Below are 131,122 nucleotides of genomic sequence, written 5' to 3'. Positions count from 1 at the left end.
TGGTGTCACAGAAACAGTATTTTTTTGTAAATGCAACATTCTCAAATATAACCTTTCAAATATTTCTTGAATGTACAAGAACAAGGTTTCCAGTTAAACTCCCAGTTAAAACTTTGTCTTTTCCTTTCCTTTTTGATTTCAAAAACCAGTGGTTGAAGGATTTGCTTCAATTTGATATAAGGAATGATCAATAAAAAAGTCAGATAAACCTTGACTGATCTTGATTAATAATGCGCTCATTCAGTGTGTCTGACCAACCATTTCATGGGCTCACTAACTGATTTCTCCACAGATTTTCAGTGGGGAACAGGAGGAGGGGGAGGGGAGAATGATGGAGCCTCTGAGTCTGGAATTTCCCCACAGTCTCATTTTTATATACGGAGAAGTGGAAATAAACCCGCCTTGGGGGGAAGTTAATGAATCAAACTGACTGGCAACTGACAGAGTGTTGATGCTGCTCTACTGACCTCTCTCCACGCTGTTCTCTCTCTCTAAACAGACTTTTCAGCTGTAGCACAGAAAGGAGACACAAACAAGCACAGACAGGAAGTAAATACTATAACACCTTTTCTGATGAAGTGTTTACGAGTTTTACTATGGCCGTGGTGCAGCACCTGCTCAGTGACAAGCCTCCTCTGTTGGTTTGGATCTACAAGGTCTGAACCCGCGGGTTTCTGTTTTTTAGTCTCTAATGGAGATTCTTTCTCTGTTTTGCCCTATGGAATGAAATATCAATGAATAAACACACTAACGCACACATGTGCAAACAAACATCAGTCAGTACCTGCTGGGGAGGTTCAAGATCCTGCAGTTTCTGTAAAGCTCGGTCTCTCTCGTGCTCAAGCGTTTCTACTCGCCTTCTGCTTTCTGGGGGCAAAACATAAAAACCAAGTAAGTTACAGGAAGATACTCATGAACGCTTAGCTAACACATTCCTGTTGTACAAAATGTGCATTCTTCAGGTATTTTGGCAGGAACGTTTCTCCGGTACACAAGGGGGCGATAGAGTCATCTACAAATTGCTATGCTTTTAAGCAGTAATCAGGTAGCTAGCTAAACACAGATCAACAGTTTCAATTTATTTTAGTTTCAAACTACTCCACCACCTTTGCAGCAGATGCTAATGCTAATATGCTGTAGAGCCCCTTCTAGTGTAAATGCTACACCTACTTGCACTGTTTTAAATTCTGACACATTTCAGAACACAATAATGTGTAAAGTCGAGCTTGTATATCTAGGAGCTTTTGAGTTCTATTAATTATGATAAATTTTTGGCCTTTACTCAATCATAGCATGAGGAAATACCTTCTAGCAGGGCCTTCGGTGACTCTAAGTCCTCAGGACTGCATTCACTGACCACTTCCTTTCTCGACAGCAGACCTTTATGTCCAAAAATCTGCCCGAGGTAAGAGGCACAAAGACGTGTGATACTGAAACCTCGTCAGATTAATCTGTTCTGCCGTGAGAGAGTTTTAATGTCATGGCTGTCGTTGTACCTCCTGCTCCAGGGCAGATATCTTGATCTGAGCCTCTGCTTTCTCTGTTATCCTCTGTATCTCCAGGTTCTTTAGATCTTGATCTCTGTGGTAGAAAGAAAAAAGAGCTGATGACATGAAACCTGTCATATAGTTTATTGTTCCATAAAGGAACAATAAGCGGCTGCTTCCTGTTTTACTAGTTTTTGATAGCACTGCATGATCACATTCCATGACCGTTAAACCCCCAACTGGAAATAAATGGTGTCCTTTGTCCTGATGGACTGATCTGAATTGTGCATCTTAAAGTCTTTAAACAGTCACATGCATCATTCATTCAAACATGGCCAGAACTATACATTTATGTTAACACTGGTTATGTGGATATGAAATAAATATATATAATTTATATATATATATATATATATATATATATATATATATATTTACAAAATACATATGTTTTCTTATAACTGCTCTTTTTTTGGGACATATATATATATATATATATACACACAGTGCCCTCTATATGTATTGGAACAGTAAAAACAAAATTGCTCTGTTGGCTGTGGAGTCAAGACATTTACAAATATGATTAAAAGATGAATATGAGACAAAACTACAGAATGTCACATTTTATTATTAGCCGTTTCAACTCATACATGTTTTACCAAATAAAAAGAACAGCATTTTTAGAGTTCATCCCACTCATTGATGTGAGCATAAGTATTGGGACAGTTGAACATAAGGCAGATATAAAAGATTAAAAGCTATTATTTAGTTGCAGATCCCTTGATCACAATCACAGCAGTGAGTCTGTGACCCATAGACATCACCAGACTCTTGGTCTCATCCTTTCAAATACTTTTCCCAGCCTTTAATGCAGCCAATCCCAATTGTTTGATTTGGGGAGTTTCTGCCTTTACTCTCCTCTTCAGCTGGTGAAATTCATGTTCAATCAGATTTAAATCTGGAGATTGGCTTGGGCAATCTAAGACTTTCCATTTCTTTGCCCTTATAAATTCCTTGACTGAACTGGCAGGGTGTTTTGGGTCATTGTCCTGATGCAATATGAAGCACTTCCCAATGAATCTGGTGGCATTTTCTTGAATATTGATAGGCAAGATTGTTTTGTACCCTTCCAAATTCATTCTGCTACTGTCATCATACATTAAGTTATCAGTAAAGTTGAGAGGGCCTGTTCCAGAGACAGCCATGCATGCCCATGCCATGACACCACCTCCACCATGCTTTACAGATGAGGCTGTATGCTTGGGATCATTGCAGTTCCCTTTTTTTCTCCACATTTTTGCTTTGCCATCACTTAGATAAAGGTTCATCTTTGTCTCATCGGTCCATAAACACAGTTCCAAAACTCTTCTGGCTCACCTTTGTGCTTTTTTGCAAACTCTAATCTTGCCTTTCTATTTTTGGTGCTGGTCAGAGGTTTGCATCTTGCTGTGTAGCATCTGTAATTCTGTGTCAAAGTCTCCTGAGGACAGTAGATTGTCAGAGCATCACCCCAGCTTTCTGGAAGTTAGTGATTTTACAGACATGTCTTTTAGGATTCATTTTCACAGCTTTTATGATTTGTCTGTCATCAACTATTGTTGTTTTCTCAGCCGATCAGGTTGTTGTTGGTTGCTGGTGTCGCTGGTGATTTCCAAACTCTTGATTTCTCCATGCCCTTTGTTTTTGCTAGAGCTCTAACTGACTTCCTCTTTTCTTTTAGCATCCAAATTTCTTGCTTTTCTCTCAAAGTCAGCTCCCTCATCTTCATCCTGGTTTGTGTGTGTCATCATCGAATGCAAGATTCAGAATACAGAAGTAATGTGTCACGGTGCACACACGAGGGAGGAACCAGGAACATGCAGACGAGGATATAAACTCAAATATGTCTTTACTGATAACATCAAGACAGGGCAAGACAAGGCAGGGCAAACCACAGACAGGAACACCGGGGAGTAACGAGTAGACCAGACGAAGTTTAACTGAACAGACAGGACTAATATACACAGGTAAATCATAGATAATGAGATGAACATGGCTGGACAAGAATTAACTGATGATTACATATAACAAGGACAGGAAACAAACCAAATATGGGCACAAGAGGCAGGAACACATGACACACACACGACAGTTCCCTGACATAATGGATATAACTGATGCAACACATTCCCTGCTTTTAATATCTGAAGAATTAATGCAACAGGACACAGCTGATCACTTAGAAAGACCTGTGAGGCAACTGTTCCAGTACTTATGCTCACATCAGATAGAGGGATGAAACTCTAAAAGTGCTGAACTTCTTAGCTGGTAAAACATCTATGTGCTGAATCACCCAATAATAAAATGTGACATTCTGTAGTTTTGTCTCATATTCATCATTTGTAAATGTCTTGACTCCACAGCCAATAGAGCAATTTTGTCTTTACTTCTATTTATTAAAGCCAAGTATATATATATATATATATATATATATATAATTTTTACTTTTAATTTCCCATATACTGACCATATCAACACATATATTTTTTATATATATGGGACTGATTATGAGTAAAATATACATACTTTTCTTTAATTTCCTGATCTCTCTTTCCAAGAAACTGCTCCATCCTCTGAACCTCACCGCTCTGTTGTGACACCTGCACAAGAAAAATCATATCTCTGTTATTGCATCAATCAGTCAACCCAGATGACCCAGATCTCTGTCAGGTTGGCAGGTCCCACCTGATAGCGAGCAGCCTGCAGCTCCTGCAGCTGTCCCTCCAGCTCAGTGTCTCTGATCTTCAGCATGTCCCTCACCTTCAGCAGCTCCGCCTTCACCTGCACCAACTCTCCATCCACATCTTCAAGAGACACCTTGGACATGATGTTTTTAACATTGGGAGGTTAAAAAACATAGTTTGACCTACAAGTTGACATTGTGACCAACCAGCTCTTTAAATGTATATTATATATTTATTTATGAGGGACTTTTTGAATAAGAACAAAGGACATACAGAGCTACCCATGAGTCTCTGCTGCACATGGCTTTGGTCCCTCTCAGGCTGTTGCGAAACCTCAGGCTCTCGCTGTAAGACAACTTAAAGATATACTAACATACAACACAGTAACACTACACTTGACAAATGGTCACATTAGACCAATAAAAGGAAACAAAAAATGAAAACAAAAGTTACGCTGTCATTCACTCGCTGTTGACTCTTGAGCTCATCGAGTTCTGCTTGTGTTGAGTATAACGTCATCGCCACATCCAGCCACCTCTCGTTCCAGTGAGCAGACAGTTTCCTCAACTCCTCCTTTTCCCGCTCAAACTCCACCTTCATTTGCTGTTGCTCCTCTTCTTTATGCGTATACTCTGCTTCCAAGATTTGGACTTTTTTTTCCAGGTCTTGACATTTTAATTGCAGAGTCTGATTTTCTTGTTCTAGATTGTCCTGCAATTCTCTGTATATATAAAATTAATAACCTGGATCAGAGCCCAAAAAAATCTGTACAATCAATATTAATAATCATTTCCAAGCAACACTGAAGTTAGATAATGGACAGAGGTGTCCGACCTGTGTTGGCAGCATCTCTCTCCCAGCTCCATCATCTTCTCATGAAGTCCATCATCAAATGTTTTCCTCGGTTCCTCTTTCTCTCCTATCAGCTGCAAGCGCTCAGTCTCCAGAGCTGCAATCTGATTGGTTTGGATCAGTTTCTCTGCCTCCAGCTCGTGTAGCTGGTTAAGAGTCACCTGTAGTCTCTCTGTAGCTTTGGTCAGATCAGACGACAGCTTTTCGCTCAACTGAAATTCCAAAGTATTCAGAAAAGGCTTGTTCAAAACAATTCAGAACAAACTAAATAAAAAATTAAAGGGTTTTAATGAAAGCCAATCAAATTGCTTAAAAAATGTACTTAATTATTCAGTCATATATTATTATTATTTTCTAATGCTATTATTTAAAACAGTCTTTAAAATAATAGAATTTCACCTGATATAATATAATATAATTAATCTAATCTAATCTAATATATCTGGCAGAGATCATCTGGGAAAGTCAGATCTAACATTCAAATTATTAGCATAAAAAAACAAGATGTATTTTTGATATATGTCTCTTATACTCACCAAGGCTGCATTTATTAAATTAAAAATATAGAAAAAACAGTAATATTGTGAAATATTATTACATTAAAAACCCTTTTCAATGTTATTATATTTTAAATGTAATTTATTCCTGTAATGGTAAAAATTCAGTCTTCAGTGTCACAGAAATCAGAAATCATTCTAATATGCTGATTTGCTGCTCAAAAACATTTATTATTATTATCAATGGTGAAAACGGTTGTACTGATTAATATTTCTGTGAAAACTGTGAAAGACAGCATTTATTTTAAATGCTTTTTTCTGTTGCATTAATGGAGTTTTTCCTGTCACTTTGTATCAATTCAATCTGTTCTTTCTGAATAAAAGTATTAATTTCTTTCATAAATGAACCCCACATTTATGAATGGTGGCATATTTTTGTATACAGATTTGTAAAAGAGTGACCGCTGACCTCTTTAACGCAAAGCAGCTCCTCCTTCATCAACATGGTTTCCATCTTCTGTTTGTTGGTCTGGCTCTTAGCTTGAGACAGCTCAGAATGGAGCTCACACACCTGCTCAGTGAAGCCCTGTTTGCTCCTCTGCTCCCTCTGCAACTGCAGCTCCAAAGCCTGGATCCTCTGATGCAGCTCTGCTTTCTCCTTTACAGACATTTTATACCACATTACATCTAAAACAGTGCTTCTGAACTGGAGGGCTGCGACCCAGAAAAGGTCAAGGACAGCAGGGGCAATCAATGCTAAAAGCAAGTATTAAAATGTGTAGGATAAATCAATTTTGTCTGATAAAACTGTTGATATTGTGTAAGGTCATAGCGTAATATGAAATGTGATGCCAGACCTGGACAAGATGGTCTTTGTCCATTAAAGCTCCAGATAGTTTGACCTTTAAGTCATTCAGATTGTCTTCTAGTCTCCGTGTTTTAGTGGAAAATAGGTCTTTTTCCTAATAAAAGTAGATAATAGTTTTTTCTGGCAGTAATGGATGTAATAATGAAAAATGAGAGAGTTTGTTGCTCATACCAGCTCCATTTGTCCCAAACGGCTGCGGGACTCATTCAGCTGGTCCTCTAGCTCTTTCTGCATCTGTATGGAGCTGCTCAGTCTTTGTTCCAACTCTTCTGCTTGGTTAATTGCCTCCTGTTTCCTCTGTGTAAACGTTTGCGCACTTCTTAAATCTAAACTTAAGAAAATTCTTAGCAAAATCTCAGCTTTTAAAGTAACAGTTCACCCCATACTTATTTTTTTTATGTTGTTCCAAACCTGACAACACAAAAGAACATTTTTGAAGAATGTTTAGTAACACTTTACTTAAAGCCTTTATGTATAATGCATTATAAAAGTATAATAGTATATAATTCACCTTATAATGCATTGTACAGTCTCATAAATAACTATAACCACAGTTAATACATTATAACACTTATCAATTCATTGTTACACTATGCATTTAAAATGTTAGGTTATAATTATTTACGACAAGATATAATGTATAACAATGCATAATATGAGTAATTATAATACATTATACCCTTTAACAACCCTTTATAATGCAACGTACATAAAGGCTTTAAGTGTTACCGAATGTTCTTTGGACCAGAGTTATTTTAGTATTATTTACTATATTTATTTTTATGTACTCATTTTAATTCTAGTTCATTTTAGTATGTGTTTTTGCCATTCTTATTAGTATTTTTATATTACTATTCTGGATTATTATTTTAGCTTAAAATTTTTATTTATTTCAACTTTTATTGCTTCAATTTAAACTTATTTCAGTTAGTTGCCAAGGCAACATTTCTAATTTTCATTTAGTTTATATTTTACTTTATTACTTTATTATTTTTTTTTAAAACAATTTTAGTTATAGTTGACAGTAATAGCCTCGTTCAAAATCTTCTTTTGCGTTTCACATAAGAAAATCATAGAGGTTTGAACAAACATGAGGGTGAGTAAATAAGGACAAAATTTTCATTTTTGGGTGGAAAAAAAAAATCAAATCTAAGTGTTTAACCTCTTCAGAGGAGAGAAGCTGTCTCAGTGCGCTGTCTTTCTCATACTCCAGGTCGTCTGTTCTCTCCTCTGCTTTTCTGAGAGCTTCTCTGAGCTTCTTTTTCTCTTTCTCAACCTGTGGAAGCAGCAGCATACAAAACCTTCTTAATTAGATTGAAAGTATCAAAGATGAACGCTTCTCATGTACGTTTGCAGACATTTTGTGTCACACACAGTGTGCTCTACCTCTCTGAGGGCTTGGTCTTTTGCAGCGGGCAGAGTTCTGCTGAGAGGGTTTGGTGATGTGGGTGGACTTCTTCTCTCCAGGTTAGACCTCATCTTCAAAATGTCCAACTCAAGCTGCAGAACTCTTTATTTACGTGGAGTGAATCAACATATCAAATCAACACAAAAATGAAATGTGTAAAAGTGTGTCTGTTTTGCTTTTTTCAAATGTTATGGATAATTTTTCATTATAAATTATATTATTGACAGCAATTCGAGCAAAATAATAATGAAAAATTAGCATTAATTTCTTTGTTCTTGATCTCCAGTCTGATTTGAGTTGATCCAAATAGCACCTTATGCTTCAGTGGATGCAAGAATATCTGATCATCTGTACGAAGGTGTCACATGATCAATAGTACAAATGTGTGACTTAGTAAATAGTGCAGAATTCTCAATATTTATTTGCATTAAACATAGTGCTTGTTTGAAATCGTTCCAAATCTTAAAAAAATTGTTTATTTTCGGTTTTAAGGGGAAAGAAATAGAGCGATCTTAGACTTTTGGACCTCACTGTATGATACCATTCAAAGATTTGGGGTCAGTAAGATTTTTTCTTTAAAAAATCAATACTTTTATCTTGCAAAGATGCCTTCAACAGTTCAAAGTGACACTATTTATAATGTTACAAAATAGTTATATTTTAAATAAAAGCTGTTCTTTTGGAATTTCTGCTCATCACAGAATCTTGAAAAAAAGTGTCATGGTTTCCACAGAAAATATGAAGCAACACAATTGTTTTCAACAATAATAAGAAGAAATGTTTCTTTAACAGCACATTAGCATATTAAAATGATTTCTGAAGGATCTTGTGACACTGAAGACTGGAGTAATGATGCTGAAAATTCAGCTTTGCGTGACAGGAATAAATTAAATTATAAAATATATTCAAATAGAATATATTTATTTTAAATCATAATAATATTTCAGAACATTTATGTTTTACTGTATTTTTTATCAAATAAATGAATAAATGCAGCATTGGTGAGCAAAAGAGACTTTTTCAAATACAAAACATTTTACCGACCCCAAACTTTTGAATGTAGGCCTATGTATAAATAAATGAAATACTTTAAAGTCCTAAGTAGCAGTGTGTCCTTGCAAAAAAGAAAATATTGTATGTTCATTAATGTAGTTGTCACATAGAGTATGGATTCCATAAAACACCAATATAACTCACTTGTCATGTAATTCCCCTCGACGGCGGCTTTCCTCAAATCGGCTCAGCTCTGCAGCTTCCTTGTCTTGTTCAAGAGCACTCACTGCTTCAGACAGCTGCTGTGGGGGAGGAAGATCAACAGCGATGAGGGTTCCTTGTAAACAACAGCACACTTTGATATCCCTTTCCTGTTTACTGTCCCATCAAACCAATATCAAACTAAACTAATTGTAAAATTCAGTGTCTGTAGAGCTCAAACTGCTTCAACCATACCTTGTGCTTCATCTCCAGGACGTTTGAGATGCTCTGGCTTTGTTGAAGCTGAGATCCGTTGGTTTTCAGAAGGTCTGTCTGAGCATCCAGGTGACTTCTGGCCTCTCGAAGCCTCTGGATGAGCTCTGCTCTCCTCGTGCTGCTTTCCTCCAGAGCAGCTCTGAGCTCAAAGTCTTCAGCAGAAGAGTGTGCTCGTGGAGCTCCTTCTGGAGCCAGACGGGATGTCGATGACCATCTCGTCATGCCCCGGGAGCCCCTGTGTTTCTGGCTGCCAAGAGTGCTGGTTTAGAGAGATGTCAATGTGTTTATCATGCATCAGCTGGGAAAAATCATTTTGAATGTGATTCCAATGATATTGTTCCTCTCTGATATTATCATTGTGGTGTGTGGACTTCACTATTCTCATAGAGTTCGAATGATTATTAAAACTTTATATTGTTATAATTTTCTTGAAATTCCTCACCTTCAGGCAATACAAGATGTAGATGAGTTTGTTTCTTCATCAGAACAGATTTAGAGAAATTTAGCATTGCATCACTTGCTCACCAATGGAGTGAATGGGTGCCGTCAGAACGAGAGTCCAAACAGCTAATAAAAACACCACAACAATCCACAAGTAATCCACATGTCTCCAGTACATCAATTAACATCTGAAGTGAAAAGATGCATGTTTGTTAAAATAAAAAAAAATAAAAAAATTAATCATTAACTTTAAAACGTCGCTTCTGGCCAAAATACCAGTCCATAATAATCCATAATAACATTTCCTCCAGTGAAAAAGTCAATCCTCTGTTGTCCTCTCGCATCAAAATCCACCCACATATTTGTTTACAACTGTTTTCACTATTAAATGGTGACTGATCTGTGCATATTTCTCTACTGCTTCAGACGAAACGATTTTTCACTGGAGAAATTAATGTTATGAGAGGACTTATATTTGGGTCTGAAGTTAAAAAGGTCTTAATGGTGGATTTGTTTCTTACAAACATGCACCTTTTCGATTCAAGACATTAACTGATGGACTGGAGTCATGTGAATTACTTGTGGATTACTGTGATGTTTTTATCAGCTGTCTCATTATGACGGCACCCATTCACTACAGAGGATCCATTAGTGAGCAAGTGATGTAATACTAAATTTCTCCAAATCTGTGATGAAACAAACTCTACATTTTGGATGAGTGCATTTTTAGTAAAATTTCATTTTTTGGATGAGCTAGTCCTTAAAAGCACTAACCTGGTGCTGATTTTTGAGTGGTCAGTCAATCCAGATAAGCCTACACAACTCCATGCTGGAGATTTCTGAAAAGAAGCGTCATATTTGTTAAAAGTTTATAAAAGATTATTGTAAAAAAATGATTTGTTTTGATCCTCGGAGCTTCACTTTGTACATACCCGAGCTTTAAGAAGAGTTCTACTATCCCACAAGTCAAGATCCGAGAGAGCGAGGGGACTTTGAGACCTAAGAGTGCGCCAGAAAGATGTACGGCCCGGGTCAGCGTCCCATTCCTGCCCACTCCAGAATCCTGAAGGTGAAAGACTTCTTCTTTCTCCTCTCCACTTGGCCATATCCAAAAGTGAGTTGAGATACTGTGTACTCAACAACAGATTGTCCTGCCCTTATACAAAACTATTTAACATGAACCAGACAGTTTGAACCTAGCATGCCAGAGTGGCGCAACAACATGGAAACAATGCATAATGTTTATTTGTTGCTAGTAACTTGACAGTCAAGCAGTATCTGTGACAGAGGGGGCTTTGTAGCATTTGCTCTTTTATAATATGCATAATATTAAGAGTAAATATTCATAGTACTATTAATTTAGATAAATTTGTCACTAATGCTGTCTATTATTAATTTACAAATACATAATTACCAAAACAATATAAGGTACCTTTTGTATCCTTGGTGATGGTTGTTTTTCCTCCTTGTGTTTTGATTTCACACACACTCTGTACTTGACACTCAGTCAGTTTCCTTATTGAGCAGGCAGTGCTGTTGAAAGAAAAGCCTTAGCAGCAGGTATCTATGGTGACTGTCATATACAGGACGCAGCCCACCTCTTCATTTTGTGAGCTCATGGGACTATTTCTGGATGGTATGATTACAATGCTGAAGATTTAACATGTACCTGCCAGAACACTGTAACCAGTCAATAACAACAATGGAATATATTGTTACATGCAAATTAATTTAATCTATTTATTCATAATTGTTTAATTATTCTAAACATTATTAAAGTAATTATTTAAAATAATAAAATTGACCTTAAATTAATATTTTAATTATTTTTTATTGTAAATGAATTAAAGTCAGCTTTAGATTAAAAAGCTGTGCAAAATAAATAGAGGAGGAAAATAAAAGAAAGAAAGAAAGTCACGTTACCTAACTATCATGTTACCATTTCCACAAATCATGGAAATACCATGGTAATTTGAAATATAATATTGTGGTAATTCTTTGTTTTGTGGGAAATAGTACCAAGGATAATTATTTATTTTGGTCTTTATCGCTTGTTAATGTACTCGGAAAATTTACAAAGTTCAAAATCAAAGTTTAAAAATATTCGCATGTATTTTTAGTTGAGCGCTCTGATTGGTGCGATTATCTTCGTGACGTGGCAGACTTGCTAAGCCGGTCTGCGCATGCGTGACAGACATGTGGAAGAAACGTAAACAGAAGGAACAGCAGAGCATTTAACTCGTTTAAGCATTGCAGACATGTACAGAGGAGTAATCCTGTGTTTCCGCGGTCAGGGAACTTTAAACGCATTTCAAAGAGGAACGTGGTGTTTAATGCGTCGATACGTGAGAAGCGTCAGATCAGAGGATGATATAAAGAACTTCATTACAGACAACACAGAAATAGTGAGCTCCCAAAGTTTAACCCCAGAGATTTCTTTAAGACTCTTCACCCCCACCTGCCGGTTCTGGACGGAGAGACCTGAATTATGGCCTTTTCCTGATCCGTACTGGGCAATATATTGGCCCGGAGGACAGGCGCTGGCTAGGTAACAAATCACTAATAATACTAAACGCTACGGTAGATTTTAGGTTAGTTACTCAAAGATATGCTCAGTCTACCTGTGTTATTGTGTCGTTTTTATTAATGATGCAATTCTGAGTGGACTGTTTTCTCAGGTATCTGTTAAATAACCCTGATGTGTCTGGAGGCAGAAAGGTGCTGGATCTCGGCTGTGGTTGTGGAGCATCAGCCATTGCTGCCAAACTCACTGGAGCTTCCCATGTTGTTGCCAATGACATTGATCCAAGTGAGACTTGTGTTCCTCCTGCACCTCATAATTGAAATAAAAATAAGTGTGATTTGTAAAATTCAACTTGACGAGTAAACTAAATGTCCTTTCTTGCAGAGTTTATCAAAAACATGGTGGGCAAAATTATTAGAACACTATTTTCACCAGCAAAAAAAGACTTTTTTCACCAGACTTTTTTTTTTTAAGTCACTTATTTCTCTTTTGCTGTTGTTGGGGAATTACAGTTAAAACCCATGGACCAGGTATGATGAACAAAGACCAGGAGTCAGAGATGCAATTAATTAAAGAAAAATATACTGAAGAAAATAGTTGGCAGTTTCATCAGCAGAAGTCAGCTTCATCTCTCGCAATGGAGTTCGTAGGCCGCCCTGCGTACATGTTCTAGACACCAATAGTTATACTCTAACCGAGGTCACTAATTACATCAATACATAGGTAAGCAAGATTCTGGTTGGTAGATAAACTTAGAAAATCTCCACACATGGATGTAAAACTCGAAGCATATCTTCTAGTGATTATATTTGGTGACAACTGATCAGATTCAGATGCAATAGGTCTCTCCAGAGACATACAGTCCCCTCCATAAGTATTGGAACAGTACAGACAAAATTGCTCTGTTGGCTGTGGAGTCGAGACATTTGCAAATATGATTAAAAGATGAATATGAGACAAAACTACAGAATGTTACATTTTATTATTGGCCATTTCAACACATATATGTTTTACCAAATAAAAAGAACAGCACTTTTAGAGTTCATCCCACTCATTGATGTGAGCATAAGTATTGGGACAGTTGAACATAAGGCAGATATAAAAGATTAAAAGCTATTATTTAGTTGCAGATCCCTTGCACACAATCACAGCAGTGAGTCTGTGACCCATAGACATCACCAGACTCTTGGTCTCATCCTTTCAAATACTTTTCCCAGCCTTTAATGCAGCCAATCACAATTGTTGCTTGTTTGGGGGAGTTTCTGCCTTTACTCTCCTCTTCAGCTGGTGAAATTCATGTTCAATCGGATTTAAATCTGGAGATTGACTTGGGCAATCTAAGACTTTCCATTTCTTTGCCCTTATAAATTCCTTGACTGAACTGGCAGGGTGTTTTGGGTCATTGTTCTGATGCAATATGAAGCACTTCCCAATGAATCTGGTGGCATTTTCTTGAATATTGGTAGGTAAGATTGTTTTGTACCCTTCCAAATGCATTCTGCTACTGTCATCATACATTAAGTTATCAGTAAAGTTGAGAGGGCCTGTTCCAGAGACAGCCATGCATGCCCATGCCATGACACCACCTCCACCATGCTTTACAGATGAGGCTGTATGCTTGGGATCATTTGCAGTTCCCTTTTTTCCTCCACATTTTTGCTTTCCCATCACTTAGATAAAGGTTCATCTTTGTCTCATCGGTCCATAAACGCAGTTCCAAAACTCTTCTGGCTCACCTTTGTGCTTTTTTGCAAACTCTAATCTTGCCTTTCTATTTTTGGTGCTGGTGAGAGGTTTGCATCTTGCTGTGTAGCATCTGTAATTCTGTGTCAAAGTCTCCTGAGGACAGTAGATTGTCAGAGCATCCCCCCAACTTTCTGGAAGTTGTTGGTAATTTTACAGACACATCTTTTATGATTCATTTTCACAGCTTTTATGATTTGTCTGTCATCAACTACTGTTGTTTTCTCAGCCGATCAGGTCGTTGTTGGTTGTTGGAGTCGCTGGTGGTTTCCAAACTCTTGATTTCTCCATGCCCTTTGTTTTTGCTATAGCTCTAACTGACTTCCTCTTTTCTTTTAGCATCCAAATTGCTTTCTTTTCTCTCAAAGTCAGCTCCCTCATCTTCATCCTGGTTTGTGTGTGTCATCATCGAATGCAAGATTCAGAATACAGAAGTAATGGATATAACTGATACAACACATTCCCTGCTTTTAATATATGAAGAATTAATGCAACAGGACACAGCTGATCACTTAGAAAGACCTGTGAGGCAACTGTTCCAATACTTATGCTCACATCAGATAGAGGGATGAAACTCTAAAAGTGCTGTTCTTTTTATTTGGTAAAACATGTATGTGTTGAAACGGCTAATAATAAAATGTGACATTCTGTAGTTTTCTCATATTCATCTTTTAATCATATTTGTAAATGTCTTGACTCCACAGCCAACAGAGCAATTTTGTCTTTACTGTTCCAATACTTTTGGAGAGCACTGTACATCTGTTACCCTGGACATCAGGATGACGGCAAATGACGATTTCCTCCTAGAGCTCTCTCTCTGCATCTAGCTGCAAAGATAGACATTCACAGACATACGCAGAGAACACTTATCTGTACTTCAAGGTTGCCGGGCTCTGCCCTAAATATTATCAAATGTGGTTAACTACACACACACAATGAGATCAGCTTCTTAGAGAATAAAAAGGCAGACTAAAGCCATATTCAACTTATTTTCTAACATGCATAAATGTAACTTTGATAAATAATTATTCAAGAAATATTATAATTAACATTATTATGAGGGCCATTGTAGATCTGCAATCCACTCCTTCACTGTAGTGAGTCAGAAGGAAATATCAGTTTACATTTCCAAACATTCATTTTGCCATTAATTGTAATGATTCAGTGAGATTTTTGTCTGACAACAGCCAGTGCTCCACACAGAGACCAGATCTGATCATCGTCCAGTCTGTCTGGAATGACATGAAGAAACTGAGACAGACTAAATCCAAAAGAACTGTGGCAACGTCTCCAAAATGCTTCAAGAAACCTCCCTGCAAAGCTTCCTGAAAAACTATGTACAAGTGCACCGAGGGCAAAAGCTGCTTTAAACGCAAAGTATGGTCCCACCAAGTGTTAATTTAATTTAGTTAATAGAAGTTAATTGATAAAGAAAATCTATTTATGATAATATTTTTTGACAGCATCCTCATTTTACAGCATTTTTACACAAGTGCCTAAAACTTTTAACAGTACTGTAGCTTTGCAGGGAGGTTTCTTGAAGGATCTTAGAGACGTTACTACAGTTCTTCTGGATTTATTCTGTCTCAGTTTGTTCTGTTTCTTCATGTCATTCCAGACAGACTGGATGATGATCAGACCAGATCTCTGTGTGGAGCACTGGCTGTTGTCAGACAAAAATTTCACTGAATTATTATAATTACCGGCAAAATGAATGTTATGGCAAATACCGGTAAATGGAAATGTCAACTTATATTTCCTACTGACACTACAGCAAAAGATAGAAATAACTGACTTAACACAATTTTTTAGCTGGTGAAAATATTCACATTGATTATTTATAATCAATTTAATGTTTTTAACAAAAATAATTAATTTAATCATTGACAGAAAACTGTCCATTAAGGTGTATCCATTAAGTAAAAAATACTAAAATAATACTTGTAATTTGAACACACATAAATGATGTGCCACTTAGTCATAAAATGTTCAAACACAAATAATAATATGAAAATCTAATTTTTAAATAATAACATTTACATGGTTATAAGGGTCTAAAGCAAGGCTATTATAGTTAACCAAAAATAAACTAGGGGCAGTCGTGGCCTAATGATAGAGAGTTGGACTTGTAACCTGAAGGTTGTGGCAGGGATTGTAGGTGGGGGGAGTGAATAACCAACACTCTCTCCACCCTCAATACCACGACTGAGGTGAGACCCTTGAGCAAGGCACCGAACCCTCAACTGCTCCCCAGGCGCCGCAGCATTGGCTGCCCACTGCTCCGGGTGTGTGTTCACTACTGTGTGTACACTTGGATGGGAGCACAAATTCCGAGTATGGGTCACCATACTTTGCCACACACCACTTCCATTTCCCTTCCTTAAACCCATACAAAATTGTTAAAATAAATAAGTTAACTGAATTAAAATATAAGTTATATATAAAACCTTTTTATTTAAAAATCTTTGATGTACTAAACTAAACTGCAACAAGAATAAATAAAAACTATTTAGACACTTATATAACGAAACAAAAACTACAAAAATGCAACTAAATGACTAAAACATGAACTAAAATGAAAATTTAAAATATAAAATAAACACTGATTTCATGTTGGTTACACCACACTGACTGACAAACAACAGTTTTATAATATTAAACATAAGTGCTTTGTTTTGGTTTTACAGTTGCTGCCGTTGCCACAAAAATCAACTGTGAACTGAACGATCTGGACCCTTTACCTTGTGTGACAGACAACATGATCGGCTCAAAACCTGATGACTGGGACCTCATTCTTCTCGGAGACATGTTCTATGATGAAGATCTGGCTGATCGTCTGCATAAGTGGCTCCAAACATGCATAACCGCACATGGAACACAAGTGCTTATTGGTGACCCGGGACGGGCTCAATTTGAAAGCCATGACATCAGAAAATTATTACATAAACTGGCTCACTTTGAGCTGCCCGACTCAGTCAAAGAGGAGAACTATGGACTAACAAATAGCACAGTGTGGTGCTACAACTACAAACCTGATCTATAACAGCTAAAGCATTCATGTGCAAGTATATCTGCCCATCTATAATTGATGCTGTTTAATGTAAGCAAACATGTTCAATGGAACATATTCTGGAGCAGATTACTGTCATTTCATCCATATATTTTTATTTCTTATGCATTATTGTACAGTTGAAATGTTGAAAATGGAAAGTAGGTCAACAAAATTTTACATAAATATATTCTTAAATATTAAATAACATTACAATGCAAGCGCTGTAAATGCTGTAAAAAAATCATAGATTTTTTTGATTGTTTAATAAATTTGACAAGGATGATGCATATCTTTGATGAGCACATTACATTTACGACAATAAAGTTGATGTGCTGTAGTTGATGTACCGTAGGTGATAAGTCACATCAGTACACAGTCCAAGACACTTGTTGGATCTTGTTGGGACCAATAAAGTTTTGGAGCGCCTCCCTTGATTTATCTAAAAGAGACACATAGATGCACTGAAAATTTGTTGACAACAAAATATGTGTTGCATTTGATGTCCATGTGACTACCTGTAATCAGGGGACATCCATGGAAATTGAAAATTCTGATGTTGGCGCAGTTTGCAAGAACAACAGTCACAGCCACATCAGTCAAATTGCAACATCGTATCATCTGTAACTCCTGTAACAGTGCATAATTCATTTAAATAATAACACAATATTAAAATGGTCTTAATGAAAAATTTTAAATCAGTATGCAATACCTTTAGGCTGTGTGAACAAACTCCAGTTGCAAGTCCAATGACCCCTTGATCAGTTACCTTTAAATAGTGTGAATGTACAAGTAAGTATTTGGTCAAAATAATAATCATAAGTGTGCACAAAATCTTCAAACGGATTTAGAGCAGCACTATGATTTTGGTATATACCCTACCGGTCAAAAGTTTGGAATAAATAAGATTTTTAATAATTTTGAAATAACACGCTCATCAAGGTGGCATTTATTTGATCAAAAATACAATAAAAACAGTAATATTGTAAAATATTATTAAAATTTAAAATAACTGACTTATATTTGAACATATTTTATAATGTAATTTATTCCTGTGATGCAAAGCTGATTTTCAGCATCATTACATTCAGTGTCACATGATCTTTCAGAAATCATTATAATATGTTGATTTGGTACTATATAAACATTTAAACATTATTATCAATGTTGACAGTTGTGCTGCTTAATATTTTTGATCAATTTAATGCAATTAAAAATCTATCTTTTTAGTTACTGTAGTTATTAAATAATAAACATACATGTATTTAGCTCTATGTATTTATATCCAATTATTAGTGACGTTTTCTAGTTGATTATGATTAATAAAGTTTCATTATTATTAGTGCTGTCAAACGATTAATCACATCCAAAATAAGTTTTTGTTTACATTATATGTGTGTGTATATTTATTATGTATGTATGTATGTATGTATGTATATATATATATATATATATATATATATAAAATACAAACACTTGCATGTACATACTCATGAAAAATATGTTATGTTTATATGTTAAATATATTTATATATAATATAAAATATAAGAACATAAATATATGCATGTAAATACATGTAAATATTTTCAAAATATATACTGTATGTGTGTGTATTTATATATACATAAATATACACACATATTGTAAACAAAAACTTATTTTGGATGTGATTAATCGTGATTAGTCGTTTGACAGCACTAATTATTATTAACAATTAATAATATTTAGAATTAATCCTGTAATATTTTCAGGTTTAACCACTGTTATTATTTACCCCATATACCAATTTATACATTTGTAAATTAATTTATTAATAATTGACTGTTGATTAATTAGTTAATTTCAGTATTATTTTAGTACTATTTAAATTCTAATATAGTATGCATTAATATTTTTAATGCATGTTTTTTGTTATTTATATTTTCTTTCAGCTCTATTTTAAATACCCAAAAACATTTTTAATAGTTTTAGTTAATAATAACAACACTAGTTCGTTTGCCAACTAATGACTGCATATCACAAATAAAGCCCCATAAATAGCACTGATTTGTGAAAAGAATACCCTCAGAGGTGATCTCTGCACAGCTTCTTAACAGTATTGTCCTCAGCTGCAGGCAGTGGAGTTGTTGAAGTGCAGAGTCTGACACCTTGCAGTTCTGCAGATCCAGTGTGTGGGTTCCGTTGTGCACGAGCTGAAACACAAATCACACATGAGCGCGATATATTATCATCACAAATGCTCTTGTGATGGGGACGCATTACCTGGCTGATGTTGGAGTCGGTGACCGTGCCGTAAAACATCATTATTCGCAATAATCTGTCTTTCACGGCAGCAGGCAACATCCTGATCTCCTCATACCTCTCAGCAACACTGAAAGCGCACCTGCGTGCGGAGAAAACACTCAAAGAGCTGGAATTCATGCTATTAAATGAACAAAATGAATACTAACGCTTAATAAAAATCGATGTTACTCACAAGCTCATAAGATAATCTATGGTAGCCATGATTTGGTCGTTTTTACTGCTGTTTATATACCTTTATATGACTAACTGAGAAGATAGCACATGCAATATACGTTCATTATGTTTTATAATTTAATCACATCGTTAACTTTCTATCTAGCATCTTCGTCGCCACATTGTTTTGGTTTTCTCTCCTTCGCGAGTCTCGGAGTGGGCGGGTCTCATTTATAGTGTTACGTCATTCATAACCGACAAACATAAGCGTTCGAGGAATTTAGAATATTTTTTCAGTTTTCTTTTATTTTTATGCATTCTTGTTACACGTATTTTCTATTTTAAATTGTTTCGCGTTAATGTATGTGAATGTTTAATATTTAACATTTCTGTACTGCTTAAAGGCGATCTACAAAAGCTGAATAAAAACGCCACAGCCTCAAAATAAAGGTTTTATGATTATTACGTTTATAATATTGCCTGTGTCTGGGAATCTATCTAGTCTACGGTGTTTCTTGACATGTCCGCTCACAATTTTACTTGTGTTCCCTGAAATTGCTACTATCAAAATAATGTTCACTTGTGACATCATGGTTTAGTAGAGCTTAAAAACCAGGAGCAAAATTAAATATATTTGTAACCAAGTGTTTTTATTAAAAAGGTCTTATAAAAATCGTAAAAAATAGATTGTCAAATAAAAACAACAACAAAAAAAACACTTTAATGACAAACATATTTCTTGTATAAAAATGTAATGTATAAAACTGGTACACAAACACTGGATGACTAGCAGCTGTTGATCTGCGTGAACAGTGTGCAAATGATGCATTTATAATATAGTACAAATAATCAAGTAAACAGTAAAAATGAATTTGATCACTTGCAGTTTGTATCTGTTTCGGTTTATCATTCACAGAAAGTAAACATGACTAAATAAGCCCATTTGCTTTAATTTTAATAGAAAAAAAATAATCAAGCTCTTTCACTGAAATTCAAGTTTTGCTTGGAGTCAATGTCCTTCATTTCTTGACATTTCTTTTTGAACTCTTGGAAGAGGCTACATGAACCTGAGATGCCAGTGTCCTGGATGGGTTGAATGCACTTTTTCTTCAAGGGACTGAAACTCCAGACGCCTGCAGATAGACAAAATAATTTAGATAAGTGGTAAACTACCTGCCAGAAAATGTTATGCGAATCAGTTCATTTTTCAAAAGTGTTGAAGTGCACCTTAAATTTATAAGAGGCTAATAAAAAGGTCACATTTCAAATTAACAACATGAAACTTGTGTCTAATACCTTGGGTTGGTACATTGCCAGTTTTCATCATATTAGCATTTTCTTCTGGGCCTGATCTCTCTTAAGAAAAAGGAACAAGAATTTATAAGTATAGATTTGGTACAGCTTAAATAATAGTAATAGTATACATTTTCAGAAGTTACCATTTTGCATACTCTGTGATGTGTCGGCTTGAGCGCAATTAAGTTCAGCTCCACCTTCAAAGTTAAAAGTCTCTGGTAATACTTTGAACTCCAAAGTAGGACCCTCATCCAATGGCATCAAAGCAGGGTTCCCCAACTCATATTTACTTTTCTTCACATTCTCGGGTGAATGCAATAATTTGGATGGCACGGTCTTCCCTTGAATTATATATTTATTCATTGACATTTGTTGCGTTGTATGCTTATGCAGTAGTCTCTTTCGCTTATTTCCTTCAGCCAAATGCATGTCACTCTTCACATTAGCACTTTGATGGAGTGGTGTTCTGACTGAGGTAGATGAATGTCCATTTTTGCGGAGTGCAGAAACAGGATGCAAGAGCAAGGATTTATGCTGAACCACATTTTGCAAGGATGCTCTTATTCGCTCTGTCCCGTCAGTAGTATCTTTATCTTCTGATTCCACAGATTTGCACTTCTTTGACTCACTCTTGTTTTTAACCTTCATGTGAGAGCTTATAGTTACTTGAAGAGTTTTTGGGGGTTCTTCACAACTTGATTTTGCTTTGTTTCTTTTAGTTAGCTTTAGTTGGTTTCCTTTTTCAGAAGACGACCCATATAGTGCAAGACATACTGTATTAGTCTTCAGAGCTGGGGTGTCTTGCTCAATCTCATTCATGAGCGTTATGTTTGTTGCACATTTTGTGGATGATTCGTTTCTTTTCTGCTCAGAAGTTTCATTCACTGCCTTAGAGGCCCCTTCAGAACTTGATATGTCCTTCGCAATCTTTGTCTTGTCTGTAGCAGGATCGTGCAGCAATGGGTTTTCATCCTCAGAATCATCTGTGGCTTCAGATTCATCTGTCCTTTCAAGAGCAGCAACATCCATTTCCACCCGTTCACATTCACCTGAACTGTCTTTTTCAGCCTGCACCTCTAAACTTGTGCTGTGGGCCTCAATTTTAATCTCCTTCTCTCTCAACTCGGCTTTTATCTGGCAAATGCACAATGAGCTATTTCCATATTCTAAAGTTTGAAACCATTTAGCAAGACAACAGTAAGACTCCAACTGTTCACCACCATAACTTGGATTTTTCTTCTCTTTTGGCTTCACATCTTCTAGGAGCACTTCTTTTTCAGACTTGAGTTCCTGAACTTGAACTATCACCTGGTCTTCAGTGGAATTACGAACTGTAATGTCTTTCTGCAAGTCCTTATCTTCAGTCTCTCCAGCAAACCATAGCTCAGCCATTTCATGAGGAAGAACATTGATCTTAATAGTGTCTAAACGGTCAATCTTCTCAGTCTCCTCTTCATTCATGTTAACAGGAAGTTCTTGACTAGGTTTTGGATCAGTCTCGCATCTCACATTTTCACCTGTGAGCATACAGTCAATTTCAGGCATTTCTTCACTGGATTTACTTTGCACTTGAGATGGTTCTTTAATCACAGGATCAAGTTTTGGTGGACTTGCACAAGTACTTTGGCTCATTGATCCTTCAGACAACACAGGACTTTTAGCTCCATCAATCTCTTCCAACCTCCACATGTTTATCTGTTCTTTTGTTGATACAGCGCCTGTGGGTGAATTCAACAAACAGCCCTTGTGCATTGTCTCTGGTGGTGCAGCAACGTCTTTATCTTCCATCATCTGATAAGCAAAGCATTGCATAGCCACTTGGTGAGGGAGAACATTAATCTTAATAGAAGCGGAAGCATCCATCTCGACAAACTCCTCTTCATTCAGGTTCACAAAAAGTTCTTGACTGGGTTTTGGATCAGTTTCACATCTTACAGAGTCATCTGAGAGTACACAGTCAATTTCAGGCATTTCTTCATCGGATTCATTTCGCATTTGAGATGGTCCTGTGAGCACTGGATAAAGTTTTGGTGGACTTACATGGTCAATTTGCCTGGATGATCCATCAGCCGACACTGGACATTTGGCTCGATTACAAAGAGGGTCACCCAGCCTTAATGTTGTATTCTTTGGTGTTGCAGCAATGTCTTTATTTTCAGCAAAGCATTGTTTAGCCACTTCTTGAGTGAGAACATCAAGCTTAACAGAAGATGAAGCATGCAGCTCAACAAACTTATTCATTTGTACGGAAAGTTCTTGACAAGGTTTTGGATCAGTCTCACATCTTAGGGTCTTACTGTTAAGCATCATTTTGCTGGATTCATTTTGCACTTGGATTAATGGAACAAACTCCCGTTTTTCAACCACAGGACTAAGCGTCGATGCTTCGATTGTGCAGTCACTTTGGCTGGATGATTCATCAATCAACATGGGGCTTTGGGCTCCAAAATGATCACCAAAACTGTTGTCCAGTTTTGATGTTCTATATGACCGTTTATGCTTTTTCAAACCACCATGTTTTTCAATACATTTTTTATACTTTATTAATGAAACATTTCGTTTTTCCAGTGTCCTCACCAGATTTTTTATGCCCTTCAGAGGATTAACAGTATTTGGTTGTTGTTCATTAAGCTTTGGAGAGATATTATCAATCACTGATGGAGACTGAGCATTCGAGAGAGCAGGAGATTCTTCACAAATCTCATCGTACATATTTTTCTCAGAGGAGATTTGTTCTTCTTGATGTACTTTGTCTGTAATCTGATTATGTTCAGATAAAGATGATTTAGACTGGTCTGATAGCAATGCTAGAACTCTGGATGCTGAATATTTGGCCATCCCCTCTAGCTTCTGCCTGCTTATTGGTTCTTCAATTGATATTGCGTCAAGTACTTGGGGTGTGTTCAACAAGGGCGCCTTGTGCTTATCTGGAAATGCAGCAATGACTTTATGTCCTTTCATCTCATTAGCAAAGCACTGTCTAGCCATTTCATGAGGGAGAACATTCATCTTAGTGGCTGAAGCATCTATCTCGTCAGTCTCCACTTCATTCACGAGCACAGGAGGTTCTTGACTAGGTTTTGCCGTGGTCTCACATATCACGTTCTTATCAAGGATGGCACAGTCATTGCTAAATATTTTTTGACTGGATCCAACTTGCAATTGAGAAGATAACACAATCTCTTGTTGTTCTGCAACCACATGAATGGGCTTTGGCGAGTGTGTGTGGTCACTTTGGCCAGTTGATTTGGGTGACACAACACTCTTGATTTCAAATTGGTTATCCAAACTTGACTTTCCATTCGGGACACCTTGTTCATCCAAATCCACCATGCCCTCCAGAGAATTTGTAATAATTGGTTGACTGTTGGTTAGTTCTGTAACCTGATAATTATGCGTCGGTGAGCGGTTGATGTTAGTCACAGGTGGAGATTGACCATTAAATGAAACATGCATGTTTTCATGTAGACTCTCATTGTTTGATGTTGGTTTGTCTGCTGGTACTTTGCCCTCCACCTCTGATGGTAATTGTTTAGTCCTAATCAATAATGGCTTTTCAGTGGCATCTTGCAATTTGCTTGGTGCTTCACATGCCAAGTTTTGTGCTTCATGTTCGGGGACATTTTGAAAAGACTTATAGAACCAAGAATAACCACATTCCTTGTCGATTTCATCAACGTTTTCATTAAGATTTAACCAGGACGACGCGTACATCATCTTCGGTGGTGCTTCGTTGTGTTTTAAAACGTGAAAATCCTTGATGACTTTGCTACGTGCATCATTTACAATTTGCTTCAGTATCACAGGCTCGTTCATTGGAGAGCAAATATAAACTTCTTCCATTATGCTTTGATATATGCCACTTTCTACAGCTTCAGCAAACTTGCAAGTATCCCCGTTCCAGTAAAGCTTTAAGATCTCCTTCCCAGGATCAGTTTTGTGAATGCTCTTTTGATCCCCATTTTCCATTTGCTCAATCACGTTTATTAAGGTCTTCAATCTATCTAATGGCCATTCAATAAGAGGAACAGTGTCCAGGTCAATTGTTTTCTTGACTGTGATGGTACAGTTTTTATTTGTCTTTTTAGACAGTCCATTTTGCATTTGAGCTAGAACAGACTCATTTTGTTCTGCGACCACACAATTCAGGTTTGGCGAACTTGCACGGAGACTTTGGTCATTTGATTCATTAGCCAAAACTGGACTCTTGACTCCAACTACGTTGCAAAGGCCATCATTCCACCTTGGCTCTGCTGACTTTGGTCGTTGACGCTTGCTTGTTAGGTCATTTGGTTCTCCCGTTTGGTTAATCAGATTAGCATTAGTCAGAGGATGTGGAATATTTGGTTGATGGTCTACAGTCTCTTGCACGGAGCTTACATTCATTTTCACATTAGCAGATTTGTCTACATTAACAGGTGCTGTTCCTATCGGGGACAATGGCGTGACAACAGCAACAGCTCTCTGAGCAGCATTATTTGGTTGCAGGTTCTGTGCACATGTAGCAATCATTTGCACGTTAGCATTATTTGATTTCTCAGCAAACAACAACTGGTAAAGGCATCCACCAAACAAACTACTTGGGCCATGATGTGCATTTTCTGTTGGGGGACAATAATTTAGGTCAGATGGCAAGCTTTTGCTATACAAATTGCTTGTGTCAACATTTATTCTAGCTTCATTAAGACTTTGAGAGTCTATGGTTTTAAACTGTTGCAAATTATTTGGGGCAACTGCTGAGGAGGTAGTTTGCGGTTGCATGTATAAACTGTTAGTTGAGTTAAAGGCACAATGTGACATGTTTGGCCCATTATTGTTGGGAGCACCTTGTAGATTTGTGTTGTTAACCGGTAGGAATATCTGGCACTTAGAGGGCATGTTCCACAAAATAATTTGGGAGTCCTGTTTTCCTGTCGGCAACATATGGTTTGAATTAAGGTGATTTTCTTGTGCAAGCTTCGTGCCTTTTGTAGCTTGAATGCCACTAGCCAAAATCTGGTCACTGGTTGCTGATTGAACTGTGCAGGTGAAGTAATTTCCAGTGGCATTTTGTCCAGAATATGAGGGACTTTCAGTGTGAGGTGGTAAACATAGTTGGTAAAAGTTCTGGCTCGTCCCGTTTCCAGGTGTAGTTCCTTGTCCGTGCAAATTTTGCTGTTGTCCTGAGTTGGCTTGCATGCTACTGAATGTTCAATTGTATCTCCAGACAGAATGTAAGAGAGGAATAATCACATCCCTGGAAAAAAAAAAGAAAAAAAAAAGAAAGCAAAATATTAGGGTAACAAAATACTTTCAAACTAAATACCATTAGTATTACAAGATCATTCACTGGTGTTAGATTAACTCTTTGGAAGTTTATTATATCTATTATTTATTCTATCGTCAAATCCCTGTGGTTTTCCACTGCAACGCAGGCCTGGGAAAATGAATGAGCAGACACAGAGAGTGCATTACCAAAGCATTCTCAACTTTAAGGATGGTGGATCATATTTCCTATATGAACAGTGAGTCCATCTGTCCTGGAAATCCAACCAAAGTATTCAGAAGTTACACATTACCATATACGCATAGAAAGTAATATAATATAATTTGGGGGAAGTCGTGGCCTAATGGTTAGAGAGTCTGACTCGTAATCCAAAGGTTGGGGGTTCGAGTCTCGGGCCGGCAGGGATTGTAGGTGGGGGGAGTGAATGTCCAGCACTTTCTCCACCCTCAATACCACGACTGAGGTGCCCTTGAGCAAGGCACCGAACCCCCAACTGCTCCCCGGGCACCGCAGCATAAATGGCTGCCCACTGCTCTGGGTGTGTGTGTGTATTCACTGCTGTGTGTGTGCACGTTGGATGGGTTAAATGCAGAGCACGAATTCCGAGTATGGGTCACCATACTTGGCAATATGTCACTTCACTTCACTAATTCTTAGCTATAAGATACAAGTGAGATGTGCATGCAAGTTTGTTTCTCTTTAGAGATGGTTTCAGTTTCTCATGCTAAATAGCTCAACACAATGTGAGAAAAAGTGAAAGCACATTAAGAAACAAATAGAACTGAGAGTGAAGCCTTGAAATTATATTAACAAATGGAAATTGGTCAGTTAAAAAAAAAAGGCTCCAAATGAGGATCCTTCCACACCAAAGCAAGTTATATATTCAAGAAAGGATTTAAGGATTTCTCTCGCCTCTACCCCTGCTGGTTCCACCATAAATAATCTACACCTCACAGGACCCTTCCCCCACATCCCCTTCACTAAGGTCCACTCTGTATTTATATGTAAAACAAAAAGCACCATCTTGTCCTAATGGTCCTCACAATCGACCCTTGATGTTTGTTCACACCAAAACCCAAAAGACAATCCAACAATTTTTAAACCACAACCCTAATAACCACAATTTTGAAACATAACCATAAACAAGCCACTAGCAATGTGTGCGTACAAAGCGAATAGTATAATTTGACTTCATGCAGACTTTCACAAGAAATCCAGTAAATAACTAAAACAGGGTAAGACAAAAAACAATATTGATATTCTGAGATGTAAACTCAATTCTGAGAAAAAAACTACTTGGAATTGTGATAAGTCAGAAGTGGCCAATTGCATAAAATGCTTAAAAATTAGATGACTAACTTGAAAGACTAGTTTATTTTTTAAGACTGGACATATCTAGAGATGGAAACTCGAGTCGCACTTAAGTCACAAAAAAAAAAAATTGACTTGCGACTTGGACTCAAACAATGGACTCGAGAAATAGACTTGAAGACAGAGACTCGTCAAAATCAAGTCATTGCCAATTATGTTCTCCTTTTAACAGCATCAAACACCGTATTTTTCTATTCATTCCTCATTCCCTATCAATACATTCTGCAGCAGCAAATATCACAACAATTCTGCTCTAAACACACCAAGCCCTTATTATACATGCGAGACACATCTGAAGGCATGCTTGTTGGAAAAGTGTGGTTATATAAATGAAAAAACAGCAACAGTATAGCATAGTTTTACTTTAATCTGACAATCTTCGTGTTATTTAATTTGAAATACAATCTAGTGTTTCCACATTAATTACCTACTCTGGTGGCTGCCAGTTTCATAATGAGCTTAAAATATTACTACTAATATGAATAAAAAGTATAATTAACCTATACCATTATATTTAAATTGCTTAGCTATTTCTAAAAACAAAAGACTTGACTTGGACTCACGAACATGTCTGGTCAAAACTTTAAGATTGTTAAATACAAGTGGAGATTGGTCGCATTTAAAATCCTAAAAATTAGACTCCGGTTACCCATTGGTTAACAGCTAGCTGGTCTTGACCAAGTTAGTTCTTACACAGTCATAACACAGAGGCAAATTTAGACTTCCCCCCCCCCTCAGAATTGCGAGAAAATAATCCGAATTGAATTTGTGGGATAAAAAGCTGCAATTTCCTTTGTTTTTAATTCCGTGGCGGAAACGGGCTATTGTCCTTGACTAAAGTTAGATGGGTGTCATAAATTACTAAATATGAATTAACGCTACATGTTACATTGCTTTGTTAGTGACCGTATGCACCAAAATTGAAAGTCAAGAATCACAATGTACTTAATTCGGTCACATCACAGCAGCACGCTGGTTACATTATAACAGAAGGTACAGGAAATAGTCCATGTTTTAAATTCGCGTTATGAAGCATGTAATCTTTAATCGATTTTTTTAAAGCATGCTTTTAAATGCACAGACTTGCTTTTGTTTGGCTTTATAACGTTTTTACGCAAACCAAAAACGGAGCTCTAAAACTCTCTAACACCAGAAAACCTTTGTCATGCACAGTCTGCAATGTCAACACGACCAACTTTTAAACGACGGAAACACAAATCGTTCACTACAAGGAACTACTGAACTACTTACTGAACATTCGTGTAAGAAACGCTCCTCTGTCTGCGATGAATGTATTTGTTTTAGCTGCTTTCTCTAAATACTAACTAGCCAGCTCCACGCGACTCTTATCAGGCCTCTGATGTGCGCGAGGGCTGGCACCGTTATAGCCTATGTTGCCATGTCCTTTGTTTTTATGTCGATTTGTGTGTGTGTGTGTGTGTGTGTGTGTGTGTGTGTGTGTGTGTTATTGTACATTTATAAGGAAAACGTTGTATTCTTTAAAAAATAAATCATAATTATTTTATTTGTGTATTTTATACTTAGCGTGCAGTTGCTCCGCAATTGATCCAAATGATTCCGTTTTAGATAAATTAGGTGCGATCTGGCAACATAGTGTGACCTGAATGCAAGCAAAGACAAGTAGGGATAACTGCAGGCTTGAGCAATGGGCGTGGCGAAAGGTTAGGAGGTGCCAAAAGGTAGGGGCGTGGAGAAAGGTCTTAATGATATGGTCGACAAAGCTGTCTGTCAGGGTGTGGGGGTAGGGTTAGGGGTAGATTTTGTTGTACTGATTCACCTTTCGGAACGCCTCATTTCAGCACGCCCATTGCTCCAGGCTGCAGCTACCCCCGTCTCAGCAAAGACTCGGGACTTTGATGCAAGCCTGAGGCTATGGTAATAGACTTTACAGTCCTTGACCTGTAATAATTTCCCCCTGATACGTTCTTTTTGTAAATAAGCAGAGGAGAAATTAACACATCTGCTTTTTGATTGCTTTATATCCAAGCAATTTTGGTCGGATCTAGGTTATCATATATTTGATTTTGTCAATGTTGTACACTCCTTTAGTTTAAAGACATTATTCTTTATTATAATAATATTAGAAATAAACCCCTGGAACATACTAGTGTTTTTTTTAATATATGTTATTAATTTTTCAAATCCCATCTTCTCCCCTTTTTAAAATTGAATTAAACTCACTTTTGAAACCTCTTTACCTTATAAAGAATAATAATTACAAAAACGCTCAATAAAAAGTATTTAAAGAAAACCCATGCATTTAGATGCTTTCCTTGTTTATGATTGTTTTATTCTCATTGTATTGTCTCTGTAATGTCATTTGCAATCAAAGTTGTTGTTTTTTTGTGTGTGTGTGTGTGTAACTTTTAGATTCTTTTGGCCTTTATTTCATTGTATTGCCAGTTGTTTGTTTGTTTGTTTTTTGTAGTTGATTATTTGTGACCTTTTTAAATTTATTTTTATTTAGACGTAAATGAGTGTGCACGCATTTGTGTTTGTTAATTAATTATGTTTAATTGATCTAATATTGGACATTATTTTATGTAATTATGTATATCTATATACTGACTGATCAAGCATTACTGTAAGAGATGGGTTGTTTTTTGTGGAACGCTCAACAGATGAACATTTAGGGACTGAAATGCTGGGGGGGATATATTCAAGGTTGCAGATTGAAGCAAAACATATTCAAGGTTGCAACTGGTGCAAAACAACATCACTATCTCCTGAGAAAAAACAACAAGTTTAGGACTTGGTTACATCTCGACGTTGATAAGTATTGGGTGCAGAATTCTGGCACAATACACTTATTGCGAAACCTCAAAGATGTTGCTGAGTAAGGATTCCTCTTTTGGTAACTGAAACAAGTACGTGTACCCAACTGGGAGGGGGAGCGAGTCTGGCCAACTTGCTTTCTCTCTCACTTGGAGGGTTGTTCTTATCTCGCACCTAATTTTGAAGAATAAAAAAAGGGGTTTCTTTCAGAAACAGTGGAAGCTCAGCCGTGGGATAAGTGCACGTCGCCCAGCATTCTCGGACAGGTGTCGGTCTTCTACTGTGACTGAAACGGGCTCCCCAGTCTTTTGAAGAGTGAAGATGATGGCACAGTTCTGAGGTTGTATATTGGTTATAATACTTTGCTTGGGGTTTTAGTTTTAGTGTATGCTCAAGTTAGTGTATTATTCATTCACGAATATTATCATTTATCCATTTACTCATGATCATTCTTGTATTATGCAATGGCTTATGATTGTCTTTCTTGAATGTGTTTGTCCTTGAATGTGTTTATGATTTGATTATCATCATTTTATGCACTCACTTATGATCAGTATCAGTATTATTGATATCAGCTGTGTGTATCAACAATAAACAGTTGTAATTGCTTGATTAGTATGGTGTAGGGGCCTTTTATTGACACCTTCTCTCGCCGAATTAGCGCCTCACTGGTCTCACATCAGTTTTGAAAACCAAAACAGAAACCATACTAAAACAATTACAAAATTATGTTTTTTTTGTTATATTCATATGACAATTAGATTTATTAGGCCCTATCCTCCCTGTCAAACTATCTGCCAACATCTGATTGATTGATGGCATTAGTGAATCTTCTTTTCACAGCTCAAAAAGTTTCAAAAAGTGATTAAAGGCCTCCTGTCAGATTTGATCAGTTTCGCCATTCTTTCTCCCCTGCTGTTATATGGAAAATAAAAACGAAGTCACGACAATAAGCAAACATCTTAATATAAGGAATCCTATTTAAAACAGTTAACACATGTGATGGAAATTTCAATATTTTTCTTTATTCTCTATATTCAATGCATGTTCTCTTTGCACAGTTGTTGGCCCTCAGTTTTTTCTGTATGCGACTAAAACGTCTGTCAGCCTTTCATCTAGCAGGGTAATGGCTGATCTGGGATTTATTAATATAAGAAAACATATAGAAACAGTAAACACATAATCAGCTGGTTCAGACTGTCAATGTTCTGCAGGTGACTGAAAAACCTGGTTTCTGACAGACACTGAATTTTATGAAACCAACCATGAAACTATGATACAGTTGAACAAAACGTTAAAAATAAACACCAAAAACAGATTTGACAGCCATTCTGGAATTTAGAGAGGTTGTAAATAAGATGAAACTCTGAGAATGCAGAAGATTCAAAAACAAACATATTCCATGTGAGGAAGGGAGATAAATCATTCTGACAAAAATGACTGACAGGACGCCCTCAAGTACAAGTCACAGTGGGGTGGAATAAAATAGGATTGACAGATAAATACAATTTTGAGAAAATTCAACCACTTCTTTAATATATCACTGAATTTGCTTCATTATCATTCTCTCCTCACTGTCAGAAGAGAGGTATGAGGCTGCAGAAAACCCCCACTCCTCTCCTGAGGAGACACAATCAGGACACAATCAAAAGTGTTAAAGTGTGAACCGCCCCATCAGACGATCTGGCTAAGCAGTGACAGGAAGTTGCCCTGGAGGTGTGATGCCACTCAGACTGTGTCTTTGCCACGTGGTTGTGTGGTGGCCCAAAGGAGGTTGTTGCTTGTCTGGGTCGCAGTCAGTGCAGTCAGAGAGGCTCAAAACAGCAGAGTTTCAGGTGCCAAAGGAAGACTTTATTACACAGAGTAACAAAGCCGAGTAAGACAGTCACCACATTCACCGTCTCACTGGTCTTTGTTTGTTCAGATGCCACATTTTATACCCTCTAACTATCAACAATGTTTCAAGGGTGGCGCTTTCTATTTTTTTTATTGGCCATGTCTTTTTTGGCCTGCCATCAATATTTTGTAGCTCCCCCAGTCTGTAATCTAATGGTGGAATATTGCTGAAACGTCCCTTTTTAAAATATCTGGCCTCCCATTGGTTGGAGGTGATTTCATTCTTCTCAATGTTTTCATTCTTCTCACTGTCCTTGATGTCCCCACCTGGCATTTTGTTCTGGAACTTTCAAACTCTGCTCATGTAAACTCACAGTCTATATGCAGATATTCAGTTTTAGACTAATTTAACACATTATCCAATATATTGATTGCTTCCATGATTTACATTCTCTTAGTAATGTTAGTAAACTAAGTAAAATAACATTTCTATAACATTTCTATATTTTACTACTAAATTACACAATGTGTCCTGTTGCATTAATTCTTCAGATATTAAAAGCAGGGAATGTGTTGCATCAGTTATATCCATTACTTCTGTATTCTGAATCTTGCATTCGATGATGACACACACAAACCAGGATGAAGATGAGGGAGCTGACTTTGAGAGAAAAGCAAGAAATTTGGATGCTAAAAGAAAAGAGGAAGTCAGTTAGAGCTCTAGCAAAAACAAAGGGCATGGAGGAATCAAGAGTTTGGAAACCACCAGCGACTCCAACAACCAACAACGACCTGATCAGCTGAGAAAACAACAGTAGTTCATGACAGACAAATCATAAAAGCTGTGAAAATGAATCATAAAAGACACCAACAACTTCCAGAAAGCTGGGGTGATTCTCTGACAATCTACTGTCCTCAGGAGACTTTGACACAGAATTACAGATGCTACACAGCAAGATGCAAACCTCTGACCAGCACCAAAAATAGAAAGGCAAGATTAGAGTTTGCAAAAAAGCACAAATGTGAGCCAGAAGAGTTTTGGAACTGTGTTTATGGACCGATGAGACAAATATTAACCTTTATCTAAGTGATGGGAAAGCAAAAGTGTGGAGAAAAAAGGGAACTGCAAATGATCCCAAGCATACAGCCTCATCTGTAAAGCATGGTGGAGGTGGTGTCATGGCATGGGCATGCATGGCTGCCTCTGGAACAGACCCTCTCAACTTTACTGATGACTTAATGTATGATGATAGTAGCAGAATGAATTTGGAAGGGTACAAAACCATCTTGCCTACCAATATTCAAGAAAATGCCACCAGATTCATTGGGAAGTGCTTCATATTGCATCAGGACAATGACCCAAAACACCCTGCCAGTTCAGTCAAGGAATTTATAAGGGCAAAGAAATGGAAAGTCTTAGATTGCCCAAGTCAATCTCCAGATTTAAATCCGATTCAACATGAATTTCACCAGCTGAAGAGGAGAGTAAAGGCAGAAACTCCCCAAAACAAACAACCATTGGGATTGGCTGCATTAAAGGCTGGGAAAAGTATTTCAAAGGATGAGACCAAGAGTCTGCTGATGTCTATGGGTCACAGACTCACTGCTGTGATTGTGCGCAAGGGATCTGCAAATAAATAATAGCTTTTAATCTTTTATATCTGCCTTATGTTCAACTGTCCCAATACTTATGCTCACATCAGATAGAGGGATGAACTCTAAAAGTGCTGTTCTTTTTATTTGGCAAAACATGTATGTGTTGAATCACCCAATAATAAAATGAGACATTATGTAGTTTTTTCTCATATTTATATTTTAATCATATTTGAAAATGTCTTGACTCCACAGCCAACAGAGCAATTTTGTCTTTCCTGTCCCAATACTTATGGAGGGAACTGTATAATTCATTTATTAATGAATCTTCTTTTTCTTCTGAACCAGTGCTTTTTAGTATCTACTTATTAATTATTATTACGAGTCAGGCTGTATTTCTCTGTTGGCTTTTTAGTCATAAAATAAATTGCAAATATTCAAGAAGTCCCATATATAATACCTAATTCGATAATATAACATTTTCTTTTATTAAATAAAATTAAATAATTTACCATCACAATACCCACAGTTAAATATCCACAAAATCCTTTGTACTAAACATATTTTTTCTGTCATTTAGATTTAGACAGGATTATTTCACTGGCCATAAACACACCCATCCATAATGCTCAAAAAATATCCAAATAAGCATGATATTGGACAAAAGATGACACAACTAGGGACAAACATTTTTAATAAATGAATGAACTGTTTTTTTCCTCTTTCCATTTTTAAATCACTTTTTATGTGCTCTTGTGGTAACTAATGTCCTTATTAAAGCACGGTTTTACAACAAAATGAAAATAATAAACAAAATGAAATTCAGCAAGAATTGACTGTAAAATCATCCAAATATTCCAGTTATTCATGTTGAATGAAATGCATCAATACAAATACACGTAAACATTGAGAACCCCCCCCCCCCCCAGAAAAATATGAACTATTTACAAAAATTCCACATTTTATTTTAAGTGTTAACATCTCATCAAACTGAAATTACACATGCAACATGATTTTTAATCTATATAAAAAAGGAGCAGAGCCCTCATTCCACTAAGTTGCAGGAAAATTCACATTTGTTCTATTTTATTGCTTTGATAGAGGGGTGAGTTAGTTTCGAACCCCCTCAGGACCCCTTTTACCCCAAACCTTTACATGGATAAAACTCCAAATGTATGATGAAAAACAAACAAAATAACACCCAACAGACTAGTCACGTAAAATTATAATGTGTGTGCACAGACACACACGGAGCACACACAAAAACAAGCTAAACAAACATAGAAGTCCAGCTCTGTGACCCGTGAGAGTCCACTGAAGACCTCCATAACGGACCCCACCGCTCATGACCTATGGAAGTGTGGAGGTCTGATTCGTGATGATTAGGTGTTGATTTCTGCACATCTTCAGGAGAACTGAAGCTGTTGCACACCTGGGATCTGCATCAGATGAAACACAGTTAAAAGCATCACTCAAAATGCTTGAAAGTCAAGACTTAAGTGTGACATCTTGGTTTGATTCTGACCTGCTGATAGGAGGTGGTGTACACCATCACATTTTGTTGCTGTCCATCAGCTGTTATGATTCCTGCAGGTAGTGGATTTGCTGAGAGAGAGAAAAGAGATTTCATTGTACTGTATTGGTCAACATTTCTTATATATATATATATATATATATATATATATATTGTATCAAAAGACATTCCACCCCGGAAGGCACATATCAGAGTAGAATTACTGGCTATAGTATTTTTCAGAGAAACAGCTATGTAAACATAACATGTTTCCCAAATATCTATAAACATTTTAAAGGGGTCATTGGATGCCCATTTTCCACAAATTGATATGATTCTTTAGGGTCTTAAAGTCTATAACATACTTTGGTTAAAATTTCTCAATGGTAGTGTAAAAAAACACCTTCTTTACCCTGTCAAAATCAGCACTGTTTTCATCAAGCCGTTTTTTTAGTCCATGTCCCTTTAAATGCTAATGAGCTCTGCTCGCACCGCCCCCCTCTCTTCCACGGGGAGAGAGCAGTACTGTTTACTTTAGCCGCGAAGCTGGCTAACTAGCACATATTAGGAAAGGCGATTTGCAAAGATTCATAAAAAAACGTTATACTCACTTCTTCTGTAAATGAAGCTGGATCACGAATGATTCGCGCGAACGCATTTAGGCAGATTGGGGATCGGCGCATTCACTTCAGAGCGAAAGTAACGTTAATCCTCTGCGTCTTCAGTGGCTCAGATGTCGGGAGTAACTGATGACTGCTATATTCATTATTACATCCAACAAAAAACAAAGCCTCAATTGCTTAATCGGAGACATCTTGTCTTCCCTTGCACCGGAGGCAGACAGCTCTCAGTTCACTCAGGGCGGGTCTAAGCTAAGACGTCTTGTCAATGAACAATGAACTATCGTGCGGGGGGGGGGGGGGGGGGGGGGGGGGGTTGTCTTGGAAAGCAGGGTGGCCAATGGCCAATATCATTTTATTTCTTTTAATTAATATTTAAGAAATTTGAAATCATTTGAAAATGTATTAAACAATAAATATGTAAAATAAACATACTTATACTTAAGAAGACAAAGTGTTTTTCACAAATGAATAAATATTTAATACAAATATAATTAAAAAGGAAGTTAACACTGTAACCAACAGGGCACTCAGTATTCTGGGAAGTTTGTGTGCATTGGGAATCATATATATATATATTTACTTTTTTTTTTCCAAATAAAGCCAATGTAACACTCATTTTATATACAGCACACAGTGAAAATGACATGAATATGGCAGTGGGCAAATGCATAAAGCGCAGCATAGTTTGAAATCACGAGTTTAATGTTTGTCGATCGCGCGTCTCCAGTGAAGCTAAACTCTCCTCATGTCCGCATTTAATTCACACGGACCGACCGTCACGCAGAGAACACGTGATCGTGCATGATACAAATGCACACTTCACAAGATCTCAGAACTGGATTCAACTAAGTTTGCAATGTTTATGAAATTAAATGTCCATTAGTCATTCAAAGATTTGTTTAAATTATATAAATGCATATTTGCTGAATGCTGACGGCAAACAAGAAAGTATTAGGCTATAATGTTTGCCTTTATATTACTATAATAATATAAAAGCAATCGTTATAATACTTTTGTATACATTTTAATTCCTTTGTTTAACTGTTCCATCCGATTATTTGACAGACTTCTCTCTGTATTAGACAGAACTGTTAAAGGTGCTGTATGTAGGATTTTGACTCTACGAAAGCATAAAAATACCATAATATGTTTGCAGATATTTAAGAAACGAAAGCATAAAAATACCATAATATGTTTGCAGATATTTAAGAAACATGCTAAGTTAACATACTTGTTTATCTGATAAACAATGCTACAGTCGGTTATTCTCCTTTGAAAATGTGCATTCCGGGCCGGAATGTTTTGGTTTGTGAAACTCGCCCACTGCCAGTTTACCCAATTGTATTTCAGAACCCCGGGTTGCCAGTTGCCAGAAAATACAGCGTATTTCATGTCATTCATCGCCATGTGCGCTTGTTCCTGTTGGTGTCATTAATCTGGCAACCCACCTGTGCGTCAAGTCTGAGGAGGAGGGGCCGGGTGAAAAAACCCCTCTCCAATATTTTGAATTTGGACTGCAATACCAAGTTCAACCGCTAGGTGTCAATCCTACATACAGCACCTTTAAGGACGACAGCGAAGCGCTGTGTGCTCAGGTGCTGCCGTTCTCAGTGCCGTCAAAACAAAAGTCTGTTGCGCCGTCAAAATTAAAGTCCCGCTTCGAACGCATCCACCATACAGGAAAACTAATCAGCCGATGCCGATATTTGAAAAATGCCAGATATCGGCCGATATATCGGTCGACCACTAGTTGTAACCACTAATAAAGTACCCATCTGTACTAATAATTTACTTACTGAAAGTCTCGTCGGCCAGCTCCTCTCCCATGCCTTCGGTTACTGTTACAGTGCTTATGCCTTTCTCTCCTTTCATGGCCTGAGAACATTCACACAAATATAATGTAAATGCACAACCAGTCAAGAGGAGGAAACCACATCTGACAGCTGTGCAAAGTGTTACTGCTTATTATACCAGACAGGAAGTTAATAAGCCTTTTTACTTCAATGATGTACGATGATGCCATTAAAATGTCAATGTTACCTCTCTGAACTTCTGCAGGTAGAGCTTCAGAGGCTCCACATACATGTCGAAACCCAGCGTGGACATTGCGAACAGGATGTCTTCCCCGTTTATCGTCTTGCGTTTCTCCTGATGGCATCTCTCGCTGGCTTCTGAAGTGATGAAGCTGATGAACTCGCTCACACACTCCTGCACACACTCCTTGGCATCCTTTGCTATCTGAGGTGATGGAGAGAAAGGTTTTCTTTTGAATAACGTGTGTAAAACTTGACTTCACACTAAATTTTAAAGAAAGTTTCACTTTCTTTTAGCAACATAAATGGTATTAAGAAGCTCCGAACAAATAAATTGAGAGGTGATCAAAGTGCATATTTTTATACATAAACCAAATAATACATAAACCAGGAACTAACAAAAATAAAAAGGGTTTTATTTTTCCTTCTCCAAACCAAATTGCCTTAAAAATGACTTACTTTTCCAGTTTGTGGGATTGCATTCTTCATGATTCGAGCTACGTTAGCGATGGGGAGATAGATGTCTTGTTCACGTAGGTTATCTTTGCTTCCATTGCCATCCTCGTGGTCGTTGAGACCCTCATCACCTTCATCTTTACAAAAAATAATTAAATAAATAGATAAGAAATGTTTCTTGAGCAGCCATATAGTAAATTAGAATGATTTCTGAAGGATCATATGACACAGAAGACTGGAGTAATGACTGATGAAAATTCAGCTTTGCATCACAGGAAGATAGTCAAATAATAATTAAAAACACAGTCATTTTAAATAGTACTAATATTTCACAATATTACGGTTTTTACTGTATATTTGATCAAATTAATGCAGCCTTGCATTTATTCAGCTTCTTAAAAACAATTAAACATCTTAACCATTCCGACCTTTTGATCGGAAGAGTAAATATAATTTAATAAGAAATAAATAATTTAGAATAAATTTACAGTTACATTTAATAAATATAATACACAATTATATATTTTTACAACACTTAAGTCAAATAATGTATTATAAATTAATTTATATAAATTTTACATAATAATTGCATCATTATTTCATAATGTATTAATCAATTAATTAAATGATAAATAAATCATTTGTAATAATTTAAATATGACTTTAGCGTCACTTCTTACCTTCTGGAGCTTGAGCTAGAACAAAGTGACTACCAGCCATATATTCTCCTGTTATGCCAAGCTGGGAGGCATCTGTAGTTGAACCGTCTCCGTCCATCTGAAACATAATTTTTTTTCATAAATTTTAGCAATTTACTGGTTGTGTTTCAAAACCAAGTGAGCTGCCTATCCAGACAGCATTTTTGGCCACAGTGCACTATTATACTTACATAAACGTATGTGGGCCCGCAAAATTGAGACAGCCATTTCATCAACATAGATGTACAACTACTAAGCCACTAATATGAATTTGACCTTTCTTTTATTCAGTAATAAATCTTCATAATTATCATCTGTCAGTGAATCACATAAACATACATTTTTCACTTAATGGAGATTAAAACACAAATTCCCCAAACAGACCATCACAGGATTGATTATATAATAAAAATATAAATGGATAATAAAAATTCAGATATTTTTCATACAAATATTTTAGACATTCATTTGAATTAAAGACAAATAATAAATCATACAGTTTATAAATGAGAAAACCTGCAATAAAACCTTAAATGTTGTTGAAGTAAAAAAAATAATAATAATGTTAATTAATTAATTCAAGCTACATAGAAATATAAAAAGACAAAAAAAAAAAACTAAAAGTTACTGAAATTAAAAATAAGAAAAAAATATTAAAATACTACAACAGCATATAAACAATAATTAATAATCCATTTCCACCAGTGACGTACCCATCTGTACTAATGACTAAAAGTCTCGTCAGCTATAACTATATAGCCAATTATATAATGAAGGAAGTCGGTGTAGTCTAAATATGATATTTAATCAATAAAAAGCGAATTAAATATAACAGGGCGCATTATATCAACATTTTGATACCAGAACACATTTTATTGGCTAAAGAGCTAAGTTAGCTATGAACATGGATGTTTGCAAGCACTAAATAAAAACAAACCACACTTTCCCACTGAATCATTCTGATACAATTATTATAATTAATGCATTAAACAGCATTAGAGGGCAGAGAGCAAGGCAGACGAGCTAAAGCAGCCGTGGATCCGCTAAAATTGATCGTAGTAAACAAAGGGGCCGAGCACGATCACGAGCTTTTAACAATTATAAGCAACAGCGAGCTGCTTTTCATAAAGCGCGCTTAATTTCTCATTCTCCCCGCCAACTAATAATAAAACACTCGCGCGCGGAGATTTCCATTCGATGTAACGAAATATGGGTTAGCAATCATTGGCCGGAGCCGCTCACTAACCTGCGATGAAGCCCTGGTTGGTTCTCGTCTCAGCTCGGCCGTTTGGTTGGACAGAAAATGGCTGCGGGAGAGCCAGTCCCTGCGCAGGGCTGAACAGTCCTGGAGGAGGACTCTACCTCGGACACTAGGTGGCGCTTGAACCCTTCTGTTTAAACATGTTGGTAGTGGTTGGCACACAGCACTGAAATCCTTTGAGAAACATGCATCCCAGTCTGTGACCTGGGGCCAGTTGCATGTAAATGTTTAGACTGGTCCTTATGGCTTAAGTTAGACATCTCAAACACTGGTCACTATTTTTAAAAATTCAGTACATAAAACCATAGATTAGTCTAAATTGAATCCAAAAATGAGACTGCTTTCTTATTGGCTATGCTAGTTGGTCAAACTCGTACTTATGTCTTAAAATAGAAGATACATTTATGCAACTGGCTATAGCTTATGAAACATTATTATGGTTACTGTTATTATTGCTAGGGTACATAATTCATGTATGTGGAGATGAGTGCAGCGTGGATCATCTAACACACTGTGTGTTCATTGGATTATATCAATGGATTTTGATATGAAAGTCACATTAAAATGTCTTGGAAATATGTTGTGTCCTCATGATTTATTTTTGTTCGTTTTAATTTTTTTTGTGTGTGTGTACAGCTGATTTTTGTTTTATTGTTTTCCAAGATTGAGACTTAATCAAAACATGACATTTTTAAAACAATGATAATCTGAACAAATATTAAAATAAACATGAAAAACATTAATTCAAGTGTCTCTCTCTGTGTGTGTGTGTGTGTGTGTGTGTGTATATATATATATATATATATATGTGTGTGTGTGTATATATGTGTGTGTGTGTATATATATATATGTGTGTGTGTGTGTGTGTGTGTATATATATATGTGTGTGTGTGTGTATATATGTGTGTGTGTGTGTATATATATATATATATATATATATATATATATATGTGTGTGTGTGTGTGTGTGTATATAAACAGTAAGGACATGGGCAGCCATTTTTGGTTGAGCACATTCACTCCCCCGACCTATAGTCTTTGACCTAAATTCCCTACCAGTACCAAGACTCGAAACCATGACTTTTGGATTACAAGTCCGACTTGCTAACATTAAACTGCCCCAAAAGGGATCTGTATAAAAGAGTCTGTATACAGTTGCCCGGATGAACATTATTCAGAAATATTTGACCAATGAATGAAATAAAAGTTGTTTTCCCAGAAAAATTAAAAACAAGACAAAAATATCTAATGTTGTCCTTTTATAATAGCATGCATATCTCGATGATAAGAGCAAAGTAACAAATAGTTTGTAATAAGGAATTTATTCAACCGTGGATACTAAATGTTAACTAGCTGTAAAGGACAGCGGATCTTTCAGATGATGCCTAAATCATTTGTACAAATCTTCACAAACTTCAATCAGTTTTTCTCTTACATTATTGATACATTTTTAAAGTATACATGAATGAATTGATAGTTGTTTTTTTACAGCAAAAGATAATAAAGTAATAAACTACTCCAGATGATTTAATAAAATAAAATAATATCCTATAAATATGTCTCAGACTCAGAGATGGCGTTTACTCTCCTTAATACATCCTGAAGATGAATAATTAATCAATAAAAAAATCTATTTTTAAATTGTATAAGGCTGCTTAATGCAAATATTTGGACATTAAGACCATATAATTGATAGGTTATCACATCTCAGTGTCAGTGAATAAACCTTTCTGAACCATAAAAACATATTATCGTATTTTTATTAGAGCCAATTCGGAAATGCTATTCTATATAGTACAAAAGAAAGGATACTGATCCAGGAAAATGAGTGCAAATCAGATATTTAACATAACATATGGAAACAGATAACAGCAGTTCTTCATTGAAAGAAGATAGTTGTGTGACTTGGAGAAGTGCTATTGTCACATGAGGCAGCATGTGCGACTCATTGAACTGCACACAGGGATTTGACTGGCATGTATGGAGAGGTTGATATTTCAAGTGATATTTCTGGCTGAACTGTGCAGAGAAATGGCAAACATGTAAACCAACACATTAGATAACAGATCAGATTAAATCTGTTTAATGAAATGGGACAATGTCATTTTAATGTTTATGTCACCAGTGACATAAGAAGAAAACACAGCGTCAGAAAGCCAGTGCCCAAAAGATCCCCCAGAGCCGTCAGATACGGGATGGAGAAGCTATCAGGATCTCTGCCGCACTTCCACAAGCAGTGAACCATCACATCAGCGATGCCCAGCAGAAGAAACACCTGAATGAAAGAAGATTCCGAATAAAATACCACACCTCTCCTTAATAAGACATATGCTAACATCTCTTTCACTTGCCTGCATGAAAGCAGCTACCAAATAGAAGAAAACGAAGGCTGCAGTGGGCGGATCCGGGCTGCCTTGTATTAGGTAAATGCTGTAGATGAAGATCAGGTGACCCGGGATGGCCAGCGTGAGCAGCACCTGTGCTGATCTTCCATTCGGCCCTGTCAGGAGCAAGGAAGAGTATTTTTTGTACTCGATCCGAAACCTTAAACCAGGTCAACTCTCCTGCAGAGTTTAGCTCCAACCCATAGATGGAAATCTGTTACCTGTGGTGCAAAAGCTGCGGCAGGGGCAGTAATATCCTTTAGCGTTGTCTGGTAGTTCACCCAGTGGACAGTGGAAATGAAGATACGTGGCTATACGACTAGCCTGGATGGAAACCAGATTACCACCAACACCTTAAAGGAATAGTCCACACAAAAATGAAAATTGGTTCATAAATTACTCACCCTCATGTGGATCCAAACCCGTAAGGCCTTCGTTCATCTTCTGAACACAAATTAAGATATTTTTGATGAAATCCGAGAGCTATTTGACCCTGCATAGACAGCAATGCAGACCCAGAAAGGTAGTAAGGACATCGTTAAAATAGTCCATGTGACATCAGTAATTCAACCTTAATTTTATGAAGCTACGAGAATACTTTTTGTGCACAAAAACAACTTTATTCAACAATTTCTTCTCTTTTGTGTCAGTCTTCGACATGTCTTCATGAGAGAACCACGACACATGCGTGTGCATTCCTCTGTTTGTAAACACAGTCACAGCGCATCGTCAGAACACCAGCTCCTGCGTCAGCAGCACCACACACATGCGTAATCCCAAGACTGACAGGGAAGATAAGAAATTGTTGAATAAAGTCGTTATTTTTGTTTTCTTTGTTCTCATAGCTTTATAAAATTAAGGTTGAACCACTGATGTCACATGGTCTATTTTAACAATGTCCTTACTACCTTTCTGGGCCTTGATCGCGAGTTGCATTGCTATCTATACAGGGTCAGAAAGCTCTCAGATTTCATCAAAAATATCATAATTTGTGTTTAGAAGATGAACAAAGGTCTTACGTGTTTGGAACAACATGAGGGTGAGTAATTAATGACAGAATTTTCATGTTTGGGTGAACTATTCCTTTAAGGAAAGGTTGAAATTAAAAGGTATGTATAAAATTTGAAACAAATAGTTATTTGATTGTAATATAGTATCAGTGTAGTCTGACCCACCATTTATAACAGGACTGTAGAGAACAACTCCTCCAAGCTTTGGATTTGCAATGGTACGGTCCAAAATCAGTCCTCCAAGGCTGGAGATATGAAACCAACACCAAAATATGCTGGTTGTACCAATGTAATTGGTACAGTTGCACCATCATATGCTAGACTTATACTGATGTACCAAGAGAGAACATTTACCTGCTGATCACCATTGCAGTTATTATTGGCTCCCAGCTGGAAAGCAGCAGTTTTTGGCTTTCAGGGTGCCGAAATGATAGAATTACCCAAACCGGCGTCAGACACAGGAAAACAACACACACCAGGTAGGTAATATAAGGGTAAGGCTCTACAGAGAGAGTTACAGCATAAAAGAGCATTAAAGAGAGTAAAACAACCCACAACTAGTCATTAGCCAGTTACTGGTCTTCCCTCCGCACCCATGCAGTAAAAGAAGCCTTGACTGATGACGGCGAGCAGTCCAAGTGTGATGATGTCACCTAAACTGGCAGCGATGGGCGTGGCTATGTTGTCAGGGTTTACGCCCACCTTCTTGGATCCAACAATCACACCAACCATTACGATGCCTAGAAAGATTTGCATCGATCAAATCCATTCTGAATTTATGTATCATGCAGTATAAAAATCACAAATAAATTTTTATGTACATTACCATTCAAAAGTTTGGGGTCAGTTCTTGTTTTGAAAGAAATTAATACTTTTTTCTAGCAAGGATGCAGTAAGTTGATCAAAAGTGACAGTAAAGATATGTACAATGATGCAAAAGATATCCATTTCAAATAAATGCTGTTCTTTTGAAATTTCTGTTCATCAAAGAATCTGAAAATATATGTTTGTCAGCACTAAGGAATTTCTCCCATTAATCATACTGACAGTCTCATCCATTTATGCTAAATGCTGATAATGTGAGCTATGTGGCCTGAGGATGTTGGGTCTATATTCGGGACCTGTATGGAAAATGGGTTTGCATGGCCAAGATCACAAGCCACTCATTCAAGTGAGAATAACCTCATGATCAGCACCCACAAAGATGATGTCCTCCTTATTTGAGGCCCATGAAGCGTTTAAAGATTATACATGGTCTATTTTAAGTAGATAAAAATTGGTCTGAAACAAAAGCGGGATGCAAACCCTGCAGGAGGGATGCTGTGAAAGCTGTCACAACGCTGCAACAGCAAAGTAGAGCTACGTGGTTCAAGATGAGCTCCTCCTCCAGGATCCAGCCAAGAGCTGAGGCTACCAGAGCAGCAAGGAAACCCAAAACTGTAGCTTGTACCTGAAGAGACAAATAGAGTTTAATGAAGAATAGAATTTCACCAAGCAAGCATCAAATGAGCAGGATTAACCTGTTTGAGGGCGAGATTTCCAATGATCAGGTTCCACCACTCCCTTGAAGAGTTAATTCTGCCAACATTCACCTGCAGGACAGATATTCACATGTTGAATGACTGTTTATTCATTTACTTCAGGAAATGTAAAGCATTACAAACAAAAAAATAAATAAACTTTTAATTTTGTTCAAACCGCAACATTTACAGTAAGTATAACTCTGAGGGCTGTTTTCTACACAGCAGGGTGTGAAGTTCCTCACCATGACCTTTTCCCTGATAAATTACCTTTAATGGAAAGTTTCCTAGATCTATGGCTCTTCATGGAACCATAGATAATGAATAAAGAATCTTTATTTTAATTTTGTGGATGCAAAGATACATTTAATGAATTTAAATTAATAATAGAATATTTTAACCATGAATGTAAAAGAAAGTATTTGCACTATAGTGTCCCCACCAGACTTCTTAACTAGGTTAACCAGCAAGACTTCATTGCTCATCTTCATCAAAAAAACATTCTAGCTGACCAGCTTCACAAGCTAATATTTTTAAGGATGCACCAAAATTAAAACTATGGCTGATATAACAAGTCAATAATTATTGTCTTATTTATTGGCAAATTTTTTGTTAGAATTCTACACTATTTTGCGTAAATACTGTAAATAAAAAATACTATAAGACAAGTGATTTTGCGCAGGTCAGCATTACAAAGTACAGTAAGAAAATTTGATAATTTTGCGATTCGCTAAAGATTATATTTGACAGTTTTTTCAATTATGATTTTTTTTTCAAGATTAACATTTAGCTAGCATTATAATGCTAAAGGTAATCGAAAAAAAATAGAAAAAATATTCTGAAAAGACTGAACATCCAATATCAGCCAACAGCGCTAAATTTAAAAAGTTAAAATTAAGTAACTCATATTTGCAGATAAACCAATATAAGTATATAGACAACATAGTAATCTTACAGCGGTGGAGAGTCTTGATGCCAGTGTCATCTCCAGGTTCCCCTTCAGACCCAGTAGAGGTGGGACAAGGATGAAGATCTCAGTCACATTACGGAAAACGTCCCAATGCTGATTCATCAACACAAAAACAACCATTTATAGTCAGCTTCTCCACAATTGACCCCATCATCATCATTTCCCTCACTCACCTGCACTACATCCAGCAACATCCCTGCCAGAACCGTCCCAAAACCAGCCAGGAGGAACGGAAACAAGATCTGCATCACCATGGCCCGGACCGACTCGCTCGGCATCTCCTGGCCATGAATTTGCGATATGGTCCCAGAGGCCAATGCTGTCCCGTAAGACTCATTGGGAAGTAAGGGATCCGACTCTGAAAATGCCTTGCTGCAGAAGCTTGATTTTCTGTCGGGTCTTCTTGTCTCTGGCGTAAACTGATGCACATTTTCTCCAGATAATAGGTGAACTGAGGTCAGCTGACACTCTTTTTGCTTTTCTTCAGTGACGGATCCCATTGTCAACACACAACAGTCTCAAAAAAATATATAACAGTCTTGAGTTTGAATTAAAAGTACCAAGAGTTGTTTATTGCAAACAAATCATGTGAAGGTACTTGATATAATGAATCTTAGATTGTGTATATAGAATAATTTTAGATCAAATTAGTATAGATGATTTGAGTTGGGTGATATAGTTGCTTGACATCTCACCTGAAAAACATGAAACACTTCAAATCAAGAATAACTGTCACACTTTACCAGGAAGCAAGGGGAAACAGAACGAGGAGACGAGGAATTCACAAACAGGAGTCTTTAATAATCCAGTGGGGAACATAAGGAGACACAGGAACACATGGGATGATGTTCAAGAACCGACAAACACTAACTGAAGGACTGGGGCTTTTAAACACGATATTTAGGGAGGAAGACGAGACACACCTGGAATCATATTAACAATCAACATGAGGGAGAAACTGGGTCTTGGAACACATGGGGAGCAAAAAACAAAAACAGCCCATGATCCTGACATAACGTCCCCTCCTCGCACCGTAGAAACATCCAAAGGGGAGGGGCAGGCGGGAACTAAGGAGGAGGCTCAGGAGGAGGACGGACACCCGGGAGGGGGCCGGCAGACAGAGACCAGGGAGGTAACAAAGGAGGGAGGAGCCAGGGGGGACCCAGAGCAGGAGGAACACAGCTGGACCCAGGCCGCAGCCATGACGGTGGCCCACGGTGGAGCCGACGGAGGGAGGAGCCATGGAGGAGGAATGGCCGCTGACTCCAGGGGGCCGACCACGGCGGCGGAGCAAGTGGAAGAGGAGCCCGAGGCCGAGACGGAGAGCCTAAGAGCAAGGGCAATGGCGAGGATCCGGGGGAACCAAGGTGGAGCAGATGGCGCCGGCGACCAAGGCGGCGATGGGGATCCAGATGGCCGCGGTGGAGCCGGAGTGACAGAGGACTGAAGATGAGCCAAGGGGATGAAGGAGCCTGACGGAGCCAGAGGGACGAAGGGACGAGGTGCAGCCGAAGGAGTGGAGTCCTGAGGCGCAGGATGGTCGACGCCAGACCAAGGCGGAGCCGGAGGGATGAGGGAGCCCGTCGGAGCCAGTGGACAGATGGACCACTGTGGAGAGGAGGGAGCTAGGAGCCATGGTGGAGCTGACGGGTCAACAGGCCGAGGCGGAGTCCGGACCTCAGAGGCGGGAGGCGGAGTCAAGGGAAACTCCGACCACGGTGACGCTGGAGGATGGTAGTCCCGCCGAGCTCGCACCGCATAGATGGTGGGCTGAGGGCGAGCAGAGGGGCTGCCAGACGACAGCGGTGGAGGAGGCAGGAGTGGGTGGGAGGGCGGGCATTTGAGAGCCTCCAGACTACCAGGGCTGACCTCAGGAACGGGAGCCAACACTGGAGGGCGCTCTCGAGGCGCGGGCTCTGGAGGACGCTTTCGAGGAGCGTGCACTGCACCTTGACTGACGTTATCAGCGGCTCTGGCTCCGCAGCGATCCTCAGCTCTGTCGCTCCATGCGGCGATGGCTTGTTGGTCGCGGCAGGCTCCGGCTCTCTGTCAGCGGTGGGCTCGGGTATGTGCTCCGTGCAGCGGGGAGATGGTAGGCTGGGCACTGGGTCTGGAGTGGATCTGGCGAGATCATCCTCGGGGCAGACAGTGAGGGGAGATCCGTTTCTCTCTAGAGTCCATGCCACGAAGGTGGCGAAATCCTCTCGAGGACCATCTTCGGACGACAACGCTCAGCACGTGGTGTTCAGGCTTGCATCACAGAATGCGCAGAGCGCGCCGTCCGGGTAGCTGGTGGTGTTAGTTAATAACAGGAACAGTCTTGTATGGTCCTCAAGAGATCGATCCTCCTGCTCCAGCAGGAGGAGGAGGAGGAATTCGGGCCGGACGAGGGGATCCATGGGGACACAACGGAAAGATAAAAACACTGAGAAAACGAGAAACAAAACGGAGGGTACAAACGGAGGTAACCATTTCACACTTTACCAGGAAGCAAGGAAACACAGAACAAGGAAACAAGGAATTCACGAACAGGAGTCTTTAATAATCCAGTGGGGAACATAAGAGACACAGAAACACATGGCATGACGTTCAAGAACCGACAAACACTAACTGAAGGACTGGGGCTTTTAAACACAGGATATTTAGGGAGGAAGACGAGACACACCTGGAATCAAATTAACAATCAACATGAGGGAGAAACTGGGTCATGGAACACATGGGGAGCAAAAAATAAAAACAGTCCATGATCCTGACAATAACATTACAAAAATAATTAACATTAAACCAGGGTTATTACAGTTAACTAAAACTAAAACTCATTTAGTTTAATTTTATGCACTAAAATAAATGACTAAAATTAAAGTCATAACTTTACATTTAACAAAATGATTAAAATGAAAACAGAAGATATAAAAATGGAAAAATAAAAATGAAATCAAAATATTACTATGTAATGGTAGCCTATCCCAATGATGCTATAAAACACCGCCTCAAACAGATAATTTTGAATCTACTTCATTGTTAAATATTGACAGCTTGACATCACTTAAAAGTTTAACTATTAACATAATGGTCTCGTCTGTTATAGATGCCAGCCAGCATTTTATAATTTATTATTTCACATTTGATTTGAAGTCATCCTAAATGTAACCACTGTACATCAGTCAAACTATTAAGCTTATAGTTCAAAATTAAACACATTTATTTGTCTAAAAATAAACTATAAAATGTGTTTCCAACAAATTCACCAATCTGAGATGCTAAATAAATTGTAGAATATAGAATAATGTTGAAATAAATAAATAAAATAAATAAATAAATTAGTGCTGTCAAACGATTAATGCAAACGATTAATTTGAATTAACCGCATTCAAAATAAAAGTTTTTGTTTACATAATATGTGTGTGTGTGCTGTGTATATTTATTATGTATATATAAATAAAAAAATATTTACATGTATTTACATGCATATATAATTCATATTATATATAAATATATTTTATATATAAATGAAACATTTTTCTTAATTATATACATGCATGGGTGTGTATTTATATATACATAATAAATATACACAGTACACACACATATATTATGTAAACAGAAACTTTTATTTTGAATGCGATTAATCGTTTGCCAGCACTAAAATAAATAAAATACTGCATGGCACAGTTTATGCACAATAAATAAATAAATATAAATAAAATTATTTAAATTTTAATTTGATATATTTTGTCTCATGTACACAGGAATGGAAATTTAATCAATTGTAATTAACTGTAATTAATTAACTTCAATTAAATAGCCAGTGTTTACAAAAATGTATCTTACCTCAAAGCAGCAAAGCCTTACAACCAACAAGCTGAATATGTGGTGGTTGTCGAGCACTTTTCTTCATTCTTTTCTCTCATTCAGCCTCCAAACACATTATTAGCCCAAGCAGACTGACTGTGTGACAGTGGAGTCAATGCAAGGTTAGTGAAGCCCATACATGCCCATGAACTCTTTTGGCACACGTTTCTCATTAGAAACCCGAGGACAGACTAAAACAGGGCTGCACGGTATATGGTTATGAATGCAGCCTTCAGGCTTTTGCGGTTCAACTGACTGGTGTATATTGATGCATTCATTTGTACAATTAGTTGAGGAAAAAAAGTTTCATAACTTGAGTTGTCGCTGTGCTTTATGGCGCCACTCGCAGGACAGCGTGAGAACTGCAAGTCAAAAATACATGAGAAAATACATTTTCGTTTTTAATAGCAATATTTCTATTTTTTAATTCACCAGAGATTAAACATTTACTCGAATACATTATTTCTCTTTAATTTATTTCATCAAAATTATGACATTGCTTTATCATTCTTCCAAAACCCCCTGTCCTCAGAACATTACTCAAAAGTTCATATACTAATATATATTGCAGTATATATATCTTAAAAATATATAAGTAACAACATAAAACGTAGATGCTGGACTAAATAGATATCCGGGCATTTTCGATGGGCTTTTATTTTGAAATTCATCCCGTAGCGTAACCGGAAGTTCGCTTTCCTGTGTGAATCATGTGATTCCCAGCACAGCAGCCCCTCCCCTTACTGTGCAGTAACCCCCAAACAGACTGCGCTAATGGCAGCTCTCTGAAAACCCCAGTCTGTGTCGTTTCTATCAGGATGGCTGTGGATTCATTATCTCCTGATTGGGAGTTTGATCGCTTTGATGATGGGTCACAAAGTAAGTAACGCGTCTGACCGGAATGATACTAGTAATTTGTTGTGTAAAATATGCATAAATCCTGCAGCTAGCTGAGTAATGTTAGCTAGCTGTCAGATGACCAGGGAAAGTGGCCAAGTTCAAGCCCCCTGATTAGATTAGTGTGTGTGGTCTTTATTGATTTCACAAAAAATGTGACAAGGAAGTCTTTCGCTTTCATTTGAAAGTGTTTCCATATCATTGCATTGGAAAATTGAATTTCCTTTAATGCAAAATAGATAAATAATCGATTGACCAGTGAATTCAATGCTCAGAATAATATTAATCATTTGAATTATTCTCTTTATAGTATTAAATGTTGATATTTATGTATGTATTTATAATATGTATATATATAATACACACACATGCATGTATATATTTAAGTAAAATATGTTGTTTATATAGTAAATATTTATTCTAAAATTTAGTTTCACACAAATCAGGAAGGAAGTCATTTTTATCTTTTATTTCTGGTTTTGTGATTGTTGATCTGTTGCATTTGGTTCCTTCCTGTGCAGAAATTCACACAGAAGTGCAGGTTAAAAACTATGAGAAGTTCTTAGAGGAATATACCGCTCAGCTCCAGGGTGTTGAAGAAGCGTTGGACGACTCTGTCGGAGATGTATGGGACTTCACTCTGGACCCCATCGCTTTGAAGGTGTTATTTCATGACTTATAGCTTAATAACAGTGTTTATTTTTTTTTATTAATTGTATTAAAATTAATTAATTAATTAATTGTATTTATGCCATATCACTCTCCTTGCTCTGTCACACCAGCTCCTGCCGTATGAACAGTCCTCACTGTTGGAGCTCATCAAGACCGATAATAAGGTATGAGATGTTGAACAGTTTGCTGTTTTAGATGCTGCAGTTTACATGTGATGCGAATACTGAATGAGAATATGTCTATTATGAGTTTACCTGTTGCTTTTTTCTCTTCTTCTTCTTCAGGTGCTTAATAAAGTTATCACAGTGTATGCAGCTCTTTGCTGTGAAGTTAAAAAGCTGAAATATGAGGTAAGTGAAAATGTATGACGAGACATGTATAATGTTCCAAAAGATTTCTGTTTCAAATAAATGCTGTTCTTTTGAATTTTCTGTTTATAAAAGAATCCTGAAAAAAATGCATCCCAGTTTACAAAAAAAAAATAATAATAATAAGCAGCACAACTATTTTCAATATTAATAAAAATAATAATAAGCAATGTTCTTTAAGCATCAAATCAGCATATCAGAATGATTTCTGAAGGATCATGTGACACTGAAGACTGGAGTAATGATGCTGAAAATTCAGTAGCATCAAAACATATTAAAGTAGAAAAACTGTTATTTTAAGTTTTAATGATATTTCACAATATTGCTGCCCCCCCCCCCCCCCCCCCATTAATTCAGATCAAGTAAATGCGCAAGTCTCTTACTTAATTAAAATAAAAAATAAAAACTTTGCGTGGATGTTTATAAAGTCAATTAATATGAATTAAACTGAGCACAATTGTTAATTGTCTTATTTGAACGGTTTTGTGCTTTCTACTTTTAGGCTGAAACCAAGTTCTACAATGGCTTGTTGTATTATGGTGAAGGAGGTAAAAACTACCGTTTTGGTTTTTGCTGTTCAGTTTACATCCTGTTTACACAAGATCCTATTAAATTCAACATGATTCACATTTTATTTCTATACTTGAAAATCTGAGTGAATATTAAACACAAATTAATAAATTTTGTCCTTCCGGAATAGGATGTTTTGTTTTGTTTTTGTTTGAAATTGCATGCATCTATTAAACTTAAGCTTTCAATTTTGTTATTCAACTTTAATTTCATTTAATCTGTAGCTTTTAACAATAATAAAAAAAAATTTAAAAAAAGTATTGTGTTTGAATTTTTTATTTTTTTTGCAGTGTCAGACACTAGTGTGGTGGAGGGCGAGTCTCAGATTCAGATGGGCCGCTTCATTTCCTTCTTACAGGTTTGATATAATGATCTTTTTGAATTGTTATTGATAATATATATATATTTCTGAACATTGTTTTATTTGGTTGAATGTAACAGGAGCTGTCTTGCTTTGTGTCGCGCTGCTTTGAAGTGGTGGTCAACATGGTTCACCAGCTGGCTGCTTTGTACAACAGCAACAAGTGAGAAATTTTAAACATTCTCATATTATGTGGATGGTTATGTGACTGCAGTGTTGCTAATTTTGTATTTTTTTTGTATGTCTCAGGAGTGCAACAAAAATCATTGAGTCCACAGGTGTACACTTTCAGGTAATTCATGTCCTCTTCAAATTCAAATCAAATTCAAATTTTATTTGTCACATACATATACATACGTAGTACGACATGTAGTGAAATGTATTGTACGACTGTCCAACAAATTGTCCAACAAAATTAGAAAAACCTCAAGTTTACAAAAATACAAATAGAAAAAGTACAGTAACCATATATACAGAATAAACTAGCAATAAAATAAAATAACAAATAGATATGAGAATAAAAAATAGAATATGATTCTATATAGATTCTATAAAAAGTAAAGTGTATGTCAGTGATAAAGTGTCCGTGTGCTGTGCTGTGCAGTGCAGTAAAGTGTATAAGTGAGTAAAAGGATACTAAAGACAAAGACAAATGGTATGTAAGTCCCACTCATTTATCCTTCCGTAACCTTCTACAAATTAGTGCAGATTGTACTTGAAAAATGTGCAAAGTGGAAGTGTGGGGTGATGTGATTATAGTGGAGAGTGGTTAAGACTCCGAATGGCCTGCGGGAAGAAGCTCCTCCTCATTCTCTCTGTGTTCGCCTTCATGGAGCGGAAGCGTCTCCCTGAACGCAGCAGAGAAAAGAGTCCATTGTTGGGATGGCTGAGGTCCTTCACTATCTTCCTGGCCCTGGTCAGGCACCGCTTGCTGTAGATGTCCTGCAGGTTAGGGAGCTCGGTGTGAATGGTACGTTCCGCTGAACGCACCACCCTCTGGAGGGCTCGTCTGTCCTGCATAGTGCAGTTCCCGAACCAGGAAGTGATGCTGCCCGTCAGGACGCTCTCGATGGTGCAGGTGTAAAAAGTCTTAAGCACCCGAGAGGGAAGTCTAAAGTCCTTTAAGCGTCTCAGATGGTACAGACGCTGCCTGGCCTTCTTCACCAGGGTGCTGGTATGACAGGACCAAGTCAAGTCCTGCGTGATGTGAACACCCAGGTATCTGAAGCTGTCCACTCTCTCCACTGGAGTCCCGCTGATCGTGATCGGCTGGTACGACCGCTCCTGCTTCGTACTGAAGTCCACTATCAGCTCCTTAGTTTTGCTGATGTTCAGGTGTAGACTATTCACCTGGCACCAACTCTCCAGGTTCTTAATCTCCTGTATGTAGGCCGTCTCGTCGTTGTCTGAGATCAGGCCCAACACAACAGTGTCATCAGCAAACTTAATGATGGTGGTGGAGTTGGAAGTGGCCACACAGTCATAAGTGTACAGTGAGTACAGCAGGGGGCTCAGAACACAACCTTGAGGGGCTCCAGTGCTTAGGGTGATGGAGGATGAGGTGTGTTTACCCATCCGTACGGCTTGCTGTCTGTCCTTCAGGAAGCTGGAGATCCATTGGCACAAGGATGTGCTGAGACCAAGGACCTCCAACTTGGAGGTGAGTGTGGAGGGAATTATGGTGTTAAACGCTGAACTGTAGTCCACAAACAGCATTTTTACATAATTCCCTTTTCTGCAGTCCAGGTGACTTGTTGTGGTGTGGAGGAGGTGTGAGATGGCATCCTCCGTGGAGCGGTTATGTCTGTATGCAAACTGTAGTGGATCCAGTGTGTCTGGTAGTGATGCAATGATGAAGTCTCTGACCAGTCTCTCAAAGCACTTCATCACCACTGATGTGAGGGCTACAGGGCGATAGTCGTTTAGGCAGGTGGGCTGCGGTTTCTTGGGGACAGGAACAATGGTGGACTGCTTAAAGCATGAGGGGACTATGGACTGTTCCAGGGAGAGGTTGAAGATCTCGGTGAACACCGGTGCTAGCTGGTCAGCGCAGGCCTTCAGAACCCGACCTGTGATGCCATCTGGTCCTGCTGCCTTCCTGATGTTCACTCTCTTGAATGCCCTCCTCACGTCATGCTCCGTGATGGTGAATACGTTGTCCTCACCGGCTTCCTCAGCGTGCATGCAGTTAGCACTGCTAGCGCCGTTAGCGTGATTAGCTGCAGCCTCGAAGCGAGCATAAAAAGTGTTCAGCTCGTCAGCCAGAGAGGCGTCCGCATTCCCCGATCTGGAGGGTGGTGTTTTATAGTCCGTGATGGTTCTAAGTCCCTGCCACAGGCTCCTAGAGTCGCCATGTTGGAATTGCGACTCTAGTTTCCTCCCGTAGCGCTGCTTCGCCTCCTTCACCGATCTGCGCACGCTGTAAGATGCAGCCTTGTAATCATCCATGTTCCCGGTGATGAGCCCTGTGTTGTAGGCAGCGGAGCGGGATCTCAGGGCGTCGCGGATGGTTTTATCCACCCACGGCTTCTGGTTGGGAAACGTCCTGATGATGGTTTTCTGCACCGTATCATCCATTAGTTTCTCTATAAATCCCACAACCGCTTCCGTAAACAAGCTGACGTCATCAGAGCTGCGCCGGAACATGTCCCAGTCTGCGTCATCTAGCGCGTCCTGCAGAGCGGCCACCGATTGGTCCGTCCAGCGTTGGACCTCCCTCTGCACCGGGGCTTCCTGTTTCAGCCTCTGTTTGTAAACAGGCATGAGGAAGATGGCGGCGTGGTCCGATTTCCCAAACGGTGGTTGTGACTGTGCCTTGTAGCTGTTCTTGTATGGGGTGTAACAGTGATCTAATGTCCTTTCGCCCCTGGTGGGGCAGCTGATGTGCTGATGGAAGTTCGGCAGTGCACGCTTGAGGTTGGCACTGTTGAAATCTCCCAAAACAATGAATGCGGCGTCCCGGTGCTGTGTCTGGTGAAGGTGTAGTGTTTCATGTAAATCCCATATCGCAGTGTCCGTGTCCGCTTGAGGTGGAATATAAACGGCACTGACGATGACCGAGCTAAATTCCCGAGGGAGATAAAAAGGGCGACATTTGATGGTCAGAAGTTCAAGATTCGGTGTGCAGGAGCGTGAGAGGGGAACAATGCTCGCGCCGTCACACCAGTGTTTGTTCACCATCAGACATACTCCACCTCCCCTAGTCTTCCCCGAGTCCAGCGTTCTGTCCATGCGGTAAACCGAGAAGAACTCGGCCGGCTGGATGGCGTGGTCTGGTACCGCTGGGTTCAGCCATGTCTCGGTGAAGCAGAGAAGGTTGCAGTCCCGAATGTCCCTCTGGAACCTGACTCTTGCCCTGAGGTCATCGAGTTTGTTATCCAGCGACTGGACATTGGCGAGCAGGACACTTGGTAAGGGAGCGCGGTGTGCGCGAGCCCTCAGCCTGTTCCTGACGCCGGCTCGTTTCCCTCGAGGACGCCGGTACGGGTCGGGTCCTTTGTTCCTCCTCAGGATCTCGCTTGGCCAGGATGGGTCCGGGTTCAAAATCGGCGAAAGGTTAGTGCATTGTGCACCAATAGAAATAAGAGTGGCCCTGTCGTATGTAAGAATGGCCATCTTACAAAAAGAAACCGGTGTTTATAGTTAACAATACGAAAAAATAACAAAAAAAGACAAAGTTTGGTCGGAGCAGTCGTGACGGCAGCCGATCTCACCGGCGCCATCTTCATATGGTTCTTCACTGCAACCTGACATCTTGTATTGATGGTTTCTCTTTGTCTACAATCAGACAGTGTACGAGCATCTGGGAGAACTTCTGGTGGTCCTCATCACCCTGGATGAGATCATGGAGAACCACGCCACACTGAAAGATCACTGGAAGATGTACAAAAGGTGAAGTGGGACCTTTTAGATGTTGAACTGCTCTGTCAAATTTAATGTTGGTAACTGAAGACAAAATGAAGGCCTTTTTTTCAGTATGAATGTATTAAATTGTGGTTCTTAATTTCTTACCACAAATTCTTTGTTGTTGTTTGAAGGTTACTGAAATCTGTCCATCATAACCCAGCTAAGTTTGCCATTCCAGAGGAGAAACTAAAACCCTTTGAGAAGCTTTTACTGAAGCTAGAGGGGCAACTGTTGGACAGCATGATTTTTCAGGTCTGAAGCGTCCCCATACTTCCTCAATTTTCTGTTTTTGTATTTTAAAACCCATTTCTGCTATTAGAAACATAGCGTTGTGGGCATCGAGGAGATTTGAAGTCAGGTCAACTTTATGGTAATGAGCTATAATGCAATTCGTCGGCAACCAATCGGAATGTAGAATTCCTCCGCTTGAGAGGATTCCAGAGAACACAGTCCTGTAAACTTTGGTTCTAACCACATTAGTTCCCAAGCATTTTCGCGCTAGAATGCTTTTTTTTTAACGCAAATACAATTCATATGCTCAAAACAACACCGATTTGACCAATTGCATTAAGGGTACACTTCAACCAGGGCTGCGTTTCCCAAAAGCTTCGTAAGCCTAAGTGCATCAACTAAGGCTTACGATAATTTTGGGAAACGCAGACCAGGACAGTTTGCAATGTAGGCTGTGCACAAATTAATGAAAATGTTAATTAAAGACCAAGGCTAGTAAACGTCTCCTATAAACTACATGTTGAAATTAGACTAGCACTTAACTATGAACACAAAAGCCACGCCACACAAATGGCTTTTAATTGGTTTATTTTGTTAGCAAACAAGTAACTATAATTATAACTAAATTATATTAATTAAGTTCTTTTCATCAATTAATTTCTTGATTAATTTATACCCTGCTTGTGGTCAGTCTGCACAAGATCAACATGCTTATTTGCTTTGTGGCCTTAAATACAAGACCAAGCATTCGATCGCCAGAGCATCGACAAATCTTTTTGTCACAGCGTTGTTGGCAGGGCCGCCAGGGCGAATTTTGACGCTCTCGTCGGCAGTGGTGTGAACGCACGGTTAAAGGGATAGTTCGCCCAAAAATGAAAATTCTGTCATTAATTACTCGTCCTCATGTCGTTTCAAGACCTTGGTTCATCTTTGCAATGCAAATTAAGATTTTTTGATGAAATCCAAGAGCTTTCTGACCCTGCGTAGACAGCAACGCAACTGACACATTCAAGGCCCAAAAAGGTAGTAAGCACATCCTTAAAATAGTCCATGTGACATCAGTGGTTCAGTCTTATTTTTATGAAGCTACAAGATACTTTTTGTGCACAATGAAAACATTGTTATAATGCATAATTCTTCAGTGTATGTTGTTAGGAGAAAATGTTTCTTTTCTACTTTATTGCATTATTGATCATTGAAATATGTCACTTAACAGAAATTAAATGAATATAACTAAAGGTTTTCTTTTTCATGCAGGCTTGTGTGGAGCAGAGGTTTGATGACCCAGGAGAAGGTGTATCGGTTTCTAAAAACAGTGCCTTTGCAGAGGAATTTGCGTATAATATCAGAACCATTTTTGCCAACGTTGAATCAAAGCTTGGTTTGTATTTGTAATTAACCTAAATGAAATACCGCTATATGAGATATCTTGGCTGTAGACAACAACTGTTATGATCCATTGGACTTGCAGGAGAGCCGTCAGAGATTGATCAGCGGGATAAATATACAGGTGTATGTGGCCTCTTTGTGCTGCACTTCCATATCTTCAGGACTGTGGACAAGAAGATCTACAAATCCCTGCTGGATGTGTGTAAAAAGGTGGGTACACTAACTAGTGGGAACGAGTGGGATATATAAATCTGCACTTTCAGTCATTATGAAATTTCCCTTCTCTCTCCTCCAGGTCCCTGCAGTGACATTAGCAGCTAATATTATCTGGTTTCCAGACACTTTTCTGACAAGCAAAGTACCTGCGGCAGCTAAACTGATGGACAAGAAGAGCATCCAGAGCATCCGCAGCAGCAGAGATGCATTCCTGCAGCAAAAGGCGCAGACACTAATGAAGTAAGACATACACGCTTATGATATGATTCATAAATCAATTATGATTTAGCCTAGTAAAATGTAATGGTCATTGTGTTTTACATCATTTATAAATATATAATTTAGGGTTCCATGTATGTGTTTCTATGCAGGGACATGCAGTCCTACTATATATTTGTCACCTCCTGGATGATGAAGATGGAGTCTATATTATCAAAAGAACCGAAACCAGACAAACTGTCTGAGGATTTGAGCAACAGGTGTAATATCTTTGTGCAGGTAGAGACTGACGTTTTCTTCTTTTCTGTAATTTTCGAGATTAAATTGTTCTGTATAGAGTTGGAAATTTATACATTTTTGAATGACATTATATTTTTAGTGCAGTGACTGCTTCATAATCAGATGTTTGTGTTTCTGTAGGGAATCCTGTATGCTTACAGCATCAGCACCATCATCAAGACCACTATGAACATGTACATGTCCATGCAGCGGCCAATGACCAAGACCTCGGTGAAAGCCCTCTGCCGATTGGTGGAGCTGTTAAAAGTAGGTCAATGAGTCATAATATTATATTAACAGCAAATACTTGAGTATTTATACACATATTTTTTCATATTTTCATTTGTGTCTTTTATATGTATTCAAAACATACAATTTATGTATTTATGTTGGTTTATATTAACAATCTATGTGAAAAATGTACTATGTAGTGTACATTACCTCTAGCAGCTTGCACTATTTATATAGCACTAGACAGTGTTCACTACAAATCTAGTATATGATAATGTGCACAATAATTTAAATACTATAAATATAGTACATCATTTTAGACATTAATATTAGTGTTCACTACATATCTAGAATATTGCTTGTAGTGTGCACAAAAATGTTGATGCTTATAATAGTGTGCATTATACTATATATCTAGAACTGGGTATTGTGGACAATAGTTTAGACACTAGTAGTAGTTTGCACTACAGTTTTAGTTCTTTCACTGTAGTACTCACAATTTAAACACTAATGTGTGCACTACAAATTTAGCACATGAATTGCAATGTGCACTATAATTTGGACACTAATAATGATGTGCTACATATAGTATGTTCACTACATATGTATGTTCACTACTACTACGTTTGGTTTAATCTGCACAAAAATCTTTAGAACATTAATAATAATCATTCATATCAGTGTGCGGTATACATCTAGTATATTTAGGTGTGCATAATTTAGACATTAAAAGTAGTCTGCACTGCAGATTTAGTGCATTAGTTCTAGTTCTCAGGGTTTAAACCGTAATAGTGTACACTACAAATCTATTACATTACTTGTAGCATGCACAATAATTTCAAAACTGTGCACTACAAATTTAGTAAATAATTTTACACATTAATAGTAATATTCACTACATTTCTAGTAAGTTCGTTGTTGTGTGCGAACAAATTCAACACTAATTTTAGTGTGCACTGCAATTTAGTGCATTATTGTAGTGCTAATGCTGTGCACTACAAATGTAGTATATTAGTTGTAGATAATTTGGAAACTAATAGTAGTATTCACTACTAGTATATTGGTTGTAGTGTGGACAAAAATGTTGACACTAATAGTAGTGTGCACTATAAATCTAGTACATTATGCTGTAAGTATTGCAAACTGTATTGGTTATTTACAGGCTGTCCTAGGTACTGTACATTTAGTTCTAGTGTACACTATGTAGTATGCACAAGTTCTAATGTACAGTGATAGCTAATGTGTGCTAGTTCTAGTTAATAATGTTGTGTGCACTAGTTCTAGTTCACTAGGCAGTGTCCACCATAAATCCACTACTTTAGTTAGTACACTAACTGTATTGCACTAGGTAGTGTGTGAAGTGTGCAGTGTTTATGTCAGTGTTTGTCATGCACAGGCTGTGGAGCACACGTTCCACCGGCGCTCACTGGTTGTAGCAGATTCTGTGTCTCACATCACGCAGCAGCTGCAGTCTCAGGCTCTGGCCTCCATCTCTACTGCTAAGGTACAGATGCACCACCGTTACCCAAACACCAGCTCCACAGAGCAGATATTCTAATGACAGATTATTGTCCTCCTTCAGAAACGCGTGATCTCTGATAAGAAGTACAGTGAGCAGAGGCTGGATGTGCTGTCGGCTCTGGTTCTGGCTGAGAACACTCTGAACGGGCCCAGCACCAAAGAGAGGAGACTGATCGTGTCTCTGGCTCTCAGTGTTGGCACTCAAATGGTGAGTATGGATAAACAGTGTAAATCAAATGAATGGCCATTTCATGACATTTGTATATAAAGTGTTAAAATAAATGCTGTCAAGAAGCCTTCAACACATTGAACAAGCTTTGAGTTTCCAGTCTGTTTGACTTGGTTGCAAACTGCCCAAGGTGTTAAATAATACAAATATTTAGTTTGTTTTGTGTATTATTGTTTTGTCTTGTGTATATTTTTCTTTGTTTTGTGTTTTTCTTGTGGTGAGTTTTTTTTTTGTTTTCCTGTTTTTTTGTTTTGTTTTATTTCTGTTTTGATTTTGTTTTTTGTTTCGTTGCATTTTCTAATTCTGTTTTTTTATTTATTTTTGTTTTGGACAGAAAACCTTCAAGGATGAGGAGCTCTTGCCTTTACAGCTTGTGCTGAAAAAGCTGGACTTAATCAGTGAATTAAGAGAGCGGTAAGCCCTGAACTAGTTCAACTATTTACGATTAGCAATAGCAGATTTTGATTCTGTGACTATTGTGACTTTGTTGTAATTGCATGATGGGATAACCTCTCTCCTCAGAGTCAAAGTGCAATGCGACTGCAGTTTCCTGTACTGGCATCGTACAGTTTTTCCTATCTACCTGGATGATGTGTACGAAAACGCTGTGGATGCCGCCAGAATTCATGTAAAACTCTTAACACTATCTATTCTTAAAACGCACTTAACATTATTGTTAAACAAACGTGTTATTTAAATATGTATATATTTTCACTAGTACATGTTCAGTGCGCTCAGAGACTGTGTGCCCACCATGTTGCACGCCAAACACATGGAGTCATGTGATCAGCTGCTGGAGTGTTATGACACTGAGATCATGGAAATCCTCAATGAGGTAAAGCAGAGTGCTGGCTGCATATCTTTTTGTAGTAATTTTGCATTTTAGCTCATTTGCATGTTTTTCTGATTGTTAGCACCTGCTAGACAAGCTGTGTAAGGAGATCGAGAAGGACCTGCGCTTGTCTGTGCACACACACCTCAAACTGGATGATCGAAACCCTTTCAAAGTGGGCATGAAAGATCTGGCTCACTTTTTCTCTCTCAAGCCCATTCGCTTCTTCAACCGTTTCATCGACATCAAAGGTAGGGCAGATAAAACACTGAATGCATGAGCTACAATATATATAGTGGACATAATCAATACTTTAAAGGGGACATGTTCTACATATTTGTCTTTTGTCTGTGAAGTTCACTTAGAATTTTAGTCAATGTTCATTTCCATCAAAAAGGAAATCATAAACAAGCAGTTTTTGCTACTGGTGTAAGACCAATGACTACAAATCAAGGGTTTTTTGTGGAAAATTTTGGTTAAAAAAAAAGAGTTTCAAAAAAGTTTAAAAATGTATTTTAAGCACTACCAATGTCAACTCGCTAAAATATTATTTTTTAACAGTGTTTTAACACATTATTAAATCTGATATCATTAATATATAATTCTGTCTGGTTGGAAAATTAGATTTTATTTTTTAAATGCTTTACAGTAGATTCAGCTTTAGTGAAGGGAAAATGTAAATGTGAGAAAAAAATAAATATATATATATGTAATATTATAATATATATATAATTATATATGTATATATATATTATATATGTGTGTGTGTCATTGTAATATATAATTATAAGAGTATATATAATTAAAATTGACAATTATATATATGATTTATACATATGTGCATATAATTATTTAATTTATCATACAAATACTTCAATCATACAATGACTTTATACATGAAAATCAGTTGTTGCCTTTATATTTTAAGAATGGAGTCTTTTGCTGGAGAGCATCATAACCTTGAGCTTTATCTCTGCCTTCTAATCGTGATGTATGATATTAAAAATAAATCCTCCATTTCCTGCAGCCTATGTGACTCACTATCTAGACAAGACATTTTATAACTTGACGACTGTGGCTCTTCATGACTGGGCCACGTACAGCGAAATGAGGAACCTCGCCACTCAGCGCTATGGTTTGGTGATGACTGAGGCTCATCTCCCCAGCCAAACTCTGGAACAGGTGTGTAGCTCACCAGATAATCTCAGAAAAGATCTGCTGCATTCAGCCTGATATCAATGTGTGTGTCTTCTAGGGCCTGGACGTCTTGGAGATCATGAGGAACATTCACGTCTTTGTCTCACGCTACCTCTACAACCTAAACAACCAGGCAGGACTTGACCTCTGACGTTATTATTGGCCCACAAATGTAGTACTTCACTTGATGTGTTTATGTAAAACATCTTCTCTATTGTGTGTAGATCTTCATTGAGAGGACCAGCAACAACAAGCACTTAAACACCATTAACATCCGCCACATTGCCAACTCCATTCGCACTCATGGAACTGGCATTATGAACACAACGGTATGTACAGATCCTGCCAGGACGGTCCCAGCTAACAAAAATATACATATTTTGCTAAGATTCCCATTAAAGGGACAGTTTCCCAAAAATGAAAATTGTCAACATTTACTCACCCTCATGTCGTTCCAAACCTGTTTGAGTTTCTTTCTTATATTGAACACAAAAGAAGATATTGTGAAGAATGCTGGTTATCGAATAGTTGATGGTCCCCGTTGACTTCTATAGTATTTCTTTCCCTACTGTGAAAGTCAATGGGGACCAAAAACAGTTTGGTTCTTCAAAATTCTTCAAAATATCTTGTTTTGTGTTCAACATTGTGTTCAAGAGAAACTTTTACAGGTTTGGAACGACATGAGGTTGAGTAAATGATGACACAATTTTCATTTTTGGGAAACTGTCCCTTATGAAGTTATCTTCGAATGTTGTCTGAATATTCAAAATATCCCGTTTTTAAATGTTTAAAAAAAAAATTTTCTGGGTTATATGAACATTGGAATTTTTTTTAGGGAATGTTCAATTTTAATGATGATAAAAACATAATAATTATAATTTAATAATAATAAATAATTAGTAGTATTATTATTAATAATAATAAAACAAAACAACAGTGACAACAATATTAAATGAACACAACAATAAGCAGTTATCATTATTATTATTATTAATAATAATAAATATAAAATGATTATTATAAATTAATAAGTGTAACTAATAATAAGAATAATTAAATAATAAAACAAAAATTATGATAAATGAAACACACTAATAATAATATTAGTAATATTCTCTGACATTCAAAACATCCAGTGTTTAAATGTTAAAGAAATGTTTTTTTGTTTTGTTTTTTTAGATGTTTGAACAATGGCAAAAACATTTAGGGGAACTTTCCATTTTAATAATGGTAAACAAAAATATTAATTATAATTAAAACATACCAATAATAATAACAACAATAGTCATAAATAATTTGATTACTACTACTACTACTAATGATAATAACGGCAACAATAAACAATTAGTAATTATAAAACATTTAGTAATAATAATAATAATAGTGGTAGTCATAGTAATAGTATAGTAGATATAACTAATAGTTACTGTTAAATATATTATAATTATTAAATAATAATAATAACAGTAACCATAATAACAATAAAAAATAGTGATTGTAAAACCATAATAGTATAGTAGTTAAAACTAATAATTATGGTCAAATATACTACTACTACTACTACTAATAATAATAATAATACATCTCTGATGTTCTCTGAACCATCTGAAACTATTAAACACTTAGACGAACGTCCAGCCAAAATGTTTCAGAAAAACATTGCATGAATGATGTATAATGTTTTTGTTTAATGTTTTGAGACTGTTATTAAAGACTAGGAAACTTTGAACAAATGTTATTATCGTTACTGGAGGAATGTTTGTTCATAACTTTGAGGAAACCTTACCAGAACGTTCCCGGTTAGCTGCATCTGTATTACGTGACCAGTAACATCTCATCATACTGATGGCCTGAAGTGTCTCTCTGCAGGTGAACTTCACGTATCAGTTCCTCCGCAAGAAGTTCTACATTTTCAGTCAGTTCATGTATGACGAGCACATCAAATCCAGACTCATCAAAGACATCCGCTTCTTCAGGGAGACCAAGGATCAGACCGACCAAAAGGTGCGCTGGTCTCCATTCGCACGTCATGTAATGAAGCAGTGTCATTTTATGAAGACATGATCTTCTGTTGGTTTCTGATGTATGTAGTACCCCTTCGAGCGAGCAGAGAAGTTCAACCGTGGCATCAGGAAGTTGGGTCTTACTCCGGATGGTCAGAGCTACCTGGATCAGTTCAGACAGCTCATCAGCCAGATCGGTAAAGTTTGTCTATAGGTTTTTAGATGCATCTGGGAACTCTTTCCTTTTGTAATGTTCTCAACTTCATAATGTACATGCTGGGATGTGTAAGGCTGTATGACTTTTCCGGTGTAAACATAATGTCAAGGAAAAGACACCGAGATGCAAAGGTCTTCACAACAAAGCAGCAAATTTAAAGTTCACAAAAATTATATATATATTTGTATTTAAGAATTTAATCAATAAATGTTAAAAAAAATTCTCCTTCTCTTCCCATTCTTTTTCTTTCTTGCAGGCAATGCCATGGGTTATGTGCGCATGATTCGGTCCGGAGGGCTGCATTGCTGCAGCAGTGCTATCAGGTTAAGTGTCATCTACTACTATTACATACAAAGATTATTTGACTGAGACATTCAGATCGTGGTAAAACTGGTAATACTAGATAAATAATAATAGTCTTCCCACACAACACTTGGAGCTTAATGAGACGCATATGGTATGAACATTATACAAATCGTCCTACAGAAGTCAAGACAACCAAGACATTAGCAAGCTACTCACATTCAAACATGTTCCAGGTTTGTTCCTGATCTAGAGGACATCGTTAACTTTGAGGAGCTTGTGAAAGCAGAAGGCCTTTCTGAAGAGACGCAGAAAGCCGCCAGGTACTGTACTGATGTCAGTCAATCAGTGGAATTCATAATAATAATAATGTGAATAAATAAAACAACAATAATTAATAAATACTGCAAATACTAAAACAACAATATTGTGAATCAATATTTAATAAATACTGCAAATACTAAAACATAATAATACTAAAAACAACAATTATAATAACTAGACATTATTAATAATAAATAAAACATAACCACCATAACAATACAACAATAATATACACAACAACATTAAACAATTATTATTATTACAACATACCAAAAATAACAATAAACAATTAGTAATTAATTATTACTATTAGGTTTATTATTTATTATTAATAAACAAACATTAATAGTAGTAGTAATATTAATACATAAATGTAAAAAAAAAAAAATACAACAACATAAATTTATGATGATGATTCTAATATCAATAACAATGATAATTTGTATTATTATTATAAATGGATATTAAATAATTCTACAATATAATCAATCAATCAACATTTATTTGTACAGCCCTTCACAACACTCAAGGTGAACCAAAGTGCTTTCCAATGAAAAGAGAGCAATGAAACAAAAAAATATAAAACCAGCAACAAAAATTACATAAAATACACAAAAATGTCACAACATTGCTAGATATTAAAAGCCAGTCTAAATAAATGAGTTTTAAGCTTAGATTTAAAAAGACCCAGGTCAGTGTAATGGTGCGCAAATCGGGGGGAAGCTTATTCCAGAGTCTGTGCCCAGCTACAGAAAAAGCCCGATCACCCCAGTGTTTGTACCGTGACCTCGGTACTTCCAGCAAAAGTTGATTTGTTGACCTAAGAACCCTGTTTGGCTGACGAAAAGCCAGCATCTCAGTTATATACAGTGGAGAAAGGCCATTGAGAGCTTTAAAAACAAACAATACAATTTTAAAATCAACTCTAAAAGAAACTGGAAGTGGGGTGATATGCTCTAACTGGGCCGCGGCATTCTGCACCAGCTGAAGGCGATTGAGGGACGACTGTGAGACACCAACATAAAGTGCATTACAGTAATCTAATCTTGAACTGATAAGAGCATGAATAGCTTTCTCAAGGTCAGAGTGATTCAAAAAAGTTTGACCTTGTCCAAAAGACGTAGTTGAAAAAATCCTTTAACCACGCTGTCAATCTGTTTATCAAATTTCAGGCTACTATCAAAAGTCACCCCGAGATTTCTGACAGTTGGTCGAAGCTTGGAAGTCAGCGCATCAATGTCAGAAGTTACAGACTCTCCAAATAAAATATATTCAGTTTTTTCCTCATTTAGGTGAAGGAAATTTTGCTCTAAACATAATTTAATGTCATTAATGCAATTAATTAATGACCTAGCTGCGTCAGCATTTTTTTGTCTCATGGGCAAATAAATTTGCAAATCATCAGCATAGCAGTGAAAAGCTATATCATGCCTAGCTATAATAGATCCAAGAGGCAGCATGTAAAGTGAAAATAAAACAGGCCCGAGAATAGAGCCTTGTGGCACCCCGCAAGAGAGAGAAGTGGTGGAGGAGGACGAGTATTATTAATATAAAAAGTTTATTATTATTATTGTTGTTAAAACATACACAAATAACAAGTAATTACTACTATTAGGTTTAGTATTTATTTGTTATTAATAAATTAATAATAAAACATTAATAGTAATAGTAGTAATATTAATATATAAATGTTAAATAATAAATACAACAAATTTATTGATAATTATAACAATAATACAAATTATTATTAATATATGTAAATATCATTTATATAATATAATGACATAAATAACAATAATAATTTGTTTTATTATTATAAATAATTAATTAATTTTAAAATACAATAATAATTAATATATAATATTATAATTATAATAATTATTGTTATAAAATAAGTATTAATTTATTTTTTATTTCAGCCAACTGGACTGTGTGCTTAGTGACCTGACCAGTAACTCGGCTGAAGGAACTGAGTACTTCAAGATGCTGGTGGGAGTTTTCGCACCGGAGTTTCGTAGCATCAAGAACATGCACTTGAGGAACTTCTACATGATAGTTCCTCCTCTGGTGGGTCTTCAGAATGGGATCTTGGATGTCGAAGTCTCTTGCTAATTGCAGCATGATCTCTTGAATAACGTTCATCTTTCTAATCCCTCGCAGACGGTAAATTTCGTGGAGCATTCCATCAGCTGCAAAGAAAAACTAAACAAGAAGAACAAAGTGGGAGCTGCGTTTACAGACGATGGTTTCGCCATGGGTACATGTTTAATACAGTTATAAAGGTGATATAATTTCTTTCCATGGGCTAAAGATTCAAGGACCTTTTCTGTGTTTTCCAGGAGTCGCCTACATCCTGAAGCTTCTGGACCAGTATCAGGAGTTTGACTCCCTCCATTGGTTCCAGGCTGTGAGGGAAAAGTATGTGAAGGAAATGAATGCGGTGGTGAAGGAGCAGAACGTTCAGTCCACCAGCCAAGACGAGAAGCTCATGCAGACCATGAACCTAACGCAGAAGAGACTGGACGTATATCTGCAGGTATGCTCCATCTTTGTGGTCTTCAACAATGATGGCCAATGGCTTTATTTAATCACATCTTCTTTCCATTTGTAGGAGTTCGAGCTGCTCCATTTCTCTCTGAGCAGTGCTCGGATCTTCTTCAGAGCTGATAAAACGGCAGCCGAGGAGACCCAGGAGAAGAAAGACAGAGGTTGGTCGATGGATCCATGATCTCTAGAATATTTTATGTTGACTTTTTGCACCACAAACACTCATTTAATCACTCTTTTCAGAGGAAGTTGGCAAAACTGGTCCAGGTTCCTCAACGATCGAGGGTTCTCCTGGGGAAAGCAGTGCCAAGTGAAACTACAAAGGATCTTGAACGATATCAATCACTTGAACAGCATGGACTCGCTCCAGAGGAGGTTATAAACATTGACCCTCCAGCCACCATACTACTGTTGGAGTCTGTACAGCTTGCTTAAACTCATTTTGGCGCTACGCCACCTGCACTCATTCAACTGGAACGGACTGTGGATTTGGACCAACGCTTCGGTTTTAGATTATGATTGTTTTATGTATCGACAACGATGTTCAACAACTGTTTTGTCAAGCATTATGCGATTGTGTAAATTCAAGAAATGTGATTGGTAGATGAATGTCTATTTTTTTTTTTCCTTAAAGGGATAGTTCTCCCTCATGTCGTTCCAAATTCACAAGATCTTCGTTCATCTTCTGAACAAAAATTAAGATATTTTTGATGAAATCCGAGAGCTTTCTGACCCTACATAGACAGCAACACGTGATGAACGAAGGTCTTATTGGTTTGGAACGACATGAGGGAAAGTAATTAATGACAGAATTTTTGGGTGAACTAAGCCTTTAATGTCCTATTGATTGTTAGGAACAAGTATTTTTAAAGGATAAAACTGGCCTTTAGGATACAATTTATTTTTTTAGCTAAAGAAATTCAAAGACCTAATTATATTTCACCCAAAAATTTAAATTATAACCTGTATGACTTATTTTGCAGGATACAAGATATAGATAAATAAGAGATTATCTATCTATATATATATATATATATATATAAATTTTACAATGAGAGACCAATAGGGTTATTTTGGACCCCACTGACCATTGTCCCACAGACAAATATGGTTCTTCAAAATATCTTTTTATGTTGCTCAGAAGGAAAGTTGTACGTGTTTTGAATGACAAGAGGGTGAGTGAACAATATCAGACTTTCCATTTTGGTTCATTTTAAAGTTTATGTAAACTAGATTTTTTTTTTTTTTCTCTTAAGAGTACTAATTTACTTCACTAATGATTATCTGCCCAGAAATCATTCAATGCCATACTTTTTGATATGTGAAATATGTATAATATAAAATGTACCACACTAACATATTTAGTCTGTGCTGCCTAAAATATATTGCAATGTGTCTTGACAGTAAAAACACATCAATTGTCCTTGAGCACTGTGAAGGAGGAAGTTGAATTGCACTTGCCTTAATAGTGATCGCGCACTACACAGCAGTTTCTTCACATCAGTGACATTCCATCAGATTTTCTTGCCTATACTGACCTTTTTGTGTTAACCATTAACCTCATGCTATCTTTATTAAAAGACTTGGAAAAAAGCACAGCTTCAGGATTATTCATGCATTACAGGCACACACACAATGCTCGTACCGAACACCCCCTTCCCATACAGAGTCCAAACACTGGTTCAGGAAAGCTGTTCTGCTTTATTACAAAGAAAGGGAGCTTTAAAGGTGGTCAGAAAATACAAGATTGGTCTGTTTTTTGTACTATGGGTTTTCCCTTTCCTACGAAATGCTTCTATTCAAATAGCTGCAGCTGAAATGTCTCCACCCCCTTGTTTTTTTTCTCATAATACAGATGTCCTCGCTCTGGCCTTCCGTGTCGCCTTTATTCGTTTAGTTGAATTGGTCTTTAAGTGCACAGGGTAACAAACGTGATTCCCCGTCTGGCAGCTCAACATACTGTTCACTAATTTTTTTTGTCTTTTGAGTTTTTGCTTCTACCACATAATGCCATTTCTGTTCACCTCCTAAAAAGGAGGTCAAGCATAGGTACTTCTTCCAAAATAGACGCCATGTATATATATATAGATACATCTATCTATATATATCATGTATATACACATTCATACATACATATCTTTATTCATGTGATGTCAAAAAATTAAAAAAATGTACACGTTTATTACAAAATCGTAACAAAGACTGAAAAGGGTTTGTATTCATTCTGGAACAATGTTTCTCGGTAAGCTCACAACTGCCTGGTCCACGGGTTGTGCCCAACAACGGTCACTGAAACAGTCTGATTGGGATTTATTGATGCTAAGCAGAAAACACCTCGCCGGATGAACAACGCGGGTGAATGGAGCAAAAGAAACGGGAAATGAAAGAAAACGGGGAGGAAAACAAACAAAAAAAAGCACCTCCTTGATGTTAATGACAGGGCCGCACGTCCTTCCAGACGACGACGGGAGAGCAGCGAGTTTTCCCACATAAAAAAAAAGCAGAAAACAATTTTTGTGTTCTTTTATTACTAAATAGTGCAACAATGAACATTGCATTTTCTTTTGCCCTTGTGTATTCACATGTATTGGATTTGTCTTTGTATCTGTCCTGTTTGTTAGCGCAGCGCACTTCGGAAAACAAAGCACGAACTGCGTTTTTCTCTTGAATACCAATGGATGGGTTTGTGTGCTGTACTGCAACTTCAAAGACTCCAGGCAAACACCAAAAGGGGCTTTCCATCAGCGGAGTAAACAAAACATTGACCCTGCTCAAAATGAAATGGAGGGAGAAGAAAAAAAAACGCAAGAGGGGAATTTAAAAACAGAATGAAAAGTATTACGAAGTTTTATGTTCGGGCAGCACATAATTTGTAAGGCAGGGCCCCTCCCCCCAGTTCTCAAGGTGGAGACCCCGCCACCCCCCTCCCCCTCCCGCAGTCCTAGTCCAGAAGTTGAGGAATAAAACCAGGTTTTTTGTGGTCAGGCAGGTCGGCTGGCTGTCTGTTGCCGATCGCTCCGAGAGCTCACAGGCGCTGACGGACTCAGCTTCAGAAGGCCTGCTGGGCCGGATTGTAATTGAAGGTGGTTGGCACGTGAGGCCGCTCCTCTAGCTTGTCGTATTCCAGGTGAAACTCCTGAGAGAGCAGAGAAAAGCACAAAGCTGAAGTTGTCTTACACCTACATGTATACAACATACACTTCACTTGAACGTTCAGTATAGCGATGACATTATTAGCATCAGTAGGTAAGTGTGAGCGATTGGTCAATTAAGTAGGTGCAGGTTTTCAAATATTTTCTAATAAATATTGGGCAATTTTCACACTGCACCTGACCTCATTTTTCAACATGTTCACACATTCAGGAAAGACAAAATAGGGTACTTTTAAACACACAGCCATTTAGAGGGTCTTTGTCAGTTACTATGGCATAGAAATGTGCAATTAAATGTATAATAAATCTCCAAAACGTTCTAAAATCTAATCCACAATACTATGATAATCTCCCAAAAAAATAAAAATAAAAACATCTAAATTCTAAAAATAAATACTAATATTTTAAAATATTTATTTTATATTTAAAATGTAATTTTAGATGATTACTAATTTAATATTTTCAAAATTAATATTTTGCAAATGAAGTTGAGAGATTGTGTATGTTGTGTGCCATTATATTGTAGTTGAGCATTAAATCAACCATCGTTCTCTCAAGATATTGTATGATATTGCAGAGATTATCATATTTAAAAATTCACATTAATCACCACTATTACTGACATTGTGTGTCATTACTATAACAGTCATTCTGCTGCTCCAGTATACTGATATTGGTTTGAGATGCTGACATCAGAAAAAAACCCACAATAGCACAAACCAGAAGTTAGGTTTAATCACTCAAGTCAGTAATTATCAGCAAGTGTCTCTAGCTGTAGAAAAGAAAAAGGTGGAGGAAGAGGACCCTGAATTCAGTATCTTTACCTTAGCGACCTTCCTCCAGTTATGACAATCAAAGAAGTAGTATGTTCCTCTCTCGTAGGTGTTGGTCTTTAGCGTGGGCTCCATGCCAGGTGCTCTTGTGATCCAAACCCTTTCCTCTTTATGGTACCGCCAGTCCCGGTTGAAGCTGCAAACAACAAAATATTCCATTTGAACTCTCAGCTTCCACCGGTGGTTGGTTATCAGCAAAAAGAGTCCTAGAATGAGGTAATCAGCAGGACATACAGCTCAACAGCAGCAAGGAGTTGTAAGAGGTCTCCTCCATTCATGTAGTAGAGGTAAAACAGCAGGTCTTCACCGTATCGTCCCAGTTTTATTGCAGCCAGCTGTACAGAGCACATTATAAGGTTAGCAGCATCCACATATTACAATTTCAATGCGGTTTTACTGAAGTGTTTTACACCTCACCTTGTCCCTTATGTGAATGTTGGTTAAGTACTCTGAAGGAACATGGAAGTCTAAAAAAACAATTGCATTTATTACTGAAGAGCCAAAATGAAATGCTCATCTCTACAGGTTAAGTCAAAATGAACTCTTACCAATGTCTTGTGGTCGACATGGAGCTGAAGCCCAGGGAGATGCAAACTTAGGATACAGATTCCTACAAACCGAAATAAAATTAATGTGTGTACAAAACGAAAACACTTACTAGAAATCAATATCTGGCACAAGAAAGCATCTTACTCCGGAGAGTTGAGGTTGAGTCCTAGCGTTGTTAGGTCGCTTCCTAAAGCCAGGTGAACCATCCCTGGGTCCGTCTCAGCTGCCCGAATGAATGTCAGGAGTCCAATCATCCCAAACTGATCCGTCACCATTCCTGAGGGAATGTTTGTTACCTTGCCTATAAAAAGATGTGAATAAATGTCAAGCTTGATTGAGAGTGTCCAACGGACAGGGTTGCTACATCTTTTGATCAATTAATTTCCATGAATTTTCCAGCAGATTTTTACTTGGCAAAGAGCAAATACTAGTCAGGGTTATTATAGTTAACTAAAACCATTTTATGTTTTAAAAAACAGTTTGTGTTACTTGAAATAAAATAAAGTTTAACTGAAATAAAAAAACTAAACTTACACTCATTTTATTTCAGCTATATTTTATATTTACACTTTCATTTAGATGATCTTGATGTACCAAGATAACTAAAACTGAAATAAAATTAATGAAAACCATATAGACAAACTATTAAAATTGACAAAAACCCAGTAAGCATCCCAATAATAAAACAATAACCCTGTTTCTAGTCAGATTTAATATTCAAAATTCTAGTGTAGTTATATTTTAGTTACTCTGAACATAGCTACACACATATATATGTTTTATGATGTATTGAGTTATTTTTATTTTACAATTTATTAATGCTTAAATTTATTTCAAATCTTTTTATTGGTCTTTTTTGTGACAATACAGATTGAATAATGATAACAAGGTGAAGATATTGTCCATTATTAATCCCTTCCGCAATCTCCTTGTTCATATTAAAATTATTAAATATTAGACAAAAACAATAATAATAATAAAATAAATAGAAAATAAATAAATACCAAGTGAAATACAATAGATACAATTAAGCGTTAACATTTAAATTTAATTTATTTTATCTATAAATTATTTAAAAATTATTATTTAGAAATGATCTTTATATCAGAATTCTAGTGTAGTTATATTTCAGTTACTCTGAACATAGCTAGAAGTATACATGTATGTGTGTGTGTGTGTGTGTGTGTGTGTGTGTGTGTGTGTATATATATATTATTATTTTTTTTTATGATGTATTGAGTTAGTTATTTTACAATTTATTAACATTTAAATTATTATCAAAATGTATATATATATATTTTTTTTTTTTATATGACAAATATCATAAATTATTTTTATTTATAATAAAAATGTCCATTATTTAGACATGATTTGAGATGTTAATGACTTGTATTACTTTTTATGCGCTTGGAATTATTATTATTTTTAAATTATTTAAATATTTTTAAATACAACCCTACCTGTTGCATTGAAACCTTCTAAAACAGTTTCTGGAAGAAAATATTTTTTATTCAAAAATAGTTTTATTCAACACACGTTTTTAAGCTCAAGACACTTTGGCAGTTGTTTGAAATACAGAGGTGCATGTTGCTAGAGAGCCTCACCATCAGGCAACACCTGGATCCCCTTCTTTTGCTGGTTGTTGTTCTGTGCTGATGATGTCTTGTCGCCGGGAAACTTGGGTCCATCTGCACTTGAGCTGCCCTTTCCTGAAGAGTTCAAGCTCTGTGGAGACAGCACAGGCCACGACAATCAGTAAAAGCTCAAGCAATCACAGTCACAGCACTGGACGCCATCACTTAAATTTTAACAGCCACGCATCCTTACCCATCCTGCAAAACAATGACATGTTATTTATGCAATCTCTCCCTGAAGCTTATGAAAGATCAAATTCAAGCAATACTGACTGATTTGCTTTCATCCGTGCTCAATGTCGGGTCCTTGTAGTTGGGCCCGGGCAGGGCTGGGAAGTCTTCGTTGTGAATGGAGAAGTCCTGCGACTGTTCATTCGATGGCTTTGTGACCATTCCAACTATGGAGAGATACATTTTAATACAAATTTGAGGGTTACTGTGAGGAAATCAAAATAAAACCCCTGACCTTGTCATGCATTCACAACACATCATTAATTGAAGGAGAAGCTTGCTTAGTCATAAATACTAAGAGGGTTTCAGTTTCAGCAAAGTAATGTGACTGTGTAAAATGAACTTGTACCATAGGGTGCCCTTCCAGCCAGCGGATTATGCAACGGTGTTGGGTTGCCGTTTCCCTCCCTCCGACTTCTGTCTGCAAGTGCTGGGAATTCTGAGAGGTCTATTCCTGTCACATTTTCACTCCCATCTGCCACGACAGCAGAAAGAATAATAAGAGAATGAGCTTTTTTCTTTCCAGAGCACAATTTAAGCGTCACGGTTCCTGACGTGGTGTATCATCACGAAGCACGCTCCATACAGCACTCACCTGTCCCGTTGAAGATGTTATTGGATAAGGAGTTCATGCCAAACCCCTGGCTCCGGCCCATTCCAAATCCTGACATACTACAATGACACACATGAGGATTTGACCCTTTTGTTAAGGTCAGTCTTAATCAGTCTTGATTGGCCTTATCTTGGCCTAAGGTGAAAGTTAATTAAAATACACATATATATGTATTTAAGATTATGAGAAGCCACTTTTTAACATCATCTTTAATTTCTGCAATAAACAGAAAAGAAGTCCATTGATGACCGGAGATTCGAACAAGCTTTCAATGTACATATATGTAACCATATTTTGCCTTAAAAAAATTATGCATTTAAAATGTATTCAAACAGAAAACAAAAATATTAAAAATCTGCCACTACAGGTTGATATCTTACTTTTATTTTTAATCACATACATGCATTTTAATGCTTTGCAAACATACACATTTGGTTTTCTATGACATTTGTTACTGACACAGAATGACTTGTGATAGTCTTGGTTGTATCATAATGGGCTGAATATACAAACCAATCAGTAAGTATTTATTAAAATGTTTTATTTTTGACTGAGTTTCCTGTTTAATAATAATGATAATAATAATAATAATAATAATAAGCGTTGCCACAACTCTCCATATAATAAGCTGTTCGATACAACATCCACGGTTCAATACGCGCTTGTGAATTGTCACTTTTAAGAGAACACAGATAAACTATATTGTCACAGGTGAGTGTTTATTGTCTTAATGTCTCATCATTCAAAATGTTTCGATTTTCTTTTTATTTAGTTAGTCAGTGGCTATGTTCACATGCACACTTCTTGTTTCAATCAGATTTATGAATCTGAATGTAATGTTTACATGAACGATAAATAAAGTGATCGGGTTGATGTGTGCATTTATGTCACTTAAGCTTCAAATCGGAATTGATTTTTTTTTTAACATGCGAACACTGCACAAAAATAGAGTTTCCCATTGTTTGCACATAACCACTCTCCTACACCGTTTCTTTAACTGTTTTAAACAGCAGCATTAATATTTATCCATTTCTCAAACAGATTGATTAAGGTGTTTACATGAAGGCTTTACAGTCCGATTGAGCCGGCAAACCAATTACAAACGGATTATTTGGTTGCATGTAAACGTAGCCACTGATGGCTGAAGGCCTTTGTCCATATTAAGGATTTCTTGGAACATCATAAGTTCTATTACTTAGTTTCTGTGTGAGGGTGCCCTCCGGCTTCCAGTATTAATGAAACAGACATTACATGTGTTTATAGCATTCAATAATGACCAATCCAACCTATTTTGGGTAAAAATAGGAAAAATAGTACTTCTCTCAAAAGACATTTGAAGTAGACACATGACAATCCATGTTCCTTTTTTAAAAATGTGTTTTAAAGGTGACATATCATGAAAATCTGACTTTTTCTGTGTTTAAGTGCTATAATCGAGTCCCCGGTGCATCTACCAACCCAGAAAACATGAAAAAGGACAACCAAGTAACTTTGTTTTGGTAAGTCTTTTTCTGCAAGCCTCTGAAAAAAGGAGTGCATCTGATTTCTCTCCCTCCGTGTCGTGGTAAGGGGATCTTATTACAATATTACGCCCTTTAATCAGCACGTTTCCTCCCATGGCACCGTCATTGTGTTATCGCAAGCAACAACGGTGTACCAGTTCTCACTGATGAGCACAGAACACTGTTTAGAGTCCCAGCATCAGAGACAAGAAAACAGTGGATTTATTCTTTTATATACTGTATATTACGCTGCTGCCACACAGATCTTATATAAACATGGGATTTCTTTCCCAGCTGTTTACTTTTACAGACATAACTGACTGTTTTTGTAACTCATGTGTTTTTAACAAACTTGTGTGTATTTGACAGTTTAAGCACAAGAAGAGAACTTAGTTTTGTACTCGCATACCATGTGACAGCAGCTTTTGTGCGCATGCTTCGGATGTGTTCGCTCAGAAAACCATATAACAAGTTTAAACTAATATAGTTTAAAATGCATGATTTGAGCACGATAGACACGATAATCAAAACCAAACAAAATGTTTTTTGCAGAGTATCTGAGGTACGATGTGTAAAGGCACAGTCCTATTCTGGAAAAGGGGGCAGGGAGCAGCAGCTCGTTTGCATTTCAAGAGGCATGCACTAAAACAGCGTGTTTCTGCTTTCACGCAAAATAGGCATTTTCAAAATTATATAAGAAATGAACCGTGGGGTATTTTGAGCTGAAACTTCACAGACACATTCTGGGGACACCTGAGACTTATGTTACATATTGTAAAAAGTGCATTTTAAATCACAAAAAACACTGATGTGCCAGGCCGAAACGAACTGAAAACTGTGGTCAAAAAAAAAAAAAAGTTATGTATTGAACCGTGGGCTAACTGTATTGTTGCATCCCTAATAATAGCACAATTTTCTGCAAATAAAAATGTGATAAATTTTAAAATACATAAAAGTATACATTTAATACTAGATTTGAAAATATACTATATAATTGTAATATTAATTATATTATACTATATTGTATTTTACATATTATATTCATTAAAATATTTTATAATAGAATCTCTTGTTTCAAAAGTAATTTGGCTTATTGAGGGTTGGGCAAGTAGTTTTTTTTTTACTAGGTCAACCCTCAGTCCTTACTGTTGAGCCAAAACATTCTATTATTGTGGCAAATGAAAGCACTTTACATTACAATTCACAACTTCAGAAGTCACTTTATAATTTGTTTCATTCCCATATCATTGAGCACAATCTGACCACTGTCCTGGCACACGTAATGCTGTACAGGTAATTTCTTTTTAAATAATAAACCTGTTAAATTGACAGTCCTAAAAAGCCATACCAAAGCAAGTTGTTTGCTATCGCTATCTCTCGTGTCACCATTCTTACCTGTTGATGGTGAATGGCTGGCGTGCTGGCTGCTGCTTGGGCATGCAGATAATGCTGGGAGAGCTGCGGTTAGGGCTACCCAGGCCAGAGCTGCCCATGCTGTTGGTCCTGCCGCTCATGCCCATGCCCTGCCCTACCTGCGAACTCATCATGTTCCTGGTGTTCATAGGCAGGATGCCCCTGCGGAACACCAGCAAGGCCAGGATTTAATAGATCACATCATTAATCAACATAAATCAAGCAGAGGAGATGGCGTACCTGTTCGGCGAAGGTGGTGTGTGCAGGGACATTGTTGGGACGCCTGTTGTTGGGGTGCTATGGTTCGGTAACTGAGTGCCTTGTGTTAAATTCCGGTTCAATTGAGGGTTGTTGTTGCTCATGCCTCTTATTGAGAAACCTAGTGCACCTACAAAATGAGTCGCTGATCAATTGGTGCTCAGAATCAGAGCACATGGTGTTTCTATTAGCATCACAACGATTTTTCATTACTATAAGCCATACTGAAGACTTGTACTCACTTTGCGGACCATACAAACTCGCACCAAGCTGTGACAATTGACCTGACGATGACGGCGAGGGAGATGGCAGCATCTGAAAACCGAGAGAAGTTAGAACATTTCATTTGAATTTGAATGTTTTTAACATTACGTGCCAACACAGAAATTAGAAACATATTTATGTTTACATATGAAAGAAGTCTTTAATGATCATTATGCTTTTATGTTGGCATTTATTTGATCAAAAATACAGTACTATTATTAAAGATTACTACAATTTAAAAGAAACATTTTCTATTTCAATATATTTTAAAATGTCATTTTTTCCTGAGATGGCAAAGCAAAATTTGTCATTGTCACATGATCCTTCAGAAATCACTCTAATAGGCTGATTTGCTGCTCAAGAAATACTTCTTTTTATAAATCTTGAAAACAGTTGAGCTGCTTAATATTTTCATAGAAACTGTGATACAATTTTTTCAGGATTATTTTATGAATAGAAAAATGAAAAGAACAGCATTTATTTGAAATAATCTTTTGTAACCTTATGAAGGTCTTTACTGACAGTTTGGATCAATTTAATGCATTCTTGCTGAATAAAAATATGAAAATCTTCTGAACAGTAGTGTATATTTCTCACACATTTCTCTCTCTTAATTTCAATTACTGACAAATGAAACTATGAAGAACAAATGAGATACATTAGATGTGTATTTGCTTCATCTGTGTATTTTATCACTGTAATGTTGCCATTTAGAATGACAGGAAATGAAGTTTGTCACAACTGCAGGTCAGTTCTCCTCATAAAACAGCTTGTTTTTAGTACACAAAATGCCATCTGCAACAATCTGTACCATAAACCTTCATAATTACATCATAATTTGTGTCCACCATGATTCTTGGACACGATCCCAACTTCAAGAGTCTGGAAATGATGACTTTATGCTGGTGTTCATGTGTACTCAACTCATAAATATGACCATTCTGAGTTGACTTCACTTGAATGCATTAAAAATAGTCTGTGATGTAATTATCAGAAATGTTTAGAATCATATGTTTATGAAGGTATAGATTACTTGAGTTACTTAGATTATTAAGTTAATAAATTATTATTTTGGCAATAAAAAAAAAGTAGTTAATTTTTATTTTTGACAAATGTGTTAAGAATATGTCACATTATTACTGCTTTTGCTGTATTTTAGATCAAATAAATTATTAGAAATGGGCGTATGTTAGCATCGCAGATGTATTGTACAACTTTTGCTGTATTTTGGATCAAATAAATGCAGGCATGTAGTGGTGAGCAGAAGAGAATTCTTTAAAAAACGAAAAATCTTACTTTTCAAAAACTTTTGACTGGTAGCGTATCGGCTTAAAATGTATTTTTTGTTGGTCAGGTCAGTGAAGATGTTGACAGTGCAGGTGAAATATATACTATTAAGCTAATAATAATTTAATTTCATCATTCTATCAGATCTCCAGTCAGCAAAAGGATTTGACACAATGAACACAACCATCAGAATTAACTAGTATTAACGTACGTCTTTCTCCGATCGATGCTGGAACATTGACTGCTGGCAATAGTATATGTTCTCATCAGGGTAGTCACTTTCGACCCCCTCCGGAAACTTCTTTCTCGTTGCACTGAACATTCCGTTTGTCACCTACAGAAGAGAGGAGACGGTTAAAACCAAGATAATTCATTCCTGAACCAAATCATACCAGATTATCTTTCTACACGTCTAGTGGACATATCCTTAACTTCTATACAGCACAACTGATAACTTGTAATAAATAATAAATTACCACTGCAGAATAAGACCCAAGGCTATATGTTAATTTAGGTGCATTATAAAAAGGTACAGGCTATTTTGTCAACTCACTTTACACCTAAATCATACAATTAGGATTAGTAAGATTAAACTTAATTGTAACGTTACTTTAGCCGTCAGTCTAATGCTATAAGAACACTTAGACCTACCATAGCGGTACGTTGTTAAATAAATAATTTATGTATCTTTTCAAAACAAAGAAGGTATTTGCCGTATGGTTGGAAGACAAATAAATATCACTTTCCAAACTGACACCTGACAACAAACACAGAAACAGCTTAAATCACCAGCTAAATCCATGAAAAACATCAACATACTTCAACATACTCACATTTCCATATACCGCGACATTATTAATAACATGACAACGGATTCCTACGTGTTATGATGTTACGAACACAATTACAGAGAGAAATAAATAAAACAAATAATCGCATGTCACGAAATGTTCTCATTTATATAAGCTAGTTAACGTTAGCTGTCTCGTTAGCTGTTAAGCTGCTAACTACAAATAAGGCATTTTCGGCATAAATAAAGATTTTGATGGAACCCAAAACACACTGGACCATTTAATCTACATTAGTCGTGGTGCTTTAGTTTTATAACAGATGTCTAGACGCGCATAATACATGTATCTATCTGTTTAAATGGTTTAGGCCTGTGTTTCGGCTGTCTGTTTTTGTTAGCGCTTAGCGCTAGTCGGCTAACTCCGGCCTCGAACAAAAACAGAAACCAGTAAAGCCGTGCAAACGTGTCAATGCATTCATTCAGCGACTAAATAACTGCTTGGATATGCGCACAAAGCTGCAAATGTTCATTTGGCCCTATATATGCGATGCAAACCCTGCTGTGCAATGTATTTTTGGTGAAAAAGGAATTGACTAACCGCATTAATTTACCCTCTCCTCTCAGATCCAAGATGGCTGTGTTTCCTACAGACGAGAATGCTGGGGAATAGCCTTTACCCTCTGACCCCCTGACCTTCAGTTTATTTCATACTAGACTGAAAATTGTGTTGGACACTGTCTGCTGGATATTAGACACTCTACAGGACACTTATGAGATTTTTATGATGTTACAATGGGAGGAAACAGTTAGACTGTAGTCACTCTTTTTATACCTGAAACATCATTGGCACACAGTTTCATTAGCTGATGTTTTGCAATTATCATATTTTATAATAATAGTGTGTTATCTGCCATTTAACAAACTCTTCTTAGAGTACAGATTATCTTAATCGTTTAGAATATTTATATTTACATCTGCAGCCAAATGCAGGTAACACATTGAATAAGAATTCATCATTTGAGCTGTCTGACACAAAGGTGTTTAAGATTAAGTTGTAAATCTTTTCGCTGTAAAATCTTTCACTGATAAGTCTTTAAGGTCTGTTTCTTGTCAGCAGCTTGAAAATAACAAATAACATATATATAGAGAGATTATCTTAAGAAATTCCAGAAGGGGTGATCTTGCATCACATTAAAGAGGTATCCGTAAATAATGTTAACCTAAGACAATATTTTATTCACAAATCTAAAGCCACTAGCTTACTATGTTACGTAAATCCTGATCTTTAGCAGCGGAAAATAGTCAAAATACATTATAATCCTATTTAATGTTTTATAAAATATGCTTTTATGTAACAACATACAAATCTAGAGTGAACTATATTGTTTGAAGGAAGACATCTGTCACTTCCACACACAGTAAAAGGCTCATAAATACATTCCATTCAGGAAATCTGCCTGAATCCAGATGATTTTAGCTATTCATAGCTACAATTTGAAGTTTTGGTTCCTTTCTGTGTTGATTAATTATCATTTGGATGTAAACGTGATCTTTCTCATCATCTAAACTTTATTTTATGATGATCAAGTTTGTTTTTCTGAGAGTGCAAAGCTCACTGTACATTTCACATCTGCAGCCAAGTGCAGGTGAAAAAAAAATCTTATATTTTTTGCAAGAATGCTTACAGGGGTGCAAGAATGAATACATATTGTCTAATGATGGCTGCACCTATGTATATATATATATAAATCTCTGTTATGTATATTTAAATACATTTCTGTCAACCACTTAGAACAGCCTAAAAGAAGTGGTTAAATAGTGCTTGGAGGATTATGTTGATAGTTTAAATCTTAAATTACATTTAGTTGTGATCTGGCGTATCCCATTTCTCACATTCCATCTGTTCCCTCCACTGTGAAGTGGTACTCATGCCTTTCAGACAGCACTTGAGGGTTCTCAATCACTGGAGACCTTTGATAGATCACTAAATAGCTAAGCCTTGAGTTATGAGAAGAATGACTGGGAGTGCAATATCATCCAGTGTTGCATTTACTCATAGAAGTGATTTACTACTTTTGGATTAAGGATCAACATTAATTTTTGATAGGGAGGAAAATTATATCTTACGTGTAGAAAACATTCATAAAATAGTTTTGGGCAAGTCTGGTCTGATCTCAAAGGTGAACCTATTAAAATATAATAAATTAAGTAATAGTAAAAAGGTCAATAACATAAAGCTCATTTTCTATTTTGTCTGGATCTTTTAATTTATTAAAAATACATTTAAATGGATGGATACATACAAGGCCTTATATAACGAGCATGTTTTTCATTTAATATTTTTACAAATACATTAATTATTTTTTTATTAATTTATACATTTTTGTTTGTTTTGACATAAGGAAACAATATCAGCATGATAAAACTGTCCTGATGTCATAATGAAGAAGAAAAAAGCCTCATTAAAAGTATTCAATTCTGTAGAACAATTGAAATGTACATAGAAAATCATAATATATTATAAGAGAAATATATATTTTAACTTTCACTACAAATAATATTAATATATACAATAAATATATATAATTCAGAAATTATATATATATATTATAATATTTTTATATTAGATTTTTTATTTGCTATCCCTATATACTCTTTAACTTCCTAAAACTAAATACTGTGGTATGCCATGTGATATCGACAGCTTCTATTGGTTGTCCATAACTGGGCAAGTCTTATCTTTGGGGTGGTGCACTCAAGTGGTCTCTGTTATGTAGAGGGTCCTGACTGAGATAAGCGCTTAAATAGAAGGTCTCAGATGACCCTCAAATTCCTTAATCGCACGATAACTTTAGGCTTATCACAGCTCCCGGACAGCTCCACCTTCCAGCGCTGGAAGACATAATTTATCCGGAATGGGGAGGAGCGTGTGGGATGTCATCTCTGGTGCTCTCTGCAACTGGCAGGGCAGAGGTGTCAGCAGAACACAGGAGCATGAAACACCACACTGCTGCCCATCGTCTCATTCCTTGTGACAAAAAAGCTTGATGATAAATGAAGATCTACGTTTTCGGCAACCTGGTAAGATGAAAGGAACATTCAAGTTTTTATCTTGTCTTTTCATTGTGACTGGTCTACATTTTTAAAAATACGGGTTCTTTATTGGCATTTATGGTTCCGTGATGAACCTTCAACATCCATGGAATCTTTACATTCCACAAAAGGTTCTTTATAGTGGAAAAAAGCTCTTTAGATTTTTATGTTCTTCACACTAAGGTTCTATTAAGAACTGGTCACTGGAATGTTCTTTGGAGAAGCAAAATGTTTTTACCAATGGGATTGTTGGAGTCTTTGTTTTTAAGAGTGTACCCTTATTTTGTTTCTGAAGATACCATGAATGTGGACCGAGAAGATGGGAAATATTGTGCGAGGTGCTGTCGCCTTTGTGCCCTCCGAGAGATGTCAACGTTTCTTAGTAGGCGACTTGAAGGAGATGCCCCTTGATCGTACTCTAGACCTAAGTAGCCGGCAGTTACGCCGCCTTCCAGTCAGAGCTTCTGCCTTCGATGAACTGGTCAAACTCTACCTGAGCGACAACCACCTGAGCAACCTGCCGCCAGAACTGCAAAACCTGCAGAAGCTCCAGCTTCTAGCCTTGGACTTCAACTGTTTCGAGGAGCTTCCTCTGGTCGTATGCAGTCTCATTCAGCTAAACATCCTCTATCTCGGTAATAACCGACTGTACTGGCTGCCGAAGGAACTGCGGCAACTCACTGAGCTTAAAACCTTGTGGCTGGAGACCAACTGCTTCACCAAGTTCCCTCGAGTAATATGTGAGCTTCCCAACATCAAGACCCTCCATTTGGGATACAACCAGCTGCGTAGCTTACCGACTGAGCTTGAGCGACTGGAGGAGCTACGCAGCATCTGGCTAGCAGGGAACTTGCTAAATGATTTCCCTCCCGTGCTGCTGAAGATGCATTATTTGGAGGTGATCGATGTGGACCGCAATCGCATTCGCCAGTTTCCGTCGCTCACCTGCTTGAGAGGCTTGAAGCTCGTCATCTACGACCACAATCCTTGCATTAATGCGCCGGTGGTGGCAGACGGTGTGAGACGGGTAGGCCGCTGGGCTGACAGCTCTGATGATGAGGAGGATGAAGGTGATGGAAAGGTTGCCAAAGCAGGTGTGAAGGCACAGGGATTACTGGAAGAGAACGAGTGAAGAAGATCAGTGAGGAACCACAGATCAAGCAGCTATAAAGAGCATGATGATACTTATGAGTTTTTGAAACTGCAGAAGATGGCTGATGAAATACTGAGGACACTGCTCTACAAATGTAGTGTCTTTTATATTTTTATATTAAATATAGAGTTTTGTAGATTTTTGAAGTAGAATAGAAATTATTTAAAATTAAATATTGTAATTATATACTTAATGATATTCATAATAAACAATTAGAACATATATTAGAATTGAAATATTTACATTTAAGAATTAAAATATGAAATATTTATAGCAATTTACACATAATTTTTCCTGTCTATTTGTAACAAAGATGCTTATGTAATTAAAGGGAACCAATTTTCTTGATATGAAGCAAGCCAAAGTGATTTCTTTCTTTCTTATTGTGACATTATTTGTGGTACTCCATGAAATCGCAACATAAAATTTATCTGTAGAAAGTATTTTCAGATCTCAGTCAGGGATTTGTTAATTCAATCAGATTTTTAAGTTTTCCATGTCCATTCTGTGAATCTGTTCAGTGAGGTTGGCCGTGTCAGTGATTAATGGTGGAATTCTAACAATGTGCCCCTGTTCATAAATAATGCAGGTTTCCTGTAACAGATTTGGGTCTCCATTTTGATGTAAGACTCTTAATAGGTTTTAATCATACTCTAGTGCTTCTGCTTTCAGTTCACTGGACTCACAGGTTCCAAAGGTGTGAACAAGTCAACAAAGGATGATAAATAATTATAAGTAATACAATTTTGCTTAAAATGATGTAAATTTTGTTAGCATATTTACAAAATAGAATCAGTGCCACAGTCCCAAAATCAAGTGTGGGAGGTGGTCATATTTTGGTATGACATTTTTAGCCTTGTGAATTAAACAGTATAAACAGGGGCGCAAATACGTTTTTCAGCCTGGTTCGCATAAGAGTACCTGGAGATTTGGTTTGGTCCTCACACGGACCATGGCATGGAGTGTGACCCATAAAATAATAATAAACTTTTAAATAATAATAAACTAAATAATCAAGTGTGATAATACTATTTTATTTTTGTCCAAATTCAGGGAAGGATCTCAAAACAAAAAGGCCAACAAGGCAAAAAACAAGACAGTATAGGAACGGGATACATCAAACGGCAACATGTATCCCCAGAGTTCAACCACAAGTACAACAAATACCATTAATACAAATAATTACAATTAATTCACCCAGACAGTGCAGCGGGAGTGTGGTGTATAAATAGTCCATGACAATGGGGAACAGCTGGGAGTGTAATTTGTGACAGGTGTGTGTGATATGCGGCAGGTGTGTGGAGTTAGGGGAATGGAGTCCGGGAGGACGGGACATGGTGACCTCTGGTGGAGAAAGGAAGAACTGCAGAGCCTGGACTCGTGACAGGACCCAGGGCAGAACCAGCGGCCACCACAGCGGTGTGTGTGGAGCTGCCACCTTGGAGCGGGTAATGGCGGGCTCCACCGCTTCGGGGGGCACATCAGCGGACACCGCCGCCTCGAGGGAACTTTGAGCGGACACTGCCACTTCGGGAGATCTGTGAGCGGGAACCACCGCCTCGGGAGGCTCGTGAGCCTGCACCGCCGCTTCGGGAAGGCCTGAAGTGAGTTCCGCTGCCTCGGAGGCAACATCAGCAGACTCCGCCGCTTTGAAAAGGCCTGAAGTGAGCTCCGCTGCTTCGGGAGGTTCGTGAGCGGGCACCGCCGCTTCGGGAAAGCCTGAAGCGAGCACCGCAGCCTCGGAGGCAACATCAGCGGGCTCCGCCACTTCGGGAAGGCCTGAAGCGAGCTCCACGGCCTCGGAGGCAACATCAGCGGACTCTGCCACTTTGAAAAGGCCTGAAACGAGCTCCGTGGCCTCTAAGGCAACATCAGCGGACTCCGTCGCTTCGGGAGCCTTGTGAGCGGGCACTGCCACCTCGGGAGGACCGTGAGCAGGAACCGCTGCCTCGGGAGGACCGCAAGCAAACCACGCCGCTCGCACCGACATCAGCGGGGGTTCCTGCGCGCTGCGTATCAGCCCAGGACGCTCTGGGAACGGGCGCGAGGTCATGGGTGCGGCCGACGAGGCTTCTGACGCCCTTGGATCGCCGCATCGGGAGAATTGTGAACGGGCTCCGCCGCTAACTCCACCCTGAAGGCCGAGCCGCTCAAATGCAGAGCCAGGTTTATGTAGTCCTCCAGCGACTCCTCGGGGGTCCAGTATGGCATCAGGGATTTGAAGGGCTCGGCCAGGCCTCCGTAGAAAAAGACTATGAGGCAGGTCTTCTCAATAGCCGACCGACTAGCCACTCCAACGAAGTCCCTGGCATAATCCTCAATGCTCCGTTCTCCCTGGCAGATGTTAAGCAACCTCCCTGCTGGACCCATGCTTGCTGGGTGAATTCTGTCACAGAACACTTAGGGAGCGCCGTGGAAAGACAAGGTCTGGATCCAAATGCAAGGAAGGATCTCTTTAATAACGAAACAAAAAGGCCAACAAGGCAAAAAACAAAACAGCATAGGAACGGGATACATCAAACGGCAACACAGTGCATGTATCCCCAGAGTTCAACCGCAACTACGACAACTACCATTAATACAAATAATTACAATTAATTCACCCAGACAGAGCAGCGGGAGTGTGGTGTATAAATAGTCCATGACAATGGGGAACAGCTGGGAGTGTAATTTGTGACAGGTGTGTGTGATATGCGGCAGGTGTGTGGAGTTAGGGGAATGGAGTCCGGGAGGACGGGAGATGGTGACCTCTGGTGGAGAAAGGAAGAACTGCAGAGCCCGGACTCGTGACAATTTTAAAATAAAAAGGAGTATTACATACAAATACAATTATTTTATAGTAAACTTAAAAATAAAATGCTAATATTTTAATTTTTATTATTATTATTATTTGAATTTGAATTGTCATCATTTTCAAACGTTATACTTATGTGCACCCCTGAGTATGAACCTCACAAATACACAATCTGCACTTAACAGTATAAGTTCAACATAAAACATTAAATGTGACTATGGACCACAAAACCAGTCATAAGGGTCCATTTTGAAATATACGTCATAAATAAGCTTTCCATTTATGTATGGTTTGTTAGGATTGGACAATATTTGGCTGAGATACAACTATTTGAAAATCTGGAATCTGAGGGTGGAAAAAAATCTAAATATTGAGAAAATCGCCTTTAAAGTTGTCCAAATTAAGTTCTTAGCAATGCATATTACTTATCAAAAATTAAGTTTTGATGTATTTACTGTAAGAAATTTACAAAATATCTTCATGGAACATGATCTTTACTTAATATCCTAATGACTTTTGGCATAAAAGAAAAATAGATCATTTTGACCCATACAATGCATTGTTGGCGATTGCTCCAAATATACCTGTACAACTTATGACTGGTTTTGTGCTCCATGGTCACAAATAATATTAAATGTACAAACGTGAAAATAATTTCAATATATCCTACAAACTATAATAATAATAAACACTTTTAAAATTTATAATAATAATTGAAACATAAAAATGTTTAAAACTTAAAATCACTGACAAGTCATAATAATAATTTTTTTTTTTATTGCAAACAAAATAATAATAGTAGTATAAAACAATTATTTAAAAAATATATAAAAGACCAGATCAAATCACTGAAATATATAATAATAATAATAATGTGGAAAAAATAATATCAAAGACAAGTTTATAAATTATTAGCATTGTTGTTATTATGTTGTTTTGTAAATAGGATACAAGCCACTGATGTATAACAATAACAATAATTTATGTAATAATATAATTTGTAATAATTATATAATAATAATTTGTAAGTCGCTTTGGACAAAAGCGTCTGCTAAATGACAAAAGTAAGTAAGTAAAAGTATATAACTCTTAATAATATATGGACTACTATTTTTACACTGCAGATCCGGAAGTCCTTATTTTCCTTTAAATACGTCGTAATTATGCAACAATAAGATACAAACGAATAGGGTTAAATACATTTTCACCAAATCAACATTTATAGAAATATATTTGTTTGTTTTGAAGAAAGACAGAGCGCTGACGTTGCGTAAGGACTTTTATTTTGAAGGACAAGAAATCCATCAGCCATTTGGAAAGCAAGCACAGAGATCAGTTCCACGCAGGGCTGTGATTCAGAGCGGAGCTCCGATATTAACAGTCGCGATGGGGAAGAAGACTCGCGCAGGCACCGGCAGGAGAACCATATTACAGCTCTCCCCGCCGGGACCGAACCGCAGCGCGACGGGAGCGGCCAGAGAGAACGGGGTCGGCTCGGGATCCGAAGGTGGGCGAGAAAGACATCAGTGGACGTGTAAACCGTAAAATATTAGAGCAAGACGAACCATTTTAAGAGAAACGCGCGCTTCTATAGCGAGTCGAAAACGAGTTTATTTAGTAAACTTACTCGCCATTTGTGATATTTGGCAAATCGTAATAAAAATTCCGTTCCGTTGTTGCTATAAATGAACTTTGTGTGATTCAGTTCTTACCTTTTGAATAGCCGTCTGTCAGGTTTAGCGTTAGCCACCGATAAATGTGCGTGCTGATGTAGCTTGTCAAACTGGTTATGATGTAAACAACATGAAATGACAAGTAATGATTTATTTTGATATTTAAGCGAATTGTTTGCTATTTAAGTCATTTATAAGCCACAGTTTCGAGTTAGCATCGCAGCTGCACTGGGCTTCAGACAAAGCGTTAGCCAAACATGCTAACGTTAACTCACCCGCACCGGAACAACAAGGATGACTTTGTTATAAATGTTGTAAATGTTATAAACTTTATTTCATATTGTAGACGAACCTGAGGGTAACACAGATGGTCAGCGAGAAGTTAATGTAGTAATGAAGACACCAGCTGTAAAGGCCACACGTAAGTTATACCAGATTGCTATTACTATGTACTGTATACAAGTAATGAGTCATAACAAATGAGTATGCATATATAAACTCTTACTTTTAGTTATCGTTAAATTTTTATGAAGTTATTTACTTATTTTTGTGGAATCTGATATAAATGTATTTATTTTATATTTTACTTTGTGTGTGTGTATATATATATATATATATATATATATATATATATATATACATACATACATACATACATACATACATACATACATACATACACACACACACACACACACTCACCTAAAAGATTATTAGGAACACCATACTAATACTGTGTTTGACCCCCTTTCGCCTTCAGAACTGCCTTAATTCTACGTGGCATTGATTCAACAAGGTGCTGAAAGCATTCTTTAGAAATGTTGGCCCATATTGATAGGATAGCATCTTGCAGTTGATGGAGATTTGTGGGATGCACATCCAGGGCACGAAGCTCCCGTTCCACCACATCCCAAAGATGCTCTATTGGGTTGAGATCTGGTGACTGTTGGGGCCATTTTAGTACAGTGAACTCATTGTCATGTTCAAGAAACCAATTTGAAATGATTCGAGCATTGTGACATGGTGCATTATCCTGCTGGAAGTAGCCATCAGAGGATGGGTACATGGTGGTCATAAAGGGATGGACATGGTCAGAAACAATGCTCAGGTAGGCCGTGGCATTTAAACGATGCCCAATTGGCACTAAGGGGCCTAAAGTGTGCCAAGAAAACATCCCCCACACCATTACACCACCACCAGCAGCCTGCACAGTGGTAACAAGGCATGATGGATCCATGTTCTCATTCTGTTTACGCCAAATTCTGACTCTACCATCTGAATGTCTCAACAGAAATCGAGACTCATCAGACCAGGCAACATTTTTCCAGTCTTCAACCGTCCAATTTTGGTGAGCTCGTGCAAATTGTAGCCTCTTTTTCCTATTTGTAATGGAGATGAGTGGTACCCGGTGGGGTCTTCTGCTGTTGTAGCCCATCCGCCTCAAGGTTGTGCGTGTTGTGGCTTCACAAATGCTTTGCTGCATACCTCGGTTGTAACGAGTGGTTATTTCAGTCAAAGTTGCTCTTCTATCAGCTTGAATCAGTCGGCCCATTCTCCTCTGACCTCTAGCATCAACAAGGCATTTTCGCCCACAGGACTGCCGCATACTGGATGTTTTTCCCTTTTCACACCATTCTTTGTAAACCCTAGAAATGGTTGTGCGTGAAAATCCCAGTAACTGAGCAGATTGTGAAATACTCAGACCGGCCTGTCTGGCACCAACAACCATGCCACGCTCAAAATTGCTTAAATCACCTTTCTTTCCCATTCTGACATTCAGTTTGGAGTTCAGGAGATTGTCTTGACCAGGACCACACCCCTAAATGCATTGAAGCAACTGCCATGTGATTGGTTGATTAGATAATTGCATTAATGAGAAATTGAACAGGTGTTCCTAATAATCCTTTAGGTGAGTGTGTGTGTATATATATATATATATATATATATATGCGCATACATGGGTCAAAGATGAGTCATTCCATTTTGGTGGGCGCATCAAATTAAGTTGACAAAAGTGTTTTTATGTACATTATATGACAAAATCATTCAGTGAGATATTTATGCAAAATAAAAGAAACCAAAGATATTTATGCAAAATAAAAGAACTACCTGTTCGTAAAAGTGATCATACATTGGTAAATATTTAAAGCTACAATTAATTATTTTGGGGGCTGCACTTAAATAGAATCTTTCAATATCATCTAATGATTATTGTTATAAATATGCCTCGCAAGATTTTTGGTGTATAAGCTATTTTGTGTAATATTTTTTTTTTTTTTTTATATATGCTGTTGTATAGTTTAAAGAATGTCATTTTACTACATTTGATTCTGTTTTACCTTTATTTGCTCTGTAGAGGGTTTATCTCTGCTTGGAGCGTATGAAGACAGTGAAGATGAAGATGCAGCTGAAAACACCTCGACTGCCACGAAGGCAAAGCATAACCAGTCCGCAGACATTGACAGCACACTTGCCAATTTTATGGCGGTGAGTGAAGTCATGGGCTACTTAAGACCAGATGTATCGATTTGCGCACAGTTTATCTAAAAATCTGTCTGTAATTTTGACACTGGCTATCAAATGTCTTTCCTAAAGGAAATCGATGCGATTACGACCCAACCAACCCAGACAAGTGAATCTGGGACAGAGCCGAGTGCACCAGCCCCGACTCCTCCTCGCCCCGACCCCAAACCAGACCAGCAGACTCAAGATCAGAACGGACCCGCACAAGAATTTCAATACAACACACAGTACTCTCTCGCAGGAGGTGAGTTTTCTAATGGACTGTTTCTGTTTTGTGTATGTAGTATAATTCTAATTCTTAATACTTGTCTTCTTGTGTTATAGCTGGGTTAGAGATGGGTGATTGGCAGGAAGTGTGGGATGAAAATACTGGCTGTTATTACTACTGGAATACTCAGACCAATGAGGTGGCCTGGGAGCTCCCGCATTACCTGGCAAACCAGATGCAGAGTCTACATTACACGGGCAGGTGAGTTGTGAATATGAGATAAACAGAAGGAACATTTTCCTGGCAGTCAGTAGTCAGTTTTAAATGATTTTTACTAGTTGCAAATTGTCATTGTATAAAATATTGCAAAAAATATTTTAACAAAAATATATTTTACGGAAATATTATTATGTGATGTGTATATATATATTGTGTGTGTATATACACTACATATATACACATAAAAAAAAAAAAAGCATTTTACTTTGAATATTATTTTCCCCAGTTCTTCTGTAAATGGCAATGGTGTGGCACATCATAGTGGTTATACTGAACAGCAGTCTGTTGCTGCTGCTCCTGCATCTAAGAGAGAAAACAAAAAGAAAGCAAGTATTTTTTTGACTTCTCCCTAAATTGCATGAGATGGGAAAACTACTTGAAATCAACTTTGGTCATTAGTATAATTCTGCATCCTCTGTCCACACAGGAAGTAATCGAGAGTGTTGTGGCTTTGACCAGCGAGGAAGAAGAGAGGCGAGGTGTGGCAGCTACTCTCCTTGCTCCTCTTATCCCAGAGGAGGTGAAGGAGGCAGAGGAGAAGTGGAGAAAGAAGGTGCTGGCCATAGAAGAGACTGTAGAAATAGCCCAGGAGGTAGAAGGCGAAGGCACTCCATCTTTGGACTCCCCGGCTCTCCGAGATACGGACAGCCAGAGTAACCAGCGCAGCAGGAACCACTCCGCAGAATCTTCTGACAGAGAGGAGGAGGCAGAAGAGGACACCATGGAACTAGAACTAGCACTAGAGAGGAAAAAAGTGAGTTGCTTTATTTCTCATTAGTTGCTATTTCTATATTTTGATTATGCAATCAATATCCTAGATATTGTCTGATTTCATGCCCAATTAAGCCAATATTGTCAATGAATGAATTTTTCTGTATAGTTTTGTTTGTGAAAAGCTGGTATTGAAAGTGTTTGTTGTCCTGCAGGCTGAGCTTCGTGCCTTGGAGGAAGGTGACGGCAGTGCCGGTGGTTCGAGCCCCTGTTCTGAAGCAAGTCAGGATGGGCCTCGTAATTTGCTTTTGCAGAAGAGCAAATGGAAGACTGCTTTCCTCCGTGCGCCAAGTCCTGATTCGAGCAGCCGGGGCTCAGACAAGGCAGGATGGGCCACTCCAGAGCACTCAGACAATGGTAAAGATTGGCAGTAATAATAGAAGTGCTTAGAATTGTAATTAATTTGACAGAAATTAGGTTTCGTACATCATGAATGAATGACTTACTGAACATTTTGTGTTTCAAGCACATTCCAAAACAGCTGAGAAGCAAGGAGAGGAAGATGAAAAGGAGAAGCCTGTATCCAAAGCTCTTCAAAAGGGAGAAGAGGATCTCAAGGTAATTGAAATGAGTTGAAGTCAATGGAATCAAAATTGACATTTTTTTTCTTTAATACACATTTCTGCTTTTATTGCTTTTGTACTGATCTCATGCTCACAAAGGCTGCATTTATTTGATTTATTTGAATAGAAATACAGTAAAAACAGTAATTTTGTGAAATATTATTGCAACCAATAAATAATTGTTCTCTTTTAATGCATGTTTATTTATTTCTGTGATGGCAAGGTCAAGTCACATTTATTTCTTTAGCACTTTATTAAATACAAATTGTTTCAAAGCAGCGTTACAGTAAAAAACAGAATCAGTTGTGGAAACTTCTTCAAATATAAGACTTCATCCTTCAGAAATCAGTTGGTGCTCAAGAAACATTTCTGAAACAGTTGTGCTGCTTAATATTTTTAGAAACGGTAAATGTTTTTTACAGGATTCTTTGATTAATAGGAAGTTCAAAAGAACAATATTTATTTTCAAATAGAAGTCTTTTGTAACATAACAAATGTCTTTACTGTCACTTTTGATCATTTTAATGAATGCATAGAATAATAGCATTAACTTCCTAAAATCAAATCTCGTTTTAGCTGTTTTTCTTATTTCATTGCAAAAAAATCACAACTGCAGAAATAAAATGAGCAGCGAAGAGCGTTTTTCGTATTATATTTAAACAACTTCAGGTATACCCTTAATTACACAACTTTGAGGAATATTTAGAGGACATGAGCTGCAAGTTACAATTACTGGTAATTTGAAATGTTATGTGATAGACTTCATTAAAAGTTGTTGGTCTTGCCTCCTTCAGTTTCAGATCGGAGAGCTTGCTAACACACTCACCAGCAAAATGGAGTTTTTGGGAATTGACAAGAAAGCCATCTCGAACTTTCAACTGCTGCTGCTGCAAACGGAGGTAAGAGCATAACATAAGTGGTTTATGCTATATAAATAAAACCATATATATATATATAAAATGAAAATTATGGTAACACTGGTTAAGTGACCAATTCTTGCTATTAACTAGTTGCTTATTAGCATGCCTATTATTAACATTGGCTGTTTATTAGTACTTATAAAGCACATATCACTGCCTTATTCTGCACAACCATATTTTAGATCCCTTAAACTTACCCCACACTATCTTACAAACTATTAATAAGCAGCAAATTAGTAGTTTGAGGCAAAAGTTGTAGATAATAGTGGAAATTGGTCCCCAAACTAAAGTGTGACCATAATTGTGTGATGTTAACAAAAAAGTTTTAAATTTTTTTGAATATATATTTTTTAATTGTATGTATTTTTGTTTATCTGTAAACACATTTAAACTAAAGATATTTATTCTGCTGATATGCATATTGAAATGGCCTTTCGACTCATTTCCCTTCCTCCAGACGCGGATCGCAGACTGGCGAGAGGGTGCCCTGAACGGAAACTATCTTCGGCGCAGGCTGCAGGAAGCTGCTGAGCACATAAAACATTACGAACTTAACGCCACTCCCAAAGGCTGGTCCTGCCACTGGGACAGGTACGCGCTCCTTACCTTTCACATCCTTATCACTCCCCCTCCCTAAAAGTCCCCCTCCTCATGTGACGATTGACACTGCCTTCGCTGCTATGACAAATGCGCGACTGATTTACACTTGATTGTATTACTGGGGAGTGTTTACGAGCACGGAAAAAGACAGAAGGTAATCCTGATAAGGGAGCGTCTCTAAAGAGCCAGCCTGACCGCCAAAGATTTGGGCCCCATCTCCTCCCCTCAAAGTCAGTCTAAAGGGTTAGGAAGGTGGTTGCGCGTGCGAGAGCTTTGAACTTTACAGGACTGCCCCCAAAATGATGGGAGAAATGAGTGACACAGAGTGACCACGTGGAAGCAGCGTGTCACAAGCATCAGTAAAGGAAGACGATGCCTTGCCCTCGGAGCCTGAAGGTCAGACCAATCTATTTCATTGTTTTACTGGATTTCTTTTCCATGCACACTATTGATGACTGTTCAATAAAAATGTTGTCTTTTACCCTCTGTTGAAGATGCCTGCCTTAAGGCATCTAGCGGAGGGGTTTTGTCACTGTCAGTGTGAGTATTGCCATGACAATTGAGATGAAGTGATTTGTAACAATGTCTGTAAGCTTTTCAGGATTGGAAATTTCAGTTTTTTTTGCCATGTTTTTTTTTCTTAGAGAATAAGGTGGGTTCTTTATCAGTGCATCCCTTCCAATCTGGCTTCTCCTATGGGCTCCCAGTGAAGCCCAGTTCAACATTCCCTCATTAGGGAACTAGAGCCCCACTTTCCTTTGACTCTCCAAGGGTCTCATGATCTTGAAATCAGTTGAGGGAACAGTTGCTAAGACGCATCTGTGTGTTTGTTTCTTCACCTCTAGAGAGCACAGACGGTACTTCTATGTGAACGAGAGGACCAACGCTTCCCAGTGGGAGTTTCCAGCTGTGGAGGAGAACGAGGAACCCAAGCCGCCCCTGCCGCCCACTTCTGGCCTCAGAGACACAAGTCAACCATCTGCAGAAACCACTGGTGCTATAACAGGTAAAGGTTGTTGGTTATGACATCTTTTAAATATTAATTAATTTCAATTAATGAATAAAATGACTTGAATACACCTTTTCCATATGAATATGTTTTTGATTTAAAGGGGTGGTTGACTGCTTTTTTTCTAGGCTTGATTGTGTTTGATTGTGGTGCAGTCTAACATGTTAATGCTTCGTTTAAAAGAAAAAAACACATCATTTTTCACATAATTTACTGTTCTACTCCGCTCTCTCCATTGTCTGATAAATGCTCTGATGATTTCCTGGTTTTATGAAGCCCCTCCCTCAAAAATACGCGATGGGCTAAGATTGGTTAGCTGGCCCAGTGTGTTGCTTACCCGCCTAGTACGCATGAAGAAACATCACGCCCCTCAACTCCACGGCATGTGCTCCGGTTGTATTGTAAACAATGACGTCGTCAATATTGCTTATCAGTTCGAGCCCGATTGAGACCCAGAGAATCTTAGTGAAGAGGATCGCGCAGAACCTGTGCAAACACACGGCTCTTAATGGTATGTTTTTTTGTTTGATGTTGTCTCATACTTCTAGATACGCTATTATTTGTAAATGCTACTGCTTCTTTTAGTTTCTAATATACAGTTTTATCCTGATTAAAGCTTTAATACAGCAGAATACATGATTGCATTGTAGCATTTTTCTAACAGTAAGAAGTGTTTGCCAGCAAGTATTGCTCTTGCTCTAGTGTTACCACGGCAACCATGTTTAACAGTTCTTGTAACTATGTGAAAATTCTGTCTATGCACATAAAGTGAATAATTGGAACACCGTTCCATTGAAGGAGCTGATGATCTGAATGAGAGAGAGAGATGCAGAGCAGAGGGAGACGAGGAACAGGATGAAAAACTGATTTTGAAACTTGTGAATCCATTAGAATCGTTTTCATATTCATAGAGTAGTTTTGACGGCATGGCAACAACTCATCCTCTTCTTTATAGTAGCGCAACATGGCCCCGTCCCCTTTGTTGAATGTTCCTGAGGGCAGGGTTTATGTAAATTTCAGGGTTTGTGATGTCACCAACCCGGGAAGTAGCTTGTTGTAGTCCCTGCGAGCCTTAACTAGGTATTAAACTGCCATCATTTTAAAAGACTATCTCCGTTTGCATTGAACTTTCAGCATCGTAACTTTGCAGATATTGTTTATGCTCAGAAAGCAACATTACACACCAACTAAAGTTAAAAAAGTTAAATCACAATCAACCAAAACCTTTAATAAATTTTAATGTGAATATTTTATTAATGTCAAAAATGTCATATAAACACATTTTAAAACACATATAGGGCAGCCAGAGTTTAATAAAATAAATGTGAAGCCTGTTTTATAGCGAAGCACAACACTGTGTTAATTTATAAGCAAACAGCTCATGATCTGGTGTTTTCAGTATATTAAATCTCAATTTTTATCCATCTTTTAAATACTTTATTTTTATAGAGAAATATTACATTAGTAATAGCTTGTATCTCATAAGAATAATAATAAATACTGAGTATATTTAATATTGTCGCTTGGACATAATCACAAAATAGTTGGCCAAATTGTTTAGGCCTACAAAAAAGCACAGCAAATCAGGAGTTTTTTTTTTTTTTTTACATTTTAAATCGCAATTAGATTTTCTCCCAAATCATGCAGGGCTAGATAAAGGTGTAGGGGTAACTGTCTGATTATGAAAAATCCAAAAGCCTCATTAAAAGAATGGAAATAAATTCAAATATGAAAGAATTAATAATTTGACATTTTTATGACCTGGGAAAATTTGTTTCATGATGTAAAATGGTACTCCTTGATATTTAGGAATGAATAATTCAAGATTATTTAAAAAGGGAAAAAAAGTACCTTTTTACCATTATGGCAGTGTAACATAATAAGCATCCATGACGTGTAATGAAATGTTGTTTTTAGAGCTGTCAATCGAATTAAAAAAAGTTAACTAATTAATCGCACTTTTTTTTTTCTGAAATTAAGCGTGATTAATCCTACCTAATATTAAAGTTGTTAAATATACTTTTATATTGCAATAATTTCACATTCAATCTTCAAATTAATGCAAAAACTACATAAAGACAGTATATCTTTAATATTTGTTTAATGGCATCTTTTTTTTATGACTGAAGGGAAGTATCATTGATACCAATACTACTGATGTCTCTAGGAAATTATTTTTTCCCTAATATTTAACCATTGACTTTAGCCATTCAACATTAAAGTATAATTGAGAGCGATCAATTTGAACATTTATTAGACTTTAAAAAATAACTTCTAATTTAAGTGAACTTAAAACAATCTTCATAAATCCATTATAATAAATGTCATATTTAGCTACCTGTGCCCTTCAGCAAGTAGGAAATATACAGAAATTGAATAAAGTTATCAAACACTAAATTCTAAATTAAATATAGATAAATCCTTAAAGCTACAAAAGTTATTTATTTTATTTTTATTTTTTTTGAGTTATTGATAACCGACATCACAACAGCTGGTTATTAGGTTATTTGGCTGCTATTGCTTTAAGAGCTGCTGCTGCTGAACATGACACGGATCTCACAAGCATGCTCGTAGTTTCATTGGTGCTTTATTATGAAATGATACAGGCTACAGCGCGCTCCGTCGTATTTGTGCGTGCAATTGAAGAGCATGCGCTACGAGCACAATATAACTGCTGATAGGACAGGAAGATTAGTTTTTACTGACATATGGCCTGACAGCATCTGACCGCAGTTCACTGATGTTCTACTGAATCTCCTTGCCACCTGTATTGTTTCTGCGCTTGTTTGACTAGTGCCTGAGTGGAGTTCATCTGAAAAGTCTCCTCTCCTCGTTTTGCGTTTAAATGAACGCACTTCTAAGCAAGAAAAAGAGTCAAGCAGCAGTTATGATTGGGGTGGCCAACCCTAGCCCCGCCCCGTATTAACTGCATTAACGCAGGTGATTAACGAAAAATTAACACTAATCATTTTATTTTTTTCAATAGGAACTTCGTTAGGAGATGTGCAATCTTATTGGATGGTTCCCCACCCTCCTCAGCCACCATTGCCACCACTTCCTCCAGAGGATCCACCCCCTCCACCTACAGAGCAACCGCCACCACCCCCTCCACCACCTGAATCTCCTCCTCCGCCCCCTCCACCACCCCTCGAGGATGACGGAGAGATTGAGGAAGTGGAGATGGAGGATGAGGAGTCAGAGCCTCCGGCTCCTGGAACAGAAGAGTTCAAGGTCACTTTTTGGTCTTGAGAGTTAAGATTTAGTTTATTATGCTTTAGTGCATAGTGAAGCTATATGTTTTGATGTCTTTTCCTCAGGCGGCTGAGGCAGCAGCATCTTTGGGACTTGCAGCTAAAGCCCAGAAACGCAAGGCCCCAGGCTCAGTCCCACTGCCCAAAACGGCCACCATCGGCAGCAGCCCTATTCTTTACACTCAACCCATTGTCACAGCTGGTGAGAATAAACTCCTTTTACAAGCATCAGTATTTTCAGTGAGCATCCTTTCTTGTGGAAAGGTGTTGTTCCTCATGTTCCTTTTGTTCATTCACAGCCCCACTTCTAGTTGGAAATGCTTACTGGGGGATGACACCTGCAGTTGCACCTCCTCTGCCTACAGAGAGCATAGTCCCACCAATGCCAGCCCTGCCGCCCCAACCACCTCCTCCTGCTCCACAACCTCCCAGCACCCTGGAACCGATGAGCAAAACACTCACAGACAAAACAAAGAAACAAAAGAAAGAGAAGGTGGGTGCTTTTGGTTTGTTTTTTTTGTTTGGTGTTTTTTTTTTGTTTTGTTTTGTTTTGTTCTTGTGGTTTTGTTTTTGTTTTTTGTTTGGCTGTCTGTGTGTGGGGTTATTTTAAATTTTTTCGGTTTGTATTTTTTTGGGATATGTTTTGCTGTTATTCTTTCATTTGTCTTGTTTGCTTTGGGGTTTGTTTAGCATTTGTGTTTGGTTTGTTTCTTGGGTTTGTATTGGTTTAGTTTTTTGATGTTTTTGGGTTCTTTTCCTTTTTTTTTTTTTTAAATGAGATTTTTTGAAGATGAATTTAGACAAAATAATTTAAATACCATCATTTTATTTCTTAAAGACGAAAAAGAGCAAGACAAAGATGCCGTCCCTGGTAAAGAAGTGGCAGAGCATTCAGAAAGAGCTAGATGAAGAGGAGAAGTCGAGCTCCAGTGATGAAGATAGAGACCAGCTTAACAACAGACGGATTGAGGAATGGAAACAACAACAGCTTTCATCGTAAGTTTGAAGAAGCTATTACAAACATTGTCAGCATACATTTGAGAAAAATACAGATTGTTCAAATGCTTGTCATTTTTGTCTCTGCTTGCAGAGGGAAATCTGGGAAGAATGCTAATTTTGAAGCACTTCCTGAAGACTGGAGGGAAAGACTGTTAAAGAAAAGAAAGATGATGGAGAGTTCATAACATCGCTTTTGAAAACGCTAAACAAAGAGCATCTGGCAGAGGTGGACTGAACTGTGCTATTGTGTTGTGTCCCACTTGCTAAGCTTCAGTGGATTTAGGTGGGCAAACTTGAACGAATGTTTCTTTATATAAGCACACATTCAACTCTGTGCTGTTAAATTCAAATGCATCATCTTTTGTCTAAAGGTATACTTTATGGTTTGTTGTAAAATAATAAAACGGCCTCTAATGTCTGGAAGTTATTTTAAACATGCAGTGAAGGTTAAATGTACAGGAATTTTTGTTCTATTTTTTTTATTTTTATTATTACTCCAACCATGAAACCTGTGCACGATTTTTCTGTAAATTAAAATTTAATGAAATCAATATTAAAGGACTTGTCCATTTCTTTAGTTTCTCAGAGCTGTTCATTTTTTTGTACGTCAAGTGTGCAAACCATCAGCTGTACAGTGAGCTCTGCACTGTCATGGGTGACATTTAACAGTGCTTTATCTGTGTATCCAGCTAAGTGTTTTAAAAGCTAAGCTTCAAAATCAGTGGATCAATATAAAAAGATCAGACCAACAGACCACTGTTAGCAAGAGTTTCAGACACGCTTCCAAAATTACAGTTGAGACTTCTGTGTTGTCCACTCCTTTGCACTTTAAAGTATGCTTCATATGTGAACTAACTATATATATATATATATATATATATTTCCCATTGACGATGTTGTGATAGTCAACTCATGTGCCAACTTCTTTTTTCTGTAATATTAATGAACATTCACTAAATGTCTTTCTTTTAAATCGAAAAAATTGGTGTAAATGTTGCCTGAACTGGGGCTGTTGAGCCATCAAACCTTTTCTACATTGTAAATAAAAAAATTTCCACAAATATTTTGTTCAAGCAAATCTTTTTGAACATCTTTTCTATTTATTTATTTTTGGGTGTAAAAGTTAAACACTTCCAGTTAGCAGTTACTATCATCGAAGAAGCTATTAAAATGTGTAATTCAAATAAGAGGTATAATGCTAACATGTATAGAAATATTTCAGTTAACATTTCTAATGCACATTTAGTTTAATAGAATAATAGTTAATAAATAACACATTTAGCTGAATTAACACTTGAACTGAAAATAAGTGGATACTGAAATAAAAAATAAAAAACTAAATACTAAAAAATAAAACTGACACCCAACTAAATCTAAATAAAAATTTGAATAATACAAATAAAAGGAAATTCGAAGTAAATATGGAATAAGTTGTATTACTTTATATTAATGTAAAATAAAGCAGCAAATAGACGTTTTGTTCCATAAGCATTTACACACACTCACACGTGTATATATATATATATATTTTTTTTTTTTCATTTTTGTTTAAACATTAAAGGAAAAAGGTATTAACATAACGGAAATATGTTCATTTCTTCTCTACATGCGTTCTTCAAGCAGGAAGCGTGCGTCGTGTCCATGGCAACAGTGACACAAATGGCGTCAGGGGCGCCTCAACAATAACTGTAACGAGGACATTTCCATTAGAAAGTATAACTGTTTACCTCTCTGCTAAAACCGTTTTAATTTTAAAACACTAACCACTATGCAGTTTTCCTCAGGGGTTTAAAGCAAGATGGTTCTATATTAACCAGCGGTGTTATTTGATATCCTGTCAGCAGGCGCTTGTAAATTAAGTTATTTGTTGTTTATTGTTATTTATTGTTTACTGTGCCTTAATGAGCTGCGTGCTATCGGGAATGCAGGTGAGTGATGGCACAACATTTAATGCTGCTTTGCACTCTGCGGTTACAGTCTAATATTACACAGTTGGTTAACATGCCAACTCACTGATACTCGATGCCTCTTAACCTTCTGCCCCTTTGCTTGTACTTAACTCGCTTTGTGTTTTCCTATCATGTTGAACCAAAGAAATCAGATGATCCGTACGAGAGATTCATTTTGCTTCATCTTCAGCATTATGGATTCCTCTCAGGTAGGTTATTCGAGTTATTCGCTTTTGGATGGGTTTAACAACGCTTGACTCGTTTAATGGGGTTTCTATGTCCTCTGATAAAGCATTGCATATTGTTCTTACGTTTTGTTTCTGTATATACATAGACAATACCTCTTCTGTGCATGCTGGAGTCCCCATCAAAAGAGAGTGGGAGGGCAACCGAGATTCTACTGCTTCCGACATGATCAACTCACCTTCTGAGAGCAATGACTCCAACTTCGAAGAGGAGCAGGAGGAACCCAAGCCATGTCAAAGTAAATATGTAAAACTCTTGGATCTGGGTCTGTTGTGTTCACAGTGATGTGAAGCATGGGAACCCATTTTTCCGCAGAAGAAAAAGCCGTGCTTTGTTAGACTATAATTATGACATAAAAATTGAAATTATGACATTATGAAATATGAAGTCATTAAAAAAAAAACAATAATTAAGGCATAAACTTAATTGTTTTAATTTTTGTCTCATAATTAAGACTATGTCTTAAATGTGACTTTTTATATCATAATTATGACTTTTCTTATTGTGAGTTTTTGGTCAGTTTCAATTTTGTTTCTCATGATTTTTCATCATCTTTTATCTCATATTTTTTATTGCATAATTATGAAAGTATGTCATTATTTCAACGTTGCTTTATCTCATAATTACAATGAGCATGTTATAATTGTAACTTCTCATAATTTTCTATATTTCTTTCCTCATTATTATATTATTATTTTTATTTTTGTCATTATTTTGCTTACCTTTTATCTAATAATTAATTACTAATGACTTAGTTTATCAAAACTTAGACTTCTTATGTTTAAATTTAGAGTTTTTGCTTATAAATATAACTTTATATAACATGATTATGAAGTTGTTTTTTGTTTTCTTATGTGGTGGATATGGGCTTCCATAATGAAGCATGATCCGATATGTCAATTAAAATATCGTCGTTTACGAGACCTAAATAGAGTTGATCCCATATAAAGATACTATACTTTATCTTGCAACAAATCACCACCATTGCCACCTAAATAATGATAATTTTGTATTTTCTCTAAAGTTCTTTCAAGTTGTCACACAATACGCAACACTTGAGCCCAAGCAGCTAGTTCCCATTTGAAATTCATGGCCTTTATAAAAGATTCAGACACTAAGAACACATAATTGTTTTAGGGAGCATGTACCAATGAATTGTACGACTTGGTTGCATGGGTAATTTTGATAATCACTGCTGGTAACAAATGCTTCTCACATGTCTTTTAACTACAGCATGTCTGTTGGGTAATACATTTGATTTTGTAATGTCTGTGTTTCATTACTTTGCAAGGTTTTTTCAGCTTAGACAAAGTTCTTAGAACCCGACAGCTTGTGTTTGATTTTGATGGTGAGCGACCCATTCCACGCCTGAGGGAGCCTTTGGACCTCTTCACAATCCCATCTACCTCCTGTCCATTCCAGGGCGTTCGCTGGCCCATCGAATGTGAAGTGATCCGTGACAAAATACAGCATATAGGTATCAGTGCTTTACTTAAAAAAAAAAAGGTTTACACTATTAATACAATATTATTGTCAGATACCAAATCAGTATGGACACTTTCTTTGAACCCAGAATCTGTGAATTCATATAATACAATAAAAATTTAATTTATCCATACGGTGATTTGAATAGATCTCTTTGATAACTTTTTATTTAAAACTGTGAATACATAAGGATCATGTGACACTGAAGACTGCAGTAATGATGCTGAAAATTCATCTTTGAAATCACAGGATAAACTTACATTTTAAAATATATTCAAATACAAAACAGCAATTATTTTAAACAGCAAAAATATTTCAAAATTTTACTGTTTTTGCTGTACTTTGGATCAAATAAATGCAGGCTTGGTGAGCAGAAGAGACTTCTTTAAAAACATTTAAAAACAATTACTGTTCAAAAACGTTTAACTGGTAGTTTATATATTATATATATATATATATATATATATATATATATATATATATATATATATATTTTTAAACTCCCTGCCAAATCGAAATTGTGTTGTGCAAACAAAATAAAATAAATAAATACATTTATATATCATTGAAAGGACCCTTGCACCCTCATGACTGTGTGTCAAGGTCAATAAGTCTTTTAAAATATCAGATAATTTCAGATTTTTATGACAAGACAAGGTTAGTTCAGGCTATAAAGTGTCATGTGGTGAGACTCGCCCAAAACTGATTACATTTTTGAATGAACTGTTCATGACATTGACACACACACACAAAAACTTTTTACCATGCGAAATGTTTAAAAACATTTTTTGAAAATGCAAATTAAAATGAAGTTTCACCCTTTTTAATCTACACAGCATTTTGATGTGATGTTTTTAGTCTCTTAAAATACCAGATGATTTGCCTTTTTATTCCAAGACAAGGTCAAGTTTTAAAGTGTCATATGGTGCGACTCACACAAAAGTTATATTTATCAATAAACAATTCATGCTATTTGCATGAAATTTAAATAAAGAATCTTAAATAAATAAATAATTTAAATTAAATAAAGAATTTTAAATAAATAAAGAAAAAAAGAAAGAAAATAAAAAAATGACCACACAAAATACATTTAAAAACGTTTTATTTTAAAATAATAATTAATTTTCACCCTTTTGAAACTAGATTTTTAACCTAGTTTTTTGTATGTGTTAATAAGTAAATAATTCTGTAAACCCTTCATTTCCTCCACCACCATCTTGAATTATTAATATTTTGAATGTGTGAAAAACCAGAATGGGACCCTTCAGAGCCGGAGCCATTCTATCAACCAACAGGTGATGAACAGGCTCCCATGCCGATTGGAGGGTTGAGAGGAAACACTGTCTACCGCATAGACCCAGGTAAGAAAATATATATATATATATATATATATATATATATATATATATATGTCTTAATTTGTCATTGTTCCTCTGTGCAAAAATCTGTAGCTACTTCCAAACTTTGGTTTTATATCCTCACCTTTTGGTTCACCACACCATTTAGCCACAAAAAACTCCTACTTCACCTACTCTCGTGTGGGTGGGAGCAGAGGACCCATTAAAAGTGCCACGACCTGTGCCAACCATCAGGAGGAGCCTACGCTAGCTTTTGAGTCCCGTTTTGAGAGTGGAAACCTACAAAAAGCAGTGCAAGTGTGAGTCACACAGCTTCATTAATATTCCCACAAATGGTTTTGTCTCTTCTGACAAGATGTAAAGATGTATTTAAACCAAATATCTTGATTTAATTTAAACTACTCTCTGATCTTGGCTTTCCAGTGGTCATTATGACTATGAGCTGACTTTGCGCACTGACTTGTACACCACTAAGCACACTCAGTGGTTCTACTTCCGAGTGAGGAACATGAGGGCAGGCGTCACCTACCGCTTCACCATCATCAACCTGATGAAGGCAAGCAGTCTGTATAGTGCTGGAATGCGCCCACTGCTCTACTCTGAACACGCTGCCTGGCTGAAGGGGGAAGGATGGCAGCGAACAGGAGCAAATATTAGGTGACAAACAGTGATTTCTCACCATGAACACAAAGTTGTGGCTCAGTTATCTTATTTGGTAACTCGATCAATGACACAAAGGCTAAGTGTCCATGATGAATAGGAAGGAAACATCTTTTCAAAATAGGCTATAGTTGTAAGCTATGTAAGCCCATTTCTACCACATATGAAAAAAAAACATGTTTAGGTAAATCATAATTGTAACATAAGAAGTCATAAATATGATATGTTATAATTATGAAATCGATATTGACAAAAAGTCAAAATTATGATATACTAAGTCCTTATGGTAGCCCAGCAGTGCACAACACAATGAAATCTCCACAACACAACGCATAGGAATCATTTTGTTGTGTTGTGCTAATTTCACAGTGTTGTGGCTTGTTTCTGTTGTGTTGTGCTAATTTTGTTGTGATTTGTTGCAACTTGTTTCCATTGTGTTGTGTTAATTTCGTTGTGTTACGGATTGTTTTCCATTGAGTTGTGTTAATTTCATTGTGCTGCGACTTGTTTCCGTTGTGTTGTGGCTTGTTTCCATTGAGTTGTGTTAATTTCTTTGTGTTGCGGCTTGTTTCCATTGAGTTCTGTTAATTTTGTTGTGTTGCGGCTTGTTTCCATTGAGTTGTGTTAATTTCGTTGTGTTGTGGCTTGTTTCCGTTGTGTTGTGGCTTGTTTCCATTGAGTTGTGTTAATTTCGTTGTGTTGTGGCTTGTTTCCATTGAGTTGTGTTAATTTCGTTGTGTTGCGGCTTATTTCTGTTGTGTTGTGCTAATTTCGTTGTGTTATGTATGGCATGTTTCCGTTGTGTTGTGCACATTTTGTGGTGTTGTGCACTGCTGGGCCACCGTAATTATGAGATAAAAGAAGTGAAATAATGAAATAAAAGGTCAAAATTATGTGCCTTTTATGTCATATTTTTGCCTTTTTGTATTGATAATTTTGATAAAATTATCTGCTATTTTTTGAGACTTATTGATGTCTATGATTGCTCTGATAAAATAATGATAGGATTTTTCCTTTATGTTTCTACAAGTTGGTTACACCACGACTTTGATTTATTAATGAGCAGTAAAGCAATTTTTAATAATAAAAAAAGCGCTAAAATAAATACAATTACCAAAAAAAAAATGAGGCTTTTTCTTCATTATGATATCAGGGAACTTGTGCCACTTGACATGTTTGGCTTTATACCAACCCCTAAAAATATTATAAATTATTTCTGAATAAATTAACCGATCCAGACAAAAAAATTTACCCAACTGCTGTCTCAATGTCTTTTATAGGTACTACAGAAACAACACTGAACAGGATGGTAAAGTGCTGTACTCCCTCACTTGGACTCTGGAGTTCCCTTTCGATGGTGACACCTGTTACCTGGCCCACTGCTACCCATATACATATTCAAACTTACAGCATTACCTGCGTGAGGTCATCTCAGACCCTGTCCGTGCAGCTTACTGTAAGCTGCGGGTGCTCTGTCGTAGTCTGGCGGGAAATGCGGTGTATGTATTGACTGTAACAGCTCCGTCCAACAGCTTAGCAGAACGCAAAGCCAAGCGGGCAGTTGTTGTGACGGCACGGGTGCATCCTGGAGAAACCAACGGCTCTTGGATGATGCAGGGTTTTCTGGAGTTCCTGCTGAGCGACTTGCCTGATGCGCGTTTGTTGAGGGAAATTTTCATCTTTAAGGTGAGAGAAGGAGTGCAGGGCACGGATGGAGAACGGGTTTTGGCCAAAATTTCTATATATACCCATGTCAAGTGCTTTACGAGATGTACACAGTTTACTACAGTAAACTAACAGATGTTCTGGCTGCAGGTTATACCGATGTTAAACCCTGACGGTGTGGTGGTGGGAAACTACCGGTGTTCACTCACAGGCCGCGATTTGAACCGGAACTACCGCAGTCTGCTGCGTGACTCTTTCCCATGCATTTGGTACACTCGCAGCATGGTGAAACGGTGAGTAATAATTTGTTCATGACAATTTGTGTCATGTTAAGTACAGTCAAACCAAAATTTATTCAGACACCTTTAACATTTCTTACATTATAGCACAGTATTCGCTATAGTGTAGAAAATGGGGATAAAATATGACAAGAACTCAGTTAAACTGTGTCAGAACAAATTCATCTTGATAATGTCAGATAACTTTAATAAAAAGGTATGTAATGGATAACAATCAACCAAAAATTATACAGCTGTTAAATGTAAGTACACAATTAGATAATCATAATACCAATTGAGGTCAACCAATTACCAAGCAATGTTTAATTTTGTTCATTCTGTGGTGTAAAACGTTTGCATTAGCAATTAAAGAAAAACACTTAAGCAAAACATGGTCAGGTCAAAGTGTCTGAATATTTTTTGATTCCAAATTTTACTGGTAGTCCACTGTATGAAGAATTTTTGGGTATAATATGTCACATTTCACTTTATTTTGCTATCTTCTCTTACATTTATGACCTATAGTGTCCTGAACCCACTAGTAAAAACTTATCAAAAACTATATCTGGTGTCTGAATAATTTTTGGTTTGATTGTATAAGGCGTTTTCTATTGACAGTAGTGTATTAAAGTATGAAGCACAGCTCACACAGAAGTCAGTGCGACAGCCTCTTGGGCTGCGCGTCGACGTACAGTGCCGTTGCACTTCGGGCGTCCCGAGTTTGAGTCCCGGCTCTCGGACCTATCCCGATCCCATTCCCTCTCTCTCCCACTTTGTTTCATGTCCTCTATACACTGTCCTATCAAATTAAAGGCCAAAACATAAAATCTAAAAAAATATATATATATTTTTTTTAAAACGATAAATGTGACTGCACCTATACACCCGGTTAATTTGATCCCACAGGTTGCTTGCTGAAAGAGAGGTGGTGGTCTACTGTGACTTTCATGGTCATAGCAGGAAAAACAACGTGTTCATGTATGGATGCAATGATCGGAAAGATGCCTCACAGTGTCTTCAAGAACGCGTTTTCCCTCTCATGATGAGCAAGAATGCTACAGACAAGGTTAGCATTGGTTGTCATAGTCATAATCTCAAGCAAAATATGTGTTCAAATTTTGAATGCATGCTTTTTTCTTCTCATAGTTTTCTTTTAGGAGTTGCAAGTTCAAAATTCACAAGAGCAAAGAGGGCACCGGCCGCATCGTCATGTGGAGACTAGGCATTAGGAACAGCTACACAATGGAGTCAACCTTCGGAGGCTCCACACTAGGTATTTACATGCTTAGTTATCAAAAAAGTTTGTAAAAATGTATTATTATACTATTATATAATGTATTATTTATACACTATTATAGTTTTTAAATATTTTAATTGGGTTTTATTTTTGTATTTTAAGATTTTTGTAATTTTTGTAATTTCGTAGTGCGATTTTGTCATTTTTATTAGTTTTTTATTTTTTAGGTTATATTTTAGTAATTAATTTCAGTTAGTTGCCAAGACAGAAATGGATGTTTTCTGTATATAAGACGAGTTTTTTTATTCTTAGGCGACAGGAAGGGAACACACTTCAGCACACGGGACCTGAAATCAATGGGCTATTACTTTTGTGACACTCTGCTTGACTTTTGTGACCCCGACCCAGCCAAGGTGGCCTGTCTTTGGACTTACTTCTTTTGTAATACAGTTTTAATCAGATTTAAAAGAGCATTATTAATTGAAATACATTTTAAACAGACCAAACACTGTCTGGAGGAGTTAGGGCTGTTATTGAGACAAGAGGTCAGACGGAAGCTGGGAAGAGAAGTGGACTCCTTAGAGGATCTGTCTGACATTGACATTGAGTCTAGGTAAGAATACACTCAAATAAAAACATTCCATTCGAACATGTTTGTAAAAACATCCTGTGAACATTTGATAACTACATGTCAGATTATTTCACAATGTTGATGTTCTGTGCAGCACAAGTGGATCAAACAGTACAGAATCAGATGGACTTCCTGTTCATCTTCTAAATGCCACAAACCAGGTGCAGTGTGAAGCAAAACCCTCTCAGTGACATCCTAAAGAATATTTCTGTTCATTCTCTTAATGTTCTGTGATTTCTATAACAAATGTAGGGCAAGAAAAAACACCTAAGAAGCCGCAAAGAAAGGAACCGACTCCGACAAGAACGAGCACAGAGCACAGGACCCAAAATTATTCAAAGGAACATCAAACATTTGGTAGGTCTTACTAAATATGCATTTTTATAGATTAAAGAGCATGATCTTAAATCTGCAAATTACTAAAAAATGTTTAGGCACAAGTATTAATTTATTTAAACAAATAAAAAATGAAATGTACTTTTAAATTAAGTTTAATTTAAGTAAAATGCTATTTTAAATATAATTAAAAGTAAGGGTATGTTTTAATTTAGAAGCATATTCATTATATCTATATATATTTCTGAAGGATCCTGTATCCTCAAATGAAGATGTGGTCAAAGTGAGAATCCAAGAGAAAACTATGTGCTTTGTGAAGGATACTAAGAAACAAAAGGTAATTTTTTATGTGAGTTTGGTCCAGAAATACCAGCAAAAACACAAAAAAGTGTTATACAACGTAAAAGACCAAATAAATAATATTTAACTTTATAAAATGGATAGTGAAAAGTTGTATTTTCTATGCTATGTAGATGCCATGTCCGGTAAGGGCGAATCAGACTGTGAGGTCTTGGATCCCTCATCCCACCACTCACATTGGTGTTGTAGAAAATGTTTCAGATCTATGGGGGAACAGACCAGAAAAGGTAATTGATCTGGATTGATATTTTGGATAATTGATATTGTCAGGCAGTGACCATCAAATAATTTTTAAGATATGGCAGAATACTTTTTTTGCAAACAAAAACAAACCCTTTTTATTCCAGATTGTGCCTGCCACCAGTCTGCACAATGGTTATTCATCTTACCGTCACTCTGTCTCAGGTAGATATACTTAAATATATAAAAATAAATCCTGTCTATCAAATGAAATCAGTTAAAACTAATGTGTCATTTTTCAGTTGATACTGGGCATAAAACATATCAGCACGCTACCTCATCAGCCCCCCAGGGGCAATTACAACGACAAACCCACCTAGTTATTGGAGGTCAGAAAAGATGTCCGTCAGTACCAGCCTCCAGAGAACGATCTCTGACTATACCAGTCCAACCGTACACAATGCCCTTGTACCCCGATTACAGACTTCAGCCAGAAGTGAAAGGCATGTCTTCTGACTTCTTATGTGCTAATTTTCAATAAAATTCTGACCACATAGTTGACATATTTATCATTTTGCTGCGTCTCACAGAAAGACCTCATATTTCGAACATTACACGGAGGAGGTAAGTTAGCTACATCACATGACAACAAAGTACATTTCACAGTAGAAGTGGCATAATAGTATTTGTAAATTTTACAATTTTTTCACAAAATGAGCTCATTTCAAATTTGATGCCTGCTACAGGTCTCAAAAAAGTTGGCCCGGGGGCAACAAAAGGCTGAAAAAGCAAGAAATTTTTTAAAGATTCAGCTGGGATTCTAGCAACTAATTAAGTTAATTGACATCAGGTCTGTAACATGATTAGCTATAAAAGAGATGTCTTAGAGAGGCAGAGTTTTTCAGAAGTAAAGATACTTTAAAAAAAAAAATGTTCCTCAAAGTCAAATTGCAAAGGCTTTGCAAATCTCATCATCTACAGTGCATAACATCATCAAAAGATTTAGAGAAACTGGAGAAATCTCTATGTGTAAGGGACAAGGCCGAAGACCTTTGTTGGATGCCAGGGGTCTTTAGGCCCTCAGACGACACTACATCACTCATCGGCATGATTCTGTCATTGACATTACTAAATGGGCCCAGGAATACTTCCAGAAACCACTGTCAGTAAACTCAATTCGCTGTGCCATCTGCAGATGCCAAATAAAGCTCTATCATGCAAAAAGGAAGCCATATGTGAACATGGTCCAGAAGCGGCGTCATGTCCTGTGGGCCAAGGCTTGTTTAAATTGGACTGTTTCAAAGTGGAAAAGTGTTCTATGGTCAGATGAGTCCAAATTTGACATTCTTGTTGGAAATCACAGATGCTGTGTCCTCCGGGCTAAAGAGGAGGGAGACCTTCCAGCGTGCTATCAGCGTTCAGTTCAAAAGCCAGCATCTTTGATGGTATGGGGGTGCAAAAGTGCATACGGTATGGGCAGCTTGCATGATTTGGAAGGCACTATGAATGCTGAAAGGTATATAAAGTTTTTAGAGCAACATATGCTCCCCTCCAGATGACATGTATTTCAGCTGGACAATGCAAAACCACATACTGCAGCAATTACAACAGCATGGCTTCGTAGTAGAAGAGTCCAGATGCTGAATTGGCCTGCCTGCAGTCCAGAACTTTCACCTATAGAGAACATTTGGCACATCATCAAATGAAAAATACGTCAAAGATGACCACGAACTCTTCAGCAGCTGGAAACCTATATCAGGCAAGAATGGGACCACATTCCAACACCAAAACTCGATGCCCAGACTTCTTCAAGCTGTTTTGAAAAGAAGAGGAGATGCTACACCATGGTAAACATGCCCCCGTCCCAACTAGTTTGAGACCTGTAGCAGGCATCAAATTTGAAATGAGCTCATTTTGTGCATAAAATTGTAAAATTTCTCAGTTTAAACATTTGTTATCTGTGTTCTACTGAGAATAAAATATAGGCTTATGTGATTTGAAATTCTTTTAGCTTTCAATTTATTCAAATTCAAATAACGTTCCAACATTTCTGGAAATTCGGGTTATATGTGTGTATATGTGTGTGTGTATATATATATATATATATATATATACACATACACACACACACACGCATACACACACAATATTAAACAAATAAAAAGTAAAGACTTTTCTCCCATAGTCAACAGAAACTCAGGCAGGAGCGTCAGATGCAAGTGACCCATATTCCCGTCAAACATTTAATGCCACTAGACAACATGGTAACCCTGAGGATCAGTCATAAGACAGGTAAACATTTGTTATTTCTTTAAATACTGGTATGGCCGATATGCTGGGAACAAAAGTAAATAAATTTGCACTGCACTATTTGAAATTCAATATCAGACTTAAATACACAGTCTCCAAATGTTTTTGGCAGTGTATTAGTGTATTATGATACCTACAACCTGATTCATTTTCCCATGTTACCAGATGCTGTGGCTGGCCTTGCATCACCAGATACAGAGAAGTCCAGAAGGGCCAACCAAATCAGTAAACAAGATGCTTCCTGTTTCCTCCCTGACCTACACAGGTTTATTTTTCTGGCAGTTTGCTTGACACTTGTCACATACAGTGCAGAATGTCATAATCTGTTCTTACTGCTGTCATTGTGTGCTCCTCCTTAGCCACGGTCAGTTGTTTGGGAATCAGGCTGCAATCGGAAGGCTGAGGTTAGGGAGACTGCCCAAAGGAAGCAAAACTCAGGTTTTCAGGAGAAATGCTGCTTCTACAGACAGCCTGAGCAGTGAGGAGAAGTATGTCGCAGAAAGAACATCTACACATTTTCCTAGGTCGTAGCAAGTTAAAGGGATAGTTCACCCAAAAAAAAGAAAATTCTGTCATTAATTACTCACCCTCATGTTGTTCCAAACCTGTAAGACCTTCGTACATCTTCAGAACACAAATTAAGATTTAGATTAAGATTGAATTAATAGATAAAATTGATAGAATTAAGATTTTTGATGCATTCCGAGAGCTCTCTGACCCTCCCATAGACAGCAAGGATCCTCACACGATCAAGGTCCAGAAACGTAGCAAGGAGATTGTTAAAATAATCCATGTGACATCAGGGGTTCAACTGTGATTTTTACGAAGCTACAAGAATACTTTTTGTGCACAAAGAAAACAAAAAAAGACAATTCAACAATTCCCTCTCCTCCGCGTCACCCTATAGCGCCATTTTGGAGAGTATCACATACGTAAACAACGTATGCTGTTCTGTGTCAGCAGCACGGTATGCGGATACACTGTTTACGTTGTTTATGTTTTGATCTGAATGTAAACAACGTATCCACGTACATACATTGCATACGTTGTTTACGTATGTGATGCTCTCCAAAATGGTGCTATATGGGGTGATGTTGAGAAGAATTATTGAATAAAGTCGTTATTGTTGTTATCTTTGTGCACAAAAAGTATTCTCGTAGCTTCATAAAATTACAGTTGAACCACTGATGTCACATGGACTATTTTAACAATCTCCTTGCTACGTTTTTGAGCCTTGATCATGTTAAAATCTATTGTCTATGGGAGGGTCAGAAAGCTCTCGGAATACATCAAAAATATCTTAATTTGCATTCCGAAGATGAACAAAGGTCTTACAGGTTTGGAACGACATGAGGGTGAGTAATTAATGACATAATTTGAATTTTTGGGTGAACTATCCCTTTAACTCAGCTGCTGATTTCCTTGACAAGGTTCCATCTGCGGTTGACTCAAGAGTCGATGCAAGTGGAGGACGAATCCACAGATGTTTGGCCTCAAACATCTCACATGCTGCAGTCTTATGAAAGCACATGAAGAAGATGAAGAGATGATGAGCAGGTCATTTTCTGTGAAGCCAAGTGCCTGAATATGCAGTTGTATGCAATTCACTATTTCAACTGTGCAATCCTTAACTAGCGTTTTTAAAAAACAAAAACAAAAAAAAAACATTTAATAAAAGATACATAAACATTGGAAAACAGACTTTTCCCCCAATTCTTTTTTAACCTATATTCTGAAATAAGTAGTACACTAAAGTTATTTTAATATTAACTTTTTTTCTGTTGAAGAGATGTCATTTCTTATTGAAAAATTTCCATGTGTGATCTTTTCTTATTTTGGAAGTAACTTCTAATCACTTGATGTGTGGAACTGATTTTTAATGATTTGATTTATCTAATAAATTCAATTTATAATTTTGTTAAATTCAGAATCAATAAATAATATTATTTAGTGGTTTATAACAATGGAGTGTGTTTAATCTGTTTTTTTCTAAGTCTGTAAATGTTTTTATTTATTTTTGTATGTTTATTTTACATACAAAATATAATACAAGGCAAGATTTGTTTGTATAAAATAAGGCACCAAGACATTCACAGTAACAATTCAACTCAATGAGTGATAGTGTTCGCCACTGATAATGGATGAAGTCTTTGTATTCTTCAAATAAATCTTTGTAGTGTTTTTATTTATTATAGTCCATCAGTGCAGGTCTCGTCACGTCCTTAATTCCTGAATCACATCAAATTGTCCTAAATGGAAGTGACTTTCAGCGTGTCGAACCATTGCATGCAAGGCAACAAACCCAAAAAGAGCCTGAACCCCCCCAAATATTCAGTCTTTCAGTATTAAAATAAATTCCTTTAAAACATATTTAAATAATTATAATCTCATATCGATACAGAAATATATAGATTCATACCTCTGCAGAAAATAAATAAGGCCAGTATTATATGAACTCCTCTCTCCAGGGGTTGAATGAGAATAGCCTCATTGAAGAGCTGGAACAGAATCAGGGGAAACTGGAGCAGAAGAGTCAGAAGCCAAAATCCAGCCAATTCTGGAACCTATGTAAAAAAAAAAAAAAATTATGAGATGATTAGGGGGAAACAATCATATAATTATATTATATTATAATGTATTATATTATATCCTTTAGGTAAATAAGGTTTATAAAAAGGTTTACCTTCTCTTGCAGTGTTCCAACATTGCCCAGATATAGAGTCTGATGGCCTCAATCAGGGTCATTAAAATGAGAATTGTGATCAAGATGAACCTGTAATAATCTGCAAGGGCTGGGTACTAGATAAAAAATTATTTATTATTAGCAGTAATATCCCAGAACATTAACATGATTAAACAGCAATAGTCAGTCAGTGATTCCAGAATGAATTGTTTAAAAATATTAGGTAGAGGAGAATCACCTTTAGTTGTAGCATCACAACCTCGCTGACCCATCAGAAAGGAAAGAACCACATGTTAAAGTAAAGTGACATCTGAAGAGGCAGACTTGATACTACATCCTTATCTGGCGAATAAAGATCATACAGTGATGGGAAGTTCGACTCGTTTCTTTCGAATATTTAGTTTCTTTCGAACAGTTCATCATTGTCTGTTATTTACATCTTTTAGCTGAAAAATTTAAAGTGAGTTTAAATGCTAGTTATTGAAACACTTGCTTTGTATGAGTATTCATAAAACAGTTTTTTGGTTTTCAGTTTAATGAGTCACTTGTGGGTTTTTGACAAAAACGATTCCTGAATCGATTCAGAATCCGATCGATTCCTGAATCGGTTTTCCGAACATGTTCATTAGTTTCAATAAAAGATATACGCCTCAAAACCAAAACATTCGCTGCTGTTTAATTAACGTTAGGCAGCTCAATCTGTCTGGGCCACAGAAAATGAATGTAACCAACACCGTTTAACAGTGATAAAAAACATTACTGTATCTGCAAATCAGGTAGGCAAAATGTGATGTTTACTAACGTTACTCTGCTAACCAGACGAATTAGCCCAGCAGCTAGCACCTCAAAACAAAGTCACCATTTCGCCAACTGTTGTCTAACCCGTTTTTTGAGGAAGGAAGGCAAATGAGGTGGGTTTGAATAATACATTCAGTATAATAAGTAATATTATATATTTTGCAATTAAGATATGTAAAATTATACAAGCTTATTTCCACCACGGAATTAAATTGCGAGTTTAGGCCTATGTGTCAGAATTTGGACGTTTCTTTTCAGATTTGCGAGTTAATTCTGACTTCTCAAAATTGCGAGTTTATATCTCGTAATACATAACAAATACATACGTTTGTATCTTTACAGTTTTAAAATTTTTCTTGCATTTCTGAGAAAAACGTTAGTGTTGAAAAGAGAGGATTGCGAGATATAAACTCAGGATTGCGAGAGAAAAAGTAAGAATTGTCAGATTAAAAACTCCCAAAATAAGCTTTCATGTAACAAAGATAATCTTCGTTAACAAACTAAAAAGTATCATCCCAGCAAACAACTTTTGTAAAACCCCTTTTTGGTTTTGTAAAAGGTCGTGCTTAAGACTGCAGACAGATGTTGGGTTTTTGGGTTGTTCACATTATAAATTATTTTTTTCACATCAGCAACATCTTACGACATTTTACCCAGCAGACACACAATGCCATAAGACGTTGGTTAAATTTAGGTCGTGACGTCAGGCTACCAAAATTCAATGTCGATTCAACGTCTAATGTCAATGTCAATTTGATGTCCAATACCAACATCAGCTGATGTTGATACTTGTTTTTAGGTTGTGTAACCAAAATTCAACATCAAATTGGTGTCAAATACTGACGTCAACGTGATTTTCATTCTCAACCAAAATGCAATGTTTGTCCGTCGTCATGTCTAACGTCAACCTGACGTTATTGCCTGCTGGGTAGAAACACACTTCACATGCTACTACCATGTTTTTGTTTTGTAACATGGTTTTTGTAGTCATCAAAACAGTAACTCATATATATCATAAAATAGCTTTATTTCTTGAATACATTTAAATTGCATTATTTACAGCTATTGCTCTAAATCCAAACGATGAAAATCAGTCTGTTCAAAGTCTCTTGTGTAATGCCAGCATTACAGGGTTTATATGTACGATGAATTCACAAGACAGTTTCCATGGATGTCAGGGTGTCCGAACGATCCAATGTATCATAAAAACGCAGACAGGTCTTGTACTGCAGGAGTTTCTCGTACAGGTGACTGTGTCCTACCCCGCTACTCAGCTCCACGCTCAGATCTGCGTACCTGCCCAAAAACATTATGAAGATTCATCTGTAAACACATCTGTAAACTTGTCATATTCAAAGCTTGAACCGCACCTTCGTGATATTCTCCAAAACACCAGTGTGTTTATAGCCATTAATGTGGCCAGAGTAAAGAAAAACCTCTCCATGTTGCCACTGCTGAGGTTATTAGGATAGAAGTTTCCTGTAATCATAAAACACAATATCGAGTTCATGTTCTATTGCACCCCAATAACAAGTTCAACACTTTCAAGAGTGACATATTTTTACCTCCTGACACAAAATAAAGAATGTGAATGAGGAAAGCCCCTAGAAAGCAGCCACCTCCATATGAGAGAGTTAGGAAGTGCAAGGAGACGCCTCTAAGGTTGCTGGGAGTCAGACAGAAGGATATGAGAGAGCCTGATCAGAGGAACAGGAGAGATGCAGATCTAAGCAAAAACAAAACCGCTGGATTGATGTTGACTAATGAGCACTTCAGTATCATGGAAATCATATTTTAGAAAGTGAATTGAGAATACGTACATGCTGGTGTCACAAAAGCCTCCGCCACTCCCAGTAAAATGTACTGGGGCGTAAGCTGGAAACAGGTCATAGAGGACACATGCAAGACCTTTCCTGATAATGTCTGCTCCACTTGTGGATAATCCTTCCTGTGGATTTCGGAGATCCCTGCCAGTAGTGCTGAGAGTGCTGCACAGGCATGACCCATAGCTGCAGGGAAATGTAGTTTATATAGCCTAATATTAAAGATGCACTAGGTTTTATTTATATGTAAAATGAACATATAAACTGTTATTATAGCATTTTGAAAGTAGCATGCCTTTCGGTGTCAGTATGAGTTCCAAGGCCACTGCTGAATCAACCAAACAACATGCACAGAAATGACTTAAAGGTACAGTAGGTGATTTCGGAGAGCCTAGCAATAGCAAACTAGCTTTGAACGCATAAGATCTCACCCTCCCTGCAAATCACTCTCCAAAGCCACGCCTCCTCCAAAACACATGACCGCGCATAGGCAGACCAGAGGCTAACTAGAGACATGATGAGAGACGGCGGTGGAATGTAAAGCTGTCAGATTATCTCATGTCTCATTCACCAGTGAGAAAACAATACAGTACAAAGCACGTAATATTACAATAATAACGCCTTCCATTTTTGTTCTATCTGCAGTAGCGTAATGGAATGAGCTGTTGACGTATCATGTCTGCGCAAACAGGGTGCAGGAAGGTATGCAAATATATATGCTGTCAGGCAGGTAGGGCAGCCTATCCAAAGCCACTGGAAGCCAAAAAAGCATAACAGCTAATGCTAACGCTGCAGTGCAGGGAAGAAGACTAGATGCCATTTTTTTGAATGGATGTCAATAGAGGAGAAGCTGAATAAACAGCTTTTTTGAGGAAACAGCTTATTATTTAATGAATCGACAGTCTATCGGCTAATCTTCAACATGTTTTACATTAAACAATAGTTTTGGATTCAACTATTTTTTAGAGTTTACTCCGAGAAAAATGACGTTTTATAAGAAAAGCCACAGACTTTTTGCAACAGGTGGGATTTGGCTTACGGCACTTCTCATTCATTCCTATGGTATCTGTATATGGTGATTGAGTGTCGCACAACTCTATAATCTATAATGTATCATGTCTATAATGTGATTAGTTATCAAGGCGTATGTGATCCAAGTTGACCGTTATGCTTTCTCAAATAGTAAGTCATACAGACCCTCTCATCTCTCAACAATAAGACAATCTCTGGCCTATCGTAGCCTCTCAGACTGAGAGATATGATTGGACAAACATTTTATGGTCCCACGCTTTCCACAGATGATAAATACATATAAATACATTTAGACCAGTTAATTATTGCTATCGGGGTGTGGAGAGACTTTCAACCAGCATAAGTGGGATATTTCCAATTGCACATCAGTTGCACAAGTTAAGTTCATTAATTGTAGTTAGGATGCTCACTTATAAATGTGGCTGGTGAGGGCAGTATTTTCTTCAGATGCTGGTAGCAGGTGTTGAGAAGCTCCAGCAGTGGTGCTAAGATCAACACCGGCAGTATACTGATGACCTTCATCACTGCTACAGGCAGGAGAAAGCCGTTGAGCTTTAAGTTGGAATGCATCGTTTGCAGAAAATAGCCTGATGGGATCTGTTAAAAAATTAGAAATAAAGATATTACAGAAGATAACTGCTGAACAAAAGTATAGGTTTAGCTAAGCATACTCACCTGGGTAATGCAAGCTCGATATAAAAGCTGAAGTCCAAAGAGAGGGAAAAGTTTGACTAGGATCTTGACGTTTTCCACACTGGTCTCACTGTAACAACCCCCGTTGTTTTCCTTGGCACGGTCTAACCAGTTGGCAACATCTCCGCTTAAATGGCGATAATGGAGGCAGCACATTTTGAGAGAATTGAGGAACACTCCCAGCGTAGTTAGCAAGGAACTGCCTGTTACTCCACAGATGATAATTCAAAGTTGTTAAGGAACAGAAATCAGAACAATTGAACAACTGGTAGTTATTTTGAAGAGAATTTCTCTGTGAAATTATCGGACAAGAGATATATGTATTTCTGTGTATATGTATTACGAATGGCATTGTTACCTTTTTTTGGATGGAAAGTGAGCTTGTTGCGCACCATGTGAATGGCGAGGAGAGCGAGGAGAACAGAGGTGAAAGGGATGAGAAAACACAGGTTTTTGGCAACTGACTGCTGAATGTAGGCAATCCCCAAAAAAACAACTGTTGAGTTCAGGTTGACCAGCCAGTAAAACCTGTGGATTGTAAACAGCTGCAGTATTTGCACCTGCTGTACAATGTGTTTTAAAAGTGCACTCAGTAATTTCTTCCTCATTTAAAACCTTTTAATTTCTCAAGAAATACAAAGTACTTTTAAAAAGAAATAGTGCTTTGGTTATAACAGTAGAAAAGCAATAAGCTTTTCCATGTAAGATAAAAGCTATATTATTTTACATGGAGCGGGTCCCCTCACGGAGGCTGCCATTTTAAAATCACATGATCAGCTAAATGCAGGGCTACCTCACTCAGACTATCCCGCCAAATGCGTGAATGGGCCACATCATGTTTTTAGTTGGGATAGTTTGTGCTACATCATAGCCCCTTTTTGTAACTTCAGCCGCCCCCTTATCAGTGCTGCACTGGTGCCGGCTCTGGTTAAATGCTGGCACTTTATCTCAGTAAACCTATTTTTAGACACTTTTCCACTCAAAATGAATAAATCATGGCGAATAGCATACAATGTTAACTTACATCCACACAACTAGGTGTCAGTATAAATACAAGACAACTGCATTTTCTACCAGTGCAACAAAATGCTGTATTGGCAGGTAGAAAAAAATCTTTGTTCGGATAATATAATAATGGCACATCTTACCAATTGAAGAAGGACAGGAGCTGGCGTTGATCACAGCTTTGAAGGTGATAGGCTGCCATTGGGCAGAGGATGGCACGGATGCCGCCAATGCCTAGAGCCACAGCAACAAGCCCCGTGTAGAATAGTATGTGTTGCTCGTGAGGCTCAAGTCGATATACGATGTTATGCGTGTTTATATAAAAATCCTCAAAAGGGAATGCGACCACAGGAAGCAAGGCGGTTCCTATAAAAATGGACCAAAAACAGGAAACAGTTTTTATGAATACTTGATGGCAACTTTACATCCCCTGCTGAAAAGACCAGCAAATTGTTACTAGTCCAGGACCAGACTAGCCTAAGACAAATCTGCTTGTTTTTAATTCTGTGATTAATGAACTTTTAGGAACTGTATGATCTTTAATAAAACCAATATATGGAATACGTTTTATAATAAATTAGAAAATTTAAAATGAGCTAATTTTAGTTTTTTTATACAAAATGAAAAGGAATTATAATTTTTGTCTACATGCTGCACTTGTAAAATAATTTTAATCAATTAAGATATTTTGAAATACACTATGCTCAAATGTTTGGAGTCGGTAAGATTTTATTTATAAATTTTTTTGAAAGAAATTAATACTTTTGTTCAGCAAGGATACATTAAACTGATCAAGACACAGTAAAGACCTTTATAATATTACACAATATTTCTATTTAAAATAAATGCTGTTCTTTTGAACTTTCTATTCATCAAAGACTCGTGAAAAATGTATCAAGGTTTCCATAAAAATACTAAGCAGCAAAACTGTTTTCGACATTGAAAAAATAATAAATGTTTTTGAGCACCAATTCAGCATATTAAAATGATTTCGGAAGGCTAATATGACACAAAAGACTGAAGTGGCTGCTAAAAAAATTCAGCTTTACCATCACATGAATTAATTACGTTACAATATATTGAAGTATCTATCTATCTATCTATCTATCTATCTATCTATCTATCTATCTATCTATCTATCTATCTATCTATCTATCTATCTATCTATCTATCTATCTATCTGTCTATCTATCTATCTGTCTATCTGTCTGTCTGTCTGTCTGTCTATCTGTCTGTCTGTCTGTCTGTCTGTCAAGCTGTAATACTATTTCACATTTCTGATTTACTGTATTTTTGATTACATAAATGTAGTCTCAAAAACATAAAATACTACAGACTTGAACAGTAGCTTAATTTAAAATAGTTTTATGTAATAATTAATAAAGTAACACTTGGACATTTGTCCTTTAGTGGACCCTGCGCCACTGGTAGAGAACCACTGTCATATATACGTACCACATAGTTATCTAACCGAAGATCTGTTCAAATGAAAACGGTGTACATACAGATACATAATACTCAGCTCTCTAAATGAGTGACAGTCTATTTCATTAGGCTAAATCCTGATAAAAACAAGTGACTTTGAGTGCGAGGTAAGTTAGACACTAAGTATAAGTGTTATTCATACATCAAGTCTACAAAGGATTCATTACTGTGGCGACCACTAACCGAAGAAATGAAGTAGCGCACAAAAACAGACAACTGTTGTCCTTCCTAAACACGTCTCAGCAAACCATCCCACAAGAACCGGTGTAAGTACGCTGGCTCCTACAAAGCATGTGTTCACCATGGCTGCTTGGTAACTGCTGTATCCCAGCTTAATGGTGCAGAAAAGGATCATATTGCAAACAATCCCAAAGAAGGTGAACCTCTCAAAAAGCTCCACGAAGAGTACACAAACAGTCACCTGCAGCTTCTTATGTGCCTTGCGCGGCTTGCAATATGAAGATGTGCAGATCCCATGAGGTAGGTTGCCATCGTGTGTATCAAAAGCATCTATGGGTGGCATGCTGCTTCTGGAGATCTTCCTGTGGAAGTGATGTTCAGACAATGCTGGAGCTCCATCTCCAAGAGGGCTGGACTGGCAATTCCTCACAAACATGTGAAATCTTGTTGATGCCTAATAACAGAGCCTTAGCCAGCACGCCAAAGGTTCACGTTTAGTCTCCTGAACGAGGTTTCTGGATAATGTTTACGCAATGCTTCTTCTCACTAATGTAGTATTGAACTTCGTCGGTCTCCGAATCTCATTAAGATGGATGACGTGGCAGCAGCGCACAGAGCCACTGATGATGAAAGTGGTTTCAGAGATGTGAGACATACTTTTATAATGAATGTTTTCGGAGAACCAGTGAAAAACATGCCATACTTTCCTTGTGGAGAAAAGCAAGTTGAACTGGATTAGGTTTTGAAACATTGAAATGATCATCAAATATATTCTTTTGTCTTGCAGTTTTAGAAGGATTTAAAGACATGTTTTTATGAGGCCAGGTTCCAGGTTTTAAAAGGATAGTTTACCCAAAAATTTAAATTCTGTCATTAATTACTCCCCCTCATGTCGTTCCAAACTTGTAAGACCTTCGTTCATCTTCGGAACACAGATTAAGATATTTTTGATGAAATCCAAGAACTCTCTAACCCTCCATAGACGGTCAAGGCCCAGAAATGTAGTCTATGAAGTTACGAGAAAACTTTTTGTGCACAAAGAAAACAAAAATAACAAGTCCTACGCGCCACCCTGGTGCCATTTTGGTGAGTATCATGAATGAATAACAGAATGAATGAGTAATGAATGACAGAATTTTTATTTTTGGGTGAATTATCTCTTTAATATTAGGACCAGTTGCCCCTGGACCCTTGTGGAGCAGGGCCTGTTTTTTTTAATGCTTGTTTATTAATTTAAATGGTGTGAAGTTGAGGAACCTAATGATATGTCTCTCAAATCCATTTCACAAGCATGTATCGACGTGGTGCTAGCAAATGAAAGATAATTAAATTTTTAAGGACACAAGGTGCCGCTAGTATATAACACCCCACTGTGAAAGGTGGCCAAGAGGCAGTGCCAAATTAGTCAGCACGTGAAATGCGAAATCCCAGTCAGGGCCATCTTGATATTTGTCTTTTGAGATAAGATCCCCTATGTATTATTAATATTTATAATAATAATATATATTAGATGTATCATTTCGGCACGTTGATATTGAACTGGTTAACTAAATTAAAAAGATTTTTTTTTATCTAGTTTTAATGTTCTACTTTAATTTCAAGAGAAAACAAATATAATAAATAATAAAAATATTTATTGGTTTATTTACTTTTTTCTACAGCTTGATGTTGAATATTGAATGGTTTGAATAAAAAAATATTTATTTTAATGAATTATTTGATGTTAATTTTGTATTCAAAACTGAAAATAATATAATACATAATAAATAATATTTATCTATTTACTTATTTTTCTCCAAGTTGATATTGAGTTGGTTATTTGAATAAAAATATATTTGAATTTAATCGATTTAAAATATTTATTTTTTTATAAACTATTTATTTTCTTCGGTTTGAAATAATATTGCTTGATTGGTTGATCATTGTCAAAATGTCTGTTTTTGATATCTGGTCAGTAATGTAGGTGAATTTCTGTGGAAAGTGTCTTTGAATGTATTGGTCTTTGGCCTGTGGCCATACAGCATCACATACTCTCTGTTCTGGATGGCTACGGTGTGCTAGGCTTGAATATTTCTGCCTGAGCTCACCAATTATATGAGTGGAGAAAAGAGCACACTGGTGGCCCTGACTGGGCGTGAATGGAGCTCAGAGCTAGCAGAGCTGTGCTGAAAAGAGAAAGGAAAGCAGTAAGCAGAGAGAATACAGACCCTGTGTGGTGCATCGGTGAATGAGGCCACAGTTTGGTTGCCATGGATCCAAACCGAGTTTTGTGATTGACATTATACATTAACCTTCAACAATATGAAACAACTTTTGGACTTCTTTTTGTTTATAGACATTTTTTATTTTTATGATAAAAATTAGTGTGCACTCCTCTTTATTTAAACTTGCGCAATCAAATTATATGGTCGTAAATGTCTGTAGTATCCTACATTATGTGTAGTTATTTTTTTAATACAAATACTTGTATTTATTTATTTATTGAAATAACGTCTTCTCTGAGCTGTATTTTGTAATACAGGAATTATTCCTCTAGAGGGCACTATTTAAATTGGCAAGACTGCAAATAGAGTACTGGCAAAACAAGCTTTACTTGTAGGATTAAAAAAATGTTTGAGACGCTTTGATATTTAAATTTCATAACTTTAATGCATTCTTACTGATATAGGTTTTAATGTTTAGCTGAATATGTGTGGGAGGAAGAAAATTCCTCTTTTATTTTATTATAGTTTCTTATTAAAGTTAGTAGCATTTTTATGATGATCACAGGAATAAATTACATTTTAAAATATATTAAAATAGAAATATGTTTATTTATAGTATTTTTGATTCAATAAATGCTTGGTAAGCCTAAGACCTTTCTCAACAACATTAAAAAATCTTATGTATTCAAACTTTTAGCAACTCTTCAAAAATTATTTTATCTTCAGGGCTGCAAGTTTAAGTTTGAGAGAGTTTCTTGGGTTATTTTTAGTCATTTTTAAAATTGTTTAATTAGAATAAAATTTGGCCTCTCTGGGTCATAATACTATATGTCAAGTCTAGGATTCACAACAATTATTCTGACTGAATTAAATATACAATATGTTGACATGGAGAAATGGTGATTCTCATAGCATATTGACACTCGCAGAAAAAAAAACACTCCAGTGTCAAATGCTAATAAGTTGCTTGTTTCAGTCTGACTTAGATTGCAGGCCAACCAATTTGAATCACTTCAAATGCAAGTTCTCAATGCCAGAAGTCACACAACACAGATTTAAATGAAATGCGTAAATTCCCTGCATTCGTTTTCACACATGCTCTCAAGTGCTTTTCTGCTTGTAAATAGGCTCTGAGACTTAAACTAAAGAACAGCTTTCCAAAGCATCCTTGAGACCGCATGCATTTTATTGCCTTTACTTCTATACATACGGAGACAGAGATCACTTCTCTATGGTGGAATAACAGTAAAAGGATGGAGGGCTCTAATTAGCGAGGTGGCTTTTGATTCGTGCCACAGAATGGCTGGTGCAAATGCACAGGGCAAGAAGATTAGGTGGTTCGCTAGGTGACGTACGCCCAGGCCCTTTTTTGCCTACTAGAAGCCCGGTCATTGAGACTGAGGAGCCTTAGGGTGTTAAGCAGCCGGGGTGCCAAAGGGGCTGTTGTATAGGGTGACAATAGAGCTCCCAGGGCCCAGACAGAGGATGTGATATGGGAGCTAATGCACCCTCTTGGTGAAGGCCTTGGGTGCAAGAGGAGAAAAGTGAGGGAAGCCACTTCTTGTCAATTTAACATGTGCAGCACTCAGTGCATACTGGGTAATGATTTATGGGTACATTATAATAACAAGTAAATGTAAGTATCATACTTTGGCTGTTCACACCAAGGACAAGCTATAACAATAACTATAAAGTTTTAATAGTCATTCTCATTATATGAGAATACCCAGCCGGCACATGAACAACCTTCAGCGTTAAAATGTAGTTGAAATAATGTCAGTTATTGTCAGTCTCACTCTCAACATTGAAACAACATTGAGACATTGAACATTGAAACATTGTTGAGAATTCCACTTTATCTTTATCGATACACCACAGATGACCAATATTGTTGAAATCACTTTCAGAACTTTTTTTCCAGTTGATTAATGATAAAATCATTGACAGCCAATCAGAATCCACCGATTTTAATGAGCTCAAGCATTTAAAGTGGCAGACAACTTAACTGCAGTGCATGCATGATACAGAACGTTATCATCCATTCCTATAGATTGTTCTTGATGTGGACGAGCCTTTACTCTTTGTTATAGACATGAATGAAGAGTTGGTTGAAGTTTGTTGAAGAGATGTGTTCTACTTTTCAATAGATTATACATACAATTTTCACTTTGTATATAATACTTAAGAAAAAAATTACATTAAAGGGGAATTTGAGTCAAATATAGACAGCAGATAAGCAGATTTATATATTAATTTCATATTTTTTAAATACCAGAATTTAACAATGTTTTTTTAGTACTGTTTGTTCCGTTTGTCTTCCGTCAATGCGAATGGAATAGAGTATTAAAAACTCTTTGACAGAGCTTTCTACTTTACTTATTCACGTGTGCGCTACAACCTACAGCGCTCAGTAGCGTATTTACCCACCATGCAATGTACGCAATTGCAAACGCCCCCCATTTGCTTAGGGCCCCTCCATAACGTAAACATGCCCATGACAGCGCAACAAGTGTAGTCCGATTTCCAAACAAATGCCTGTTATTTTTAGGTTGTGTTTACACTTCATTTTTCTTGGTTCCTTTAGTCTGGACTAAAAACGAAAATGATACATTTATTCTTCCCTTACGAAAAAGAAGTTTATTCAAGTGTGCTATTAGTATACTTCTTTTAAACTAAAAATAGGAAAGTATACTTTTAGTCAACTTTTTATGTACTTCTCAGAAATGGGCTTCATGTACTTCTCAGAAACATACTTAAAATGACATTTAAGTATACTTGACATACTTAGAAAAAATCTAAATATATTTGAGCTATACTTGTGCTCATTCACAAGTAGCTCCTACACAAGTATCGCTTCTCAGCCTTTTGGCTAAGATCAAGTGTAGTATCTGTTCTGTTTTGTTCAATATCTGATATGTCTCCTACCCGGTGACTGCAATTGTGGGCAGTCGTGGCCTAATGGTTAGAGAGTCAGACTTGTAACCTGAAGGTTGCGGGTTTGAGTCTCAGGTTCAGCAGGGATTGTAGGTGGGGGGAGTGAATGTCCAGCGCTCTCTCCACCCTCAATACCACGACTGAGGTGAGACCCTTGAGCAAGGCACTGAACCCCCAACTGCTCCCTGCCACAGCAATATGGTTGTATAATATGTGTATTATATTAACAAAAACATGGGTTATTCTGTGAACTGACCCTTCGCAAAGAGCACCTCCTTAGTTGCTGCTACTATGTCAGACAAGCCATAGTGCACATCATGTTCTCACGCAAAGAGTAAACTGACAATGCACCAACAAACAAAACAGAGCAGGTTGCTTTTGCTATGAAGCAATGTCTCAGCTTTCAAATTTTGTAATTTTTTAAAGAAATTCAAACAATAAATGCCATTTTGTGGCTCTTAAATGGGTGTCCAAACATTTTATAAAGGGGGCCAGATTTGATGATGTGGACAAACCAGGGGGGGGGTGAAGTGGATCAAAAACGTTCATCAAACTTGTCCTAAGACAAGAACACATATTGGTTTTGGGTTTTAGGACAACTTTGGTGAAAGGTTTTGATCCACTTCAAATGTTGACTATAGTGTGATAAAATTCAATATGAATATCCTACATTTCTGCCACAATACCACCATTAGTAAATCCATTGTAAATGTTGGTGATTTGTGGGTTGAATAGTATTCTAAATGGAATGTTGTCGCAATGTTTCTCCTGTTTTTCGCATCAGTGTTGTTGAGAATGTCAGCGCTGTTTCATCTGCCTTTAAACTAGTTTAAATCAACGTGATACCTTTCTGTGGTTTGTATGGGAGACCTGTGCTTCAAACTCGAATGCTTCTCAAGTAATCTCACAGCGCTGTTTAGTAGTTGCGTGATCAAGATCAGTCAGCGAGTAAACACATTTGTTCTGAGATCGTGTTGCGCTGTCTCTAATAATGGTCAATGAGGCACGCTTCAAATGAGTAGTGCTCTTTCACTTTTGGTGTGTTTAAGATTCTTGTGTGCTAAAGAAATGGCAGTGCATATGAGTTATCTAATTGTTATAACTTGCGTTTTACTCACACATTTGGCCTAAAATTTAGTGCTGTCACTATGTGCTGACATTGTGATTTATAAATTATGCTTGGCGGGCCTCATATATTACATTTCAATAGACAAGCTTCTTTGAAATTCGTCCACAGGCTGCATTTGGCCCCTAGGCCAGACTTCGGACACCCCTCCTGTAATGCCTCAGTTCAAGCGGGACGTTAACCGAACATCTCTTACTCTTTACTAATTATAGCACGAAATAAATCTGCCGCTACTGGACTCTGGAGCAGTGGAAACTCATCCTGTGAAATGACGATTCACAATTCTGATGGACAAGTCTGGGTTTGGCGGATACAAGGAGAACATCACCTGCCTGACTGCATTGTGCCAACTGTAAAGTTGGGTGTAAGAAGGATTTAATGGCATGGGGCTGTTTTTCAGGGGTTGGGCTTGGCCCCTTCCAGTGAAGGGAAATCTTAACGCTTCAGAATTCCAAGACATTTTAGCCAATGCTATGCTTCCAACTTCGTGGGAACAGTTTGGGGAAGACCCTTTCCTATTACAGCATGACTGTGCCCCAGTGCACAAAGCAAGGTCCATAAAGACATGTTTGGATGAGTTTGGGATGAACTAAAATGGAGATTGCAATCCAGGCTTTCTTGTCCAACATCAGTGCCCGACCTCACAAATTCTCTTCAAAAATGAATGAATGGCAGAAATTCCCACAAAAACACACCAACATCTTGTTGAAAGAGGGGACCAACTCCATAGTAATGTTTATGTACTTAGAATGCAATGTCATTAAAGTCCTTGTTAGTGTAATGGTCAAGTGTCCCAATACTTTTATCCATCTAGTGTGTCTATATATGGAGAGATTTTTTTAATTGTGCTACATACATTGCAGTTGTGTTTAGTTTAGCAACATCCCTCATCTACAACACATTTCACTTTCATGGCTTTTGTTTCTGACTAGGGGTCTCAATTACAATAAAACTTCACCCATCCCTGAGCGAGTGAGTGTGAGTTAGTTAGTGCATATGCTGGGCTGATTGTGAAGAGGAATGCCATTGAATTTGAACCTTTTTTTTTTTTTCACGCGCAAGCCTCTTTTGTGCTCTAGCTGAAGAAATCCATTGTGCAGCTGGACACCCTGAGAAAGAGGGAGCTCAGAGCCGTTGTCTGCAGATGCTTCTGCTCGGCCTCAGGGAGCTGAATGGGGTGAATAGCGTCGGAAACAGCCATACCCAGGCAAAACAATACCACTGGGCAGCTTTGAAGATTAAGAAATTAGGGATGGGGAGGCTGGGGCATAATTACTAATGCTGTTTTCATTGTATTGGATATGCATACGTTTGTGCGTGAGTTGTACTTTTGAGGCCCTTTGTTTGCGAACTCTCCAGCCTTTCACATAGTTTTCCCAGTTTTTGGACATGGATTGAATATTCCAAAGCACTTCAGCTGGGATTGTTGAAATGTTCCAAATGTGAAACTCTCCTGATTCGTCGGTTTCTTTCCTCCAGTGCCGAATCAAAACGAACGCAACAACTGGCCTTTACCTCACCATTCTCCTGTTGCTAGGAAACCCTTGAGCACCGCTTGAGTTCCTTTTCTTTTTAAGGTTTACTCCACTCACC

The 131,122-nt window shown here is 37.2% G+C and overlaps 11 protein-coding genes and 1 pseudogene across 16 annotated transcripts; 5 read left to right on the top strand and 7 right to left on the bottom strand.

Moving 5' to 3' along the window:
* Nucleotides 1-11,923: 11,923 nt before the first annotated feature.
* etfbkmt (electron transfer flavoprotein subunit beta lysine methyltransferase) lies at nt 11,924-17,506 on the top strand. 2 transcript variants are annotated; one of them, XM_079414061.1, is made up of 3 exons: nt 11,924-12,294; nt 12,425-12,555; nt 16,701-17,506. In XM_079414061.1, the coding sequence occupies exons 1-3, from the start codon at nt 12,005-12,007 to the stop codon at nt 17,054-17,056; spliced, it is 777 nt and encodes a 258-aa protein (XP_079270187.1). In that variant the 5' UTR covers nt 11,924-12,004; the 3' UTR covers nt 17,057-17,506. The 2 variants fall into 2 exon arrangements, with proteins under 2 accessions (XP_079270187.1, XP_079270188.1); XM_079414062.1 differs by having other exon boundaries at nt 11,939-12,294; nt 12,461-12,555; nt 16,701-17,401.
* LOC306868069 (protein AMN1 homolog) lies at nt 17,413-19,586 on the bottom strand (annotated as a pseudogene). Its single transcript, XR_013786130.1, has 5 exons — nt 19,326-19,586; nt 19,126-19,255; nt 17,775-17,831; nt 17,581-17,692; nt 17,413-17,504 (listed from the first exon to the last, which is right to left on the bottom strand). The product of XR_013786130.1 is annotated as a protein AMN1 homolog (transcript).
* Nucleotides 19,587-20,150: 564 nt separating this feature from the next.
* On the bottom strand, nt 20,151-28,858 carry LOC306868400 (uncharacterized protein). Its single transcript, XM_079414526.1, has 4 exons — nt 28,705-28,858; nt 20,960-26,052; nt 20,817-20,876; nt 20,151-20,653 (listed from the first exon to the last, which is right to left on the bottom strand). The coding sequence occupies exons 2-4, from the start codon at nt 25,992-25,994 to the stop codon at nt 20,493-20,495; spliced, it is 5,256 nt and encodes a 1,751-aa protein (XP_079270652.1). The 5' UTR covers nt 25,995-26,052; nt 28,705-28,858; the 3' UTR covers nt 20,151-20,492.
* Nucleotides 28,859-33,886: 5,028 nt separating this feature from the next.
* On the bottom strand, nt 33,887-40,306 carry nfybb (nuclear transcription factor Y, beta b; the record flags this gene model as incomplete). 2 transcript variants are annotated; one of them, XM_079414298.1, is made up of 7 exons in its annotated part: nt 33,887-35,117; nt 35,204-35,283; nt 37,611-37,689; nt 37,855-38,052; nt 38,307-38,440; nt 38,984-39,080; nt 40,248-40,306. In XM_079414298.1, 6 exons carry the CDS (start codon nt 39,078-39,080, stop codon nt 35,085-35,087), a joined length of 621 nt encoding a protein of 206 aa, XP_079270424.1. In that variant the 3' UTR covers nt 33,887-35,084. The 2 variants fall into 2 exon arrangements, with proteins under 2 accessions (XP_079270424.1, XP_079270423.1); XM_079414297.1 differs by lacking the exon at nt 40,248-40,306 and having other exon boundaries at nt 34,146-35,117; nt 38,984-39,089.
* Nucleotides 40,307-42,374: 2,068 nt separating this feature from the next.
* slc41a2a (solute carrier family 41 member 2a) lies at nt 42,375-46,645 on the bottom strand (the record flags this gene model as incomplete). The annotated part of the gene is made up of 10 exons (XM_079414451.1): nt 42,375-42,536; nt 42,613-42,761; nt 42,867-42,998; nt 43,821-43,900; nt 44,010-44,157; nt 44,249-44,395; nt 44,961-45,105; nt 45,176-45,247; nt 46,131-46,238; nt 46,319-46,645. The coding sequence occupies 10 exons, from the start codon at nt 46,643-46,645 to the stop codon at nt 42,375-42,377; spliced, it is 1,470 nt and encodes a 489-aa protein (XP_079270577.1).
* Nucleotides 46,646-50,727: 4,082 nt separating this feature from the next.
* Nucleotides 50,728-70,096, top strand: washc4 (WASH complex subunit 4). The gene is made up of 33 exons (XM_079414222.1): nt 50,728-50,876; nt 51,416-51,555; nt 51,677-51,730; nt 51,851-51,916; nt 52,437-52,482; nt 52,795-52,862; nt 52,946-53,028; nt 53,115-53,157; nt 56,653-56,756; nt 56,903-57,023; nt 58,260-58,383; nt 58,474-58,601; nt 58,687-58,847; nt 58,979-59,105; nt 59,247-59,372; nt 60,733-60,840; nt 60,919-61,065; nt 61,421-61,500; nt 61,609-61,714; nt 61,805-61,921; nt 62,001-62,169; nt 62,946-63,100; nt 63,174-63,248; nt 63,340-63,444; nt 64,985-65,119; nt 65,207-65,315; nt 65,592-65,658; nt 65,875-65,961; nt 67,882-68,029; nt 68,123-68,219; nt 68,302-68,498; nt 68,574-68,670; nt 68,753-70,096. Exons 1-33 carry the CDS (start codon nt 50,816-50,818, stop codon nt 68,821-68,823), a joined length of 3,522 nt encoding a protein of 1,173 aa, XP_079270348.1. The 5' UTR covers nt 50,728-50,815; the 3' UTR covers nt 68,824-70,096.
* cnot2 (CCR4-NOT transcription complex, subunit 2) lies at nt 70,035-81,691 on the bottom strand. The gene is made up of 15 exons (XM_079414233.1): nt 81,634-81,691; nt 80,457-80,579; nt 78,937-79,009; nt 78,677-78,824; nt 78,419-78,598; nt 75,504-75,580; nt 75,258-75,383; nt 74,951-75,075; nt 74,648-74,768; nt 73,188-73,344; nt 73,043-73,104; nt 72,912-72,961; nt 72,729-72,829; nt 72,486-72,630; nt 70,035-71,645 (listed from the first exon to the last, which is right to left on the bottom strand). Exons 2-15 carry the CDS (start codon nt 80,565-80,567, stop codon nt 71,559-71,561), a joined length of 1,563 nt encoding a protein of 520 aa, XP_079270359.1. The 5' UTR covers nt 80,568-80,579; nt 81,634-81,691; the 3' UTR covers nt 70,035-71,558.
* A 2,741-nt stretch (nt 81,692-84,432) lies between these two features.
* On the top strand, nt 84,433-85,260 carry lrrc10 (leucine rich repeat containing 10; the record flags this gene model as incomplete). Its single annotated transcript, XM_079414256.1, has 1 exon — nt 84,433-85,260. One exon carries the CDS (start codon nt 84,433-84,435, stop codon nt 85,258-85,260), a length of 828 nt encoding a protein of 275 aa, XP_079270382.1.
* A 4,128-nt stretch (nt 85,261-89,388) lies between these two features.
* Nucleotides 89,389-101,455, top strand: fnbp4 (formin binding protein 4). Of its 3 annotated transcripts, XM_079414252.1 has the most exons (18): nt 89,389-89,582; nt 90,095-90,169; nt 91,040-91,096; nt 92,105-92,235; nt 92,344-92,515; nt 92,596-92,740; nt 92,985-93,084; nt 93,186-93,512; nt 93,685-93,886; nt 93,996-94,087; nt 94,887-94,991; nt 95,470-95,603; nt 96,458-96,618; nt 99,608-99,852; nt 99,939-100,074; nt 100,172-100,365; nt 100,711-100,868; nt 100,963-101,447. In XM_079414252.1, the coding sequence occupies exons 1-18, from the start codon at nt 89,462-89,464 to the stop codon at nt 101,054-101,056; spliced, it is 2,649 nt and encodes an 882-aa protein (XP_079270378.1). In that variant the 5' UTR covers nt 89,389-89,461; the 3' UTR covers nt 101,057-101,447. The 3 variants fall into 3 exon arrangements, with proteins under 3 accessions (XP_079270378.1, XP_079270379.1, XP_079270380.1); XM_079414253.1 differs by lacking the exon at nt 91,040-91,096 and having other exon boundaries at nt 100,963-101,455; XM_079414254.1 differs by lacking the exon at nt 91,040-91,096 and having other exon boundaries at nt 92,985-93,088; nt 93,190-93,512.
* A 1,037-nt stretch (nt 101,456-102,492) lies between these two features.
* agbl2 (AGBL carboxypeptidase 2) lies at nt 102,493-115,525 on the top strand. The gene is made up of 24 exons (XM_079413939.1): nt 102,493-102,799; nt 102,966-103,029; nt 103,155-103,304; nt 104,358-104,543; nt 105,805-105,912; nt 106,058-106,208; nt 106,333-106,566; nt 107,850-108,255; nt 108,385-108,527; nt 109,419-109,578; nt 109,659-109,785; nt 110,062-110,162; nt 110,250-110,362; nt 110,475-110,541; nt 110,633-110,737; nt 110,967-111,053; nt 111,190-111,303; nt 111,424-111,481; nt 111,559-111,759; nt 111,847-111,880; nt 113,442-113,548; nt 113,732-113,831; nt 113,926-114,054; nt 114,997-115,525. Exons 1-24 carry the CDS (start codon nt 102,773-102,775, stop codon nt 115,097-115,099), a joined length of 3,075 nt encoding a protein of 1,024 aa, XP_079270065.1. The 5' UTR covers nt 102,493-102,772; the 3' UTR covers nt 115,100-115,525.
* Nucleotides 115,526-115,780: 255 nt separating this feature from the next.
* On the bottom strand, nt 115,781-118,005 carry tmem17 (transmembrane protein 17; the record flags this gene model as incomplete). Its single annotated transcript, XM_079414449.1, is given in 7 exon segments — nt 115,781-115,879; nt 115,966-116,130; nt 116,250-116,285; nt 116,288-116,365; nt 116,488-116,520; nt 116,524-116,591; nt 117,969-118,005. Coding segments are annotated over 7 exon segments (516 nt in total).
* A 193-nt stretch (nt 118,006-118,198) lies between these two features.
* LOC306868342 (solute carrier family 15 member 5-like) lies at nt 118,199-123,701 on the bottom strand (the record flags this gene model as incomplete). The annotated part of the gene is made up of 9 exons (XM_079414446.1): nt 118,199-118,343; nt 118,418-118,526; nt 118,613-118,744; nt 118,868-119,056; nt 120,313-120,499; nt 120,578-120,798; nt 120,954-121,123; nt 121,744-121,966; nt 123,269-123,701. The coding sequence occupies 9 exons, from the start codon at nt 123,699-123,701 to the stop codon at nt 118,199-118,201; spliced, it is 1,809 nt and encodes a 602-aa protein (XP_079270572.1).
* Nucleotides 123,702-131,122: the final 7,421 nt, after the last annotated feature.

Source organism: Barbus barbus (assembly GCF_936440315.1).
Source record: "Barbus barbus genome assembly, chromosome: 50".
Taxonomy (NCBI): domain Eukaryota; kingdom Metazoa; phylum Chordata; class Actinopteri; order Cypriniformes; family Cyprinidae; genus Barbus; species Barbus barbus.
This window is presented reverse-complemented; position numbering and strand designations above follow the sequence as displayed.

What these genes read in the sequence shown, in the direction of transcription:
- etfbkmt (XM_079414061.1), top strand. Translation starts at nt 12,005, where the DNA reads ATGTACAGAGGAGTAATCCTGTGTTTCCGCGGTCAGGGAACTTTAAAC. An exon ending in GGAGGACAGGCGCTGGCTAG is followed by an intron (nt 12,295 to 12,424) that starts GTAACAAATCAC and finishes CTGTTTTCTCAG; the next exon opens with GTATCTGTTAAATAACCCTG. An exon ending in TGCCAATGACATTGATCCAA is followed by an intron (nt 12,556 to 16,700) that starts GTGAGACTTGTG and finishes TTGGTTTTACAG; the next exon opens with TTGCTGCCGTTGCCACAAAA.
- LOC306868400 (XM_079414526.1), bottom strand. Translation starts at nt 25,994, where the DNA reads ATGCAAGCCAACTCAGGACAACAGCAAAATTTGCACGGACAAGGAACT. An exon ending in ATCACAGAGTATGCAAAATG is followed by an intron (nt 20,877 to 20,959) that starts GTAACTTCTGAA and finishes CTTTTTCTTAAG; the next exon opens with AGAGATCAGGCCCAGAAGAA. An exon ending in TGGCAATGTACCAACCCAAG is followed by an intron (nt 20,654 to 20,816) that starts GTATTAGACACA and finishes GTCTATCTGCAG; the next exon opens with GCGTCTGGAGTTTCAGTCCC.
- washc4 (XM_079414222.1), top strand. Translation starts at nt 50,816, where the DNA reads ATGGCTGTGGATTCATTATCTCCTGATTGGGAGTTTGATCGCTTTGAT. An exon ending in TGGATGCCGCCAGAATTCAT is followed by an intron (nt 61,715 to 61,804) that starts GTAAAACTCTTA and finishes TATTTTCACTAG; the next exon opens with TACATGTTCAGTGCGCTCAG. An exon ending in GAGACGCAGAAAGCCGCCAG is followed by an intron (nt 65,962 to 67,881) that starts GTACTGTACTGA and finishes TTTTTATTTCAG; the next exon opens with CCAACTGGACTGTGTGCTTA.
- cnot2 (XM_079414233.1), bottom strand. Translation starts at nt 80,567, where the DNA reads ATGTTCAGTGCAACGAGAAAGAAGTTTCCGGAGGGGGTCGAAAGTGAC. An exon ending in AGCATCGATCGGAGAAAGAC is followed by an intron (nt 79,010 to 80,456) that starts GTACGTTAATAC and finishes CTCGGTTTTCAG; the next exon opens with ATGCTGCCATCTCCCTCGCC. An exon ending in GCACGGATGAAAGCAAATCA is followed by an intron (nt 74,769 to 74,950) that starts GTCAGTATTGCT and finishes CTGTCTCCACAG; the next exon opens with AGCTTGAACTCTTCAGGAAA.
- fnbp4 (XM_079414252.1), top strand. Translation starts at nt 89,462, where the DNA reads ATGGGGAAGAAGACTCGCGCAGGCACCGGCAGGAGAACCATATTACAG. An exon ending in GGTCGGCTCGGGATCCGAAG is followed by an intron (nt 89,583 to 90,094) that starts GTGGGCGAGAAA and finishes TTCATATTGTAG; the next exon opens with ACGAACCTGAGGGTAACACA. An exon ending in TCCAGAGCACTCAGACAATG is followed by an intron (nt 93,887 to 93,995) that starts GTAAAGATTGGC and finishes TTGTGTTTCAAG; the next exon opens with CACATTCCAAAACAGCTGAG.
- agbl2 (XM_079413939.1), top strand. Translation starts at nt 102,773, where the DNA reads ATGAGCTGCGTGCTATCGGGAATGCAG. An exon ending in TTCTAAATGCCACAAACCAG is followed by an intron (nt 110,542 to 110,632) that starts GTGCAGTGTGAA and finishes TAACAAATGTAG; the next exon opens with GGCAAGAAAAAACACCTAAG. An exon ending in GGGGGAACAGACCAGAAAAG is followed by an intron (nt 111,304 to 111,423) that starts GTAATTGATCTG and finishes TTTTTATTCCAG; the next exon opens with ATTGTGCCTGCCACCAGTCT.